We start from the raw sequence: 144,179 nt of genomic DNA, 5'->3' as shown, positions 1-144,179 counted from the left end.
AGGCATCTGTCAGAGCTTCTCAGATGTCTGGTGGTAACAGCGATACATTTGACTAATAAAGGCCTGGTGATGAGATGAGCTGCCTTGGGCTAAAAATGGTCCACATGCTGCTGTATTTTATCTCAGCATGCCGGATGACTTGCGTGACTTATCCGCCACCAACTAGGGTTCAAGCCGCAATGTTTTAGTGCACTTTCTGCCTGGAAAACATAAATTTTTCTGGCGGCTGCAACAATACCTAATTTTTGAGGCATGTGTACATGCCTAATTTTTCTGGCCTCTGGTGTTGCACTGTGGCTGCAAAAACAAAACAAAAAAAAGGCACATACATGTGTCAATTCCCCTTCGTGATCATTACCTTGTTGTGGTGAAGGGGCTTTGGTATCACAATGAAGCAACCACCTCTATGAGTGTGTTGGCAATGGCAATGTTGGCACACCCCAGATGATAAGGTCGTTGCTTTATTGTGAACAGACCAAAAGTGATCGGCTGGATAACTTTGCATAAAAAAAACATTAATTTTCTTTGTGATCATCTAAGGTGATCATTAAAGCCTACTAGGCCAACAATGGCCCACACTGCAGAATCATTGTTTTCTGGGTCACTGAACTACCTCAGCACGACCATAGGCTTTAAAAAAAAAAAAACATTGCCTGCAATCTCCCAAACGTGCGCACGAGCACAGCCATCATTATACCAAGATTGACGCATAGAGGAATAAAATTTATGTCATGAGTGTGTCAACTATTGACAACTTTTTGCGGTTGTCTAAAATCTATTCCATAGACCGGCCCCTGATAGGGGACGTAACAAGGATTAAACTGATAGGAATAGTACTACTTAACACACCACTCATATCTGGTGGCACAGTACATTGCATGGCGCACGCGCAGTGCCCCAAATTGGAAGTAGGAGGACCGACCAAGCATCTTTTTCCATCTCCCGGTTCCTAAAATCTATTCCATAGACCGGCCCCTGATCGGGGACGTAACAGGGATTAAACTGATATGAATGGTGTGTTTAAGTAGTACTATTCCTATCTGGTGGCACAGTACATTGCAAGCCATACGCGCAGTGCCCCAAATTGGAAGTAAGAGGACCGACCAAGCATCTTTTGCCATCTCCCGGTTCCTAAAATCTATTCCATACACCGGCCCCTGATAGGGGACAAAACAGAGATTAAACTAATAAGAACAGATTTTTTTAATAAAAAAAAAAGGGGACAGCCTCTGCGGAGCTGGGTATTTTTTGGGCCGCGTTACTGAACGCTCATGCACAATGGCTGTAGGCTCATGCGTCCTTTTGCGGAGGTTAAAAACGTGGTCAGTCAAACCCAAGGCAACATCATCGACCTCATCCCATAAGCGTTTTTTCTGGAGAGTGCCCTGCGAAGAGTGCTGGATCAGGCGTAGATGAGCATGAAGAGGAAGAGTTGTGGTCACCATCACCACCAGAAGCAGCCTTGTCGTCGTCGATTGCTGAACCTGTGGCAACGCAGAGAGAGGAGTCTGAAGAAGAGGAGTCAGAGGAGGAAGGTGGCTTTGAGAAGGTGGAAGACCAAACACAGCAAGCGTCCCAGGGGGCTTGTTGTTGTATGTGGCTGGGTGGAGGAAGAGACCTTCAATGACATCAGTGAGGACAAGGAATGGGACATGGCTAGCTTGGTATCCAACCTTGTGCAAATGGGGAGTTTGCGGTTGTGGAAATGGACTGTTTGCGGTTGTTTGCGGTGTGCGTTAAACGGTAAGTTTGGTCTGTCAGGGTTTGGTCTGTCACTGTGAAGCGGGCGTAACCCTTACACTACCTGATCGATACAACATCATACTTGATCGTGTACACACACTGGATGTTTTAAAGCACGTTATTCCAAACAATTTAGGAATGTTAGGTGATTTATGCCCTTTATGGATTAAAACCCGACTCTGCGTCAACAACGTAATTTTCCATGGGAGTTTTGCCATGGATCCCCCTCCGGCATGCCACAGTCCAGGTGTTAGTCCCTTTGAAACAACCTTTCCATCACTATTGTGGCCATAAAGAGTCCCTGTGGGTTTTAAAATTCGCCTGCCTATTGAATTCTATGGCAGTTCGCCCAGTTCGCCCGTTCGCGAACATTTGTGGAAATTTGCATTCGACGTTCGCAAATGGAAAATTTTATGTTTGCGACATCTCTACTTGTGAATGACTGGCCTGAAACCCTTCTAAATTATCCCTCTTCTTCCTCCTCCTGTGCCACATCCTCTTCCATCATCGCCAGCAGCGTTTTTTCAAGGAGGCATAGAAGTGGGATAGTAACTCTGAGAATGGCGTCATCGGCACTCGCCATATTAGTGGAGTACTCAAAACAGTGCAACAAGGCACACAGGTCTCACATGGAGGCCCACTCATCAGTGGTGAAGTGGTGCTGTTCCGCAGAGCGACTCACCCATGCACGCTGCAGCTGAAACTCCACTATGGCCTGCTGCTGCTGCTCGCACAGTTTAGCCAGCATGTGCAAGGTGGAGTTCCATCTTGTGGGAAAGTCGCATATGAGGCGGTGAGCGGGAAGGCAGAAGTTACCCTGCAGCGCTTGCAGGTGAGCAGCAGCAGGGTGAGAACGCCAAAAGAGTGCACAGACGGCCCGTACTTTCTGCTGAAGTTCTGACATATTGGGGTAATTTTTAAGGAATTTTTGCACCACCAAATTCAGCACATGTGCCAGGCAAGGCATGTGCGTCAAACCGGCTAGTCCCAGAGCTGCTACGAGATTTCGCCCATTATCGCACACCAACAGGCCGAGCTTGAGGCTCACTGGCACCAACCACTCATCGGTCTGTTGTTCCATGCCCGTCCACAGCTCCTGCGCGGTTTGGGGTTTGTCCCCCAAACAGATACGTTTTTAAACTGCCTGCTGTCGTTTACCCCTGGCTGTGCTGTAGTTGGTGGTGAAGGTGTTACGCTGACCGGATGAGGCGGCGGTAGAGGATGAGGAAGCGGAGTAGGAGGAGGAAGCAACAGAAGGCGAAGAGAAGCGCCCTGCAATCCTCGATGGTGGAAGGACACGCGCCAAACTGCTATTCACCTCAGGCCCAGCCGCTAATTTATTTTACCAATGTGCTGTTAGGGAGATAAAACGTCCCTGACCCTGCTTACTGGTCCACGTATCAGTAGTTAGGTGGACCTTGCCACTGATAGCATTGCACAATGCACACCTGATTTTGTCCCCACTTGGTAGTGCAGGGAAGGGATAGCTCACCTGGAAAAGTAGTGGCGGCTGGGCACGACGTACTGCGGGACAGCCAGCACCATAAGACTTTTGAAACATTCCATCTCCACCAGACTGAATGACATTTTAAAGGCCAGTAATTTAGAAATGCTGGCATTCAGAGCCATGGATCGCGGGTGGGTAAGGCGGTACTTCCTCTTTCGCTCCAGTGTTTGGGAGATAGACAGCTGAACGTTTTCATGGGACTTTGTGGAGATGCTTGGTGACCCAGGTGGTGGCGTTGCTGGTACATCCTCTGCTTGCGGGGTGGCAGGTGGCACTGTCACTCCAGAGGTGGATGAAGAGGCCGAGACTGCAGCAAAACAGCAAGCAGAGACCTTTCTTGGTTTTTAAGGTGTCTACTCCACTGCAGCTCGTGCTTTTCACTTAGATGCCTGGTCATGCAGGTTGTGCTCAGGTTGAGAACGTTTATGCCTCGCTTCAGGCTCTTATTGCATAGCATGCAAACCACTCGTGTCTTGTTGTCAGCACATTGTCTGAAGAACTGCCATGCCAAGGAACTCCTTGGAGCTGGCTTTGGTGTGCTCGGTCCCTTGGTGCGGTGGGCAGTAGCAGGCATACTGTCTAGGGGACGGCCGCTCTGCTTTTGCACCCTGCTCCCTCTTCTGCTGTGCTGGCGACTCTGTGCGACCACCGCCATTTCCTCAGAACTATACAGGTTACTTGCATGACATTGATTCCATGTGGAGTCGAGGACCTCATCGTCCTCCACATCATCTTCCACCTAGTCTTCACCCCTACCTTCCTTGTCGGTCTGCACACTGCAGAAAGCCATAGCAGTTGGCACCTGTGTTTTGTCATCATCCGAGACGTGCTGCAGTGGTCCTCCTATGTACTCATCTTGAAACATAAGTGGTTGGGCATCGGTGCACTCAATCTCTTAAACTTCTAGGGCAGGGCTATGTGGATGGCCCTGGGAAACCCTGCTAGCAGAGTCATCAAAAGCAGAAGGAACTGCTCCATAACTTGGGGCTCAGATAGCTTGGCTGATTTGCAAGGGGGTGACGTGAAAGACTGATGGACATGGGCTGCAGGTGCCAACTCGGATCTTTCAGCAGGAGACTGGGTTGGAGACAATGCGAAGGAACTGGAGGCACTATCAGCCACCCAATCTACTATCGCCTGTAGTTGTTCTGGCCTCACCATTTGTAGAGCCGCATTAGGCCCGACCAAATAACGCTGAAGGTTCTGTTACCTACTCGCACCTGAGAAAGGTGTTTCATTTGTGCATGTAGATGGCACAGATCTAACACATCCTCTCTCTGCAACAGGAGCTCCACCAGCAGCACCACGACCGGGGCCACGTTCCTTATTTGACGCTCTCCTCATTCTTTTCGTTGACCAACCAAACTAACAGATGGTTTATGTCAGGTGACTATGTAACTGCCAATAGTCAACAATTAAGTACACTGAAAAATTTATTACGGTCACACAACAGTCACAAAAAATATTAATTTGTCAACCAACAATATAACTGCAGTATTTTAAGCTTGTCTTTGACTCTCATAAATGCAGCAAAGGCTGCAAATGTAGTGTATTGCACAAAATGTTATTTTTATTTTTTTAACCAGAATATAACAGCAGTATCTAATGCTTGTATTTGACTGTGACAAATCCAGAAAAGGCCCCAAATGTAGTGTCTTGCACAGACTGGGTGTATTTTTTAAACCCAGAATATAACTGCAGTATTTAAAGCTTGTATTGGACACTCAGAAATGCAGAAAAGGCCCAAAATGTAGTGTTTTTTTCACAAAATGGGTGTATTTTTAAACCTAGAATATAACAGCAGTATCTAACGTTTGTATTGGACTGTCACAAATGCAGGAAAGGCCCCAAATGTAGTGTCTTGCACAAAATGGGTGTTTTTTTTGTTTTTTTTAACCCAGAATATAACTGCAGTATCTAACGCTTGTATTTGACTGTGACAAATGTAGCAAAGGCCCCTGATGTAGGGTCTTGCACAAAATGGGTGTTTTTTTAAACCCAGAATATAATTGCAGTATTTAAAGCTTGTATTGGACTGTCAGAAATGCAGCAAAGGCCCCAAAACTAGTGACTTGCACAAAATAGGTGTTTTTTTTAAACCTAGAATATAATTGCAGTATTTAAAGCTTGTGACTGTCACAAATGAAGGAAATGCCATAAGTGTAGTGTCTTGCACAAAATAGGTGGGTTTTTTTTTAAACCGGAATAAAACAGCAGTATCTAACGCTTGTATTTGACTGTGACAAATGCAGCAAAGGCCCCTGATGTAGGGTCTTGCACAAAATGGGTGTTTTTTTTTAAACCCAGAATATAACTGCAGTATTTACAGCTTGTATTTAAACTTTACAGTTTGGGTTCGCTCAACCCTAATGCGGCTGTCAAACACACACACAGTAGTCCTTAAACAGACTTTGGGGTCTTTGAAAAGCTTTCGGCAGTAAAAACAGCAAATTTCTCTCCCTGCACTCCGTCTCTTCCTGAGTGCGGATGTCCCTGAGACTGATCAATTTAGCGCAGGTAAAAATATATTGCTGCTCTAAAACACACACGCACAGTAGTCCTTAAAAGGACTTTTTGGTCTTTGAAAAGCTTTCTTAAAATAATATCTGAATTTCGCTCCCTAGACTGCTTTTCCCTTCCTACACTCTGCTCTCCCTGACTATGACTAATCCGAGCAAGTGTCATCGGGTGCTATATAGCACCCAATGACACGTTGTGGCCAGCCAATCACTGTAATGCCAGCAGCCAACATGGCTAATGGCATTACAGTGATGGCAGTACTTACCTGCACGTTTATTGGCTGCTTAGCAACCGCAAAACGTGAGGGGAGGAGACTCGAGCATGGCGCTCGAGCACATGTGGTACTCGGCCGAGTACCACCATGTGCTGAGTATAGCGATGCTCGAGCTGAACCGGTATTCAGCCGAGCATGCTTGCTCATCACTAGTAGTTGAGTTTGCTCTATGCATTCTGTTACTACCATACCAATTTCAGCCTGATCAAGCCTCCTAAATGATGATGACTAATATGTACTTTTTAGTTTAATGGAAATCCACCTTTTAGTCTTGCCGCCTCAAAGCTTTCACCACCACGTCCCCATGCAGCAATTGCCACAAACTGCTTGAGACTAGAAATTACAACTGACAGGCTGATTGTTATGGATAGATGGAGCCAAAAACGCTAGTGAAAGGAGACGGATCAATGCTGTTGGCTCTCCAGAAAGGTAATTAGGGAGACCAGTTCATTAGTTTCTCAAGGCTGTGCTGTGAATAAAGCCTGTCCATTTAGATTTTTTTCTAGATAAGAAAGTGCTTGGGCATCATTTCCTTATGTCATATGCTGTTAAGTCCTTTCCATCACACAAAGGATGTTTGGCATTTCAGGAGCTGTTTGTACCCACACAGCCAATGCTTCTGGAATGATAATTGCAAAGCCATTTAGTAAATTGTTTTTCTTTCAAGCAAAAGCATAGAGAACAGCTGTATACAGATTACATTTGAAATCTGTTAGATAATGTCCATGGAGAATATGAGCAATCTAACAGATCAGCAATAGAGATGGCCTTGTGGCGCTATATTCTTTAGCATTGTGTTGAACTTTGACCCATGACACATCCATCAGGTGGGAAAGGACAGCCAATTGAGATGTTTCAGCACATGGACACACCCCCACCCTTTAACAGAACCAGATATGGCAGCCATTTTACATTCAGTGTTTTGCCAGTGTAGGAAAAGGACCAGGGACAGGTTGTTAGAGACAACCGACGCTAGCTAATAGGGCCACAAAAGTCCTTTTAAGGACTGGTATAGGTGTGCCATCGATAGGTGTAATATACTGAGGGGTGTGATATACTTATAATATACTTTCTAACAAAGAAAGTATATTATATTGCATTTGTATTGGGCAGCAGCTGTGTGCAGTTCTGCTGCAATACCGCAGCTATATAGAGAGACAAGCGCTATTGGAACAACTATTTGCAATTGTGTAATATACCCGTTGTCCCCCAATGAAAAAAGAAATGAGGGGTGTGATATACCTGCTTCCACTTAATACTGATTGACGGCTGCGATATACCTATTGCTAAAAAAAAAACAGGGTGGTGTGATATAACTGTTGTGGCAAAAAAAATAACTGAGGGGTGTGATATACTTACTTCCACAAAATACTGATTAAGGGGATTGATATACCTGCTTTAAACAAATGATGATTGAGGCCTACGGTATACCTGCTTCCTTAAAATACTGATTAAGGGGTTTGATATACCTGCTTCCACAAAATACTGATTAAGAGGTTCGATATACCTGTTTCTACAAAATATTGATTGAGGCCTGCAATAAACCTGCTTCCACAAAATACTGATTGAGGGCTGCAGTATACCTGCTTCAGGTATATTGAGGGCTGCAATATACTGATTAAGGGGATTAATATACCTGCTTCAAACAAATAATGATTGAGGCCTACGATATACCTGCTTCCATAAAATACTGATTAAGGGGTTTGATATACCTGCTTCCAAAAAATACTGATTAAGGGGTTTGATATGCCTGTTTCGGCCAAATATTGATTGAAGCCTGCGAGATACCTACTTTTACAAAATACTGATTAAAAAGTTTGATATACCTGCTTCCACAAAATACTGATTAAGGGGTTCGATATATCTGTTTTTACAAAATATTGATTGAGGCCTGCAATAAACCTGCTTCCACAAAATACTGATTGAGGGCTGCAGTATACCTGCTTCAGGTATATTGAGGGCTGCAATATACTGATTAAGGGGATTAATATACCTGCTTCAAACAAATAATGATTGAGGCCTACGATATACCTGCTTCCATAAAATACTAATTAAGGGGTTTGATATACCTGCTTCCAAAAATACTGATTAAGGCCTGCGATATACCTGCTTCCACAAAATACTGATTAAGGTGATTGATATACCTCCTTCCACCAAATATTGATTCAGGCCCGCGAGATACCTGCTTCCACACAATAGTGATTAATGGGTTCAATATACCTGTTTCCACCAAATTCTGATTAAAGGGTGCGATATACCTGGGTCCACAAAATACTGATTAAGGGGTTTGATATACCTGCTTTCACAAAATACTGTTTGAGGGCTGCGATATGCCTGATTCCACAAATTACTGATTAAGAGGTTCGATATACCTGGTTCCACCAAATATTGATTGAGGCCTGTGATATACGTGCTTCCACAAAATACTGATTAAGGGGATTGATATGCCTGTTTAGACCAAATATTGATTGAGGCCTGCAAGATAACTGCTTTTACAAAATACTGATTAAGGGGTTTGATATACCTGCTTCCACAAAATACTGATTGAGGGCTCCGATATACCTGCTTCCACAAAATACCATTTAAGGGATTCAATATACCTACTTCCACCAAATACTGTTTGAGGGCTGCGATATACCTTATTCCACAAATTACTGATTAAGGGGATTAATATACCTGTTTCAACCAAACATTGATTGAGACCTGCGATATACTTGCTTCCACATAATACTGATTAAGGGGATTAGTATACCTGCTTCAACCAAATATTGATTGAGGGCTACGATATACCTGCTTCCACTAAATACTGATTAAGGGATTCGATATACCTGTTTCCAAAAAATATTGATTGAGGCGTGCGATATACCTGCTTCCACAAAATACTGATTAAGGGGATTGATATACCTGCTTCCACCAAATATTGATTGAGGCCTGCAATATACCTGCTGATTAAGGGGTTGATATACCTGCTTCCACAAAATACTGATTAAGGAGATTGATATACCTGCTCCCACCAAATATTGATTGAGGCCTATGATATACCTGCTTCCACAAAATAATGATTAAAAAGTTTAATATGCCTTTTTCCACCAAATACTGATTAAGGGGATTGATATACCTGCTTCCACCAAATATTGATTGAGGGCTGCGATATACCAGCTTCCACAAAATACTGTTTGAGGGGATTGATATACCTGCTTCCACCAAATAATGATTGAGGCCTGCGAGATATCTGCTTCCACAAAATACTGATTAAGGGGTTCGCTATTTCCCATTTCATCCTTCGGCAGCACAGAATGGGTTAACCTTGTCGTCATCTTTTCCAGGACCGCCCACCTAGAACATATTAATTAACAATTAATCAATTAATACACTCTCCTATAAGATCCCCTCTCCCACAATGCCTCCTTGTGTTTTTTTTTGTCCTCATCGGAGGATAAAGCCCACCTATATCGTACGGCCGTTATACCTTTTTGTGACAAGGTGCAGAGGCCTCAGAGTGGGGATAGCCATGTGTGTCCTGGCTCCATGTCTGACCCGCTAAGCGCCCTTTGGATAGGGGACCGAACTATCAGGAAGAGCCGCAATTACCTGCTGAGGGAGCTCCGATGCCGGTACTTCTGGTATGGTGGAACGCATGTGGAACGCAGGTGCAGGCGCAGTGCGTCTGACGTCATCTGAAGCGGCCTCTCTCCCGATCTGGTGCCAAATTTGAATTTAAAAGTGCGATGTTGCTGAGCTTCGGTGCCTGTTGTGCCTGGCAGCCGAGCTCTAGCGTTTTAAAGGTATAGACCTGTCCTATTGTCAGGCAAACCTTCTGATAATATGGAAACCTATGTTTTTCTTGAAGTATGCAGCATATTTTATTTTTTAATGCTCTGTTTCTCCATTCAGATGTCCAGCGCGTCCGGCAGAGGAGATAAAAGTTTCTGCAAAAGCAGGCACAGGATGTGCCAGTCATGTGAGCAGCCACTCCCAGATGACTTCCCTCAGGATCTCTGCATAAGGTGCCATCGGGATACCCAGGAACCCTCTCTGCCAAGGAAAAAACTGAGGTCTAGCTCTTCCTTCTGCATTTCCTGTCTTCAACCCCTGCCGGATGATCACGCTACTAATATTTGTGAGCAATGTTCTCACCCTGATGATTCTTCGGACGACGAGACGAGCAAGATGGTTTCCCTCTTTGAATCCTTCCTTAAGAAATCCAAGTCAAAGAAGAAGGGTACTAAAAGGAAACCGCGTTCCCCATCCTCTTCTGAGAAATCGTCACACTCTGAAGGAGAAATCTCCTCATTTTTGGATTCTCCTGTTATTGAGGATATTTTTTTATTTGATAAGGCGGACACAAATCAGCTGATTAAAGAGGTCAAGAATATTATGGAAGCCAATAAGGAAAAATGCAGCAAACATAATGTAGAAGATCTTTTTTATTTTCCTAAAAAGAAGGCGTCTGTGTTCCCTGGACACCCAATCCTGGATGTCATAATGTCTAAAGAATGGGAACATCCGGTAGGAAGAATAAATTTAGGATCCAGGTTCAGAAGTGTATACAAAACAGATCCAGTGGAATCATCCTCCTGGGGAACCCCGGCTAAAGTGGACCCGGCTGTAGCTAGATTAGCCAAAAGATCATTTTTTCCCTCTGACGATTCATCCCTGTTAATTGATCCTATGGGAAAAAAAGGCAGATGGTCTCCTCAAAAGACAACATACGTATCTCGCTTCTCTTAATAAGGCTGCAATGGTGACCGTTCCTGTTGCTCGAGCACTTAGAGTGTGGCTCAGCCATCTGGGCAGGGACATTGAAGATGGAGTATCAAGAGAAAAACTTCTCAAGCAATTGCCTACACTCAAATCAGCAGCAGAATTTCTCTGTGACTTCCCGGTTGATACTATACGATTGTATGCCAAGAACATGGCATTGGCCAACTCGATCCGTAGATCTCTCTGGCTGAAGATTTGGTCTGGTGACCCCTCTTCGAAAAACAATCTGTGTGCCCTCCCCTTTGGACTTGGGAAGCTGTTTGGATCACAGTTAGATAAACTGCTGGAGGCTAACAAGGAAGATAAAGCTTTGAACTTTCCGCAACCCAGACGCAGCGACAAAACCAGATTTTTTCGCCCCTATAGGGGACAAGATTCAAGAAGATCAAACTTCAGAGGACGTTCTGGACGAGGAGGATCTGATCGAAGAGCCTGGACCTCCTCAGAGAAATCTAAGAGAAAGGGAGAGGACAACAGACCCCCAAAATCTGAGTTCTGACGCCAGAAGACAGAAAGTAGGAGGTCGGTTATCTCTCTTCTACGAAAACTGGTGTCACATCACTTCAGACATCTGGGTCCTAGAGATTATAAGAAGAGGTTATCGACTAGAACTCGATTACTTGCCAAGAAACAGATTTGTACTCAGCAAGGGGGAGAATCCATAAGTCTTTCTACTGCTAAACGAGTTCCTAGGCAAAGGAGTTCTATGAGAAAGTTCCGAATTCTCAGAAAAATTCCGGCGTATGTTCCAGGATTTTATGTATTCCACAAAGAGATGGCAAAAGTCGGTTGATTATAGACCTCCGCTAACTGAACCGTTATATGAAGAAAATTCACTTCAAAATGGAGACGATAAGATCCATCACGGCTGTTCTCATGTAGAAGGTGTTTATGGCGTCTTTAGACCTAAAGGACGCATACCTCCATGTCCCAATAAGTCAAGAGTCGAGAAAATTCTTAAGAGTGGCCATCAAAAGAAATGGGGTGACACTTCACTATCAGTTCAAAGCCCTGCCATTTGGACTATGTTCAGCCCCAAGAGTCTTTACGAAGATAGCTGTTGTAATTGCAGTAACACTTCGCCTCCAAGGGATCCAGATCTTCCCCTACCTGGACGACTGGCTAATTGCAGCCGAGTCGGAAGCCCTACTACGTTTACATTTAACCACTTCAACCCCGCTAGCTGAAACCCCCTTAATGACCAGGCCACTTTTTACACTTCTGCACTACATTACTTTCACCGTTTATTGCTCGGTCATGCAACTTACCACCCAAATGAATTTTACCTCCTTTTCTTCTCACTAATAGAGCTTTCATTTGGTGGTATTTAATTGCTGCTGACATTTTAACTTTTTTGTTATTAATCAAAATTTAACGATTTTTTTGCAAAAAAATGACATTTTTCACTTTCAGTTGTAAAATTTTGCAAAAAAAAAAAGACATCCATATAAAAAAAGTTCGCTAAATTTATTGTTCTACATGTCTTTGATAAAAAAAAAAATGTTTGGGTAAAAAAAAATGGTTTGGGTAAAAGTTATAGCATTTACAAACTATTGTACAAAAATGTGAATTTCTGCTTTCTGAAGCAGCTCTGACTTTCTGAGCACCTGTCATGTTTCCTGAGGTTCTACAATGCCCAAACAGTAGAATGCATAGTGAGTTCATAGAACTTTTTTTTTTTTGTCACAAGTTAGCGGAAAATGATGATTTTTTTTTTTTTTTTCTTACAAAGTCTCATATTCCACTAACTTGTGACAAAAAATAAAAACTTCCATGAACTCACTATGCCCATCACAAAATACCTTGGGGTGTCTTCTTTCCAAAATGGGGTCACTTGTGGGGTAGTTATACTGCCCTGGCATTCTAGGGGCCCAGATGTGTGAGAAGAAGTTTGCAATTAAAATCTGTAAAAAATGACCGGTGAAATCCTAAAGGTGCTCTTTGGAATGGAGAGAAATATCTTGGCAAAAGACAACTTTTCCCATTTTTTTTATACAAAGTTGGCATTTGACCAAGATATTTATCTCACCCAGCATGGGTATATGTAAAATGACACCCCAAAACACATTCCCCAACTTCTCCTGAGTACGGCGATACCAGATGTGTGACACTTTTTTGCAGCCTAGATGCGCAAAGCGGCCCAAATTCCTTTTAGGAGGGCATTTTTAGACATTTGGATCCCAGACTTCTTCTCACACTTTCGGGCCCCTAAAAAGCCAGGGCAGTATAAATACCCCACATGTGACCCCACTTTGGAAATAAGACACCCCAAGGTATTCAATGAAGGGCATGGCGAGTTCATCGAAAATTTTTTTTTTTTCATAAGTTAGCGGAAATTGATTTTTTTTTTTTTTTCTCACAAAGTCTCACTTTCCGCTAACTTGGGCCAAAAAAATGTCTGAATGGAGCCTTACAGGGGGTGATCAATGACAGGGGGGTGATCACCCATATAGACTCCCTGATCACCCCCCTGTCATTGATCACCCCCCTGTAAGGCTCCATTCAGACGTCCGTATGATTTTTACGGATCCACGGATAGGATCTGCAAAACACATACGGACGTCTGAATGGAGCCTGTGGGTGATCAATGACAAGGGGGTGATCACCCATATAGACTTCCTGATCACCCCCCTGTCATTGATCACCCCCCCCTGTAAGGCTCAATTCAGACGTCCGTATGATTTTTACAGATCCACGGATACATGGATCGGATCCTCAAAACGCATACGGACGTCTGAATGGAGCCTTACAGGGGGGTGATCAATGACAGGGGGGTGATCAATGTCAGGGGGTGATCAGGGAGTGTATATGAGGTCATCACCCCCTTGTCATTGATCACCCCCCTGTAAGGCTCCATTCAGACGTCCGTATGTCTTTTGCGGATCCGATTTATGTATCCGTGGATCCGTAAAAATCATACGGACGTCTGAATGGAGCCTTACAGGGGGGTGATCAATGACAGGGGGGTGATCAATGACAGGGGGGTGATCGGGAAGTCTATATGGGTGATCACCCCCTTGTCATTGATCACCCCCCTGTAAGGCTCCATTCAGACGTCCGTATGCGTTTTGCGGATCCGATCCATGTATCAGTGGATCCGTAAAAATCATACGGACGTCTGAACGGAGCATGACGGGGGGTGATCAATGACAGGGGGGTGATCAGGGAGTCTGTATGGGGTGATCAGGGGTGATCAGTGGTTCATAAAGGGTTAATAAGTGACGGGGGGTGTAGTGTAGTATAGTGTTTTGTGTTACTTTACTGAGCTACCTGTGTCCTCTGGTGGTCGAGCCAAACAAAAGGGACCACCAGAGGACCAGGTAGCAGGTATATTATACGCTGTTATCAAAACAGCGTCTAATATACCTGTTAGGGGTTAAAAAAAAAACATCTCCAGCCTGCCAGCGAACGATCGCCGCTGGCAGGCTGGAGATCCACTCTCTTACCTTCCGTTCCTGTGAGAGCGCGCGCCTGCGTGCGCACGTTCACAGGAAATCTCGGCTCTCGCGGGAGGACACGTATATGCGTCCACCCAGAAGAGCAGGGCCGCCGGCAGGACGCAGTCCTGCGTACGGCGGTCCTGGAGCGGTTAAAGAAGACTATAGAACTCCTACAGTCAGTGGGATTCCTAGTGAACTGAGAGAAGTCGGATATCGTCCCAGCTACCTCCAAGACCTTTTTGGGCTTCACAATAGACACAAGGGCCATGAAGCTTTATCTCCCCCCTGGGAAAATAAGGACACTGAAATAAGAAAGAAAGAAAAATATTGATGTCTCTTCATTTCCCGTCGATCCGCAGAGTGATGAAGACGCTCGGACATCTCACATCAGTCTCAGATGCTGTTCCCTGGGCAAATATTCACAGCAGAGATCTGCAACAAGATATGCTACATGCCTGGCATCGGAACAAATTCAAATTGGACGCAAGAATGAGGATGAGACCCTCTACTATCCAGAGCCTCAGATGGTGGTTACGCACGAGTCATCTGACTATGGGAAAAAAAATCCAGTTTCTTACCCCAGTGATCATCACCACAGATGCTTCCTGTCAAGGATGGGGGGCTTACCTCCAGGACAAATGGGTGCAGGGCCTCTGGTCTTCCAAGGAGAAGAAACAGTCCTCAAACTAGAAAGAGATGAAAGCAGTCGTGTTAGCCCTCTACCGGTTCAAAACCTATGTATTAGGGAAGCCTGTGTTGATTCGGTCGGACAACCTATCAACCGTATTTTATTTAAGCAAACAGGGTGGGACAAGAAGCTCTTGTCTTCTGAAACTATGCAAGAAAATATTCAAGTGGGCAGAATTACATCTTCTGGAATTAAAAGCAACGCATATCAGAGCTTGCTACAATACTCGAGCAGACCATCTGAGCAGGAAGACGATCAATCAAGCCGACTGGGAGCTCAACCCAATCATCTTTCACCAGATCATAGCCCGATGGGGGACACCGACCTGGGATCTGATGGCATCAGCAAAAAACAAGAAGCTGGACAGATTCTGTTCTCTAAACAGTCACGACAATCCCACTGTAGTAGACGCATTCTCTATGAATTGGAATCATCTGTTGGTCTACATCTTCCCTCCTGTTCCCCTTATCCCGAGAGTCCTGAGGAAAATAGTAGAGGAGAAACCTCAAGCCATAATAATAGCTCCCTTTTGGCCGAGGAGGTCGTGGTTCCCTCTCCTATTCCAGCTGTCTAAAGGCAACTTCTGGAAACTTCCTCTACATCCGGATCTTCTGATTCAGAATGGGTTCCGTCTTCAGTAAACAAAAATAGAGAAGCGTTCCTTCCTGTATTTTGTCCCGAGTCTCTCAATGAACAACAGAATCTCTGGATGTGAAAAGAGCATTAGAAATGTATTTCCAAAGTACAGGAGAATTCAGAAGCAGTGAAAACCTATTTGTTCTTTTCTCTGGCCCAAGGAAAGGACTCTCATCATCCAAAGATACCCTCGCAAGATGGATAAAGTCCACTATTCTGGAAGCTTATTCACTTGAGGCCATACCTCCTCCATTTCCCGTCAGAGCTAACTCCACCAGAGCCACAGCCTCCTTCATGGGCAGAGATGGCACAAGTCCCGAAGAAATTTGCAATGCAGTATCTTGGTCTTCATCTCTCACCTTCGTGAAACATTACCGTCTGGACATCAACGCTAGAAGCTCAGCCTTTGGCACTGGAGTATTGTCGGCAGCTCTTTCTGAAAATCCCCCCCTTTGATTTCTATAAAAATCCCATTCTGTGCTGCCGAAGGACGAAATGGGAAAGGGAAAATTCTTGCCGGGATTTTACTTTCCTTGAGTCCGGAGGCAGCACAAGTATACCCTCCCTAATAAATCCTTTTTTTTGGCATCCACTATTTGTCGGAGTCTTTTTTTTAAACACAAGGAGGCATTGTGGTAGAGGGGATTTTATAGGAGAGTGAATTAATTGATTAATTGTTAATTAATATGTTCTAGGTGGACGGTCCTGGAAAAGACGATGACAAGGTTAACCCATTCTGTGCTGCCTTCGGACTCAAGGAAAGTAAAATCCCGGTAAGAATTTTCCCTACCTGCTTCCACCAAATAATGATTAAGGCCTGCAATATACCTGCTTCCACAAAATACTGATTTAGGTGATTGATATACCTCCTTCCACCAAATATTGATTCAGGCCCGCGAGATACCTGCTTCCACACAATAGTGATTAATGGATTCAATATACCTGTTTCCACCAAATTCTGGTTAAGGGGTGCAATATACATGGCTCCACAAAATACTGATCAAGGGGTTCGATATACCTGTTTCCACTAAATATTAATTGAGACCTATGATATACCTGCTTCCACAAAATACTGATTTAGGGGTTTGATATAAATGTTTCCACCAAATATTGATTGAGGCCAGTGATATACCTGCTTCCACAAAATACTGATTAAGGGTATTGATATACCTTCTTCCAATAAATATTGATTGAGGCATGTGAGATATCTGTTTCCACAAAATATTGACTAAGGGGTTTGATATACCTGCTTCCACAAAATATTGATTGAGGTCTGCGATATACGTGCGTCCACAAAATACTTATTAAGGGGATTGATATGCCTGTTTCGACCAAATATTGATTGAAGCCTGCGAGATACCTATTTTTACAAAATACTGATAAACGGGTTTGATATACCTGCTTCCACAAAATACTGATTGAGGGCTGCGATATACCTGCTTCCACACAATACAGTTTAAGGGATTCAATATACCTGCTTCCACCAAATACTGATTGAGGGCTGCAATATAACTTATTCCACAAATTACTGATTAAGGGGTTCGATATACCTGTTTCCACCAAATATTGATAGAGGCCTGCGATATACATGCTTCCACAAAATACTGATTAAGGGGTTGATATATCTGCTTTCACAAAATACTGATTAAGGGATTGATATACCTGCTTCCACCAAATATTGATTGAGGCCTATGATATACCTGCTTCCACAAAATAATGATTAAAAAGTTTGATATACCTTTTTCCACCAAATACTGTTTGAGGGGATTGATATACGTGCTTCCACCAAATATTGATTGAGGGCTGCGATATACCTGCTTCCACAAAATACTGATTAAGGAGATTGATATACCTGCTTCCACCAAATATTGATTGAGGGCTGCAATATACCTGCTTCCACAAAATACTGTTTGAGGGGATTGATATACCTGCTTCCACCAAATAATGATTGAGGCCTGTGAGATATTTGCTTCTGCAAAATACTGATTAAGGGGTTCGCTCTACCTGCTTCCACCAAATAATGATTGAGGCCTTCAATATACCTGCTTCCACAAAATACTGATTAAGGGGATTGATATGCCTGTTTAGACCAAATATTGATTGAGGTCAGCGAGATACCTGATTTAAAAAATACTGATTAAGCAGGAACTGACAGCCAACCTTCCCTCCAAGCTTCCCAGACCAAAATGAACAGTATAATACTCTCAGGGCACTGGGCAGTGTGCTACTTAAACTAATGACCCCACCCAGTGCATCTGATGAGAGGCGGATCCAGCACGGCTCCAAAGCAACCACTAAACTCGTGCTGCTATCCTGGCTGACCTCCGCACATCGCCAGAGTGGGGCATGACACCTGTTTAGACCAAATATTGATTGAGGCCTGCGAGATACCTGCTTTTACAAAATACTGATTAAGGGGTTTGATATACCTGCTTCCACAAAATACTAATTGAGGGCTGCGATATACCTGCTTCCACAAAATACCATTTAAGGGATTCAATATACCTGCTTCCACCAAATGCTGATTGAGGGCTGCAATATATCTTATTCCACAAATTACTGATTAAGGGGTTCGACATACCTGTTTCAACCAAATATTGATTGAGGACTGTGATATAACTGCTTCCACAAAATACTGATTAAGGGGTTTGATTTTCCTGCTTCCACCAAATATTGATTGAGGCCTGAGATATACCTGCTTCCACAAAATACTGATTAAGGGGATTAATATACCTGCTTCAACCAAATATTGATTGAGGGCTGCGATATACCTGCTACTACTAAATACTGATTAAGGGATTCAATATACCTGTTTCCACAAAATATTGATTGAGGCCTGCGATATACATGCTTCCACAAAATACTGATTAAGGGGTTGATATACCTGCTTCCACAAAATACTGATTAAGGGGATTGCTATACAAACCGGATTTTTGGGTGCAAGTTAATATAAAGGATGCTCTGGAGCAGAATAAAAGTACAAAGGAGAGTGACTGTTACGACCAGAGGATGTGGATCCTCTGTGTCAGCTGATAGAGGACTGGAATTAGTCCAATATTGCTGACTGCTGACTCTCAGAGACAGGACCCTGGTGTCTGCACCTGTTACCTTGAATGCAGCTACCTGCAGTAGTGTGAACAGAGTCCAACAAAGGCAGAATAAAGTAACAGATGGTCTTTACTGGCAGACAGTATTCAAAAGTCACTTGACAGATACAGGCAACACAAAGTTCAGAGCAATATAGCATGCAGATATAAGCAGTCTCAGAGGCAGCGCAGGGTCTGGATCCAGGCAGACTTTACATGGGCAGATGCGTAATCAGGCAGTGCAGATATAAGCAGTCTCATAGGCAGCACAGGGTCTGGATCCAGGCAGACTTACAGGAAGAGATGAACAGATGCGTTGTCAGGCAGTGCAGATATAAGCAGTCTCATAGGCAGCACAGGGTCTGGATCCAGGCAGACTTACAGGAAGAGATGGACAGATGCGTTGTCAGGCAGTGCAGAGGTCTATAATCCAGGAGGTCCAATAAACAGACAGCAGGCAGATGCGTAGACAAATGAAGCGGAGGTCAGAATCCAGGAAATCCAATAAACAGACACAGTGGAGTGCTTCAGCGGGAGTCAAGAGGTACAACAACCACGCTTGGGCACTTCATGATGAGTGAAGCTGCCTTAAATACAAATAGTCCCGCCTCCGGGTGGGGATGGTAATCAGGAACCAGCTGCCTACTCCTATAAGAAAGGGAGAGGTGCGCGTGCGCGTGCTATAGCTCATCAGATGACACCTGGCAAAGAGGACGGATGCGGCGGTATGCTGGCGGGCACCTGCGTCTCCTACAAGGTAAGCCAGTGCTGCAATGTGTAGACAGCGATCTGCCACCCTGCAATGGAGATGCAGATCCCATACTGACAGTGACTAAACTGATATTTACACATATTATATATTTAGAATATATTATATATTATACAAACCAGATTCCCAAAAAGTTGGGACACTAAACAAATTGTGAATAAAAACTGAATGCAATGATGTGGAGATGGCAAATGTCAATATTTTATTTGTAATAGAACGAAAAATGACAGATCAAACATTTAATCCGAGTAAATGTATCATTTTAAAGGAAAAATACGTTGATTCAAATTTTCACGGTGTCAACAAATCCCCAAAAAGTTGGGACAAGTAGCAATAGGAGGCTGGAAAAAGTAAATTTGAGCTAAATGAAGAGCTGGAAGACCAATTAACACTAATTAGGTCAATTGGCAACACGATTGGGTATAAAAAGAGCTTCTCAGAGTGGCAGTGTCTCTCAGAAGCCAAGATGGGTAGAGGATCACCAATTTCCACAATGTTGCGCAGAAAGATAGTGGAGCGATATCAGAAAGGTGTTACCCAGCGAAAAATTGCAAAGACTTTGCATTTATCATCATCAACTGTGCATAACACCATCCGAAGATTCAGAGAATCTGGAACAATCTCTGTGCGTAAGGGTCAAGGCCGTAAAACCATACTGGATGCCCGTGATCTCCGGGCCTTTAACGACACTGCACCACAAACAGGAATGCTACTGTAAAGGAAATCACAGAATGGGCTCAGGAATACTTCCAGAAACTATTGTCAGTGAACACAATCAACCGTGCCATCCGCCGTTGCCAGCTGAAACTCTACAGTGCAAAGAAGAAGCCATTTCTAAGCAAGATCCACAAGCTCAGGCGTTTTCACTGGGCCAGGGATCATTTAAAATGGAGTGTGGCAAAATGGAAGACTGTTCTGTGGTCAGACGAGTCACGATTTGAAGTTCTTTTTGGAAATCTGGGACGCCATGTCATCCGGACCAAAGAGGACAAGGACAACCCAAGTTGTTATCAACGCTCAGTTCAGAAGCCTGCATCTCTGATGGTATGGGGTTGCATGAATGCGTGTGGCATGGGCAGCTTGCATGTCTGGAAAGGCACCATCAATGCAGAAAAATATATTTAGGTTCTAGAACAACATATGCTCCCATCCAGACGTCATCTCTTTCAGGGAAGACCCTGCATTTTTCAACAAGATAATGCCAGACCACATTCTGCATCAATCACAACATCATGGCTGCGTAGGAGAAGGATCCGGGTACTGAAATGGCCAGTCTGCAGTCCAGATCTTTCACCTATAGAGAACATTTGGCGCATCATAAAGAGGAAGGTGCAACAAAGAAGGCCCAAGACGATTGAACAGTTAGAGGCCTGTATTAGACAAGAATGGGAGAGCATTCCTATTTATAAACTTGAGAAACTGGTCTCCTCGGTCCCCAGACGTCTGTTGAGTGTTGTAAGAAGAAGGGGAGATGCCACACAGTGGTGAAAATGGCCTTGTCCCAACTTTTTGGGGATTTGTTGACACCATGAAATTCTGATTCAACATATTTTCCCTTAAAATGGTACATTTTCTCAGTTTAAACTCTTGTTCCGTGATTTATGTTCTATTCTGAATAAAATATTAGAAGTTGGCACCGCCACATCATTGCATTCAGTTTTTATTCACGATTTGTATAGTGTCCCAACTTTTTTGGAATCCGGTTTGTATAATATATAATATATTCTAAATATATAATATGTGTAAATATCAGTTTAGTCACTCTCCTTTGTACTTTTATTCTGCTCCAGAGCATCCTTTATATTAACTTGCACCCAGAAATGAACTGCATATTCCAGATGAGGCCTCACCAAAGCTTTGTAAAGTGGTAATATTACTACACAATCATGCCTTGTTTAATACATGACAATGTCATGCTTGCTTTAGAAGCTATTGCTTAATATTGCCTGCTGTTATTTAATCCAGGATCTACAAGCACGCATAAATCCTTCTCTACAAGTCCCTGTGTTAATGCCATTTTTAATGCTGAAATTCTACCACTGCACAGCATTGACTTAACTGTGGCTTGTTTATATTGTGGCTGCCCATTGTGACTGCTATGCTTACAGGGGTATTGTGGAGGGGCTCTCATATTTTCACACATGTTAATAGTGGTGTGGCAGAAAACCACACCTGTAATTTACAAGAAAGACCATTTGAAAATACATATACTTTTTGTCACAGTTTTCCTGCATTATCTACCCATGGATTTTTTCATTATTGATGATTTGCCCTCTAATGGAGACAAGGGCTGCATTTTGAGCTGAGCACTGATTTAGAGTACAGTAGAATCATAATTCCCTAAATGTTTCTGTGTATTTCATTACTTTTAGTGTAGCCCGTTTCATTTACATATAAATAGAGAATGCATATTTTGATGATGGGTATACTTCGAATTTTTCTCTGTCCAGTGCTCGGCCCACAATGCATGAACCCCAGAGAGCCTACTCTGAAATATACGACCATCAAAATGCAATTATACCTTGACATATGTTGTGCTGGAATTTCTCAATTTGAGCCATTTAAAGAGAGAGGGGTTAATCAGCTTTCTGCATAATGCATTACATTATTGGTGTCTGCAATATTTCATCCAGGGCCCACTTAATTAGCCAATTCATTTGTGTTGGTTATAGAAAACAGTTCTTTGTGACAGAAGAAGGATACTCCTGAGGAAATGGGGAGGTAAAATCTTCACTCCTGATGCATATTTAAAAATATAAAGGATTGACCTGTGAAAGATTACTTGTGGTCGGACAGCTTAATTGTTTCAGTCCAGATAATGAGACTAAACACCCTTCCTTATAATAAGCAGCTTGGGAAATGTGAATATAAATGAATAGCGGCAGGTTTGGCAGCTTTCATGATGGACACTCCACAACTCTATTGTTTGAGTAGGCATTTGCATAATATGGCCATACATTCCAGTATCTGGTAGTTACAAATAAGATATGGAAAGCAATTTTTTTATACAGATATGTAGAACTCTCCGTAAGTACGGTAGATAGAAAAATAAACGGAATTTGCGGTTTTTCACTAGAATATCTTTATACAATAGACAGGCATAATTTGTAAGCTGTGACTTTCATTTGCAATGGAAATGTGCCCTGAACACTTAGCAGTTACCTGTTTTCCAGTAACCTAAATTACTTTTCAATGTAGTGCAGATATTTTAGGTTTAGGGCTCATTCACACAATCGTGATTTGATTAATTCACTTTAATGGGAAAAGATGCGGATAACACTCTGTGTGCTGTCCGCATCCTTTGCTCCGTTCCGTGGCCCCGCAAATATTATAGATCATGTCCTATTCTTGTCGATTTTGCGGACAAGAATAGGCATTTCTATAAAGGGCCGTCCGTTCTATTCCGCCAATTGCGGAAGGCACACGGGCGGCATCCTTGTTTTGCGGATCCAAAAACACGGCACGTTCGCGTGAACAAGACCTTAAATAGATATTTTGTGGGGACATTGGCATAAATACATTTAATAGCACTCATGCACACAGCTATATTACGACTCTGTTTTTGCTGCAGTAGAGATGCAGGAGTCTTCTACCCTATCTCCATATGACTCTGATTTCATATATTAGGCCTCTTTCAAATAAGCAAGTTTTCCGTCCCAGTGTGATGCGTGAAGCAAACACATATGGCACTTGGACTGAATCTTGACCCATTGATTTCAATGGGTCTCTACACATGTGTGTCCTTTTTCATGCATCATTTCTACGTTCAGGAACAATTGCAGCATGTTCTATATTCTGCATTTTTCACACAGCTCCGGTTCCAAGAAGTGAATGGGGCTTCAGTGAAAAACGGATACATTTTTCACTGATGGTTGCTAGGAGATGTAGATTGTTATTCTTGAGTTTTTTTTCAAACACATCCAAAACTGATTGAACCCATGGGGAAATAACTGAAACACTGACTGAACTTGCATACAAACCCATCAGTGTTTTCCTGAACCCTGATAGAGACTCTAAAACACTCGCGTGAAAGGCCTTAGGCCCCTTTAACTCGGGCGAGAATTCCGTGCGGGTGCAATGCGTGAGGTGAATGCATTGCACCCGCACTAAATCCGGACCCATTCACTTTGCTGTGTACATTCACTTTCACGCAATGTAGGCCCCATAGAAGTGAATGGGGCTGTGTGAAAATTGCACTGCATCTGCAAGCAAGTGCGGATGAAGTGCGATTTTTTTTCACGCATGATTGCTAGGAGACAATCAGGATGGGGACCCGATCTTTATGATTTTCCCTTATAACATGGTTATAAGGGAAAATATTAGCATTCTTAATACAGAATGCTTAGTAAAATAGTGATGGAGGGGTTAAAAAATAATAATAATAAACTCATCTTGATCCACTGGCATGTCGTCTTTCTTTTTGATGAAAATGACCTGTGGTGATGTCACTGTGCTCATTACATGGTCCATCGCATGGTCCATCGCAATGGTGATGGACCATATGATGAGCGCAGTGATGTCATCAAAGGTTCTTTAGCCGGGTCCTGAAGAAAGTAGAAAGAAGAGGAGATCCGCTACGCGATCAAGTGGATGGGGTGAGTTAAATATGTTTATTATTTTTAACCCCTCAATGGAAATTATACTAATAATCCTGTATTAAGAATGCTATTATTTTCCCTTATAACCATGTTGTAAGGGAAAATAATAAAATCTACAGAACACCTAACCCAAACCCGAACTTCAGTGAAGAAGTCCTGAGTAGTAAACTTGCAGATTTTTCTCACGCACATGCAAAATGCATTAACCACCTCAGGACCGCCGTACGCAGGATTGCGTCCTGGCGGCGGCCCTGCTCTTCTGGGTGGACGCATATACGCGTCCTCCCGTGAGAGCCGAGATTTCCTGTGAACGCGCGCACACAGGCGCGCGCGCTCACAGGAACGGAAGGTAAGCGAGTGGATCTCCAGCCTGCCAGCGGCGATCGCTCGCTGGCAGGCTGGAGATGTGATTTTTTTAACCCCTAACAGGTATATTAGACGCTGTTTTGATAACAGCGTCTAATATACCTGCTACCTGGTCCTCTGGTGGTCCCTTTCGTTTGGATCGACCACCAGAGGACTCAGGCAGCTCAGTAAAGTAGCACCAACCACCACTACACTACACTACACCCCCCCTCCTGTCACTTATTAACCCTTTATGAACCACTGATCACCCCTGATCACCCCCTACAGACTCCCTGATCACCCCCCTGTCATTGATCACCCCCCTGTCATTGATCACCCCCCTGTAAGGCTCCATTCAGGCGTCCGTATGATTTTTACGGATCCACGGAAACATGGATCGGATCCGCAAAACACATGCGGACGTCTGAATGGAGCCTTACAGGGGGGTGATCAATGACAGGGGGGTGATCACGCATATAGACTTCCTGATCACTTCCCTGTCATTGATCACCCCCCTGTCATTGATCACCCCCCTGTAAGGCTCCATTCAGACGTCCATATGATTTTTACGGATCCATGGATACATGGATCGGATCCGCAAAACACATGCGGACGTCTGAATGGAGCCTTACAGGGGGGTGATCAATGATAGAGGGGTGATCACCCATATACACTCCCTGATCACCCCCTGTCATTGATCACCCCCCTGTAAGTCTCCATTCAGACGTCCGTATGATTTTTACGGATCCACGGATACATGGATCGGATCCGCAAAACGCATACAGACGTCTGAATGGAGCCTTACAGGGGGGTGATCAATGACAAGGGGGTGATCACCCATATAGACTCCCTGATCACCCCCCTGTCATTGATCACCCCCCTGTCATTGATCACCCCCTGTAAGGCTCCATTCAGACGTCCGCATGTGTTTTGCGGATCCGATCCATGTATCCATGGATCCGTAAAAATCATACGGACGTCTGAATGGAGCCTTACAGGGGGGTGATCAATGACAAGGGGGTGATCACCCATATACACTCCCTGATCACCCCCTGTCATTGATCACCCCCCCTGTCATTGATCACCCCCCCTGTAAGGCTCCATTCAGACGTCCGTATGTGTTTTGCGGATCCGTTCCATGTATCCGTGGATCCGTAAAAATCATACGGACGTCTGAATGGAGCCTTACAGGGGGGTGATCAATGACAGGGGGGTGATCAGGAAGTCTATATGGGTGATCACCCCCTTGTCATTGATCACCCACCTGTAAGGCTCCATTCAGACGTCCGTATGTGTTTTGCGGATCCGATCCATGTATCCGTAAAAATCATACGGACGTCTGAATGGAGCCTTACCAGGGGGGTGATCAATGACAGGGGGGTGATCAGGGAGTCTATATGAGTGATCACCCCCCTGTCATTGATCACCCCCCTGTCATTGATCATCCCCCTGTCATTGATCACCCCCCCTGTAAGGCTCCATTTAGACATTTTTTTGGCCCAAGTTAGGCTACTTTCACACTTGCGGCAGTGTGATCCGGCGGGCAGTTCCGTCGTCGGAGCTGGCCGCCGGATCCGTCGATCTGCTGCTGACTGAAAGCATTTGTGAGACGGATCCGGATGCAGATCCGTCTCACAAATGCATTGCAAGGACGGATCCGTCTCTCCGCTTGTCATGCGGACCGACGGATCCGTCTTGTACATTTTTCTCATTTTTACCGATCTGCGCATGCGCATGCCGGAACGACGGATCCGGCATTCCGGTATTCTGAATGCCGGATCTGGCGCTAATACATTCCTATGGGAAAAAATGCCGGATCCGGCGTTCAGGCATGTCTTCAGTTTTTTTCGCTGGAGCGAAAACCGTAGCATGCTACGGCTTTCTCTTTTGCCTGATCAGTCAAAACGACTGAACTGAAGACATCCTGATGCAAACTGAACAGATTACTCTCCATTCAGAATGCATGGGGATAAAACTGATCAGTTCTTTTCCGGTATAGAGCCCCTGTGACGGAACTCTATGCCGGAAAAGAAAAACGCTAGTGTGAAAGTACCCTTAGCGAAAATATTTTTTTTTGTTTGTTTTTTCTTACAAAATCTCATATTCCACTAACTTGTGTCAAAAAATAAAATCTCACATGAACTCGCCATACCCCTCACGGAATCCAAATGCGTAAAATTTTTTAGACATTTATATTCCAGACTTCTTCTCACGCTTTAGGGCCCCTAAAAAGCCAGGGCAGTATAAATACCCCACATGTGACCCCATTTCGGAAAGAAGACACCCCAAGGTATTCGCTGTGGGGCATATTGAGTCCATGAAAGATTGAAATTTTTGTCCCAAGTTAGCGGAAAGTGAGACTTTGTGAGAAAAAAAAAAAAAAAAAAACAATTTGCGCTAACTTATGCAAAAAAATAAATAAAAATTCTATGAACTCGCCATGCCCCTCATTTAATACCTTGGGGTGTCTTCTTTCCAAAATGGGGTCACATGTGGGGTATTTATACTGCCCTGGCTTTTTAGGGGCCCTAAAGCAGTGAGAAGAAGTCTGGGATCCAAATGTCTAAAAATGCCCTCCTAAAAGGAATTTGGGCCGCTTTGCGCATCTAGTCTGCAAAAAAGTGTCACACATCTGGTATCGCCGTACTCAGGAGAAGTTGGGGAATGTGTTTTGGGGTGTCATTTTACATATACCCATGCTGGGTGAGATAAATATCTTGGTCAAATGCCAACTTTATATAAAAAAATGGGAAAAGTTGTCTTTTCCCGAGATATTTCTCTCACCCAGCATGGGTATATGTAAAATGACACCCCAAAACACATTCCCCAACCTCTCCTGAGTATGGCGATACCAGATGTGTGACACTTTATTGCAGCCTAGGTGGGCAAAGGGGCACATATTCCAAAGTGCACCTTTCGGATTTCGCAGGCCATTTTTTACACATTTTGTTTGCAAAGTACTTCTCACGCATTTGGGCCCCTAGAATGCCAGGGCAGTATAACTACCCCACAAGTTACCCCATTTTGGAAAGAAGACACCCCAAGGTATTTTGTGATGGGCATAGTGAGTTCATGGAAGTTTTTATTTTTTGTCACAAGTTAGTGGAATATGAGACTTTGTAAGAAAAAAAATAAAAATAAAAGAAATCATTATTTTCCGCTAACTTGTGACAAAAAATAAAAATTCTAGGAACTCGCCATGCCCCTCACAGAAAATCTTCTTTCCAAAATGGGGTCATTTGTGGCTTAGTTATACTGCCCTGGCATTCTAGGGGCCCAAATGCGTGAGAAGTACCTTGCAATCAAAATGTGTAAAAAATGGCCTGCGAAATCCGAAAGGTGCACTTTGAAATATCTGCCCCTTTGCCCACCTTGGCTGCAAAAAAGTGTCACACATCTGGTATCGCCGTACTCAGGAGAAGTTGGGGAATGTGTTTTGGGGTGTCATTTTACATATACCCATGCTGGGTGAGAGAAATATCTCGGCAAAAGACAGCTTTTTCCATTTTTTTATACAAAGTTGGCATTTGACCAAGATATTTATCTCACCCAGCATGGGTATATGTAAAATGACACCCCAAAACACATTCCCCAACTTCTCCTGAGTACGGCGATACCAGATGTGTGACACTTTTTTGCAGCCTAGGTGGGCAAAGGGGCACACATTCTAAAGTGCACCTTTCAGATTTCACCGGTCATTTTTTACAGATTTTGATTGCAAACTTCTTCTCACACATCTGGGCCCCTAGAATGCCAGGGCAGTATAACTACCCCACAAGTGACCCCATTTTGGAAAGAAGACACCCCAAGGTATTTTGTGATGGGATAGTGAGTTCATGGAAGTTAGTGGAATATGAGACTTTGTAATAAAAAAAAAAAATCATCATATTCCGCTAACTTGTGACAAAAAATAAAAAGTTCTATGAACTCACTATGCCCATCAGTGAATGCCTTAGCGTGTCTACTTTCCGAAATGGGGTCATTTGTGGGGTTTTTCTACTGTCTGGGCATTGTAGAACCTCAGGAAACATGACAGGTGCTCAGAAAGTCAGAGCTGCTTCAAAAAGCGGAAATTCACATTTTTGTACCATAGTTTGTAAATGCTATAACTTTTACCCAAACCATTTTTTTTTTTTACCCAAACATTTTTTTTTTATCAAAGACATGTAGAACAATAAATTTAGCGAAAAATTTATATATGGATGTCGTTTTTTTTTGCAAAATTTTACAGCTGAAAGTGAAAAATGTCATTTTTTTGCAAAAAAATCGTTAAATTTTGATTAATAACAAAAAAAGTAAAAATGTGAGCAGCAATGAAATACCACCAAATGAAAGCTCTATATTAGTGATAAGAAAAGGAGGTAAAATTCATTTGGGTGGTAAGTTGCATGACCGAGCAATAAACGGTGAAAGTAGTGTAGTGCAGAAGTGTAAAAAGTGGCCTGGTCATTAAGGGGGTTTTAGCTAGCGGGGTTGAAGTGGTTAAAACGCTTTGCACTCGCATGGAGAAATCGCACATTTTCCCGCAACGCACCGGATCTTCCCCCTACCTGTACTTGTGCAGAACTGCTCTAGTCTGTCAGCTCCTGTGCCCAGCATTTGTCTCCTCACTGCCTGCAGCTACTTAGTAAAGCCTTCAGCCCTGAGTCTGTGCATCTGAAAGGGTTAAGAATCCAGGGAGAGAGCAGACAGCAGCAGACAGCAGTGAAGGGGGGCATGGAAAGCACAGTGGCATCTTGTGTACTGACACACATCTGCTCTATCAGGCTTGTGCACTAATCATCATCAGAGCAGGGAGAGAAGCTGACATGACAGGTCATGTGACCCTCAGTTAAATCTGAGTAACCAGCAACTGGAGATAGCTGTGTAGGAGGACAAGGCAGCCAACACTGGTTTTTGGTTAATTTTTTTTTTTTTTTATTAGAGTAAACTGCAAAAGAATGTGAAATATCCAAAATACAAGAATGAGCAATTACGCTGTAGTATAACAATGGCTGGTTAGGGTCGGTATACATGTCTATTCTGCACAAGATACGGACAAGTCCTGTGTGATCCATGCCTGGTTCATTTTAATGAACGTGAGCTTGTCCACATTGGCTGTGGACAGGCGGCTGCGCTTGTCTGTGATGACGCCCCCTGCCGTGCTAAACACACTTTCAGATAATACACTGGCTGCAGGGCAGGCCAGCACCTCCAAGGCATAAAGGGCAAGCTCAGGTCATGTGCCCAATTTGGAGACCCATAAGTTGAAGGGGGCAGACCCGTCATACTGCTCCACCATGTTGCTGAATTGCTACCTCCTGCTAAGACGTTCCATATCAGCTGGTGGTGCTAGTTGTTGTGGGGTGCTGACAAAGCCTTTCCACATTTGGTCATGCTAACCCTGCCTTCTGAGGTGCTGGCGGTGCCCCAGCTGGTTGGCAACCCCTTCCTCCTCCTCTGTCTTCGACTTGTGCTTCCACTGTGCTCCCGCTGTCAGGTGGAAATGCCACCAGCAGAGCGTCTACCAGCATGCGCTTGTACTCGCGCACCTTATGATCACACTCTAATGAGGGAATTAAGGTCGGTACATTGTCCTTGTAACTGGGGATCCAGCAGCGTGGCCACCCAGTAATCAGCACAAGTTAGAATGTGGGCAACTCGGCGGTCGTTGCGGAGACACTGCAGCATGTAATTGTTCATGTGTGCCAGGCTGCCCAGAGGCAACAAAAAGCTGTCCTCTGTGGGAGGAGTATCGTCTGTGTCCTCTGTATCCCCCCAGCCACGCACCAGTGAGGGCCATGAGCTAGCTAGTATTTCAAGCTTGTTTTAGCAGTATATAACACTTGAATTTCACACATACAGATGCAGCAAGGACTGTAAAATTGAGTATTTTGCCCAAAAAGGGTGTTTTTTAAAACCCAGAAAAATAAAACTGTATTTCTAGCTTAAATTGCACACTGGCTAATGCTGCAAAGGCACCAGATGTAGGATATTGCCAAAAATGTGTGGTTTTTTTTAAACCCAGATTATTATTGCAGTATTTCAAGCTTGGATTTCAATGTCACAAAAGCACATATGTAGTGTACTGAGCTTGCATAAAATAGCCGCCGCCGCCCACCTAACTAACAGACAGATAAAAGTTATTTTTCTCTGTCACTAAGCTCAGGGCAGGGTAAAAAGATTGTGCACTGTACCCACACAACTAAATCTATGTAGATCGCTGAGTTTAATTGCTCTTTTGATTAAAGTTTCTTTCCTATTCTCTCCCTCACAGCAGCAGCATTCTCTCCCTACACTACTAACTGCAGAGTTACGTGCAGCGCTACATGACTCCAGCTTATATAGAGATTGGGTCACATGCTGCACTGGCCATTCACAGCCATGCAATTAGTAGGCATGGCTTCTAAGGGCGCCAAAAAAGGGCGCCCAAAAATTGAACACCAAACCCAAACTTTTACTGAAATGTTCGGGTTCGGGTCCAGGGTCCAAAAATCCTAAAGTTCGGTACCAACCCGAACTTTACAGTTCGGGTTCACTCAACCCTACTGCTCCGCTTTTCTGGTATAAAATAAACACCCATTTTTGGCAAAAATCTTAATTGCAGCCTTGTCTGCATCTGTAATTGTGAGATACACGCTTTAGATACTTTTGATTTATTCTGCTATTAAAAAAACACCCATTTAGGGCAAAAATCTTAATTTTGCAGCCTTTGATGCATCTGTCATTGTGAGATAAACCCCTTTACATATCCTGTGCTATTCTGGTATAAAATAAACACCTATTTTGGGCAAAAATCTTAATTACGGCCTTGTCTACATCTTTACGTGTGAGATACACACTTTAGATACTGCTGTGCTATTCTGGTATTAAAAAAAACTCCAATTTTGGGCAAAAATCGTAATTTGCAGTTTTGTCTGCATCTGTACGTGTGAGATACACGCTTTAGATACTGTTGTTCTATTCTGCTATTAAAAAAACACCCATTTATGGCAAAAATCTTAATTTGCGGCCTTGTCTGCATCTGTACGTGTGAGATACATGCTTTAGATACTGTTGTTCTATTCTGGTATTAAAAAAACACCCATTTAGGGCAAAAATCTTAATTTTGAAGCCTTTGCTGCATCTGTCATTGTGAGATACACGCGTTACATTCTGTTGTTCTATTCTGTTATTAAAAAAACACCCATTTTGAGCAAGATCCTAAATTTGAGAAATATGAGGAGAGCGTCAAATAAGGACATTGCCCCGGTCGTGGGGCTGCTAGTCGAGCTCATGTTGCAGGGAGAGGACGTGGTCGATCTGTGCAAGTGAAACACCTTCCTCAGGTGCGAGTAGGCGACAGAACCTTCAGCGGTATTTGATCGGGCCTAATGCGGCTCTACGAATGGTGAGGCCAGAACAAGTACAGTCGATAGTAGATTGGGTTGCTGACAGTGCCTCCAGTTCTTTACATTGTCTCCGACCCAGTCTCCTGCTGAAAGACCAGAGTTGGCACTTGCAGCCGATGTCCATCAGTCTTTCACCTCACCCCCTTGCAAATCAGCCAAACAGTCTGAGCCACAAGTCATACAGCAGTCTCTTCTGCTTTTTGATGACTCTGCTGGCAGGCTTTGCCAGGGATAGGAGGAATAAAAAAGAAGAGGGGATTAGTCACAGACCCTTTTGGATGTAAAGAGTCTGGGATATCCAGGCAGGGCGCCAAAGGGAAGGACCGTCAATGTAAAATTCTGGGTATATTTAATTACTGGAGAGGTGGTAGGCTGCCACAGGCATACTGTCCAGATAGGAATTAACCTAAAGTGGACATAGTACAAAGATAAGGACACAAAAGAGAAAAAAAAGCCTGTATCTGGCACCAAATGCCTCAGAAGTAATAGCCCACTTGTAGTTAATGGCTAAATGTGGGGTAGCTCTACTATAGCTATTTTTTAAAAACCACAATGTTTGTACAAACAAGCAGAGTTACCTTTTTTTTTAAATTCAATAGTGGATTAAAAACGTAGTGAGAATACAAATAAAAATTTCAAGTAAAAACTCACTTCACCCAGGAGGGGCAGGGTGGGATAAAGCACATAACACCCACTCTGCTTCCTCCTGTGCCTGGGTCGCCTGTAGGATCGTCCGGAAATAACGGCAGTCACAATTAGTACATCTGGTTATTTTCCATTTTTAATTAGCACACGGTAGGGGTAAAAGCAGGCTCAATGCGTTTCAGGGTCACTAGGATCCCCTTCATCAGGAGCATAAACACATAACACACATTAACAAGTATTTATACAAGATGAAAAATGTGCCAATAACAGGAGGAAGTGATGTCATTTCCGGTCTGCGTTCCAAAGTGGAATGCATTGTAAGCCGGCATGAATTGAAATTAGTTCCGATTTGCGTTCCAGCGTGGAACGCATCGGAACATATCTCAGCTGGAAGTCAATTAGATCTGTGTGCCGAGGGGGAAGTGACGTCGCTGCCGGTCTGCGCTCCAGCATGGAACGCATTAAGACCGGCGTGACTTAGGGTTAGTTCCGGTTTGCATTCCAAGGTGGAACGCATCGGGATATAACTCGGCTCAAAACATATAAGCTTGTTCTGGATGGGTATGGGTGAGTGTATAATCATCCGATATGATGTACTAGGAACATTTAAGCTGGCCAAGGCACTTGAACTGTGGGTAACTACTGGCTCAACAAGAAGTGACATTGCACGAGAGCTTAACACCCATATGATAGTCAGGGCTCAGAGTAGAGATTTTTGGCTACATATCTATATGGGGGGGGGGGGGGTGCGATTCTTTACACAAATATATTGGCAGCAATTTGAAGATATATCAAAATATCCCAAAAATACATATTGACCACGACCATCAAACCAGAAGTGGCTTGCTGTCTTAACAACATGGTAGTATGTGGAGAAAGGATAAAAAAGAATATCATTCTAAATTCATAATGTCTCTTCAGATCAATAGGGAGCACCTCCTTAGTATATATATATATATACATACATGCTATGAACCCAATGTAAACATATACAGCAAGGAGGATACTATATATATGGAAAGAATAAAATTGTGCATATTTTATATATATATATATATATATATATATATATATATATATACACACACACACATGTAGAGGACAAAAGAAATAAAATTACATAGATTATACAAAAATAAATTGTGCAAAAAACCCCATAGAAGGCAATATATATGTACAGACGTGGACAAAATTGTTGGTACCCTTTGGTCAATGAAAGAAAAAGTCACAATGGTCACAGAAATAACTTTAATCTGACAAAAGTAATAATAAATTAAAATTCTATAAATGTTAACCAATGAAAGTCAGACATTGTTTTTCAACCATGCTTCAACAGAATTATGTAAAAAAATAAACTCATGAAACAGGCATGGACAAAAATGATGGTACCCCTAACTTAATATTTTGTTGCGCAACCTTTTGAGGCAATCACTGCAATCAAACGCTTCCTGTAACTGTCAATGAGACATCTGCACCTCTCAGCAGGTATTTTGGCCCACTCCTCATGAGCAAACTGCTCCAGTTGTGTCCGGTTTGAAGGGTGCCTTTTCCAGACTGCATGTTTCAGCTCCTTCCAAAGATGCTCAATAGGATTGAGGTCAGGGCTCATAGAAGGCCACTTTAGAATAGTCCAATTTTTTCCTCTTAGCCATTCTTGGGTGTTTTTAGCGGTGTGTTTTGGGTCATTGTCCTGTTGCAAGACCCATGACCTGCGACTGAGACCAAGCTTTCTGACACTGGCTAGTACATTTCTCTCTAGAATTCCTTGATAGTCTTGAGATTTCATTGTACCCTGCACAGATTCAAGACACCCTGTGCCAGACGCAGCAAAGCAGCCCCAGAACATAACAGAGCCTCCTCCATGTTTCACAGTAGGGACAGTGTTCTTTTCTTGATATGCTTCATTTTTTCGTCTGTGAACATACAGCTGATGTGCCTTGGCAAAAACTTCGATTTTTGTCTCATCTGTCCACAGGACATTCTCCCAGAAGCTTTGTGGCTTGTCAACATGTAGTTTGGCATATTCCAGTCTTGCTTTTTTATGATTCGTTTTCAACAATGGTGTCCTCCTTGGTCGTCTCCCATGTAGTCCACTTTGGCTCAAACAACGACGGATGGTGCGATCTGACACTGATGTTCCTTGAGCATGAAGTTCACCTTGAATCTCTTTAGAAGTCTTTCTAGGCTCTTTTGTTACCATTCGGATTATCCGTCTCTTAGATTTGTCATCAATTTTCCTCCTGCGGCCACGTCCAGGGAGGTTGGCTACAGTCCCATGGATCTTAAACTTATGAATAATATGTGCAACTGTACTCACAGGAACATCTAGTTGCTTGGAGATGGTCTTATAGCCTTTACCTTTAACATGCTTGTCTATAATTTTCTTTCTGATCTCTTGAGACAGCTCTTTCCTTTGCTTCCTCTGGTCCATGTCGAGTGTGGTACACACCATATCACCAAACAACACAGTGATTACCTGGAGCCATATATATAGGCCCAATGGCTGATTACAAGGTTGTAGACACCTGTGATGCTAATTAGTGGACACACCTTGAATTAACATGTCCCTTTGGTCACATTATGTTCTGTGTTTTCTAGGGGTACCATCATTTTTGTCCATGCCTGTTTCATGAGTTTATTTTTTTACATAATTCTGTTGAAGCATGGTTGAAAAACAATGTCTGACTTTCATTGGTTAACATTTATAGAATTTTAATTTATTATTACTTTTGTCAGATTAAAGTTATTTCTGTGACCATTGTGACTTTTTCTTTCATTGACCAAAGGGTACCAACAATTTTGTCCACGTCTGTATGTCGAAACACACTAACATATTCTTGTTCCTAGAAGAACATACATGTATACATATAAAGGGGTGTACCCTAAACACTTAGTCGTGTGGAGCTCAATAGAGAGTAGGGATGAGCGAACTCGAACTGTATAGTTCGGGTTCGTACCGAATTTTGGGGTGTCCGTGACACGGACCCGAACCCGGACATTTTCGTAAAAGTCCGGGTTCGGGTTCGGTGTTCGTCGCTTTCTTCGCGCTTTTGTGACGCTTTCTTGGCGCTTTTTGAAAGGCTGCAAAGCAGCCAATCAACAAGCGTCATACTACTTGCCCCAAGAGGCCATCACAGCCATGCCTACTATTGGCATGGCTGTGATTGGCCAGAGCACCATGTGACCCAGCCTCTATTTAAGCTGGAGTCACATAGCGCCGCCCGTCACTCTGCTCTGATTAGCGTAGGGAGAGGTTGCGGCTGCGACAGTAGGGCGAGATTAGGCAGATTAACTCCTCCAAAGGACTTGATTAACTGATCGATCTGCAGCTGTGGATCATTGAGCTGCTGATCCTCAATTGCTCACTGTTTTTAGGCTGCACAGACCGTTTGTCAGTCTCATTTTTCTGGGGTGATCGGCGGCCATTTTGTGTCTTGTGGTGCGCCAGCACAAGCTGCGACCAAGTGCATTTAACCCTCAATGGTGTGGTTGTTTTTTGGCTAAAGCCTACATCAGGGTGAAGCTGTCACACCAAGTGCATTTAACCAGCAATAGTCTGTTCATTTTTTGGCCATATCCCAGTCTAATTCTGTCACTAAATCCATACCGGTCACCCAGCGCCTAAATACTAGGCCTCAAATTTATATCCAGCTAAATCTGTCCCTAGTGCTGTAGCTGGGCGAGTTATTTAGTGTCCGTTCAAGCACATTTCTTGTTCTGGGTTGAAATACAATTCCCAATTTAGCAATTTCATAATTTAGTGGTTCCTGCTATATCAGAGCTCTTTGAAATCTATCCCAAAAAGGGTATATAATATTGAAGGTGCACATAGGGTCATTCAGAGTAACTTCACACACACCCGCTACTGTGTATTTCCAAGTCTAATTCTGTCACTAAATCCATACCGGTGACCCAGCGCCTAAATACTAGGCCTCAAATTTAATTCCCTCTAAATCTCTCGTTACCCACCGCTGTACTGTTGTTGCTGGGCAAGATATTTAGTGTCCGTCAAAGCACATTTTTTGTTCTGGGTTGAAGTACAATTCCCAATTTAGCAATTTCATAATTTAGTGGTTTCTGCTATATCAGAGCTATTTGAAATCTATCCCAAAAAGGGTATATAATATTGAAGGTGCACATAGGGTCATTCAGAATAACTTCACACACACCCGCTACTGTGTATTTCCAAGTCTAATTCTGTCACTAAACCCATACCTGTCACCCAGCGCCTAAATACTAGGCCTCAAATTTAAATCCCTCTAAATCTCTCGTTACCGTTGTCCTGTTGTAGCTGGGAAAGTTATTTAGTGCCCGTCAAAGCACATTTTTTGTTCTGGGTTGAAGTACAATTCCCAATTTAGCAATTTCATAATTTAGTGGTTCCTGCTATATCAGAGCTATTTGAAATCTATCCCAAAAAGGGTATATAATATTGAAGGTGCACATAGGGTCATTCAGAATAACTTCACACACACCCGCTACTGTGTATTTCCAAGTCTAATTCTGTCACTAAATCCATACCGGTGACCCAGCGCCTAAATACTAGGCCTCAAATTTAATTCCCTCTAAATCTCTCGTTACCCACCGGTGTACTGTTGTTGCTGGGCAAGATATTTAGTGTCCGTCAAAGCACATTTTTTGTTCTGGGTTGAAGTACAATTCCCAATTTAGCAATTTCATAATTTAGTGGTTTCTGCTATATCAGAGCTATTTGAAATCTATCCCAAAAAGGGTATATAATATTGAAGGTGCACATAGGGTCATTCAGAATAACTTCACACACACCCGCTACTGTGTATTTCCAAGTCTAATTCTGTCACTAAACCCATACCTGTCACCCAGCGCCTAAATACTAGGCCTCAAATTTAAATCCCTCTAAATCTCTCGTTACCGTTGTCCTGTTGTAGCTGGGAAAGTTATTTAGTGCCCGTCAAAGCACATTTTTTGTTCTGGGTTGAAGTACAATTCCCAATTTAGCAATTTCATAATTTAGTGGTTCCTGCTATATCAGAGCTATTTGAAATCTATCCCAAAAAGGGTATATAATATTGAAGGTGCACATAGGGTCATTCAGAATAACTTCACACACACCCGCTACTGTGTATTTCCAAGTCTAATTCTGTCACTAAATCCATACCGGTGACCCAGCGCCTAAATACTAGGCCTCAAATTTAATTCCCTCTAAATCTCTCGTTACCCACCGCTGTACTGTTGTTGCTGGGCAAGATATTTAGTGTCCGTCAAAGCACATTTTTTGTTCTGGGTTGAAGTACAATTCCCAATTTAGCAATTTCATAATTTAGTGGTTTCTGCTATATCAGAGCTATTTGAAATCTATCCCTAAAAGGGTATATAATATTGAAGGTGCACATAGGGTCATTCAGAATAACTTCACACACACCCGCTACTGTGTATTTCCAAGTCTAATTCTGTCACTAAACCCATACCTGTCACCCAGCGCCTAAATACTAGGCCTCAAATTTATATCCAGCTAAATCTGTCCCTAGTGCTGTAGCTGGGCGAGTTATTTAGTGTCCGTTCAAGCACATTTCTTGTTCTGGGTTGAAATACAATTCCCAATTTAGCAATTTCATAATTTAGTGGTTCCTGCTATATCAGAGCTCTTTGAAATCTATCCCAAAAAGGGTATATAATATTGAAGGTGCACATAGGGTCATTCAGAGTAACTTCACACACACCCGCTACTGTGTATTTCCAAGTCTAATTCTGTCACTAAATCCATACCGGTGACCCAGCGCCTAAATACTAGGCCTCAAATTTAATTCCCTCTAAATCTCTCGTTACCCACCGCTGTACTGTTGTTGCTGGGCAAGATATTTAGTGTCCGTCAAAGCACATTTTTGTTCTGGGTTGAAGTACAATTCCCAATTTAGCAATTTCATAATTTAGTGGTTTCTGCTATATCAGAGCTATTTGAAATCTATCCCTAAAAGGGTATATAATATTGAAGGTGCACATAGGGTCATTCAGAATAACTTCACACACACCCGCTACTGTGTATTTCCAAGTCTAATTCTGTCACTAAACCCATACCTGTCACCCAGCGCCTAAATACTAGGCCTCAAATTTAAATCCCTCTAAATCTCTCGTTACCGTTGTCCTGTTGTAGCTGGGAAAGTTATTTAGTGCCCGTCAAAGCACATTTTTGTTCTGGGTTGAAGTACAATTCCCAATTTAGCAATTTCATAATTTAGTGGTTTCCTGCTATATCAGAGCTATTTGAAATCTATCCCTAAAAAGGGTATATAATATTGAAGGTGCACATAGGGTCATTCAGAATAACTTCACACACACCCGCTACTGTGTATTTCCAAGTCTAATTCTGTCACTAAATCCATACCGGTGACCCAGCGCCTAAATACTAGGCCTCAAATTTAATTCCCTCTAAATCTCTCGTTACCCACCGGTGTACTGTTGTTGCTGGGCAAGATATTTAGTGTCCGTCAAAGCACATTTTTTGTTCTGGGTTGAAGTACAATTCCCAATTTAGCAATTTCATAATTTAGTGGTTTCTGCTATATCAGAGCTATTTGAAATCTATCCCTAAAAGGGTATATAATATTGAAGGTGCACATAGGGTCATTCAGAATAACTTCACACACACCCGCTACTGTGTATTTCCAAGTCTAATTCTGTCACTAAACCCATACCTGTCACCCAGCGCCTAAATACTAGGCCTCAAATTTAAATCCCTCTAAATCTCTCGTTACCGTTGTCCTGTTGTAGCTGGGAAAGTTATTTAGTGCCCGTCAAAGCACATTTTTTGTTCTGGGTTGAAGTACAATTCCCAATTTAGCAATTTCATAATTTAGTGGTTCCTGCTATATCAGAGCTATTTGAAATCTATCCCAAAAAGGGTATATAATATTGAAGGTGCACATTGGGTCATTCAGAATAACTTCACACACACGCTTCTGTGCATTTCCAAGTCTAATTCTGTCACTAAATCCATACCGGTGACCCAGCGCCTAAATACTAGGCCTCAAATTTAATTCCCTCTAAATCTCTCGTTACCCACCGCTGTACTGTTGTTGCTGGGCAAGATATTTAGTGTCCGTCAAAGCACATTTTTTGTTCTGGGTTGAAGTACAATTCCCAATTTAGCAATTTCATAATTTAGTGGTTTCTGCTATATCAGAGCTATTTGAAATCTATCCCTAAAAGGGTATATAATATTGAAGGTGCACATAGGGTCATTCAGAATAACTTCACACACACCCGCTACTGTGTATTTCCAAGTCTAATTCTGTCACTAAATCCATACCGGTGACCCAGCGCCTAAATACTAGGCCTCAAATTTAATTCCCTCTAAATCTCTCGTTACCCACCGTTGTACTGTTGTTGCTGGGCAAGATATTTAGTGTCCGTCAAAGCACATTTTTTGTTCTGGGTTGAAGTACAATTCCCAATTTAGCAATTTCATAATTTAGTGGTTTCTGCTATATCAGAGCTATTTGAAATCTATCCCTAAAAGGGTATATAATATTCAAGGTGCACATTGGGTCATTCAGAATAACTTCACACACACACGCTTCTGTGCATTTCCAAGTCTAATTCTGTCACTAAATCCATACCGGTCACCCAGCGCCTAAATACTAGGCCTCAAATTTATATCCCGCTGAATTTGAATACAATACATTGGGCCAAATAATATATTTGTTGTTGTGGTGAACCATAACAATGAGAAAAACATCTAGTAAGGGACGCGGACGTGGACATGGTCGTGGTGGTGTTAGTGGACCCTCTGGTGCTGGGAGAGGACGTGGCCGTTCTGCCACATCCACACGTCCTAGTGTACCAACTACCTCAGGTCCCAGTAGCCGCCAGAATTTACAGCGATATATGGTGGGGCCCAATGCCGTTCTAAGGATGGTAAGGCCTGAGCAGGTACAGGCATTAGTCAATTGGGTGGCCGACAGTGGATCCAGCACGTTCACATTATCTCCCACCCAGTCTTCTGCAGAAAGCGCACAGATGGCGCCTGAAAACCAACCCCATCAGTCTGTCACATCACCCCCATGCATACCAGGGAAACTGTCTCAGCCTCAAGTTATGCAGCAGTCTCTTATGCTGTTTGAAGACTCCGCTGGCAGGGTTTCCCAAGGGCATCCACCTAGCCCTTCCCCAGCGGTGAAAGACATAGAATGCACTGACGCACAACCACTTATGTTTCCTGATGATGAGGACATGGGAATACCACCTCAGCATGTCTCTGATGATGACGAAACACAGGTGCCAACTGCTGCGTCTTTCTGCAGTGTGCAGACTGAACAGGAGGTCAGGGATCAAGACTGGGTGGAAGACGATGCAGGGGACGATGAGGTCCTAGACCCCACATGGAATGAAGGTCGTGCCACTGACTTTCACAGTTCGGAGGAAGAGGCAGTGGTGAGACCGAGCCAACAGCGTAGCAAAAGAGGGAGCAGTGGGCAAAAGCAGAACACCCGCCGCCAAGAGACTCCGCCTGCTACTGACCGCCGCCATCTGGGACCGAGCACCCCAAAGGCAGCTTCAAGGAGTTCCCTGGCATGGCACTTCTTCAAACAATGTGCTGACGACAAGACCCGAGTGGTTTGCACGCTGTGCCATCAGAGCCTGAAGCGAGGCATTAACGTTCTGAACCTGAGCACAACCTGCATGACCAGGCACCTGCATGCAAAGCATGAACTGCAGTGGAGTAAACACCTTAAAACCAAGGAAGTCACTCAGGCTCCCCCTGCTACCTCTTCTGCTGCTGCCGCCTCGGCCTATTCTGCTGCTGCCGCCTCGGCCTCTTCCTCCGCCTCTGGAGGAACGTTGGCACCTGCCGCCCAGCAAACAGGGGATGTACCACCAACACCACCACCACCACCTCCGTCACCAAGCGTCTCAACCATGTCACACGCCAGCGTTCAGCTCTCCATCTCACAAACATTTGATAGAAAGCGTAAATTCCCACCTAGCCACCCTCGATCCCTGGCCCTGAATGCCAGCATTTCTAAACTACTGGCCTATGAAATGCTGTCATTTAGGCTGGTGGACACAGACAGCTTCAAACAGCTCATGTCGCTTGCTGTCCCACAGTATGTTGTTCCCAGCCGGCACTACTTCTCCAAGAGAGCCGTGCCTTCCCTGCACAACCAAGTATCCGATAAAATCAAGTGTGCACTGCGCAACGCCATCTGTAGCAAGGTCCACCTAACCACAGATACGTGGACCAGTAAGCACGGCCAGGGACGCTATATCTCCCTAACTGCACACTGGGTAAATGTAGTGGCAGCTGGGCCCCAGGCGGAGAGCTGTTTGGCGCACGTCCTTCCGCCGCCAAGGATCGCAGGGCAACATTCTTTGCCTCCTGTTGCCACCTCCTCCTTCTCGGCTTCCTCCTCCTCTTCTTCCACCTGCTCATCCAGTCAGCCACACACCTTCACCACCAACTTCAGCACAGCCCGGGGTAAACGTCAGCAGGCCATTCTGAAACTCATATGTTTGGGGGACAGGCCCCACACCGCACAGGAGTTGTGGCGGGGTATAGAACAACAGACCGACGAGTGGTTGCTGCCGGTGAGCCTCAAGCCCGGCCTGGTGGTGTGTGATAATGGGCGAAATCTCGTTGCAGCTCTGGGACTAGCCAATTTGACGCACATCCCTTGCTTGGCGCATGTGCTGAATTTGGTGGTGCAGAAGTTCATTCACAACTACCCCGACATGTCAGAGCTGCTGCATAAAGTGCGGGCCGTCTGTTCGCGCTTCCGGCGTTCACATCCTGCCGCTGCTCGCCTGTCTGCGCTACAGCGTAACTTCGGCCTTCCCGCTCACCGCCTCATATGCGACGTGCCCACCAGGTGGAACTCCACCTTGCACATGCTGGACAGACTGTGCGAGCAGCAGCAGGCCATAGTGGAGTTTCAGCTGCAGCACGCACGGGTCAGTCGCACTACAGAACAGCACCACTTCACCACCAATGACTGGGCCTCCATGCGAGACCTGTGTGCCCTGTTGCGCTGTTTCGAGTACTCCACCAACATGGCCAGTGGCGATGACACCGTTATCAGCGTTACAATACCACTTCTATGTCTCCTTGAGAAAACACTTAGGGCGATGATGGAACAGGAGGTGGCCCAGGAGGAGGAGGAGGAGGATGAGGAAGAGGGGTCATTTTTAGCACTTTCAGGCCAGTCTCTTCGAAGTGACTCAGAGGGAGGTTTTTTGCAACAGCAGAGGCCAGGTACAAATGTGGCCAGCCAGGGCCCACTACTGGAGGACGAGGAGGACGAGGATGAGGAGGAGGTGGAGGAGGATGAGGATGAAGCATGGTCACAGCGGGGTGGCACCCAACGCAGCTCGGGTCCATCACTGGTGCGTGGCTGGGGGGAAAGGCAGGACGATGACGATACGCCTCCCACAGAGGACAGCTTGTCCTTACCCCTGGGCAGCCTGGCACACATGAGCGACTACATGCTGCAGTGCCTGCGCAACGACAGCAGAGTTGCCCACATTTTAACCTGTGCGGACTACTGGGTTGCCACCCTGCTGGATCCACGCTACAAAGACAATGTGCCCACCTTACTTCCTGCACTGGAGCGTGATAGGAAGATGCGCGAGTACAAGCGCACGTTGGTAGACGCGCTACTGAGAGCATTCCCAAATGTCACAGGGGAACAAGTGGAAGCCCAAGGCCAAGGCAGAGGAGGAGCAAGAGGTCGCCAAGGCAGCTGTGTCACGGCCAGCTCCTCTGAGGGCAGGGTTAGCATGGCAGAGATGTGGAAAACTTTTGTCAACACGCCACAGCTAACTGCACCACCACCTGATACGCAACGTGTTAGCAGGAGGCAACATTTCACTAACATGGTGGAACAGTACGTGTGCACACCCCTCCACGTACTGACTGATGGTTCGGCCCCATTCAACTTCTGGGTCTCTAAATTGTCCACGTGGCCAGAGCTAGCCTTTTATGCCTTGGAGGTGCTGGCCTGCCCGGCAGCCAGCGTTTTGTCTGAACGTGTATTCAGCACGGCAGGGGGCGTCATTACAGACAAACGCAGCCGCCTGTCTACAGCCAATGTGGACAAGCTGACGTTCATAAAAATGAACCAGGCATGGATCCCACAGGACCTGTCCGTCCCTTGTCCAGATTAGACATTAACTACCTCCCCATAACCATATATTATTGGACTCCAGGGCACTTCCTCATTCAATCCTATTTTTATTTTCATTTTACCATTATATTGCGATGCTACCCAAAGTTGAATGAACCTCTCCTCTGCCTGTGTGCTAGGCCTAAATATATGCCAATGGACTGTTGCAGTGGTGGCTGACATGAAGCCTGATTCTCTGCTATGACATGCAGACTAATTCTCTGCTGACATGAAGCCAGATTGTCTGTTACGGGACCTCTCTCCTCTGCCTGGGTGCTGGGCCTAAATTTATGACAATGGACTGTTGCAGTGGTGGCTGACGTGAAGCCTGATTCTCTGCTATGACATGCAGACTGATTCTCTGCTGTCATGAAGCCAGATTGTCTGTTACGGGACCTTTCTCCTCTACCTGGGTTCTGGGCCTAAATTTATGAAAATTGACTCTTACAGTGGTGGGTGACGTGAAGCCTGATTCTCTGCTATGATATGAAGACTGATTCTCTGCTGACATGAAGCCAGATTGTCTGTTACGGGACCTTTCTCCTCTGCCTGGGTTCTGGGCCTAAATTTATGAAAATTGACTCTTACAGTGGTGGGTGACGTGAAGCCTGATTCTCTGCTATGATATGAAGACTGATTCTCTGCTGACATGAAGCCAGATTGTCTGTTACGGGACCTTTCTCCTCTGCCTGGGTTCTGGGCCTAAATTTATGAAAATTGACTCTTACAGTGGTGGGTGACGTGAAGCCTGATTCTCTGCTATGATATGAAGACTGATTCTCTGCTGACATGAAGCCAGATTGTCTGTTACGGGACCTTTCTCCTCTGCCTGGGTTCTGGGCCTAAATTTATGAAAATTGACTCTTACAGTGGTGGGTGACGTGAAGCCTGATTCTCTGCTATGATATGAAGACTGATTCTCTGCTGACATGAAGCCAGATTGTCTGTTACGGGACCTTTCTCCTCTGCCTGGGTTCTGGGCCTAAATTTATGAAAATTGACTCTTACAGTGGTGGGTGACGTGAAGCCTGATTCTCTGCTATGATATGAAGACTGATTCTCTGCTGACATGAAGCCAGATTGTCTGTTACGGGACCTCTCTCCTCTGCCTGGGTGCTGGGCCTAAATATATGCCAATGGACTGTTGCAGTGGTGGCTGACGTGAAGCCTCATTCTCTGCTATGACATGCAGACTAATTCTCTGCTGACATGAAGACAGATTCTCTGTTACGGGACCTCTCTCCTCTGCCTGGGTGCCGGGGCCTAAATATCTGAGAATGGACTGTTCCAGTGGTGGCTGACGTGAAGCCTCATTCTCTGCTATGACATGCAGACTAATTCTCTGCTGACATGAAGACAGATTCTCTGTTACGGGACCTCCCTCCTCTGCCTGGGTGCTGGGCCTAAATATATGCCAATGGACTGTTGCAGTGGTGGCTGACGTGAAGCCTCATTCTCTGCTATGACATGCAGACTAATTCTCTGCTGACATGAAGACAGATTCTCTGTTACGGGACCTCCCTCCTCTGCCTGGGTGCTGGGCCTAAATATATGCCAATGGACTGTTGCAGTGGTGGCTGACGTGAAGCCTCATTCTCTGCTATGACATGCAGACTGATTCTCTGCTGACATGAAGCCAGATTCTCTGTTACGGGACCTCTCTCCTCTGCCTGTGTGTGTGCTGGGCCTAAATATATGCCAATGGACTGTTGCAGTGGTGGCTGACGTGAAGCCTCATTCTCTGCTATGACATGCAGACTGATTCTCTGCTGACATGAAGCCAGATTCTCTGTTACGGGACCTCTCTCCTCTGCCTGTGTGTGTGCTGGGCCTAAATATATGCCAATGGACTGTTGCAGTGGTGGCTGACGTGAAGCCTCATTCTCTGCTATGACATGCAGACTAATTCTCTGCTGACATGAAGACAGATTCTCTGTTACGGGACCTCCCTCCTCTGCCTGGGTGCTGGGCCTAAATATATGCCAATGGACTGTTGCAGTGGTGGCTGACGTGAAGCCTCATTCTCTGCTATGACATGCAGACTGATTCTCTGCTGACATGAAGCCAGATTCTCTGTTACGGGACCTCTCTCCTCTGCCTGTGTGTGTGCTGGGCCTAAATATATGCCAATGGACTGTTGCAGTGGTGGCTGACGTGAAGCCTCATTCTCTGCTATGACATGCAGACTGATTCTCTGCTGACATGAAGCCAGATTCTCTGTTACGGGACCTCTCTCCTCTGCCTGTGTGTGTGCTGGGCCTAAATATATGCCAATGGACTGTTGCAGTGGTGGCTGACGTGAAGCCTCATTCTCTGCTATGACATGCAGACTAATTCTCTGCTGACATGAAGACAGATTCTCTGTTACGGGACCTCCCTCCTCTGCCTGGGTGCTGGGCCTAAATATATGCCAATGGACTGTTGCAGTGGTGGCTGACGTGAAGCCTCATTCTCTGCTATGACATGCAGACTAATTCTCTGCTGACATGAAGACAGATTCTCTGTTACGGGACCTCTCTCCTCTGCCTGGGTGCCGGGGCCTAAATATCTGAGAATGGACTGTTCCAGTGGTGGGTGACGGGAAGCCAGATTCTCTGCTATGGAACCTCTCTCCAATTGATTTTGGTTAATTTTTATTTATTTAATTTTTATTTTAATTCATTTCCCTATCCACATTTGTTTGCAGGGGATTTACCTACATGTTGCTGCCTTTTGCAGCCCTCTAGCTCTTTCCTGGGCTGTTTTACAGCCTTTTTAGTGCCGAAAAGTTCGGGTCCCCATTGACTTCAATGGGGTTCGGGTTCGGGACGAAGTTCGGATCGGGTTCGGATCCCGAACCCGAACATTTCCGGGATGTTCGGCCGAACTTCTCGAACCCGAACATCCAGGTGTTCGCTCAACTCTAATAGAGAGTAGTAAAAAGTCACCTAAAAGAGCACTGAAAAAACCTTAAAACATAGGATGCATAAAAAATACAAGATGCATAAAAAATGCATAAAATATATATATAGAAATAAATACAAAAAAAAAAAGAAAAAAAAAGTTTTTTTTAATAATAAATCTTTCATGGAGGTGATCGCAAATGGAAAGTAAACCGTAAACATGTGTTGTTTTTACGCAAAATAGATGTATCTATGATGAGTAGTGCATATAGCGTGAAAATATCATGTCCAAAAAATAAAGAACAAAATTGATTGGTGCGGCAGAGGGTGCATGATAAAGATAATGGGCCGTTTACTGCCGATGTCGTATCGTCGGTATCTATAGGGGGAGGTACACTTCTCAAGATACATGAAAACAGGGAGGTGGTACGACAATACATATAACTTTTTTGTTTTTTTCTGGTTGTTTTCTGATGATTCTATGTTATTAAGAGTAACAATATTTTTTTAGTTTTTTTATATATATATTGTTAACATCATAATACATCAATATTAATATTATTCAGAGGTACTGGTTAATAATTTGAGTATTCCATTGATTTGTTAAATATCTGTAAAGAATAAATCAAGGTAACTGGACGTACTGTAGATTTCTTGAAAACGTTTTACTCATTCTTCCAACAAGCTTTCTCAATTCTGAGTGACTGTACAAAAATTCTGGGAATAAATATGTAACTGAATCCACATCTGGAAATTATACCCAGCATTGGGTCAAAGGTGTTGATTCCATTATCCTAATTGGAGTCAGTAGTTGATAAAGACTTCCCAGAAAAAGGTGTCAAGACAGCATTGTATGTGGCAGACAATAGATGTCTAACCCCCCCCCACCTCTATTCAAGCTTGGCTTCTCCATTTTTACGTAGATGGCCTCCTTGATGCCTCGTTTGTACCAATCGCCCTCCTTATCCAAAACACGTACTTGACTGTCTTCAAAGGTGTGACCTGTTCCTTTTAGATGTAAGTACACGGCTGAATCTTGACTAGAGGTTTTGGCTCTTCTATGCTGAGCCATACACTGATGTAGTTGTTGTTTTGTTTTGCCGATATACAGTTCTGAGCATTCCTCATTGCACTGGACTGCGTACACAATGTTGTCCATCTTGTGTTTAGGTGTTGGGTCTTTGGGGTGAACCAGTTGTTGCCTCAGTGTGTTGCTGGGTTTAAAGCAAACAGGAATCTGATGTTTATTAAAAATCCTTTTGAGTTTCTCAGACACCCCAGCTACATATGGGATAACCATATTCATGTCATGCTTCTCGCCCTCACTGGTAGTCTTGGTGCTCTTTCTTCTTCTTCCTTCTGTTTTGACAAAGGCCCAAACTGGATACCCACAAGTTTTAAGTGCCCCTCTGAGGTGTTTGAGTTCCTTCGCCTTGGCCTCTGTGCTGGTGGGCATTTTCTCTGCAAGGTGGTGTAAAGTCTGGATGACTCCCAGTTTGTGGTCTAGAGGATGGTGGGAATCAAATAGCAGGTACTGGTCTGTGTGTGTTGGTTTTCGATAGACCTCTATTCCCAGCTTCCCACATACAATGTTGTCTTGACACCTTTTTCTGGGAAGTCTTTATCACCTTTGACCCAATGCTGGGTATATTTACCAGATGTGGATTCAGTTACATATTTATTCCCAGAATTTTTGTACAGTCACTCAGAATTGAGAAAGCTTGTTGGAAGAACGAGTGAAACTTTTTAAAGAAATCTACAGTACGTCCAGTTGCCTTGATTTATTCTTAACAGATATATACCATGACCTGGATAAATGAGAACCTTCACAGACATTGATTTGTTAAGTCCAAAAGGTGTTAGTGTATTAAAGTGGTAGATCCAATGTATTTCCTTCCTGCACAGTTGTTGGTACTTGGTGGTTATATGTCCTCTAGGTGAAACTTTTAGTGTTGATGTATCACTGTTGTGTTTTTATGAGAAATGGCGGGACACGCTGTGGGTTAGAACGCCTTGTCTGATGTTGGAGCGATGCTCGTTCGTTCTCTCCCTGACTGTTTGTGTGGTTCTACCAACATACTTCAGTATGCAAGGACAAGTTAGTAGATACACCACATTTTTTGTACCACAATGTAAATCTTGTTTGATATTCCATATTTCATTTTGGGCCTCTTTTGGTGTATCAATAAACAGCTCTTTGGTACCATGAGTGATCATAGTGCAACATAAACACCAGGACCACTGCCGACTCAGATAATGTGTCCATCTACAACACCCCACCTCCGATATCCCGTCACTCTCCCCCGTCTCCAATGGAAACCAATCTATCAACCCAGGTAGGATTAGAGAGGAATTCCAACGATATTTCCTTCCCAGTGATACGCGGTTCATTTAAAAAAAAATTCTAACTCCCCACCTAATCTCCCGCCCACCCCACCACCAACCGAAAACCTTACCGATGCCTCTGTTTCATCAAATCCTAATCAACCGGGGGATTGTAACCTGTCTAGTTCTATTCTGAATACAACTACTCATTCCCTTTCTAGTACACCATCGGATACTTTTTTAGCTTTACCTTCAAACCTATCAGGAAGTCCTTTTTTAGGAAACCTTTCCCCGGGACCACCAGTAACACCATCGACTACTCCAACCCAGAAAGTAATCTCGAGTTGTTGAGTCCCTTTTTTACCCCAACAAACTACACCCCCCACCCAAGCCCCGAGAATCACACAATTCTTCAGCCCACAATGACACGAAAAAGACCAATAAAAGAACAAGGGGATGCAGAGGAGGTAGATGTAGACACACCAAAAATAAAAAAAAAGAAACCCTTGCGGCTGTCACGCAACTCACTCAATCAGAACGTCTAAACCCATCCCCTTCCACGAGTCTACCCAATACCAATGAAACCATCACACCAAAAACTAATGAAATCTTTAATCTTTCTAGCTATCCTCTAAAACCAGAAGAATTATTACTCTTAAGTAAAGGCCTTTCCTTTTTGCCCCACGTATTATCCGGACCCTTTTGAGTTATTTGTCGACCTTAATCAGTTTATTAGAAGATTAACCTTGAAGAGACACTTTTCCATCAAAAACCTCAATGACAGGGACCATGATCCTCCAATTAACATCTCTGAGGCCACTAGTCTCACTGAATCTGAGGAAGAATGCATGGTTGTTTCCAACGAACTACCTCCTGTTCCTTCCAATCTGAAACCTAAATCTTCCTTTTACCCTTTAGGAAGTAGAGACCCTCACTTAGAAACTTTTTTAATTTAGTCCTTGAAGATTTTAAAACTCTAACCAAAGCTCAATCTAATAAACATCCGCTTAATCTCGAAACCCATGAGAACAGAGTCTTGAAGGCCCTTAAAAGCAATGGCGACATAGTCATCAAGAATGCCGATAAGGGGAGGGGGGGTCGTTATTATGGATCGCAGCTACTATCTAGCAGAATACAATAGAATCCTGTCGGATACCAATTACTACAGGACTATTACTAGCCACCCAGCATCCATTTTCAAAAAAAGATCTTAATTTATTAATAGAATCTGGCTTCTCTTCGGGAACTATCAACAAAAAAGAAAAAGCATTCATTTACAATAACCACCCCACAATAGCCTGCTTCTATTTATTTTTTACCAAAGATACATAAATCCATTGAACATCCACCAGGTAGACCAATTATATCCGGCATTGACTCTCTTGCATCCAATCTATCTGCTTATGTGGACAAATTTCAGCAAAAATACGTAACTGAACTTCCCTCGTATCTCACATTTAATCAGTATTACCATTGGGTAACATTAGATGTTAGCTCTTTGTACAGCAACATCCAACACGAATTAGGCCTTCAAGCAATTGAGCATTTTTTAACTAAAGATCACGAAATGCCCTCAGTTCAAAAGGATTTTATCCTCAAGTCCATTCACTTTATTCTTCACCACAATTTTTTCACATTTAATGAAAAATTTTACTTACAAACTAAGGGGACAGCAATGGGGACAAAATTTGTGCCCTCCTATGCCAATTTATTTGTAGGCCTTTTTGAAGAAAGACTAGGCCTCCTCTCCCATGATCAGATCATATTTTATAAAAGATAAATTGATGACTTCATACAAATCTGGGATGGACGAAAGGAGGAACTAGTCAACATCATCAAGGAACTAAATACCAATAGTTGGGGTCTACAATTCAGCTCTGAACACGACCCTCAGGAAGCCATCTTTTTGGACATCCATATCAAAACATTATCAAATAAAATCACAACCCGAACCCTTTTTAAAAAAGTCGATGCAAATAGCTATCTTGAATATCCCAGATGTCACTATTCCAAATGGAAAAATAATATTCCATTTGGCCAAATTAGAAAAAAATGCTTTAATGATCAAGTAATGAGAGAACAACTAGAGATCCTCAAAAGCAGATTTAAAGAAAAGGGGTATCCCAAAGGACTAATTAATGCTACCGCAAAGAGGGTATGCACCCTAAATCAGAAAGACACCCTTAAATCTACCCAAACGAAAATCACAACCAATGATAAATATCAATACAACCTTATTAACCGTTTTATTGCTAAACATAAAAATATCAGACAGATATTAACTAAACATTGGGGCATCCTCGAGTAATTATCCTACTTAAAACTTAACTTTTAGTCATTATTAGTTAAAAATAAGTCCCACAAAAATAATGTGTATATTTATGATAACTGCATAGGTCAGATACTATGGACTTAAGTACAATAAGACACAGGGTAAATAAGCAATCTCATATGCTCGGATTTGGACCAGGGGTCCCACTCACGGTTTGATGATTTTTTCTTGTATGGAAATGAACCACAACAAAAGAGACGTAGTAGGAAGGTCCACAGAGATCTTGGTAAAAAGGAGTTGAGATGAAACGATTTTTCTAGTGCAGGGTAGGAGAACGCAGGGGCTGGGGAGATAAATATCCCTACCAGGCTATTAAGGTTCTGCCTAAAAGCGGAGAGGTCTCCCGCCTAAATGCGGGAGAATCACCTCCAGAGGAGGCGACCCCACTTATCGATGGCTGTCCCTGTTGTCCTATCCCTATAAAAGTTGCTCCCAATGTCTGTACAGCCAAAAAATGAAGAGATTTAGAATTCCCAACACGTTTCCTCCAATACAAATGTGACCGGATTCATCAGGGGAAAAAGGAAGATGTAGATATATATAATAAAGATGTGGCACAATCGCCCTCAGCACAATGGCTCTCTATCGATAAATCCAACTGAATAATGCAGTCCAGAGATGTCTCTGTACCTGCGCCTCTATATATATGCTGAAATAAATTGACTTAACAAACATTTAATGAATTAAATACCTCATGGTGTGAGTGAAAAACGGCGTGCGTTCCACCATCGGCCGGGCAAACCGGAAGTGCGTCATGTCGCGTGCGCCGACCGCTGCTATTGGCCGGCGGTGGAACGCAGACCGAGGATGGACCGCATGGAAACCGGAAGTATGTAATATCCACCGGAAATGACGCATGCGGGACGCTGAAGCGCATAAAGATATGCGCTCCAGGGTAAATAACTAGCGAATATATGCAGAAGATAGAGAATTACATATAGGGATGGAAGAGAGACTATTTTATGTATAGAAATATAGTCAATAAACATTTTATTATAAAACTATCATGTAGAGCATATATAGATTTAGTTTTTAAAGAGGGTTGGATTGAATAGTGTGGGACACTAAATGGAAACAGGGAAGAACATTGTATTGTCAATACTTTTGACTAATAATAAAGTCCTAGCAACTGATAGAGGTTCCATTGAAATGTAGATATTACGAAGTAGACCTATTGCGGTCTGATGCCTTCATTTGTGTGGTCCGAAGGTTAATAAACAATAGTCTTGATCAATGCAATGAGGTATATCAAGTTATCAAGAAAAATATTTTCTTATATTTTTAATGTTAATTAGACCATGACAATGAAAAGATTTTTGATGAGAGCATGGCAGAATTAATAATATATAAGACTAGATATTTAAAGGTAACGCCATTCAACGACATAGGTATGCACTTCACGTATGAGGTGTATGACCAAGGTCTGGCCTTTTTGGATTTATTTATCACTTTAAAGAATGGTACTATCACTACAAAGACTCACAGAAAACCTACAGCAACAAATAGCTTGCTTAGGTGGGAAAGTTATCACCCTGAAAACCTCAAATGTGGTATCCCTAAGGGACAATATTTGCGAGTCCGCAGAAATTGCACTACCCAGAGAGACTTCTTTAGCCAAGCTAAAGACCTTAAAACCAGGTTTAACCAAAGAGGGTACCCTGATTACCCCTTACAAAGGGCCTTCAGGTCGGCCTTGAGTAAAAACAGAACGGATCTTTTGTCACCTAAACCCAAAAAAACAGATACGGATTCCATCTTTCGCATCATTGGGACATACGACACCTGCAGTAGAGAGGTTAGAAATATCTTCCAAAAATACTGGGATATGCTCCTGTTGGACCCAGACATCCATGATATACTTCCATCAAAACCAGCTATAACATATAGAAGAGGTAGATCCTTAGGTGACCGTTTTGTCCATAGTCATTACACAGCGCCTAAAAAAACAGGCACTTGGCTAGATAGAAAACCCCTGGGTACGTACCGATGCGGATCTTGTATTGCCTGCCCATACATATACCAAACAAAAAATTTTACAAGTTACTCCACCAACAAAACCTATAATATCCGGGATTTTGCAAATTGCAAAACGACTGGGGTAGTATATCTTTGTATTTGTTCATGTGATCTTCAGTATGTCGGCAAGACAAAACGTGAACTCAGAAGAAGAATTGGAGACCACCTTGGGGACATAAGGCACAAAAGGGACACCACTATCTCTAGACACGTGCATGATCTCCATGATGGAAATCCAAAATGTTTGAAGTTCTGCGTTGTTGAGGTCATTCGTCCATCCCCTAGAGGAGGTGACCTCGACAAGAGAATCTTACAGAAAGAGTCCGAATGGACTTACCGTCTAAAAACTGTGAGCCCCTCCGGACTCAATGAAATTCTGTCATTTAGTTGCTTCATCTGAATATTTTTGAATGGCGTTACCTTTAAATATCTAGTCTTATATATTATTAATTCTCTGGTGCGGCGTCCCGCTCCTGATATGAAAACAGACTGACCTTTGTATTGCGGAACCTCCGGTCACAGCTTGTTCAGAACGTCGGCGTGCCACATGTTATGGCGGCGTCTCTGTTAAATATCAGTTCCACCCCTTCAATATTCGGATCGCCTCTTAGTTATTTCAGCTGTCGGGGTTCCGTTTTAGTCAGTTATCGTGAGTTCGATTCCTCATGGAGCGCTCCAGCAGTATAATTTTAAACCTTCATATGCTTGTTCACCCAAACATGTTTCGGAGCACAGACTTGCTCCTTCCTCAGTGGTCAAGCATACTTCACATCCTGTTTCCCTTTTATCCTGTGTCGGTCTATTAGAAAAGCCGGAATCTAATCCGGAATAGTATATAGTCCATTATAGAAGCATCTAAATTATTTCCTATTCCTTGATATTTTGAAATGCTATTGTATAGATATTTAAGTTACTTACAAATAATCATTCAGGTACATTATATAAATAAATTAAATTAAAACAAATAAAATATTGGAGGAATGCATCACTTATAAAAATGACAATATAACACAGTTATACTCATATAAGATAAATTTACATATATGGAATAAAATTTTCAGGAATTCCGTTTTCAAGAGATGTCAGATAATGTATATATGTGCAGAGACCTCCTAGGGGCCTCCCAAACAACTGCATTTTTGGAGGTCTCTGCACATATATACATTATCTGACATCTCTTGAAAACGGAATTCCTGAAAATTTTATTCCATATATGTAAATTTATCTTATATGAGTATAACTGTGTTATATTGTCGTTTTTATAAGTGATGCATTCCTCCAATATTTTATTTGTTTTAATTTAATTTATTTATATAATGTACCTGAATGATTATTTGTAAGTAACTTAAATATCTATACAATAGCATTTCAAAATATCAAGGAATAGGAAATAATTTAGATGCTTCTATAATGGACTATATACTATTCCGGATTAGATTCCGGCTTTTCTAATAGACCGACACAGGATAAAAGGGAAACAGGATGTGAAGTATGCTTGACCACTGAGGAAGGAGCAAGTCTGTGCTCCGAAACATGTTTGGGTGAACAAGCATATGAAGGTTTAAAATTATACTGCTGGAGCGCTCCATGAGGAATCGAACTCACGATAACTGACTAAAACGGAACCCCGACAGCTGAAATAACTAAGAGGCGATCCGAATATTGAAGGGGTGGAACTGATATTTAACAGAGACGCCGCCATAACATGTGGCACGCCGACGTTCTGAACAAGCTGTGACCGGAGGTTCCGCAATACAAAGGTCAGTCTGTTTTCATATCAGGAGCGGGACGCCGCACCAGAGAACAGCTGAACTGTGAGTAATTCAAGCACTGAATTGTGCACCAACGGAACATTCCCTATCTTCACATATATTAAACAAGTGAGACTATACCTGAATGTCTTGTCCACATAAAGAGAAAGATATTTAGCGACTAACTGCTGGCAAGTAAATAGCAAAGCTACAACTGCTACAATTGCTATAATAACATTGTTGCTATATTGCTGCTACATCGCTGAGTTATCTAAACAGTGGAATATGCCATATGGGGACTGATACATGGAACCATTGCCACTAATCCAAGTTTTTAAAAATGTTCCTGCATTTTACTTATACATATATTCATTGTTGTAATATTGCTATTATCCTGTAATTGTTATTGCCATTATTGTTATTTACTATTGTCATATTGCTATTGCTGTTAAAACTAATCCCACATTTAATCATTTTTTATATGAGTATTGTGATTGTTTTATGTCAATATTTTAAATATTTAATAAATTGTCCTCCATGAACCCATAAATAGAGTGCCTGCTCATTAACATTTTTATCTCCAATTATTCGCAAGTGACGAGGGTGAGTCACCATTGAGCAAGAGCACCTGTTTCCAGAAAACCAGTGGAGAGCCGCCTTTTTTGTAATATATTATTAATTCTGCCATGCTCTCATCAAAAATCTATTCATTGTCATGGTCTAATTAACATTAAAAATATAAGAAAATATTTTTCTTGATAACTTGATATACCTCATTGCATTGATCAAGACTATTGTTTATTAACCTTCGGACCACACAAATGAAGGCATCAGACCGCAATAGGTCTACTTCGTAATATCTACATTTCAATGGAACCTCTATCAGTTGCTAGGACTTTATTATTAGTCAAAAGTATTGACAATACAATGTTCTTCCCTGTTTCCATTTAGTGTCCCACACTATTCAATCCAACCCTCTTTAAAAACTAAATCTATATATGCTCTACATGATAGTTTTATAATAAAATGTTTATTGACTATATTTCTATACATAAAATAGTCTCTCTTCCATCCCTATATGTAATTCTCTATCTTCTGCATATATTCGCTAGTTATTTACCCTGGAGCGCATATCTTTATGCGCTTCAGCGTCCCGCATGCGTCATTTCCGGTGGATATTACATACTTCCGGTTTCCATGCGGTCCATCCTCGGTCTGCGTTCCACCGCCGGCCAATAGCAGCGGTCGGCGCACGCGACATGACGCACTTCCGGTTTGCCCGGCCGATGGTGGAACGCACGCCGTTTTTCACTCACACCATGAGGTATTTAATTCATTAAATGTTTGTTAAGTCAATTTATTTCAGCATATATATAGAGGCGCAGGTACAGAGACATCTCTGGACTGCATTATTCAGTTGGATTTATCGATAGAGAGCCATTGTGCTGAGGGCGATTGTGCCACATCTTTATTATATATATCTACATCTTCCTTTTTCCCCTGATGAATCCGGTCACATTTGTATTGGAGGAAACGCGTTGGGAATTCTAAATCTCTTCATTTTTTGGCTGTACAGACATTGGGAGCAACTTTTATAGGGATAGGACAACAGGGACAGCCATCGATAAGTGGGGTCGCCTCCTCTGGAGGTGATTCTCCCGCATTTAGGCGGGAGACCTCTCCGCTTTTAGGCAGAACCTTAATAGCCTGGTAGGGATATTTATCTCCCCAGCCCCTGCGTTCTCCTACCCTGCACTAGAAAAATCGTTTCATCTCAACTCCTTTTTACCAAGATCTCTGTGGACCTTCCTACTACGTCTCTTTTGTTGTGGTTCATTTCCATACAAGAAAAAATCATCAAACCGTGAGTGGGACCCCTGGTCCAAATCCGAGCATATGAGATTGCTTATTTACCCTGTGTCTTATTGTACTTAAGTCCATAGTATCTGACCTATGCAGTTATCATAAATATACACATTATTTTTGTGGGACTTATTTTTAACTAATAATGACTAAAAGTTAAGTTTTAAGTAGGATAATTACTCAGTGATACATAGTTTATATTCCTACATTGTATACATATTCTCTACTGTGAATTTCTTATTGGGGCATCCTCCTTAAAGATCCAATTTTAAGGGACTCCCTACCCAAACAACCGTCTCTTACATTCAGAAGAGCCCAAACTCTCAAAAATTAAATTGCTCCATCCTGCCCTAAACTAGAGACGAAAAAAGTAACTTTGCCCCAAGGGACCACTCGAGACCCAAGTAGGATAGGGATACAGAAATATCAACTCAAAAAGTGTTTATGTTGCACCATGATCACTCATGGTACCAAAGAGCTGTTTATTGATACACCAAAAGAGGCCCAAAATGAAATATGGAATATCAAACAAGATTTACATTGTGGTACAAAAAATGTGGTGTATCTACTAACTTGTCCTTGCAAACTGAAGTATGTCGGTAGAACCACACAGTCAGGGAGAGAATGAACGAGCATCGCTTCAACATCAGACGAGGCTTTCTTACCTCCATTACTCAGAAAAACACAACAGTGATCCATCAACACTAAAAGTTTCACCTATAGAACATATAACCACCACGTACCAACAAATCTGCTGGAAGGAAATGCATTGGATCTACCGCTTTAACACACTAACACCTTTTGGACTTAACGAATAAATGGAATACTCAAATTATTAACCAGTTCCTCTGAATATTTTGATGTTAACAATATATATAAAAAAAATCAACAACAAAAAACTAATGTTACTCTTAATAACATAAAATCATCTGAAAACAACCAGAAAAAAACAAAAAAGTTATATGTATTGTCGTACCACCTCCCTGTTTTCATGTATCTTGAGAAGTGTACCTCCCCCTATAGATACCGATGACACGACATCGGCAGAAAACGGCCCACTATCGCTATCATGCACCCTCTGCCGCAGCAATCAATTTTGTCCTTTATTTTTTGGACATGATATTTTCACGCTATATGCACCACTCATCATAGATCCATCAATTGTGTGTGAAAACAACACATGTTTACGGTTTACTTTCCATTTGCGATCACCTCCATGAAAGATTTATTATTTAAAAAAAACTTATTTTTTTTGTATTTCTATATATTTGTATGCATTTTTTATGTGTCTTGTGTTTTTTATGCATCTTATGTTCTAAGGTTTTTTAGTGCTCTTTTAGTGACTTTTTACTACTCTCTATTGAGCTCCACACTACTAAGTGTTTAGGGTACACCCCTTTATATATATATACATGTATGTTCTTCTAGTAACAAGAATATGTTTGTGTGTTTCAACATACTTACATATATATTGCCTTTATGTGTCCATTATTTTTGCACAATTTATTTTTGTATAATCTATGTAATTTTACTTCTTTTGTCCTCTACATGTGTATATATATTACAAAGAAAAAATATGGGGGATTCAGCCCGCACAACCCCTAGCAGGTGCAGATTGCTATGGTGAAATACAGATACAAACGCAAAAACACAAAATGCAATCGCACACTGCAACCAGCACTCTGCCCTGCCTTTATGCTGGATGTTGAATAAGGCATTGGTGTACATTTTGGCCAAAGCGTAATAAGCCACTCACCACGTCAAGGTCGTCTGAATGAGTGGTCCCTAACACTAGTTCCTACCTTTTATGGGCCATGACAGCCACACAAAGTCCAGGGAGTGCAGGTACAGCATGCATGCCAAGCACACTCTGCTTTTAACCCCGTCCGGTGCCATTACAGCTTTCATCGGATCCAGGGATGCAAGTACCAACATGCATGCTGAGCCCACTATATACTTCTCCTCACACCTGACCAGTTACTATGCCCTGGAGGCTGGTTTTAAAGTCAGTATAAAACTGAGTCTGCTTACATAGCACCTACCAGTAGCCATTAGGCTCCAGGAGAAGTATATAGTGGGCTCAGCATGCATGTTGGTACTTGCATCCCTGGATCCGATGAAAGCTGTAATGGCACCGGACGGGGTTAAAAGCAGAGTGTGCTTGGCATGCATGCTGTACCTGCACTCCCTGGACTTTGTGTGGCTGTCATGGCCCATAAAAGGTAGGAACTAGTGTTAGGGACCACTCATTCAGACGACCTTGACGTGGTGAGTGGCTTATTACGCTTTGGCCAAAATGTACACCAATGCCTTATTCAACATCCAGCATAAAGGCAGGGCAGAGTGCTGGTTGCAGTGTGCGATTGCATTTTGTGTTTTTGCATTTGTATGTGTATATATATATATATATATATATATATATACAGTACAGACCAAAAGTTTGGACACATCTTCTCATTCAAAGAGTTTTCTTTATTTTCATGACTAGGAAAATTGTAGATTCACACTGAAGGCATCAAAACTATGAATTAACACATGTGGAATTATATACATAACGAAAAGTGTGAAACAACTGAAAATATGTCATATTCTGGGTTCATCAAAGTAGCCACCTTTTGCTTTGATTACTGCTTTGCACACTCTTGGCATTCTCTTGATGAGCTTCAAGAGGTAGTCACCTGAAATGGTTTTCACTTCACAGGTGTGCCCTGTCATGTTTAATAAGTGGGATTTCTTGCCTTATTAATTGGGTTGGGACCATCAGTTGCGTTGAGGAGAAGTCAGGTGGATACACAGCTGATAGTCCTACTGAATAGACTGTTAGAATTTGTATTATGGCAAGAAAAAAGCAGCTAAGTAAAGAAAAACGAGTGGTCATCATTACTTTAAGAAATGAAGGTCAGTCAGTCAGCTGAAAAATTGGGAAAACTTTGAAAGTAAGGGCTATTTGACCATGAAGGAGAGTGATGGGGTGCTGCGCCAGATGACCTGGCCTCCACAGTCACCGGACCTGAACCCAATCGAGATGGTTTGGGGTGAGCTGGACCGCAGAGTGAAGGCAAAAGGGCCAACAAGTGCTAAGCATCTCTGGGAACTCCTTCAAGACTGTTGGAAGACCATTTCAGGTGACTACCTCTTGAAGCTCATCAAGAGAATGCCAAGAGTGTGCAAAGCAGTAATCAAAGAAAAAGGTGGCTACTTTGAAGAACCTAGAATATGACATATTTTTAGTTGTTTCACACTTGTTTGTTATGTATATAATTCCACATGTGTTAATTCATAGTTTTGATGCCTTCATAGTCATGAAAATAAAGAAAACTCTTTGAATGAGAAGGTGTGTCCAAACTTTTGGTCTGTACTAAATGCTATATATTTAGTGATTGAGGATCAAGAGAATCGGGGCAGACGCAACAACTTGCGATTTAGGGGAATCCCTGAAGAAATCGCTGCTGACGATATTCCTTATTTTTTACATGAAGGCTGGCGTGTTAATATCTCTTCTTTCTGCGATCTCGTCAAGGCGTATGAGAAGCTCAAGATTTCATCACTTTAGATTGAAAATTGGGACCCTGTCCTGGACTTAGCCATTCTTCCTGATCTTCCCCTGATTACACCATGGGAGACTCCCAAGATCCCGAAGTCGCAGAGATCCAAAAGAGCCAACTCCTCTTCCACACCAAGAAGAATCACTCTGGAAGACAAAGACTAGAGGAGTTGTTCAGCTGGTCTTCAATCCCTACAAGGAACTCAGTGTCCTCACATAAGTATTGTTCTTATTCTCAACTCTTCCTTACACTGAGATTTCAGGTTTTCACTACATGTATATCAGCCATACGGGCCACCTGGTTGCCCCCACCCCCCCTGATTCCTGCTGGGGGGGGGGGGGTCATCTAGGTTTGCACCGTTATCCTTCACCCTTTATCTCCAAGAGGGTGCTACAACATGTCACAATTCCCCCTTGTGATTTATCAGAGCTCTTATGCTCTGACAGTTCTCAGTTTGTCCTCCTTATTAGAGGCTATCATGTTTGTTTTTTCCTTATTGTTTTTGTTCTTTTCCTTTTTTTTCATTACCAGGACCGACCTTAACATCTTAACATGACCAGTACCTGCTTGGTATGGGACCCCCTGCTGGATCCCGCTGCTCTGCCCTGGAGGATTAAGTATATCAATGCCTTACACTTGCACGGAACATTGCTTAACAGTGAAGCTGAGGTTGAATTTCTCTGTTTTCTATGGGAGGGATGACATCATAGTGTCATCCTTTAATGTTAAAGGCCTTGACTCCCCTTCAAAGCGGAGCAACATTTTCTCCTACTTAAAAAAAGAAAATTGCTCTATTATTATGCTTCAAGAGACCCATTTTAAATTCAATAAGTACCCTAGCCTTAAATACTCTATATTCCAACATTGGTATCACTGTGGTTCTAACTCTGCAGCATTCAGGGGCATGAGTATCGGGATCAGGAGGGATATTCCTTTCTCCTACATCTCACACACTCAGGACCCTGAGGGTATATATATCCTACTTAAGGACAATATCGCCAACCAGATCTATACCTTTGTAAACCTTTATGCTCCTAATGCTAATCAGATATCATGGATATTATTAACCCTATTTATATTGGAGCCAATATTGGAGGGTGTGGTGGTGCTCGGAGGTGATCTAAATCTTACATTAGAACCTTTAGTAGACTCATCAACAAAGAAATCCGCTATATCTACTAAAGCCCTTAATAGCCTTAAGAAAAAGCTTCACTCCCTCTCATTGCATGATATATATGTACATGGCTCTTATCAAGGACTTGATTATTTCTTTTTTTCTAAGGAGCACTTACAATTCTGCTCCAATACCTCCATAGGCAACCTTCACTTATCAGACCATATCAGACCATTCTCCTGTGTTCATTACCATCTCTGCTCCCTCACTGCCCCCTTCATTTAGATGGAGACTAAACAAACTCCTTATAATCTCCAACACACACAGAGTCTCCTAGAAGAATTCTTTGTCCATAACTATATACCAGAAACCTCCCCTCACGTTATATGGGATTTACATAAGGCCTATATACTGGACATTTTATTAGCATGGGGACTAGATTAAAAACAGAAAGAACAGCCCACATTGACGCGCTACTTACCCAGATCAAAAAACTTGAATCAATGCACAAACAATCTTTACTAGAGGTACACTTTATTGAGCTCTCAGACTTAAGAGCCCAACTGAATAACACATTGAATTCAATTTCTGCAAAATATTATCTTCACTCCCAATTTAAACATTATGCTCATCGCGATAAAGCATCCACATTCATGATGCAACGTATCAAACAAAGGAAATCACATAATTATATCCACAAAGTAAAAGTTGTCGATGGGGAAGAGGTCTTCACCACTTCAGCCATTGTCTCTCAGTTCCAAAAAAATTATCACAAGTTATATAACCTATGTGATAAGGAACTGGGAGTCAAGACACCCCCTCCTTCTCTACAAACAGTTAATAACTTTTTACACTCTCTCGCTCTGCCTTCCATATCAGTCTCACAAGCACATACTCTAAAAGCTCCCTTCACTTTAAAGGAACTAAAAACAGCCATTAAACAACTTCCTAATGCCCTGGCCCCCGATGGTCTCCCTGCCCTATACTATCACACTTTTCAGAAGATTCTGATCCCACATCTTCTTGCGATCTATAATAGTGCCCTGTCTGGTGTTCCATTCTCAGAAGATATGACAAGAGCTCACATCTCCCTGATCCTAAAGGAGGGGAAAGACATTTCGGATTGCGCGAACTATCGCCTGACATCTCTATTGAACTAAGAGCTCAAATTATTCGCAAAAATTCTTGCTTCCCACCTCTCTCTGCTCCTACCTGGCCTAATTCATGTTGACCAAGTGGGCTTCATTCAAGGCAGAGAAGGTAAAGGTAACACCTCCAAAGTTTTTAACGCTATATATCACTCAAAGAAAACAAAACAACCCATGATTTTTCTTAGCACTTATGCCGAGAAGGCATTTGACAGAGTGTACTGGGAATTTATGCGCCTGATACTACTAACCTTTAGGCTCCTGATCCCATTTGTCAACGCAGTCTTCTCTATGTATTCAAATGCCTCTGCATCCATAATCATTAATAGCACTCTGTCCCCCTCCTTTGTTATCAGAAATGGCACTAGACAGGGATGCCCTCTCTCCCCTCTTCTCTTTATATTAGTTATGGAATCCCTACTACAGGCCTTGAGAAGAGATGACAGAATAGAAGGGGTAAAACTAGATCACCGTACACATAAAGTCGCCACTTTTGCGGATGACTTACTGATCCTATCCACTAACCCTACAACATCACTCCATGTCATCTATAATACTCTTGAAGACTTCAGTTACTTATACAATTTCAAAATTAATATGAAGAAATCCTAAGTTTTAAGCCTAGACCTTCCCTCTGCCATTAAATCCGAACTCATGGCCTCCTACCCTTTCTCGTAGGATAATCCATTTAATACTTATCTTGGAAGTAAGATTGGTCCTATCCTCTTGACTCTTTTCAACTTAAACTACACCCCCCTCCTACACTCAATAACTGAACAACTTTAAACTTTGCAACCTCTAATGTTATCTTGTTTTGAGAGAAAAAACATTATCACCTCTTGATCTTACCTAGATTAACTTACTTGCAACAGGTCTCACCCATTCCCGTACCAAAAACATACTATAATACTATATTAAAACTTTTTTATGGGCAGGGAAGAGACCGCACCAGACCTATTCCTCTCTTAATAAATCAAAATCTCACGGATGGATTGGCCTACCTGATCCTGAACTGTATGGAAGAGCGGTGCATTGGTTCCCAATCTAGCTCTTGGGTACACATGGAACAGACTGGTTTTAAACACCCTTTCTCTAGTGTCCTAGTTGGAGTTCAAATCCCTCTTTCTTATGATAGGCCTTCTAATCCTCTGTTTAGGTCGACCCTGGCCACGTGGAAATGGCTTCAGTCCCCACAAAATGCCACCCCCCTACCCTCCCCCTTAATATGTATAAAAGACATCCTGGCCCATGCTCCATCAGCACTCAGGGACAGCTTACATTTCACTGTACTTAATTCCACAATCAAGGTCATCTCCCTGTTTGGTGAGGGAAACAAAATTCTTGACTCAAAAGAAATTCTTGCCCTCTTCCCTGAGCTAATATTTTCACAACCTCTGATCTCATTTTTAAGATCTTTTACATCAAAACTGGTTTGAAAGTCTACGTCTATCACAAAAACCACCTCCCAAACTAATTTACAAACTAATCACGACGCCTGTCTTGATGCCCAAACCTGCCTTTATCAATCTATGGGAGAAAGACCTCAAAGTTTCTTGGCCCCAGTCTGAACTTCCCTCAATCTTGATAACACCCCATAAAGGCTCTAGATGTGTGCGAAAATCCTAACTAGGTGGTTAAAAAAATACTGATGTCACCTGTCTATTTAAGCCAGATAGTTTGGATGTCTGTTGGCGATGCCGTGAATAGAAAGGCACCTTCTTTCACATTTGGTGGACATGCCCACGGATCCAGACTTGGTGGTCTGAGATCTTTGCCCTTAGTAATAAGGTGTGCAAGACGGCTTTCCCTAGTCACATTTAGTGACTTATGCACGTATGATCACAGATATGCAGTATATTAGATGTTTTTTTCACCCCAGTAACCAAAAAGCTGTATTTCTGTCCTAAATGTGACAGTCACTTATGCTTGTCTAATCCCAGATGTGTAGTATATTAGAGGGTTTTTTCACCCCAGTATCCAAAGCTGTATTTCTGGACTTGCAGATAACCTATACTGGCACTATTGTTGCATAAGATGGCTGCCGATCATGTATTGATATTGACTAACTGAAGAAAAAAAAGTTCGTTTTCAGCAGTAGTTGGCTCAGGGCAGGCTTGAAATAATTGTGCACTGCACCCACAAAACACTTTTTCTGTAGATCGCTGAGTATATAAACCAGTTCTTGATAAGATTTCTCCCTGATCTCTCCCTCACAGCAGCTGCAGCCTCTCCCTACACTAATCCAAGTAGAGTGAGGGGTGGCGCTACGTGACTCCAGCTTAAATAGAGGCTGGGTCACATGCTGCAGATACCTGAGGCAGATAGCAATTTGGCGCATGTCCTTCCACCACCGAGGCCTGCAGGGTGCTTCAGTTTGCCTCCTGTTGCTTTCTCCTCCTACTCTGCTTCCTCATCCTCTACCGGCTCCTCATCCGGTCAGCGTAATACCTTCACCACTAACTTCAGCACAGACAGGGGTAAACGACAGCAGGCAGTTTTAAAACGTATCTGTTTGGGGGACAAACCCCACACCGCGCAGGAGCTGTGGACGGGCCTTGAACAGCAGACCGATGAGTGGTTGGTGCCAGTAAGCTTCAAGCCTGGCCTGGTGGTGTGTGATAATGGGCGAAATCTCGTAGCAGCTCTGGGACTAGCCGGTGTGACGCACATCCCTTGCCTGGCGCATGTGCTAAATTTGGTGGTGCAGAGGTTCCTAAAAAATTACCCCGATATGTCAGAGCTGCTGCATAAAGTGCGGCCCGTCTGTGCGCACTTTCGGCGTTCTCACCCTGCTGCTACTCGCCTGTCAGCGCTGCAGCGTAACTTCGACCTTCCCGCTCACCGCCTCATATGCGACATGCCCACAAGGTGGAACTCTAACTTGCACATGCTGGCCAGACTGTGCGAGCAGCAGCAGGCGATAGTGGAGTTTTTAGCTGCAGCACGCACGGGTGAGTCGTTCTTGGAAAAGCACCACTTCACCACCAATGACTGGGCCTGTGTTCCTTGTTGCGCTGTTTCGAGTACTCCATCAACATGGCCAGTGCCGATAACGGTGTTCTCAGCTTTACTATCCCACTTCTATGACTCCTTGAAAAAACACTTCGGGCGATGATGGAAGAGAATGTGGCACGGGAGGAGGAGGAAGAGGGTTCATTTTATAGGGTTTCCAGCCAGTCATTCACAAGTGGCTCCGAGGGTGGGTTCCTGCATCCTCAAATGCCAGGTACACAATTGTTCAGCTAGGGCACAGTTCTGGAGGATGACGAGGTGGAGGATGAGGAGGAGGAGATAGAGGAGGAGGAACTGTGTTCACAGCAGGGTGGCACCCAAACCAGCTCATGGCCATCACTGGTGCATGTCTGGGGGGATAAAGGGGACACAGATAATACACTTCCCACAGAGGACAGCTTTTCGTTGCCTCTGGGCAGGCTGGCACACATTAGCGATTACATGCTGCAGTGTCTTCCCAACGACCTCCGAGTTGCCCACATTTTAACTTGTGCTGATTACTGGGTGGCCACGCTACTGGATCCCTGTTACAAGGACAACGTACCATTCGTTATTCCCTCACTGAAGCGTGATCGCAAGATGAGCGAGTACAAGCGCATGCTGGTAGACGCGCTGCGAAAGCAGAGGAGGAGGAAGAGCTCACCAACGCAGCTGGGGCACCACCAGCACCTCAGAAGGCAGGGTTAGCATGGCCGAAATGTGGAAAAGCTTTGTCAGCACACCACAACAACCAGCACCACCAGCTGATATGGAACGTCTTAGCAGGAGGCAGCATTTCACAAACATGGTGGAGCAGAATGTACTGAATGACGGGTCTGCCCCTTCATCTTCTGGGTCTCCAAATTGGGCACATTGCCTGAGCTTGCCCTTTACGCCTTGGAGGTGCTGGCCTGCCCTGCAGCCAGTGTATTGTCTGAATGTGTGCTTAGCACGGCAGTGGGCGTTATCACAGACAAGCGCAGCCGCCTGTCCACAGCCAATGTGGACAAGCTCATGTTCATTAAAATGAACCAGGCATGGATCCCACAAGACTTGTCCATACCTTCTGAAGAATAGACATGTATACCAGCCTTAAACAGCTATTGTTATACTACAGCACATTTGATCATTCTTGTATTTTGGATATTTTACACTCTTTTGGCTTGTACCCTAATACAAAAATAAAAAAATAATTAAAACTAAAAACCAGTGTTGGCCACCTCGTCCTCCTCCACCGCTGCTTCTACCTACACCGCTACGTCCACCGCCTCCTCTAACTCCTACTTCATATGGACCTTCACCTCATAAATCAAGTAGATTTTTTTTTATTTGTACGTATTTTATTTTATGTAATTTCACTAATTTGTCTGTTACATTTTCAGGTGAAATTCCCCAATTTTTGGGTGTGATACAGACTGGATTCCAAAAAAGTTGGGACACTAAACAAATTGTGAATAAAAACTGAATGCAATGATGTGGAGATGGCAAATGTCAATATTTTATTTGTAATAGAACGTAGATGACAGATCAAACATTTAATCCGAGTAAATGTATCATTTTAAAGGAAAAATACGTTGATTTAAATTTTCACGGTGTCAACAAATCCCCAAAAAGTTCGGACAAGTAGCAATAAGAGGCTGGAAAAAGTAAATTTGAGCATAACGAAGAGCTGGAAGACCAATTAACACTAATTAGGTCAATTGGCAACATGATTGGGTATAAAAAGAGCTTCTCAGAGTGGAAGTGTCTCTCAGAAGCTAAGATGGGTAGAGGATCACCAATTCCCACAATGTTGCGCAGAAAGATAGTGGAGCAATATCAGAAAGGTGTTACCCAGCAAAAAATTGCAAAGACTTTGCATCTATCATCATCAACTGTGCATAACATCATCCGAAGATTCAGAGAATCTGGAACAATCTCTGTGCGTAAGGGTCAAGGCCGTAAAACCATACTGGATGCCCGTGAGCTCCGGGCCCTTAAACGACACTGCACCACAAACAGAAATGCTACTGTAAAGGAAATCACAGAATGGGCTCAGGAATACTTCCAGAAACCATTGTGCCATCCGCCGTTGCCAGCTGAAACTCTACAGTGCAAAGATGAAGCCATTTCTAAGCAAGATCCACAAGCTCAGGCGTTTTCACTGGGCCAGGGATCATTTAAAATGGAGTTTGGCAAAATGGAATACTGTTCTGTGGTCAGACGAGTCACGATTCAAAGTTCTTTTTGGAAATCTGGAACGCCATGTCATCCGGACCAAAGAGGACAAGGACAACCCAAGTTGTTATTAACGCTCAGTTCAGACGCCTGCATCTCTGATGGTATGGGGTTGCATGAGTGTGTGTGGCATGGGCAGCTTGCATGTCTGGAAAGGCACCATCAATGCAGAAAAATATATTCAGGTTCTAGAACAACATATGCTCCCATCCAGACGTCATCTCTTTCAGGGAAGACCCTGCATTTTTCAACAAGATAATGCCAGACCACATTCTGCATCAATCACAACATCATGGCTGCGTAGGAGAAGGATCCGGGTACTGAAATGGCCAGTCTGCAGTCCAGATCTTTCACCTATAGAGAACATTTGGCGCATCATAAAGAGGAAGGTGCAACAAAGAAGGCCCAAGACGATTGAACAGTTAGAGGCCTGTATTAGACAAGAATGGGAGAGCATTCCTATTTCTAAACTTGAGAAACTGGTCTCCTCGGTCCCCAGACGTCTGTTGAGTGTTGTAAGAAGAAGGAGAGATGCCACACAGTGGTGAAAATGGCCTTGTCCCAACTTTTTGGGGATTTGTTGACACCATGAAATTCTGATTCAACATATTTTTCCCTTAAAATGGTACATTTTCTCAGTTTAAACTTTTGTTCTGTGATTTATGTTCTATTCTGAATAAAATATTAGAAGTTGGCACCTCCACATCATTGCATTCAGTTTTTATTCACGATTTGTATAGTGCCCCAACTTTTTTGGAATCTGGTTTGTACCACTGCTATATCTAGTAGACAGATAAAAAAATTTAAAAAATATATTTGTCTATTAAATATTCGGGTGAAATTCACAAATTTTTGGGTGTGATATAACTCTGCTCTACCTAGTAGACAGGTAACATTTCACTAATTTGTCTGTTACATATTCGGGTGAAATTCGCCAAATTTTGGGGGTGATATACCACTGCTATACCTAGTAGACAGGTAAAAAAATTTCATTAATTTGTCTGTTACATATTTGGTTGAAACTCACAAATTTTTGGCTGTGATATACCCCTGCTTTACATTTTAGACAGGTAACATTGCACTAATTTGTCTGTTACATATTCGGATAAAATTCACAAATTTTTGGGGATGATATACCACTGCTATACCTAGTAGACAGGTAAAAAAAAAACATGAATTTGTCAGTTACATATTCGGGTGAAACTCACCAATTTTTGGGTGTGATATATCCCAGCTTTACCTAGTACACCGGTAAAAACATTTCACTAATTTGTCTGTTACATTTTTGGATGAATTTCACACATTTTCAGTGTGATATACAACTGCTATACCTAGTAGACAGGTAAATAAATGTCACTAATTTGTTACATTCTTTGGTGAAATTTGACCATATTTGCCGTGATTAAACCCCTACTTGTCTGTTACAAGGTGACATTTTACCAATTTCGCCGTACACAAAACCCCTGCTCTGCGTAGGTGACAGGGAATTAAAAGTCAAAAATTCTTCTTTAATTGATGCACGCCCTCTCCTCTCATTCAATGCTTAAACTTTAATAACTTGTCCTACATTTGCGCTTCAATAATTTGTCCCACTTTTCCCCTCGATAATATTTAATAAAAAAAAATTAACCTCCCTTGGATGTGGTCTCTCTTTCTCACGCTCCCTCTCCGGCATGGAACCCTGATTCGCCAATAACCGTGATCAACATGGTAGGCTCAGAAAAGAACATCAAAAGTTAATAGAGAAGATATCTAAATGGATTGTGGACGTCACAGGGACGTGCGATCAGGCAGAAGTTATCTAGAGTTAACAAAGCTCACCTCACCTGTCTAATGTATCCAAATCCAAAATACCCGAGTGACATTTCCAATAATTTTTTATTAATCATTCCAATAACAGGGCATCTTAAGAATCCTGTACTGTTATTTATCGTCACTACCACCCCGAGTCGGGAGTAGTTAATTGCTGCACACCCCTCCTTTTCCTTCAATTCTTCCATTTTAATAGCTTCTCCCACATTTCCGCTCGATCACAATTAAACTTCATCCATTAATCTCCCTTGAATGTGGTCTCTCTTTCTCATGCTCCCTCTCTGGCATGGAACCCAGATTCGCCGCTTATCGTGATCAACATGGTAGGCGCAGAAAAGAACATTGAAAGTTGATAGAACAGATATCCAATTGGATCGTGAACATCACGGGGACGTGCGACATGGTGGGGCAATATGTTTGCAAACGCCTACATGAACTGAATGATGGTTCTGCCACCTGCAACTTCTGGGTTTCCAAATTAGGCACATGGCCTGAGCTTGCCCTTCACACCTTGGAGGTGCTGGCCTGCCCTGCAGCCAGTGTATTGTCTGAACGTTTGTTTAGCATGACTGGAGGGGGTTATCACAGGTTATATTTCCCAATGTTTTGGGGAGTACCCTAATTAAAATAAATAAATAAAAAAATAAAAACCAAAAAGCAGTCTAGGCTACCTTCTCCTCCTCCACAGCCACTTCCACCTACACAGCTACATCGGCCGACTCCTTAACCTTTTACTCTATATGGACCTCATCCTTCTAGATCAAGATTTTTATTTTTTTCTTAACGTATTTTATTTTATTTAAAGTCATTTCCCTATCCACATTTGTTCACAGAGCACTTGCCATGCTCTTAACCACATTTTGATGCCATTTGCAGCCCTCTAGCCCTTTCCATGACATTTTTACAGCCATTTTAGTGCTCAAAAGTTCAGGTCCCCAATTGGGTTTGGGTTCGGAGTCAAGTTTGGGTCAAGTTGGGTTCCCGAACTCGAACTTCGGCCGAACCTGTCGAACCCGAACATCCAGGCACAAAATACCGACCTAGCAGAGCCAATTAACTCAATGCAACACAATAAACTGACCCAGCAGCATCAAAAACCACAGTGCAGCACAAAATAATGCCCCAGCCGGACAAAATACCTATTCAGTGGTTGTCCCTTTGTGGTGGCTAGTGCCAGCTGCCACTTTTTGTCCTCCTATTCCAATTGCTTCTAGATGGCAATGCAGTTAAATTCAGGAATCAGGAATGCACCTGTGGCTTCTGGCCAGGTACATAACTACTTGACACCCCCATCATTAATTAACTCTAGAAGTGACAGATCATGACTTACCTGGCTAGCGGCCTTGAGGAGTGATCAGGTGCTCCCCCCACCAGAAAATTTTCCTGTAGAGTCTTTGGCCAATCCACCCCTGAGTGTAGTTCATGTTTATCCATGTCAGATCGCACCCTCACAGACCAGCCCCCTGGGAATCTGCCCATTAGAGCAAATCTCTAGTCTGGGCCTGTAAGTGCTAATGTATACTAACTAGATGTTTGCCAAGAGAACATTTTTGTCAAATATGCTTGTATTCCTTTATTTAAAAAAAATACAGCAACATTGAGATAATATCTACACAATATTAAAATCTTACAAGTCATACTTTATGTTAGAGGCTGATCATTTCTTGTGGGTTCTTGCTACTATATAGCACTTGAGTGCGGCAGAGTCTAATGAACTATGACAGACAAATGAAAGCCACATTTAAGATGGAGAAAATGTTTTCAACCTTTGATCGTCCCTAGAGCAATAAAGAAAAAATTCCAAATTTACAACCTCTGTCTTTTCTAAGTTTTATTTTAGAGGAATTTAAATGATAAAACATTCTAAGCTATAGCATTTTCTACTGATAAACCTAGAGATTTGTGAAATAAGTGCTAGATGCTTCAGTAGCTCCAAATTACATATCTGAAATTGTAATCTATATGAATATAAAATACATATTTTTTTGTTGCGGCAAAGCTCACTAGACTTTATAGGAATCATTTACTTATTGTTATGCAGCAGCAGTCTGCAGTTATCTACATGACTATCAAGCAATTGATTATAAAGAAATTCTATTGCTGTGAAATAGTGGCTGTAGCCTTCAAAGATTTTTTTTTTAAAGTGTTACTTTGTGTGTAAGTCTTTGTGGTGCATATGACTGTTTGCACCTAAGGGGGATATAAATCGATATGTGCATGCCTCCATATTCAATTCCTTTCCTCTGAGATCAAGAAAGCCTTTCTCAAAGACTTCTTTCTGAGATGTTACTCTGATCTCATAGGACAAGATCTGACTTATTTTTTAGCAATAACTGGCAAGTATCTTTGCAGTCAGCACACAAATTATCATTTTTCTCAGTACTTAAAGCAAATCTGTTACCCTCGATATCATATCAAACTATTTACATAGAAACATAGCTGTAGTTCACCTGATTAAAACTTTGTTTTTCTTTTGTTGATCTGTGGCTCCATTTCCGAGTTATGATACTTTTTCTTAATATGCAAATTAGGGTGTTTGTGCAATGTGGACATCACTATTATTCTTGTTGCACCCAAGCTCCACTCATTTCTGTGATCAGCCCCTCCCTCACTGCTTTGCCACTGTCTGGTCCTGTCATTCAAAGCAGCCAGGAAGGATCTGGCCAAAGAAGGGAAAGTGCCATGGCAGTCAAGCAATTCTTGCTCAATCAAACGTGTTTTTGGGTAGACGTACAGTATGGTCTAAGTATAAATTGCATGCAAATTGACAGCTACTTTTAATTGAACATTTAGGTTGAATGTGAATGGCTGGATGGGAGTAATAATAGTACTCATGGTTCTGAAGCTCCCTGGGCCTGTGCAGTGATGTGTAAATGCATACATTTCTACCCTTCAGGGCACACTCCAGTTCTGGGCTTCTCATTCCTGATGACGGTTGAGGTACCTTTGGTGTTGAAGGTTTTGAGGTGCAAGACACGGTCCCAGTTCATGATGCCAACCTGTTGCAGTGTAGTAGCACAGGAAGCAATGATGAGGCAGTTGTGCAACAGAACAGTTTTCTACTGAAGAATTCAAATGCAAACAGATCAGGACAGTTCTTTACCATAAAATAGACTGGCAGATGCTTACCAATGTACTTTTCACAAATGTTACAGGTTTCACAGTTGCACAGGTAGACAAAAGGCCAAATGTTACTGCTCAGTGTGGGTAGTAAACTCCACACCGAACATAGGACGGAAGGGAAAAGGTACTAGGTCTGGAAACTAGGGAAATGGGAAAGGTCACCACCTCCCTAGACATAGCCCTGACTACTATAAGTATGACCCGGTGGTTGGATTAGTATACAGGGTTCTTTTATTGAGCAAGCTGTACAATGCGTTTCGGGGATATACCTCTTCTTCAGGTACAAATGACTTGCAACATTTGGCCTTTTGTCTACCTGTGCAACTGTGAAACCTGTAACATTTGTGAAAAGTACATTGGTGAGCATCTGCCAGTCTATTTTATGGTAAAGAACTGTCCTGATCTGTTTGCATTTGAATTCTTCAGTAGAAAACTGTTCTGTTGCACAACTGCCTCATCATTGCTTCCTGTGCTACTACACTGCAACGGGTTGGCATCATGAACTGGGACTGTGTCTTGCACCTCAAAACCTTCAACACCAAAGGTACCTCAACCGTCATCAGGAATGAGAAGCCCAGAACTGGAGTGTGCCCTGAAGGGTTGGATTAGTATACAGGGTTCTTTTATTGAGCAAGCTGTACAATGAGTTTCGGGGATATACCCCTTCTTCAGGTACAAATGACTTGCAAGTCATTTGTACCTGAAGAAGGGGTATATCCTTGAAACGCGTTGTACCGCTTGCTCAATAAAAGAACCCTGTATTCTAGTCCGACCACCGGGTGTTTTTTGTGCCGTGGGACATCTCTACCTCACTGAATTACCGGCTTTCTGAGGGATTCCAGGCATCCCTGATCAGAAGTATCTGTATCCCGGGCTGCATACCATCCGCCATAAGGGGCTTCTGCTAACCCTATATGTGCCAACTCTAGAGTTGTGCCTATATCTAGCACAACTCTACAAGGTGAGCCTCCACTTTTGGAGATATTATTTATATTCTATTCAAGACATTATTACCCTATGGTGCGCCATTTTTTGTTCGACAGCTGAACAAAGCCTGCCATAATTACTATAAGTATGAACAGAGCTCAATGGTAGGAATGTTCATACGCCGGAATCTAGAGCCCTATATGACCCTAAAGGGCTTTGGAGATAGTGTCAGGACAAAAGATGACCTGTTCCTTCCCAGCTAAAGGAACAGGAGACTTCCTTAGGACAAAAAGATAGGTGAATACAACAAATTAGAAAATAGGAAAAGACAATTAATTCCGAAGTATGCAGATGAGCAGGAACTTAGTGGAGAACCAAATACCAGCACTTCCAAAACCAGAAAGGAGCTATCAACAGCATCGCATGATGGGTGAGACCAGACTAAATAGAGGAGTTGGAATGACCACTTAAGCTACACCTGAGACAAGAGGTGTGGTCATAACCAGCAACAACACAGAAACAAGTGAAACCAAAGAGGCTGTCTCTTAGATCTTCTGACCCCTGTCACAGGAGATATCGTGACACCAAAGTGTCTGTTTAAAGTAGTCTTCCTTACTCTGCACTTTGCTAGCTAACTTGTACACATAAGCATCCAGGCACATAGTACACTTTACTTTAATGCAATTCAAAGCAACCAGACAGTGGTTCTCCCTAATGGGCAGGCAAACTCTCTGCTCTTTTTTTTTTTTTTTAACAAGTTGATATACTTAAAAGTACACATTCTTGACATCCACTGTGGGATATGGAGACTCTTACGCAGGTGATAAATCTTATTAAATACGTATTGAGTCATCAGAGACAAACTCCTAAACACATATGCCGTAGAGTCAACTTTTTAGACAGGTTATGTCTACTGGGTTTTCACTGCACCTCTCTTTTACATCTAACCTACTCTTATACTTGTTCTCTCTGGGCCAGCTCTGGATAAATCTGGGTCCAGGCTGGGTCAATAGTCAGCAACAGGTGCTCCTGCCACTACTGAGCCTAAACTCAGAATAACTCACTATTCTCTCTAGAATGTTCCTCCCTCCCTATATAAAGAGTTGACACCTGCGCCATCTAATGGCGGCTAAGGATATGGTTTATTAGTACATTGTGCAAATACAAGCAATTTACATATTGAAGTAAACACATTTTTAACCCTTTCTTTTGCACTTACAGGACACTGCATATTAATTGCTAATAAGCTGATGTATAGAAATTATGATCCCTGCAAAATTCCATAATACTAATGTAAGAAGTAAATAATACTGAACTGCCTATAAGAAACCACCAAATAGAACCAAAGTAATAACATTAAATTGCTATATATAACGAACCGCTCTAATGGAGAAATACCAAAGATAGCCTTTCAAATATACAAACGGTTCAATAAAATTAGTAAAAAAAAAAAAAAAAAAAGATTAAATCTGCAAAAATAAAAAATGAATGGCAGGTGGAGAAAAACAGCAAAACAAATCCCTAAAAATATATATATATACACACTAACAAAAACAAGGTCAGAGCAGGTAGGGATCCTAAATAGTGGTAAAGGAGGATGGTAACTGATTACACTCAAGCGTTCTTAAATAATTTAGTTCAGTTATTGCTGAGCATCTGTTAATAATTTTAGATATTCTCTAGTAACTGGTACAGTCAGTTATGAGTAACTGGTGCAAGGCAAATGTGGTGCCCATATTCAAAAAGGGCTCTAGGTCTTCCATAGGTAATAGACCAGCAAGCTTAACTTCATGGTCATGGTAAAAATGTTTGAAGGGATCTTAAGGGACTATATACAGGAGTATGTGACTGTTAATAATATCATAAGTGATGACCAGCATGGGTTTACCAAGTAAGGCTAGTTTCACACTATTGGGAGGGGAGGTGAACAGCCTGTCGGATCCGTCCTGCCGCTAGTTCACGTGTGCCACCGGACAGCCGCTCCGTCCCCATTGACTAGTACTTTTAGTCCGGCTGCCTTTCGCCATGCGCTGCCGTTCCGCCGCTGGAACTCTGCCCCCACCCCCATTATAGTCAATGGGGATGGAGCGGCAGTCCGGGGACACACGTGAACTAGTGGCAGGATGGATCTGACAGGCTGTTCACCCGCCAGAACAGCCTGCCGGAGTCCCCTACCGCTAATGTGAAAGTACCCTAAAGAAGTTGTCAAACTAACCTTGTTTTTATGAGGAGGGGAGTAGAAGCCTGGACAGTGTGTTGGCTGTGGATGTAATGTTCTTGGAATTAGCAAAGACATTTGATACTGTCTCATAGATGTTTAATAGGTAAAATAAAGTCTATAGGCCTCAACAGTATAGTTTGTAATTGGATTGAAAACTGGCTAAAAGACTGTGCCCAGAAAGTTATGGTTAGTGATTCCTATCCTAAATGTCCCGGGTTACAAGTGGTGTACCCCAGAGTTCAATGCTGGATCCCTTATTATTTAATTTATTTATTAATGATTAATGATGAGCAGCAGGGACAATATTCAAATTCGTGATATTTCACAAATAATTTGTGAATTCGCCATTATTTTCTTGATTCCAAAAATTGGCAATGTAATATGCGCGTACTGTGCGCACAATACAGGCGTGGGTCACTTTTGCTACACTTTTCAAGCTGCTAGGAGTTTCCTGAGACTCGAGAAAATGGTTGGCACGACAGAACATTACAATAGCTTTATATGCAGATAGAGAGCTTCAATATATTCGCAATATATACATTAAATCGGCAATTAATGTGCATATTTCGGCGCAATACGTGCAACTTCACATTTTAGCAGGTCTGAATAGATATTAGTGATTGTGACATCACAGCACTATGTCTGAAGCATGTACAGTACAGACCAAAAGTTTGGACACAACTTCTCATTCAAAGAGTTTTCTTTATTTTCATGACTATGAAAATTGTAGCTTCACACTGAAGGCATCAAAACTATTAATTAACACATGTGGAATTATATACATAACAAAAAAGTGTGAAAACAACTGAAAATATGTCATATTCTAGGTTCTTCAAAGTAGCCACCTTTTGCTTTGATTACTGCTTTGCACACTCTTGGCATTCTCTTGATGAGCTTCAAGAGGTACTAACCTGAAATGGTCTTCCAACAGTCTTGAAGGAGTTCCCAGAGATGCTTAGCACTTGTTGGCCCTTTTGCCTTCACTCTGCGGTCCAGCTCACCCCGAACCATCTCGATTGGGTTCAGGTCCGGTGACTGTGGAGGCCAGGTCATCTGGTGAAGCACCCCATCACTCTCCTTCATGGTCAAATAGCCCTTACACAGCCTGGAGGTGTGTTTGGGGTCATTGTCCTGTTGAAAAATAAATGATGGTCCAACTAAACGCAAACCGGATGGAATAGCATGCCGCTGCAAGATGCTGTGGTAGCCATGCTGGTTCAGTATGCCTTCAATTTTGAATAAATCTCCAACAGTGTCACCAGCAAAGCACCCCCACACCATCACATCTCCTCCTCCATGCTTCACGGTGGGGACCAGGCATGTAGAGTCCATGCGTTCACCTTTTCTGCGTCGCACAAAGACACTGTGGTTGGAACCAAAGATCTCAAATTTGGACTCATCAGACCAAAGCACAGATTTCTACTGGTCTAATGTCCATTCCTTGTGTTCTTTAGCCCAAACAAGTCTCTTCTACTTGTTGCCTGTCCTTAGCAGTGGTTTCCTAGCAGATATTCTACCATGAAGACCTGATCCACACAGTCTCCTCTTAACAGTTGTTCTGGAGATGTGTCTGCTGCTAGAACTCTGTGTGGCATTGACCTGGTCTCTAATCTGAGCTGCTGTTAACCTCTGATTTCTGAGGCTGGTGACTCGGATGAACTTATCCTCCGCAGCAGAGGTGACTCTTGGTCTTCCTTTCCTGGGGCGGTCTGCATGTGAGCCAGTTTCTTTGTAGCGCTTGATGGTTTTTGTGACTGCACTTGGGGACACTTTCAAAGTTTTCCCAATTTTTCTGACTGACCGACCATTTCTTAAAGTAATGATGGCCACTCGTTTTTCTTTGCTTAGCTGCTTTTTTCTTGCCATAATACAAATTCTAACAGTCTATTCAGTAGGACTATCATCTGTGTATCCACCTGACTTCTCCACAACGCAACTGATGGTCCCAACCCCATTTATAAAGCAATAAATCCCACTTATTAAACCTGACAGGGCACACCTGTGAAGTGAAAACCACTGTGAAGCTCATCAAGAGAATGCCAAGAGTGTGCAAAGCAGTAATCAAGTCAAAAGGTGGCTACTTTGAAGAACCTAGAATATGACATATTTTCAGTTGTTTCACACTTTTTTTTGTTATGTATTTACCGTATTTTTCGCCCTATAAGACGCACATTTTCCCCCCCAAAAGGGGGCGAATGCTGCTGATTTTGCTGTATTTTTAATGATACACCCGCCGCAATGCCGCGCGGCGGGTGTATCAGCTGTGAGGGAGGAGGGGCTGGGGGCTACTTTATACCGGTAATTGCATAATCAGCGCTACTTACAACTACAAGCGTTCAGTAGGTAGCAGAGAGAAGGGAGGAGGCAGGCCGGGAGGACGGGCAGGCGGATCGTCACTCACTATGTCACGCGCCTGCGCCACCCACTTTATGAATGAAGCAGGCGGCATGGGCGCATGACATAGTGACTCATGCTGCCAGCGCCTGTCCTGCCGGCCTGCCTCCTCCCTCCTCTCTGCTACCGTAGCGCTGATTATGCGATTACCGGTATATACACAATTAACTATTACAGAATACAGATACGATTATACAGTGAGTGGGGCCAGTGTAGTACAGTCACTGCACAGGCCCCGCTGTCATTATAAATGCAGATGCCGGCCCCCAGCCCTTGTATTTAGGGTCATTCACTACAGGGACAATGTTATGTAGGGGATCTGTGGATGACACATAGCATAAGATGCTATATATGTGTCATCCACAGATCCCCCCATAACAGTGTCATACGCAGATCCCCATAACAGTGCCATCCAGAGACCCCAATAAGAGCCACCCACAGATCCCCCATAAATGTCAACCACAGATTCCCCATAAGTGTCACCCACATATCCCCCATAAGTGTCACTCACAGATCCCCCATAAGTATCACCCACAGATCCCCCATAAGTGTCACCCACAGATCCCCCATAGTGTCACCCACAGATCCCCCATAAGTGTCACCCACAGATCCCCATAAGTGTCACCCACAGATCCCCAATAAGTGTCACCCACAGATCCCCCATAAGTGTCACTCACAGATTCCCCATAACAGTGTGTCACCCACAGATCCCCTATAACAGTTCGTCATCCACAGATCCACCTATTGGTCCAAAAATTTTTTTTTCTTATTTTCCTCCTCAAAAACCTAGGTGCGTCTTATGGTTTGATGCGTCTTATATGGTGAAAAATACGGTAATTCCACATGTGTTAATTCATAGTTTTGATGCCTTCAGTGTGAATCTACAATTTTCATAGTCATGAAAATAATGAAAACTCTTTGAATGAGAAGGTGTGTCCAAACTTTTGGTCTGTATGTATGGACAGCAGAACCTACCAGCTACACTATAACAGGATCTAACCTACACTGACTATCTCCAACTAACTATTTGTAATATATATACATATATATATATATATATATATATATATACTGTATATATATAAGCTAACTAACTATCTCAGCAAAGCACAGGGCACAGCAATGACACTGCTGTCTCTCTTAGAAATCTATAAACTACAGAAAATGGCTGCTGTGGAGGTTCTTATATAGTAAGGGGTAGGAAACTTTCCTATTGGTTGCTAGGGATGTTGCTAAGCTCAGACAAAGACATTGCAGCCTTCTCATTGGCCCACAAGCAAGAATCAGGGAGGGATCATGGGTTCAGATGAAAAAAATCTAGAATATTCAGGAATACGAATATATAGCACTATATTCTAAACCTTCACAAATTCTCAAAGTGGAGATATTCGCAATTAAAATTAGTGATTTGAGTATTTGCGCCCAACACTATTAATGATATCAAGGATGGTATTAATAGTAGTGATGAGCGAGCATGCTCGAGTACCACATGTGCTCGAGCACCATGCTCGAGTCTCCTCCCCGCACGTTTTGCAGCTGCTAAGCAGCCAATAAATGTGCAGGTAAGTATTGCCATCACTGTAATGCCAGTGCCATGTTGGCTGCTGGCATTACAGTGATTGGTTGGCCGAAACGCGTCATCGGGTGCTATATAGCAACCGATGACGCGGGTTCGGCTCCTTGCGAGTCAGGGAGAACTGCGCTTAGGAAGGGACAGATAGTGTAGGGAGTTTGTGATCATATTTTATTCAAGTGAATAACGTTTCAAAGACCCAAAAGTTATTTTAAGGACTCTTTTTTTTTACATACTTTGCAAAATAGTGATTCTTTTTTTTATATAGAAGGTGTCTGCAGTGACTTGTGACATCTGTGCAATACCTTCTGTGTGTCAGGGGCAGAGATAGGAAGAATAATAGTGAAAACAATAAATTTATTTCCATAATCTATCCAAATTTTATCTGTAAACTGTGTCCTCCCTGAGTTGCTCGATCTGCGCTGCAATACATTTTGTGGTTGTCAGAGCCAAATATAGAGGAAAAATTTGAATACAGAAAACACTTTTTTTCCCCCATAACCTATTCACATTTTTACTGTCAACGGTGCAATCAAAAATCACTGCATAAAATGCACCAAAATGATACGCAACTGGCAATACTAGCTAATTCCTCAGGCCGATGTTAAAAGCTGAGAACTTTGCCAATATCCTCCAGTCAGGAACATATCGTAGCCCCTCAAGCACCACGTCACGGTGTCTCAGCACGCATGGGGTCCTACCACTCAACTGTCCGTGGTGTGTAGTGATGAGCGGCAGGTGCCATACTCGATTTCGATGAAATTTATATTCATCAAAATCGAATATTCGCCATTATTTTAGTTATCACGATTAATATGTGATTTAAATAATCGCGTATTGCGATTTTCCTTTTCAACTTAAAGGCTACTCTCCTAGTCTCCTATTGAAATAGCAATGCAATTAATTCAAGTTATAATAATTGAATTTCGATTTCAACTTAGCACTGCTATATTCCATATTAGGATTGGTTCACAAGTGATAGGTCGCACTACTGTATGGGGGAACCTGGATGGGTGCTCTCAGCCCACAGATTCACCCAATCTAGATCATGCGTTTTTTATTGCAAAATTATTTGTATATTACAATAAGGCTATACAATATAGCCCAACACGATGGTGACCAATTATCTGATGTTTATATTTTCGTATATACTTATATGAGGGATCCATACAGCAATGTAATCTGGATTTATTTTTTGACATAAACGCAACAAAGACGCACCAATACCGCATATGCGGTTTTTGTATTGGGTGCGTTTTTGGTATACATAATCCAGATATGCAAATAGTATGTACAACAAAAATATTATGGAAAAGATCATGGAGGATATTATGCTATATTGCCTTTATTGAAGATCGTAATAGTGTTTGATTTGAAGAGATCTCAACACTGAGATCCACTACAGATTTTGAGGAGAACCCGATCCATTTCAGAATTTGAGGAACACCTGGTCTATTCCCAAGTTCTACTAATTACTGAAGTCCTCTATAAAAGGAGAGAAGTTTTCAAATACCATCAGCTTTTTCTTGCAATATTTGCACATACTTCTAACATTGGACTGAACATTTTGGATATTTTCGGATATCTTCAGATTTTTTTTGCTGTTTATCGATTATCCTCTATTATATGCGAATTATTATATACAGGTCCTTCTCAAAAAATTAGCATATTGTGATAAAGTTCATTATTTTCTGTAATGTACTGATAAACATTAGACTTTCATATATTTTAGATTCATTACACACCAACTGAAGAAGTTCAAGCCTTTTATTGTTTTAATATTGATGATTTTGGCATACAGCTCATGAAAACCCAAAATTCCTATCTCAAAAAATTAGCATATCATGAAAAGGTTCTCTAAATGAGCTATTAACCTAATCATCTGAATCAACTAATTAACTCTAAACACCTGCAAAAGATTCCTGAGGCTTTTAAAAACTCCCAGCCTGGTTCATTACTCAAAACCGCAATCATGGGTAAGACTGCCGACCTGACTGCTGTCCAGAAGGCCATCATTGACACCCTCAAGCAAGAGGGTAAGACACAGAAAGCAATTTCTGAACGAATAGGCTGTTCCCAGAGTGCTGTATCAAGGCACCTCAGTGGGAAGTCTGTGGGAAGGAAAAAGTGTGGCAGAAAACGCTGCACAACGAGAAGAGGTGACCGAACCCTGAGGAAGATTGTGGAGAAGGACCGATTCCAGACCTTGGGGGACCTGCGGAAGCAGTGGACTGAGTCTGGAGTAGAAACATCCACAGGCGTGTGCAGGAAATGGGCTACAGGTGCCGCATTCCCCAGAAACAGCGTCAGAAGCGCCTGACCTGGGCTACAGAGAAGCAGCACTGGACTGTTGCTCAGTGGTCCAAAGTACTTTTTTCGGATGAAAGCAAATTTTGCATGTCATTCGGAAATCAAGGTGCCAGAGTCTGGAGGAAGACTGGGGAGAGGGAAATGCCTGAAGTCCAGTGTCAAGTACCCACAGTCAGTGATGGTCTGGGGTGCCATGTCAGCTGCTGGTGTTGGTCCACTGTGTTTTATAAAGGGCAGGGTCAATGCAGCTAGCTATCAGGAGATTTTGGAGCACTTCATGCTTCCATCTGCTGAAAAGCTTTATGGAGATGAAGATTTCATTTTTCAGCACGACCTGGCACCTGCTCACAGTGCCAAAACCACTGGTAAATGGTTTACTGACCATGGTATTACTGTGCTCAATTGGCCTGCCAACTCTCCTGACCTGAACCCCATAGAGAGTCTGTGGGATATTGGGAAGAGAAGGTTGAGAGACGCAAGACCCAACACTCTGGATGAGCTTAAGGCCGCTATCAAAGCATCCTGGGCCTCCATAACACCTCAGCAGTGCCACAGGCTGATTGCCTCCATGCCACGCCGCATTGAAGCAGTTATTTCTGCAAAAGGATTCCCGACCAAGTATTGAGTGCATAACTGAACATCATTATTTGAAGGTTGACTTTTTTTGTATTAAAAACACTTTTCTTTTATTGGTCGGATGAAATATGCTAATTTTTTGAGATAGGAAATTTGGGTTTTCATGAGCTGTATGCCAAAATCATCAATATTAAAACAATAAAAGGCTTGAACTACTTCAGTTGGTGTGTAATGAATCTAAAATATATGAAAGTCTAATGTTTATCAGTACATTACAGAAAATAATGAACTTTATCACAATATGCTAATTTTTTGAGAAGGACCTGTATATATTAGGTCCTTGATACCATTGTGGTGTAGTGATTGTATATTTTAGGTACTTTTATAATTGATGTGTTTGTGTATGTATTTGAATATTTTTTAATAATACTATATATTATCTAATAAAGTACCACGGCTACCAGATATAGTGAGTGCCCAGCCCTTTCTTTTGTATATTCCATATTAGGCAATATGGAATATGGCAGTGCTAAGCTGAAATCGAAATTCGATCAATTCAAGTTATAATAATCGAATTACGATTTCAACTTTGACCTGGTTTACTATGGTTGGCTCGGTAGAATTAGTGAATATGATGAATGTATTGAGACAGCTAAGTTTAATTCGCTATGCGATTATATTACTGCTTTTTTTATAAATAGAATAATTCTAATAATTATCAGGTATTATAATTATTCTATTTATTTTAAAAAAAGAAAAGTAATATAATTGCATAGTGAATTAAACTTGGCTGTCTCTATAGTAAACTTTCCTGTATCATTGCTAGAATTAGCGAAGTTGATGAATAGGTAGCTAAAACGAAGATGCAGAATACTTTGTTATCTTCGTTTTGTGGAATATGACGAATACATTCGTCATATTTGCTAATTCTACCAAGCCAACCATAGTAAACCAGGTCCAAGTTGAAATCGCAATGCGAATAATATAACTCGAAGTAATCGCATGGCGATTTCAGCTTAGCACTGCCATATTCCATATTCGTTAATTCTAGCCTAATATGGATTTTGAATTTGAAATCGCAATTTGATTATTTAAAGTTATAATAATTGAATTGTGATTTCAACTTAGCACTGCTATATTCCATATTAGGCTAGAATTAACGAATATGGAATATAGCAGTGTTAAGTTGAAATCGCAATTCGATTATTATAACAGGAAATAATCGAATTGCGATTTCTACGTAATTCTCAAAACCGACAGTACATTCTAGTGTATGGAGACGTTCCCATGGTGATGGGGACGCTCCATGAGCACGGAAGTCAGCAGAAGCGGCAACGGGCACTGACTGGAGCAGCCAGGAATCCAAAGGACAGGTAAGAACAACTTTAGGGAAGTGGGAAAGAAAAAAATATAACAATTTAAAAAAAAAAAAGAATATTCGAAATATTGAATTTATAGCACTATATTCGAAATATTCGCGAATTAGCGAAGTGCCGATATTCGCGAAAAAAATTCGATATTCGAATATTCGCGCTCAACACTAGTGCCCATCACAGCCATGGTGAAGCCATGGGACCGAAACAAGCTACAAAATTGTCCGGGTGCAGTAACCAAGTGTTGGGGGGGGGGGGGGACTGCACTGCGGATTGTATATTATTGTGGGGGGGGGCTGCCTTGTTGATTGTAATTTACTGTGGGTGGGTGACTCGACTAACTCAGGCACTGACCGACAGAAGGTCAGCTACCTGGTTAGTCTCCCACCGAATGGGAAGATATGTGGCGAAAGCCACTTCGCCACAGTGTTTTGGAGGGGGCTGTTTGCCCTCCTCCTGCCCCAGGATTATGGGCCCTCTCATCAACCAGGCGTCCTTTGTTCACAAAGGACTTGGACTAACTTGAAGCCCTGGTCTAATTCGTGCCATTTTGGGATGTTAAATGTCTATGTGTATTGAAAAGGGTGGGACATTGTATACGTTGAGTAGTGAGGTCTGTTCCATTGTCTCTCTGTGTGTATTGGCGATGTCCTTTGTCCTGAAAGATAATTGAATTACTTCTTGGTTGTCTCCAGGACAGAGGATATTGTGTATTTGCCTGCCTGTGATGATTACATCAACCCAGTGTGAGGTAATTGTATCACGGGCAGAGGGGAGGATTTTGTGTGGGAGTGTCTGAGTGTATTGTACGTGGTTATTGGCTGTTTTTACAAAACCTTGTGGGTGGTAACCTTGTTGGAAGATGTGTATAAAATGCTTGTGTGTTAAAAAAAAGAGGCTGCTTCATACCTTCATGAAGTTTTGGCTCATGTTTGGGGAATGGGATGACTACACTCTTGGGGATTGCTATATCACAATACTCCCCTGAGTATAAGCTCTTGTAAGAGCTTGTTCATGGTTCCTGCTCTCTGGATGTAGGAGAGGTTCACCCACTGGAAGCTGAAGCCCGGTCTTGGGTCCAGCGTGGGGGAAGGACGGTGAAACCCCAACCAAGCTGCGGCGGTTCGTGGGGTCTGCAGTGCGTACGGTGTCAAGTGGAGTGCTTGGAGTCCTCGGAAAGCACTAGGAGCATCTATCGATGGAGGTACCCGGTCGGGGTGCCTAGGAGATCCGTTACAGTAAGCGATCAAAAAGTCACATGCACCCCAAAATAGTGCCAATAAAACCGTCATCTCATCATGCAAAAATCATACCCTCGCCCAAAAACTGAAAAAATTATGGCTCTCAGACTATGGAAACACTAAAACATGATTTTTTTGCTTCAAAAATGAAATCATTGTGGAAAACTTAGATAAATAAAAAAAAGTATACATATTAGCTATCGCAGCATCCGTAATAACTTGCTCTATAAAAATGTCACATGACCTAACCCCTCAGGTGAATAGTGTAAAAAAATAAAAATAAAAACGGTTTAAAAAAAAGCCATTTTTTGTCACCTTACATCACAAAAAGTGCAATAGCAAGCGATCAAAAAGTCACACGCACACCAAAACCGTCATCTCATCCTGCAAAAATCATACCCTACCCAAGGTAAGCGCCCAAAAACTAAAAAAATTATGGTTCTCACACTATGGAAACAACACTAAAACATATTTTTTTTTGTTTCAAAAAAGAAATCATAGTGTAAAACTTAACATGAATAAAAAAAAAGTATACATATTAGGTATCGCTGTGTCTGTGACAACCTGGTTTATAAAAATACCACATGATCTAGCCTGTCAGATGAATGTTGTAAATAACAACAAAAAAAAAAACGGTGCCAAAACAGCTATTTCTTGTTACCTTGCCTCACAAAAAGTGTAATATAGAGCAACCAAAATAATATATACCCTAAAAATGGGGTCTCTTTTTTGGAGTTTCTATTCTAGGGGTGCATCAGGGGGGCTTCAAATGGGACATGGTGTCAAAAAAAACAGTCCAGCAAAATCTGCCTTCCAAAAACCGTATGGCATTCCTTTCCTTCTGCGCCTTGCCGTGTGCCTGTACAGCAGTTTACAACCACATATGGGGTGTTTCTTTAAACTACAGAATCAGGGCCATAAATATTGAGTTTTGTTTGGCTTTGTTACTTGAAAAAAAATTAAAATGGAAAATCTGCCAAAAAGGTGAAATTTTGAAATGATATCTCTATTTTCCATTAACTCTTATGGAACACTTAAAGGGTTAACAACGTTTAGAAAATCAGTTTTGAATACCTTGAGGGGTGTAGTTTCTAGAATGGGGTCATTTTTGGGTGGTTTCTATTATGTAAGCCTTGCAAAGTGACTGCAGACCTGAACTTGTCCCTAAAAATTGGGTTTTTGAAAATTTCAGAAAAATTTCAAGATTTGCTTCTAAACTTCTAACCCTTATAACATCCCCAAGAAATAAAATATAATTCCCCAAATGATCCAAACATGAAGTAGACATATGGGGAATGTAAAGTAATAACAATTTTTTGAGGTATTACTATGTATTATAGAAGTAGAGAAATTGAAATTGGAAATTTGCCATTTTTTACACATTTTTGGTAAATTTGGTATTTTTTTTATAAATAAAAATGTATTATTTTGACTTCATTTCACCACTCTCATGAAGTACAATATGTGACGAAAAAACTCAGAACGGCCTGGATAAGTCAAAGCGTTTTAAAGTTATCACCACTTAAAATGACACTGGTCAGATTTGCAAAAAATGGCCTGGTCCTTAAGGTGAAATAAGGCTGTGTCCTAAAGGGGTTAAGGACTATTGTGTGTGGCAGCAATATATATTTTTAGTGCAACCTGCTCTAAATAGCTTGCAATTGTTTGGCCGCTGCAGACAGTGAAATTATCTGTGTTACATCTCCTGTCTAACGTGTGTGCATCCTAAAAATATCTGTGACATCTAGTGTACTATTTCTTTAGACAGTGTCCACTGCGGACAGTTTCATTACCTGCACTACATCTCCTTTATAATGTTTGCCCGTCCTAAATATAAGTGACATTAATTCAGTGTAATTTTTTATTAGCCGCTGGTGACAGCAACATTAATTGCGTTATACCTCCTGTATAACGTTTGCGCATCCTAAGTAACGTATCAGTGACATTCATTCAGTGTAATTTTTTATTAGGCGGTGGTGACAGTGACATTACTTGCGCTATACCGCCTGTTTAACGTGTGTGCATTCTAAATATCAGTGACATTCATTCAGTGCAATTTTTTATTAGGCGGTGGTGACCAGTGATTGCCAGTTTGCATTGTTCGCCCACAAACATATCCGAGCTGCCATCTTTTTTCACAAGTCCGGCAATGCATAGGTAAGCCCTTACCTGTGCGCGAGCCGGTCTGAAAACAAATGCAGTCAGCGGGAGCAGGCAGTTCCGAGAACAGCTCGATGAAGGCCCCCGGCGGCCTGTTCTCGGAACTGCCTGCTTCCGCTGACCACACTTGTTTTCAGACCGGCTCGCACACAGGCACAGGTAAGGGCTTACCTGTGCCTCGCCGGACTTGTGAAAAAAGATGACAGCCCGCATATGTTCGCGGGCGAACAATGCGAAATGACCATCACTGGTGGTGACAGCGACATTATTTGCGCTATATCTCCTGTATAACGTTTGTGCATCCTAAATATCAGTGACATTCGTTCAGTGTAATTTTTTATTAGGCGGTGGTGACAGAGACATTACTTGCGCTTTACCGCCTGTTTAATGTGTGCACATCCTAAAAATATCTGTGACATTCTGTGTACTTTATTTGCACATACACTTACAAAACCTGCGCTATTGTACGTGTGACATACTTTCAAGCATATATACCATTTAATATGCGCAAGGCGAGCAGTAAGGGACCGGGAAGAGGCCGTGCTGCTGATGGTGCATGCAGAGGCTGTGGCCCTGGGCGCGGTGACATTCTGCCTGCTGCCAGAGCACAAGAAACACACTCATCCATGATACCTAGCTTCATGTCCCAGTTTGCAGGGTGACGCAGGACACCACTCTCGAAGTCAGACCAGTGCGATCAGGTGGTCGGTTGGATTGCAGCAGATAATGTTTCCAGTCGGTTAAGCACCACCCTGTCTTCCAAAAGTCTAGTTTCGGTAGCCAAGAGTCTGGTCAACAGAATCCTCACCCTGATACTACTTCCACCCACCATGGAGAGGCTTGGCAAACAAGTGATCCCACAATCGGATATTCCGAGGAGCTGTTTTCATCGCCGTTCCTTAATTTGGGCCTCTCGCCAAGCCCACTTGAAGAGGGACATGAGATCTTGTGCCCTGATTCCCAAACTCTGGAGAATCCACAGTCAGAAGAATATGATGGTGGGGAACGGCAATTAGTGTTTCACGAGGTAGATGAAGATGATGAGACACAGTTGCCAATAAGTCAACCGCAATTAGTGTCTCAAGAGGTTCATGATGAGGATACAGTTGTCAATAACTGAGGTTGTTGTTAGGTCAACAAGTCAGGAGGATGGCCAGAATTGAGGTAGTGGAAGAGTAGGTGCTGAATGATGAAGTCACTGACCAATCCTGGGAAGGTGGCAAGTTGAGCGAGGACAGCAGTACAGAGAGGGAGGGATCTGCAGCACTGCAACAGGCTGAAAGAGGCAGTGGGGTGGCAAAAGGGGGAAGGTGGGCAACACCAAACAGGCCCACAACTGTTCCCCGGAGCACCCCCTTGCAGCAATCTACCTTGCTAAGGGGTAGGTGTTCCGCAATCTGGCGCTTTTTTGAGAAAAGTGTGGACGATAAAAGAATTGTCATTTGCAACCTGAGCCGTACCAAAATGAGCAGGGGCGTTAACACTAGCAACCTCACCACCACCAGTATGATCCGCCACATGGCATCAAAGCACCCTAATAGATGGGCCTACTTAGCTACTCCTCTTGTAGAGTTGCTGTGACTTTCTGGTGATTAACCATTTCCCCCCTCATACCCTCCTGTGGCATTATTTTGCCGCTTTTTCATCCCGGTTCACAAGTTACCCCTGTTTTTTATGTCTATTATGTTTTTCTTATGTTACTTTCTTATTGGTCCTCTGACAGGTCAACCTATCTTCGACTGAGGCGGATGGGTCTTCTCCCGTACCGGCGGCTTGAAAGAGATAAGTGTCACATAATATTCTCCTTACATGTCTATATCACAAGGGCATTAATTCAGCCTACCTCGTTCATGATGGCCCTTAAAATAGCCTCTTTTAATGTAAGGGGATGTAACTCTCCTTCTAAGAGGAGCCACAAATGTTGCCTTTCTCCAGGAGACCCACTTTAAAATAAACCACTTCCCCAATCTTTCCTTCTCTATATTCCCCAATTGGTTCCACAGTGGATCTCCCACCTCTAATTCAAGGGGAGTAAGCATAGGCTTCCACAAGAAAATCCCCTTCCTGTTAGCAGACCAGCTCTGTGATGCATCTGGTAGATATATTATGGTGAAAGGCACCATAGGTCAACAGCTGTACACCTTTATAAATATGGATTGCAGCAGATAATCAGACACGTTGGCTGATCGAAGTTTTGCAAGTAGCTGACACTTTTAGAGATGGAATCACCATTTTTGGAGGAGATTTTAACTTAATCCTGAATGCATTTCTGGATTCCTCTTCACAAAAATCTGCTCAATCTCAGAAAGCCCTTCGCTCTCTATTACAAAACTTCACCAAAAACCATCTGATTGATGTGTGGCGCACCCTCCACCCTGATGTGAAGGACTATACCTTCTTCTCTCAGGTTCATGGCTCCTATCAACGCTTGGATCATTTATTCATATCCCGGGAACATCTCCAGTACGGCTCCGAAGCAAAAATAGGGTCCATTATCATCTCAGACCATGCCCCAATTTATATTTCTGTCTTGTCCCCACCAAACCGCAGCCCCAACAGGAATTGGCGCCTTAACAAACAACTCTTGGGCCTATTAGATACCAAAGCCCGTTTAAAACTCCTCCTAGAGGAGTTCTTTGCCACCAACTGCACTTCAGACGTCACACCACATATAATCTGGGACGCCCACAAGGCTTTCATCAGAGGTCATTGCATAAGTCTGGGAGCCCATATTAAAAGATAGAGATTGAGACAGATAGACGATCTCCACGTGAAAATACGCTCATTAGAAAGCGTGCACAAAAGCTCTTTACTTCAGTCTCATCTAACAGAGCTTTCTGCCTGCAGGGCCTCTCTTAGGAACCTCCTAAATACCTCCTCGGCGAAGTATTTTCTGCATTCTCAACAGAAGATCTTTGCACATGGTAATAAGGCATCCAGATTTATGATGCAGAGACTCAAAAGTAGAAAACTTAATAATTACGTGCACAAATTGAAACCCCCAGACGGCCCTCTGACTTTTGACTCTGACCAGATTGCCTTCCTTTTTATGAATCCCTCTACAACTTACACTCCCCAAGCCAAACTGTCAAAGATCCAGAGACCGCCACTGATCACATGTCCTTCTTAGAAGATATAGGCCTCCCGCAGTTAACAGACCAGGACAGAACACAGCTTTCTGCCCCCTTCACTCCAGAAGAACTCCTAGGAGCCATCAAAAATTCCCCCAAGGGTAAATGCCCAGGCCCTGATGGACTTCCCATCCCATATTATAACACTTTTCACGAAATTTTAATTCCCCACTTACTGCCTATTTTTAACGCAACTCTGCAGGGTCTCCCACTAACCAGGGATATGACCAAAGCCCATATCAGGGTGATTCCGAAGGAAGGCAAGGACCATACCCTCTGCTCCAATTTTAGGCCCATCTCCCTTCTCAACACAGATCTAAAGCTGTTGGCAAAACAGTTGGCTAACAGATTAGCTAGGATCTTACCGTCCCTGATACATAGAGACCAAGTAGGCTTTATCAAGAACAGAGAAGGAAAAGACAACACTGCCAGAGTACTCAACATCCTCCCTTATGTTAATAGGCGTGCCCTACCCCTGGTCCTTCTCAGCACAGATGCTGAGAAGGCCTTTGATAGGGTTAACTGGTCCTTTATGTACTCAGTCTTACGTTCTAATAACTTCCCTAACCCATTTATCTTAGCAGTTAAGGCCATGTACTTAAATGCTTCGGCATCTGTAACAGTCAATGACACCTTGTCAGCCCCCTTCCAAATAAGTAATGGAACCCGACAAGGTTGCCCCCTGTCGCCCCTCCTATTTGTTCTAACTCTAGAGCCTCTGTTGCAGATTATCAGATCGGGCGGGGATATTCAAGGGATAATCTTGGGAGACCAACAACACAAAATTGCCGCGTTTGCAGACGACATGCTAATAATGACAAGCAACCCAGCCACGGCTCTCCCCAAGATCTATAAACACCTAGAAGTTTTTGGCTCACACTCTAACCTTAAAATCAACCACAATAAATAACTTATAATCTCCACGGGCATCTCAAACACTCTGAAGAATCACCTAATAAAAAATTCACCTTTTAACTGGTCCTCCCCACACCTAACATATCTGGGAGTAAAATTAGGTACAGATCCCAACCAATTTTTTAACCTAAATTACACCCCCTTCTACAGAAAATCAAATCAGATCTAACTTCCCTAGACATTCCTATCCTCTCATGGTTCGGAAGGAAAAATATCCTGATGTCCTTAATCATACCAAAATTGACGCATCTCCAACAAACACTCACAATTGCAGTTCCTTCTACCTACTATGCCTCCCTACATTCTCTTTTCAGATCCTTCATATGGTCTGGGAAGAAAGCGAGGCTATCATATAGGGCACTAACATACCCAAAAGAGAAAGGAGGAATATCACTGCCCGATCCAGAAATATATGTCAGAGCAGTCCTTCTGGCGAGAGTAGTTGATTGGTTGAGATGTCCCCAACATAAGTCATGGGTAGCAATAGAACAATCTCTACTCGGATCAACATTTAAAGCTTTCTTATTGGGTAAATTGTCCCCTTTTCCTCCCCGCTCTCACATATCTCCGACCATGAAAGCTACTTTCCAAGCGTGGAACACCCTGCAGAGTTCCCATCTTGGAATCCCTCTTCCATCCCCAACACTACTGGTAAAAGATATATTTAATTTAGCCCCCCAGGCCCTACGCGATAGCATCCCACCAAAGGTTAAACTTTCAAAAGTCAAGATTACTGATCTTTACCAAGAGAGTTCTCTTATCTCTGTGGACAAAATGCATAAACTTCTGGATGTGTATACCCCACGTTACAATTTAATTTACTTTCTAAGAGCGTATATGTCCCAACACGGTAGCCTAAACACTCTAATTAGGCCCATCACATGGTTTGAAAGTCTCTTCTCCCTTTCCCATCCTCCATCTAAAATTATCTCCCAGCTCTATAAAAAAATTGAGAGATCCCCCACCCTCACTAGGTCCTGCTTTTATCCGCCTACAGGAAAAGGATCTACACAAAACCTTCCAGACGGATGAAATACAAAACATTTATATCTCCCCCCATATTGCATCTAGATGTGTGAAGATCCAAGAAAACGGATACAAAATAATCTCAAGGTGGTACAAAACCCCTGACAAGACATGCCTATACTCTGCCTCAGCGTCGGACGTGTGCTGGAGATGTTCTAGTGATAGGGGAACATACTTTCACATCTGGTGGAGCTGCCCTATAATATCAAAGTGGTGGAAAGAAATCTTTAAACAGGGAAACCTGATCTGTGGAACCAATTTCCCGGTTTCTCCCGAAACCGCCCTCCTTAATCTTTTCCCGAGAGACATAACTACACCCAACCTTAGGCTGTTTAAATACCTACTAAGTGCAGCCAAGCTGCTGATCCCTACCATGTGGCTATCTCCCGAGGTCCCTCCTCTGGAACACTGGTTCCTTAAGATTGACCAGATTTACAGGCTCAAGGAGATATCCGCCTGGGAGATGAGATCTCACCAAACCTTTGATAAGACATGGAAGGACTGGAAATCCTTCAGAGGATATGAAAACTAAAGCTCCTAAAATGGTGAATCCTTCATCAGAGCTAGAGAGAGTAACTAGGAAGGTGGACGCTTATACCTTTCTCCATTACTCTAAGACGTAGCTACTGGCGATACTACACCCACTCCGCCTCAGACTCGAAAATATTTAGTACAACTGATTATTTAACATGATAACATTTTACCTACTTTTCATTCTAATTTGATCTATGACCGTTTGGACCCTCTCCCTCATGGGACGAAAGGCACTTTGTAAACCAATTGTAATTGTTGGAGACCTGTTGATACCACCAATGTCATGCAGCCTCATCTCTGTAAGCTTTGATTTTGCTCAATAAAAAAGTTAAAAGTAAAAAAAAAAAAAAAGAATATTTATATGCAGATAGAGTGCTCCAATATATTTGCACTTGCGAAATTTTGGAAATTAATGATGCACATATTTTTTCGCAATACGTGCAACTTGTATACTAAGGGGCAGGCAACTTTTCTATTGGTTGCTAGGGATGTTGCTTAGCAGTGACAAAGCTTTCTCATTGGCCCACAAGCTAGAAGAAGGGAGGGATCATCACCTGATGTTGACTGTGTTAAAAAAAAAAATAAAGAATATTCGTCATTGCGAATATCTAGCACTATATTCTAAATATTCACCAATTCTCAAAGTGACAATATTCGCGATAAAAATTCGTTGGCACTAATGCTGGAAACAGGTGCTCTGGCAGTTTCTGGCTAAGAAGAATGCGATGAACTCTGGCACGCTGTTCCTCTACCAGAATAGCCTGCTGGAACATTTTTGCGCTAGTGTGAAACTAGCCTCATGGGGCCCAACTGATCCTGAGAATAAAAGGGACACACCCAGTGTCGTACTAGGGTACCTAGGGCCTATCAGTAAAATTTATTTTGGAGGCCCACCGTACGGATACATTCAAATATTATCTTCTCACACAGCAGCAAGATGGTAAAAGATGATTGAATATGGGGGTCCCTGCAGCAACTTTTGAGAAGGTAGGTCATGGGGAAAAGAGGATACTGGCTAACTTTCCTCTATACCTAGAAGCCATCTCAGATCTGATCGTGTCTATAATAGTATACTGGGGAGTTTCTTTAATAATTTATCAAGTTTTTTTACATGAACATAAACTGGTTGAGATGCTATACATTGAATATATTTATGTAGTGCAGTAAGTGTGGCGAAAATAACCTTGCCACTGGGTTTTGGAGGGGCCTGTTTGCCAGCCTCTTGCCTCAGGATTATGGCCCATATACTAACTTTGAAGGAGAAGACAGACCAGTCGCATGGCTTAAATTTGTGGAACTGTTTTGGGCAGGAAAGCCATGCTTGCGGTGGGCCAAATGTGACTTCCATGGAATTTGAGAACCCCTGCTCGGATCTGGGTGATTTTTGGATATGTTGTTTAGCCAGATCAGAGCTATCAATGGATGTATAAATTATGGGGATATGTGGGGTTTTGAGGTCTTTTATGTGTTTTGGGAAAAATTAGCGTTTTCTGCCTTTGAGTGATTAAGTTAGCCCATTATGTTTGGTAATTGTATCACAGGCAGAGCCTATTGTGTTTTGGTAATTTTATTTTGTTGATTGCGTCAAAGACAATGCCCATTGTATTTTGTTGATTTTGTTACAGAGGGAAGGGGGTTTTGTGTACAATTGCTGGGAAGGTTTCAATACTGTAAATGCATGTGATTGGCTAATATATAAACTTTCACAGTCTTTTACAAGGTCCCCAGGCGAAGTGTCCCTTGCTAGGAGACCTGCATAAAAGGCTGAAAAATAACCCATTAAAGAGTTCCTGTTTTACATAGAGCCTTGTTTCATGTGTGTGGCTATACACTGTATCAGGGCCGGCTCCAGGATCATGTGGGCCCTTGGGCGATAAAGTCTCAGTGGGCCCCCTTACACAGTGATAACTTTCTGAGTACAGATAATACAGTAGATATCACCTGCAGTCCTATGTAACAGCATAGATAACACAGTCATGGCCATCTGAGTACAAAAAATGTAGTAGTGTTACCTGCAGTCCTATGTAAAACCACAGATAACACTAGTGCTGATAATGTGATAGTGTTACCTGTAGTCCTATGTAAACCACAGATAACACTAGTGTAGATCATGTAGTACTGTTATCTGCGTCCTTAGTGTTCCTCTACCACGGACTCCATGCTGGCGGTGCTGCCTCCTCTTCCATCTTTATCTTGCCCCGCACAGAATGTCCTGATGCAGCTGTGTCAAGACAAAGGGAACACTGTGGGCATAGTGATGGTGACACACACAGGGACACACACGGGGACAGACACAGACACACACACACACACAGGGACAGACACACACAAGGACAGACACACACACAGACACACACACAGGACAGACAGACACACACACACAGTGACAGACACACACACACACGGACAGACAGACACACACAGGGACAGACGCACACACAGGGACAGACAGAACAGACACACACAGGGACAGACACACACACACACAGGGACAGGGACAGACACACACAGGGACAGATGCACACAAGAACAGACACACACACAGACACACACACACACAGGGACATACACACACACACAGGGACAGACACACACACACAGGGACACACACACACAGGACAGACAGACAGACACACACAGGGACAGACACACACACACACACACACACAGGGACAGACACACACACAGGGACAGACACACACACAGTTACAGACACACACACACACACGGACAGACAGACACACACAGGGACAGACGCACACACAGGGACAGACAGGACAGACACACACTGGGACAGACACACACACACAGGGACAGACACACACAGGGACAGATGCACAAACAAGGACAGACACACACACAGACACACACACATGGACAGACAGACACACACAGGGACAGACACACACACACAGGGACACACACACACACACACAGGACAGACAGACACAAACACACACACAGGGACAGACACAAACACACACACAGGGACAGACACACACACACAAGGACAGACACACACACACACGGACAGACAGACACACACAGGGACAGACACACAAACACACAGGGTGTCACGGCCGTGCCCATGACCGTGACTCCTTTACCGCATGCGGTTGCCTGCGGTTTTGTATGGGTGTTCAACCACGGGTGAGGGCTGCTGTGTGTGGCCTCACTTGTGGTTGCCGCGGGCAACTAGTTTTGTATTGAGCAGCAGAGCAGCCTGAGCGTTGCTAGGCAGCTTGCTGCCCTGGCATGCGGTCTCACCTGACTTCCTTTTTGTTAGGTGTGTGTGTTGTGTGCACTGTGTTTTATTTATTGTGTGCACTTCCCTTTAAGGTGTGTTTTCCCTTTCCTCTGGTGCTGGAAGGGTTAACTCCCTTCCCAGTGTGTGTGGGATGTCACTGGGTGTGTCCAACCTTTGGGTGTGGCCACTTGGGCCTATATAGCCTCTCTCTTTGGCATGGCTCAGTAGGTTGCTTCAGCCTTGCTAGCTGGAGCAGCCTCCTGTGTTTTCTTATCTGCCAGTGAGAGCCACCACTGTGGTCATAAGTTTAAGTTAAGTCTGAGTGATGTTCTGTTTATGTTTTCCGGTGTGCAGCCATGTATCTGGGTTCCGGTGTGTGGATGAGTTTTGTGCTGAGTTCTGTTTGTTTATTTGTGGACTTCAGTTTGCCTGCACACGGATCCAGTCAGCAAGGCTGTGGCAGGTGGCTGGAACTAGTGCAGCACCTGCCATATACATAGGCTTGCATTTGTTCCCTTTTCCCAACAGCTTGGCCATTGAGACTCCTGCTCCTCCGTTCCTAGGAGGAGTAGGTCGTCTTACCCAGCTCCTAGCTCAGGGATCTGCGGAGGGTAAGTCAGGGCTCTGAGGTTCCTGCACATGGGTACTCCTACCATCAAGGTCAGCCCATGCAGGTTAGGAGTTAGGGTCAGGTTAGGGATGCGTGAGGAGGTGACCTGCTCCCTATCCTGTTCTCATGGCCGAGTAGCCACTACATCACCTGGCATCACACGGCTGAGGGTTTCCCCAATCCTCAGCCGTGACACAGGGACAGACAGGGACAGACACACACACACACAGGGACAGATGCACACACACAGGGACAGACACACACACAGGGTCAGACACACACACATGGGGACAGACACCTGTGCGATCATCAACCAACTTCTATCTAATGTAAGGCCACCTTAAGGGGGCATTAAAAGGGAATTCCACCTTTTGTTATGCTCCAACCTTTTGTTACCTTATAATATGACTCCCACTGATTCCCAGTACTAAGGGGACATGGACTGAGGTTTAAAAGGGAATTATCAACATGTACCAGAAGGTGGTCTAAACCGTAACCCATTAGGCACTGGCTAGACTTTGGGATTGAGTCTAAGCAATGCCTCAGGCCTCATGCACACTGCCGTTATGCGTCCGTTCCGTGCATTGGGGACCACAATTTGTGGTCCCCAATGCACTGGAAACATCCGTGCAGCAGCCGTGCGGCAGCTGGGTTCGCACCGCACAAAAAATAGAACATGTTCTATTTTTTTGCGGTGCGGAGGCATGGACAGAAACACCACGCAAGCACTCCGTAGTGCTTCCCATTGAGCGATTGCGGACCTATTCAAGTGAATGGGTCCGCCTCTGTGATGCACAAGGCTGGTGTGCATGAGGCCATAGACACAGAAAGGGGCACACACACAGGGACAGACAGACTGACACAGACACACACACAGGGACAGACAGACACACACATCATGGCCCTCAGAATACACCCGGATCTGTATGATAAACCTCCTTAATTGCACCAGATTCCACTCCACTGCCCCACTGCCCCTGAGTGCTCCACCTGCCCACTCATATATGAGCTCCATATGCTGCCCCTCACAAAGTTCTATGTACCCCAGCAGCACATCCTACCTCACTCTGCATCTTGCAGGCACACACAGCCCCTCCTCATTTAACAAGCTGCTGCTGCCGTCAAGGTTTGTCATGTGACCATGAAGGAGCATGTGACCAGTGATGTCACAGACCTCCTTCTAACAACTACATTCTAGCATAGGACTGATCATCTACCGAAACTCAATCTACCCTGTTTTGAGTTCTGGGGCCGCTTACCCCAGCAGTTCACATGGCGAAAATTGTCTGCATTGCTGTGGTAAGCTGCCCTAGTATTCAAAACAGGCAGGACACAGCTGCAGAAGTTAGCGGGCACAGTGGGCCCCCGAGGAGCAGGGGCCCCCAGCACTTGCCTGGGTTTGCCGGGTGGTGGCGCCGGCCCTGCGCTGTATACTCCTCTGGCTATAACCCCTAGCTCTTGTAAGAGCTGTTTCTTGTTCCTGTGGTGATTACGGTGTCGAGCGGAGTGCTTGGAGCCCTCGGGAAGCACTAGGAGCATCCATCAAAGGAGGTACCCAGTCGGGGTGCCAGGAGATCCATTACAGTAAGTCTACTGTGTTATGTGCCAATTGTGCAGGGAGTGAGAGCCTAGGGGCCCACCTTGCTCTGGGGCCCACCAGGGGATTCACCTGTACACCTCAAGTGAGTAGAGTGATATGCAGCTCCCTCCAAAGCTGGGTGAACTGGAAGGGCTGATGCTGCATCTACTGTACTTTCAACCGGGGGTTTCAACCCCACCAATGATAAAATGATGTAATATCCTAATGAAACATCATCATTTTATAAGAATAATTGCAGGATAGCAAATAGAAGCTAATGTTTGATAGTATATAAAAGTAGAAAAAAGTACCGCGGCACTCACCATCAATCTTGAATTGCAGTTTATTTCATGGTAACAAAAAGGTGGTGGACATGGAACAATGCACAGGTATGTGAATCGGTAACAGCTGTTTCGTGCTAACCCACGCTTTGTCAAGCCAAAACTTGCAATTCAAGATTGATAGCGAGTGCTGCAGTACTTTTTTCTACTTTTATATACTATCATATGGACTATATAACCAGCAGAGCACCACCTTGATACCACTGAGTTAGTGCAATACGGTGAATTATGTGATTATTCAGACACATGTAGCAGTGCCGGCTGCGATATTCCTTATTTTGTTGCAGAAGCTAATGTTTACCTGTAGTATTTATAAAGGGGTTCACAGTATGGCTTACCATCAGTACTGTGACCTTGTGAATGGCAGCACAAATTTACACCAGAAATGTTCCTACAGCTTCTGCAAATCAATATCAAATGTTTTAAACTTATATAGAAGTTGCAAGCGCTTGATGCTGACATCAGCTCTGATGAGTAAATCACTAGAACATTAATAGAGTTTGCTTGATATATGGCCCTTGTTATATTATGCAGGAAGTAAACGGGAATGAGTAATATTGCGGCTGCCGTGATAAGCTGCTGCAAAGGCCACAAAGCTCCCTAGGCAACATTCTCCGTACATCCTCATGCTCTCAGAACAATGCGAAGACAATGGCATCTCCTTCCTACAGACTTCATCATAGTTCATTCATGAATGATCTCTGCCTGATGTAGCACTTTGCTCATGGATGGAAGACATTACATATGTTATGAATACCCCTCTAATTTGGATGTCCAGTACAGTATGTTAAACACTTAACGTATTGTCTCATAACTAGGGATGAGCGAACCCGAACTGTATAGTTCGGGTTCGTACCGAATTTTGGGGTGTCCGTGACACGGACCCGAACCTGGACATTTCCGTAAAAGTCCGGGTTCGGTTTTCGTCGCTTTCTTGGCGCTTTTTGAAAGGCTTCAAAGCAGCCAATCAACAAGCGTCATACTACTTGCCCCAAGAGGCCGTCACAGCCATGCCTACTATTGGCATGGCTGTGATTGGCCAGAGCACCATGTGACCCAGCCTCTATTTAAGCTGGAGTCACGTAGCGCCGCACGTCACTTTGCTCTGATCAGCATAGGGAGAGGTTGCAGCCGCGACGTTAGGGCGAGATTAGGCAGTGATTAACTCCTCCAAAGGACTTCATTCAGAGATCGATCTGCAGCTGTGGATGATTGAACTGCTGCTATTGAATTGATCACTGTTTTTAGGCTGCCCAGAGCGTTTTTCAGTCACTTTTTTCTGGGGTGATCAGCGGCCATTTTGTGTCTTGTGGTGTGCCAGCACAAGCTGCCACCAAGTGCATTTAACCCTCAATGGTGTGGTTGTTTTTTGGCTAAATCCTACATCAGGGTGAAGCTGTCACACCAAGTGCATTTAACCAGCAATAGTCTGTTTATTTTTTGGCCATATACTACATCAGGGGCAAGCTGTCACCAAGTGCATTTAACCCTCAATGGTGTGGTTGTTTTTTGGCTAAATCCAAAATCAGGGTGAAGCTGTCACACCAAGTGCATTTAACCAGCAATAGTCTGTTTATTTTTTGGCCATATCCCAGTCTAATTCTGTCAGTAAACGTATACCTGTCACCCAGCGCCTAAATACTAGGCCTCAAGTTTATATCCAGCTAAATCTGTCGTAACTGGTGTGGCTGGTCAAGTTATTTAGTGTCCGTCAAAGCACAGTTTTTGTTCTGGGTTGAAATACAATACCCAATTTAGCAATTTCCTAATTTAGTGGTTTCTGCTGTATCAGGCCTACTTTAAATTTATCCCTAAAAGGGTATATCAGATTCAAGGTGCACATAGGGTCATTCTGAATAACTTCACACACACGCTACTGTGCATTTCCAAGTCTAATTCTGTCAGTAAACCTATATCTGTCACCCAGCGCCTAAATAATAGGCCTCAAATTTATAGTCAGCTAAATCTGTCGTTACTGGTGTGGCTGGTCAAGTTATTTAGTGTCCGTCAAAGCACAGTTTTTGTTCTGGGTTGAAATACAATTCCCAATTTAGCAATTTCCTAATTTAGTGGTTTCTGCTGTATCTGAGCTATTTTAAATCTATCCCTAAAAGGGTATATAAGATTCAAGGTGCACATAGGGTCATTCTGAATAACTTCACACACACGCTACTGTGCATTTCCAAGTCTAATTCTGTCAGTAAACCTATACCTGTCACCCAGCGCCTAAATACTAGGCCTCAAATTTATATCCAGCTAAATCTGTCGTTACTGCTGTACTGTTGTGGCTGGGCAAGTTATTTAGTGTCCGTCAGAGCACAGTTTTTGTTCTGGGTTGAAATACAATTCCCAGTTTAGCAATTTCCTAATTTAGTGGTTTCTGCTGTATCAGAGCTATTTTAAATCTATCCCTAAAAAGGTATATAAGATTCAAGGTGCACATAGGGTCATTCTGAATAACTTCACACACACACGCTACTGTGCATTTCCAAGTCTAATTCTGTCAGTAAACCTATACCTGTCACCGAGCGCCTAAATACTAGGCCTCAAATTTATATCCAGCTAAATCTGTCGTTACTGCTGTACTGTTGTGGCTGGTCAAGTTATTTATTGTCCGTCAAAGCACAGTTTTTGTTCTGGGTTGAAATACAATTCCCAATTTAGCAATTTCCTAATTTAGTGGTTTCTGCTGTATCAGGCCTACTTTAAATTTATCCCTAAAAGGGTATATCAGATTCAAGGTGCACATAGGGTCATTCTGAATAACTTCACACACACGCTACTGTGCATTTCCAAGTCTAATTCTGTCAGTAAACCTATACCTGTCACCCAGCGCCTAAATACTAGGCCTCAAATTTATATTCAGCTAAATCTGTGGTTACTGCTGTGCCTGTATTAGTGTAATACGGTACCTACATAGATAGCCAGATAGTGTTAGGTGTCTGTAAAAAAAGCCTGAATTTGAATTCAATACATTGGGCCAAATAATATTTTTGTTGTTGTGGTGAACGATAACAATGAGGAAAACATCTAGTAAGGGACGCGAACGTGGACATGGTCGTGGTGGTGTTAGTGGACCCTCTGGTGCTGGGAGAGGACGTGGCCGTTCTGCCACATCCACACGTCCTAGTGTACCAACTACCTCAGGTCCCAGTAGCCGCCAGAATTTACAGCGATATATGGTGGGGCCCAATGCCGTTCTCAGGATGGTAAGGCCTGAGCAGGTACAGGCATTAGTCAATTGGGTGGCTGACAGTGGATCCAGCACGTTCACATTATCTCCCACCCAGTCTTCTGCAGAAAGCGCACAGATGGCGCCTGAAAACCAACCCCATCAGTCTGTCACATCACCCCCATGCATACCAGGGAAACTGTCTCAGCCTCAAGTTATGCAGCAGTCTCTTATGCTGTTTGAAGACTCCGCTGGCAGGGTTTCCCAAGGGCATCCACCTAGCCCTTCCCCAGCGGTGGAAGACATAGAATGCACTGACGCACAACCACTTATGTTTCCTGATGATGAGGACATGGGAATACCACCTCAGTACGTCTCTGATGATGACGAAACACAGGTGCCAACTGCTGTGTCTTTCTGCAGTGTGCAGACTGAACAGGATGTCTGGGAGGAAGACTGGGTGGAAGACTATGCAGGGGACGATAAGGTCCTAGACCCCACATGGAATGAAGGTCGTGCCACTGACTTTCACAGTTCGGAGGAAGAGGCAGTGGTGAGACCGAGCCAACAGTGTAGTAAAAGAGGGAGCAGTGGGCAAAAGCAGAACACCCGCCGCCAAGAGACTCCGCCTGCTACTGACCGCCGCCATCTGGGACCGAGCACCCCAAAGGCAGCTTCAAGGAGTTCCCTGGCATGGCACTTCTTCAAACAATGTGCTGACTACAAGACTCGAGTGGTTTGCACTCTGTGCCATCAGAGCCTGAAGCGAGGCATTAACGTTCTGAACCTTAGCACAACCTGCATGACCAGGCACCTGCATGCAAAGCATGAACTGCAGTGGAGTAAACACCTTAAAACCAAGGAAGTCACTCAGGCTCCCCCTGCTACCTCTTCTGCTGCTGCCGCCTCGGCCTCTTCTGCTGCTGCCGCCTCGGCCTCTTCTGCTGCTGCCACCTCGGCCTCTTCCTCCGCCTCTGGAGGAACGTTGGCACCTGCCACCCAGCAAACAGGGGATGTACCACCAACACCACCACCTCCGTCACCAAGCATCTCAACCATGTCACACGGCAGCGTTCAGCTCTCCATCTCACAAACATTTGAGAGAAAGCGTAAATTCCCACCTAGCCACCCTCGATCCCTGGCCCTGAATGCCAGCATTTCTAAACTACTGGCCTATGAAATGCTGTCATTTAGGCTGGTGGACACAGACAGCTTCAAACAGCTCATGTCGCTTGCTGTCCCACAGTATGTTGTTCCCAGCCGCCACTACTTCTCCAAGAGAGCCGTGCCTTCCCTGCACAACCAAGTATCCGATAAAATCAAGTGTGCACTGCGCAACGCCATCTGTAGCATGGTCCACCTAATCACAGATACGTGGACCAGTAAGCACGTCCAGGGACGCTATATCTCCCTAACTGCACACTGGGTAAATGTAGTGGCAGCTGGGCCCCAGGCGGAGAGCTGTTTGGCGCACGTCCTTCCACCGCCAAGGATCGCAGGGCAACATTCTTTGCCTCCTGTTGCCACCTCCTCCTACTCAGCTTCCTCCTCCTCTTCTTCCACCTGCTCATCCAGTCAGCCACACACCTTCACCACCAACTTCAGCACAGCCAGGGGTAAACGTCAGCAGGCCATTCTGAAACTCATATGTTTTGGGGACAGGCCCCACACCGCACAGGAGTTGTGGCGTGGTATAGAACAACAGACCGACGAGTGGTTGCTGCCGGTGAGCCTCAAGCCCGGCCTGGTGGTGTGCGATAATGGGCAAAATCTCGTTGCAGCTCTGGGACTAGCCGGTTTGACGCACATCCCTTGCTTGGCGCATGTGCTGAATTTGATGGTGCAGAAGTTCATTCACAACTACCCCGACATGTCAGAGCTGCTGCATAAAGTGCGGGCCGTCTGTTCGCGCTTCCGGCGTTCACATCCTGCCGCTGCTCACCTGTCTGCGCTACAGCGTAACTTCGGCCTTCCCGCTCACCGCCTCATATGCGACGTGCCCACCAGGTGGAACTCCCCCTTGCGCATGCTGGACAGACTGTGCGAGCAGCAACAGGCCATAGTGGAATTTCAGCTGCAGCACGCACGGGTCAGTCGCACTGCGGAACAGCACCACTTCACCACCAATGACTGGGCCTCCATGCGAGACCTGGGTGCCCTGTTGCGCTATTTCGAGTACTCCCCCAACATGGCCAGTGGCGATGACGCCGTTATCAGCGTTACAATACCACTTCTATGTCTCCTTGAGAAAACACTTAGGGCGATGATGGAAGAGGAGGTGGCCCAGGAGGAGGAGGAGGAGGAAGAGGGGTCATTTTTTGCACTTTCAGGCCAGTCTCTTCGAAGTGACTCAGAGGGAGTTTTTTTGCAACAGCAGAGGCCAGGTACAAATGTGGCCAGCCAGGGCCCACTACTGGAGGACGAGGAGTACGAGGATGAGGAGGAGGTGGAGGAGGATGAGGATGAAGCATGGTCACAGCGGGGTGGCACCCAATGCAGCTCGGGCCCTTCACTGGTGCGTGGCTGGGGGGAAAGGCAGGACGATGACGACACGCCTCCCACAGAGGACAGCTTCTCCTTACCCCTGGGCAGCCTGCACACATGAGCGACTACATGCTGCAGTGCCTGCGCAACGACAGCAGAGTTGCCCACATTTTAACGTGTGCGGACTACTGGGTTGCCACCCTGCTGGATCCACGGTACAAAAACAATGTGCCCACCTTACTTCCTGCACTGGAGCGTGATAGGAAGATGCGCGAGTACAAGCGCACGTTGGTAGACGCGCTACTGAGAGCATTCCCAAATGTCACAGGGGAACAAGTGGAAGCCCAAGGCCAAGGCAGAGGAGGAGCAAGAGGTCGCCAAGGCAGCTGTGTCACGGCCAGCTCCTCTGAGGGCAGGGTTAGCATGGCAGAGATGTGGAAAAGTTTTGTCAACACGCCACAGCTAACTGCACCACCACCTGATAGGCAACGTGTTAACAGGAGGCAACATTTCACTAACATGGTGGAACAGTACGTGTGCACACCCCTCCACGTACTAACTGATGGTTCGGCCCCATTTAACTTCTGGGTCTCTAAATTGTCCATGTGGCCAGAGCTAGCCTTTTATGCCTTGGAGGTGCTGGCCTGCCCGGCGGCCAGCGTTTTGTCTGAACGTGTATTCAGCACAGCAGGGGGCGTCATTACAGACAAACGCAGCCGCCTGTCTACAGCCAATGTGGACAAGCTGACGTTCATAAAAATGAACCAGGCATGGATCCCACAGGACCTGTCCAGATTAGACATTAACTACCTCCCCTTAACCATATATTATTGTACTCCAGGGCACTTCCTCATTCAATCCTATTTTTATTTTAATTTTACCATTATATTGCGAGGCTACCCAAAGTTGAATGAACCTCTCCTCTGTCTGGGTGCCAGGGCCTAAATATATGCCAATGGACTGTTCCAATGTTGGGTGACGTGAAGCCTGATTCTCTGCTATGACATGCAGACTAATTCTCTGCTGACATGAAGCCAGATTCTCTGTTACGGGACCTCTCTCCTCTGCCTGGGTGCTGGGCCTAAATATATGACAATGGACTGTTACAGTGGTGGCTGACGTGAAGCCTGATTCTCTGCTATGACATGCAGACTGATTCTTTGCTGACATGAAGCCAGATTCTCTGTTACGGGACCTCTCTCCTCTGCCTGGGTGCTGGGCCTAAATATATGCCAATGGACTCTTGCAGTGGTGGCTGACGTGAAGCCTGATTCTCTGCTATGACATGCAGACTAATTCTCTTCTGACATGAAGACAGATTCTCTGTTACGGGACCTCTGCCTGGGTGCTGGGCCTAAATATATGACAATGGACTGTTGCAGTGGTGGCTGACGTGAAGCCTGATTCTCTGCTATGACATGCAGACTAATTCTCTGCTGACATGAAGACAGATTCTCTGTTACGGGACCTCTCTCCTCTGCCTGGGTGCCGGGGCCTAAATATCTGAGAATGAATTGTTACAGTGGTGGGTGACGTGAAGCCAGATTCTCTGCTATGGGAACTCTCTCCAATTGATATTGGTTAATTTTTATTTATTTTATTTTTATTTTTATTTATTTCCCTATCCAAATTTGTTTGCAGGGGATTTACCTACATGTTGCTGCCTTTTGCAGCCCTCTAGCCCTTTCCTGGGCTGTTTTACAGCCTTTTTAGTGCCTAAAAGTTCGGGTCCCCATTGACTTTAATGGGGTTCGGGTTCGGGACAAAGTTCGGATCGGGTTCGGATCCCGAACCCGAACATTTCCGGGAAGTTCGGCCGAACTTCTCGAACCCGAACATCCAGGTGTCCAACATTTCCGGGAAGTTCGGCCGAACTTCTCGAACCCGAACATCCAGGTGTCCGCTCAACTCTACTCATAACATATAAAGGTAGATATACAGTATATGGAGGAAAATAAGTATTATAACGCTCTATAGTATCCTTAGACTTCTATTGGACTGTGCTGTACCTATTCAGCAACCCCATTGAAAATGTAAAAGTAACTATTTGCTGAACGATCATGTAGTTGGCAACTATTGATAAAGTATGGTAGCCTTAAAAGTTTTTGTTTATAATTAGTGTTGAGCAAATTGAAGTCCACTAAGTGGCCTTCCATCCGAATTTCAGGGAAAATTCGATTCCCCCTGAATCCAAATTTCCTTGTGCCTTATGCTAGAGAATTGATTTTCATGAAATAGCGTAAAAAGATAAAATAAATCTTACTTATCTCATTTATTTGCTCACAAGGGGCTGACTGCCGCCATCTTGGTTGAAGATTTATCACAAAATCCCTTGCGCAGTGACGATTGACGTCACCATGCTGGCCGACAAAATTCACAGGCTGTGCAAGATCTTCAATAAAGAGGACACTGTCCGGCCCTTCGCAAGCAAATGGAGGAGGTAAGTATAATTTCATTTATTTATTTTTTACACCCAATTATTGCAGGTATGAATACGTGATCTGAGGGGTACAATGGCGGGGAGAGGCTCAATCAAGATTATATTACATTTATTAAATATTGTTTGGATAGAGTAGATTACAGCAAACAGTTGCCATGGTGGGGAGTGGGGGAAACCCCCCACCGTACAATGTGAGGATTATATGGAAGCAGCTAGTGCTGGAAAGAGGAAAAAGGGAGCTGGAAACCAACTAAGCAACCCTAAATCCTATCCCTGACCTCCTGACTATATGAGCCGCCCTCAATGGTAGGGGGGCTCATACTCTCGAACCTGGGCCCTACTAACCTCAATGGTCCCTGCAATATGGCATCAGATGGTGGAGACAACCGATTCCTTCAAGACACAGAGGAACCGGAGTCTCCAACAGGCCTAGCAACAAAGGGGAAGAAAGCAGCCAGCAGTGGACGACACAACAAGAAAGTGTCCAGAGGCAGAAAACACCATTGCCAACATGACCAACATGGACACCTACCTGACACAGCTGAAACAGGGACTCGAGCTGTCCAAGTCGCTACCACTGGATACTGGAAATGTGCAAAGGCCCAAACACACACACCCGGCAGGACCCAGCACAAACACCAAACACAGAATCCAGTAGAAACAACCTGGACTACCATGAGGCAGGAACCATGGCATCACCAGCCTGAGCTTCTTGTAGTTCCCCCTCTGGGGAACTCCAGGGACCCCCTTCCGGAGGTATAGGACATACAAAGGATATGTCTGGCATCCATGAAACACCAAACAGGCCAGACATGAAACACCAAGCCAGACACAACCACAAACATTAGCCCACACCAAACATACAACAAGTGATGAAGGGTAACATAAACAGACACAAAGGGGTGACATCAGAAGACATTAGGTGACATTGATGTCCCATAAGGTGGCCCTCAAGGACTGGGCAGATGGAATAGCACCAGCTCCTCAAGACACTGAAGACAATCTGACCTCCAGAACATAAGAGCCATGAGGCCACACCCAGCTCCACCTTACACACCTCTTAACCCCGTGCATACTAGAAAGGGAAGGAAGAAAGCCTTAAAGGGGAAGTGCACACACATGCTCAACAAACAACATGTTGCCACCGGCAACCATCATGCGCCGCGAAAGTGTCACAACAAACTGCCACAAAGCCGTGACACCAGTTGGCAATCTCCAATATTTGTGTCTCTGGCTGCTTAGTAATGTTTCACATAATAATGGCTTAGGTATCCGTCATCCAAACAACTTGTGCACTATTTATATTGGTGCTGTGGATGTGCCAGTTTCTTAATGCCCAAATGATTAATAGAGCTCATAGGAAACCAGCCACTCTAATTGGGTGTCTGAAATAACCAATAAAAAAAAAAAAAAAAGAATGCATTAATTATAAGAACTGGCCAAAAGCATAGCCAGTCCTCTCCCCTGTGAGAGTTTGATGGCAAATATTCCTTAAACCCAATCTGACTTTCCCCTAGAGCGGTACACGATGTGTTACTTGATGTCTTGCAACAGGAGCATGATTAGCCCAAGCAGAATATGTCTCCTTCCATTAGCTGCTCTGGGACACATTGGTATATAAATGTGTTACTTTCACCCTTTATTGCGCTTATGAGATACCGACACTGAGAAAGGGAGACCTTAATTTGATATATTTTTAGGAATAGGCAGTGGCCTCCCTTCAACACTTAACATGACATTGCAGTGACAGAGGAGAAGTGTTGCAAACGTAAAATGTCAGAGCTATACATCAAGACAGTCCCTGGCTGCTGGAAAACCAGCTGCGTGACAATGAATTTTATGGCTTTGCCTCTAAAACTTTAACCCTGTTAGTACTGCAATGTCCTGCAGCTCTCTGCTGTGCAGCAGCTTAGCTGCTATCAAAGTGCTAAATAAAAATATCCATGCAATGAACATCTTCAAAGGGCTGCACAAAGAGAGGATGGGAGAGAAGATATAAAATAGTGTAGAAAAGGTGGCCACTAGTGACCTCATCCCCTAGAAACTGGGATGCTCAAGGGTTGCCAATTCTCAGTATGAATAAAGACAGGGTTGGAGCAGCTCCTGACAGAGGGATGTTATCAACCACATCCCCTAGGAGTCCTTTAGATTTGTAAATATTAGGAAAAAACATAGATGTGTACAGGATTTCAGATTCCTAAGAAAAAAATAAAACTAATGTCTCAAGGGAAAAGGAGTGCTGCAGAAAGAGACTTGAAGACAGAACAATACTTCCACACAGCACAAATCTCTTTTATTTATACAATAGGCATGGGATCCAGCAACCTAACCTTCCAGTAACAAGTTTAGCTAGTCAATAAGTTCAAAAATTTACACAGCATAAAAAGAACATAGCAAATTGACAACAATGTAAAGCTTCTTATTTCATACCTTTAATTTACAAAAAAAAAAGAATATGCCATATTTACTATACATATTTACTTATTAATATTATCTGCAAACAGTGGTTAGTGCTAATACTAGGCATCACTGGGACCTATACTTAAAATCTCAAAGTACAACATTTCTTGAAGTTTACAGAAACTCCAAACACCTCAGACAGATCTCCCATACTTCAGCTTAATTTCCTGGTACTGTGGCAGGTGTTAATATTCTTCTATTACTGATTTGTGCTTGACTAATTAGGGTTACTGTCTGCAATTCTGCTCAACTTCATATGACCACCAATAACCTCGATTAAAAAGGTCTTCCAACATTTTTATATTGATGGCCAATTCTCAGGACAGAACAACAGATGTGCAAGTTGGGGGACACCTGGGAAATAGTGACCATAACATAATAACTTTCCAAATGTCATTGAAAAGAGCTAAATTTTACCATCTAAGAGAGGCCATTGGCCTCTCTAACTGGGACAATGTCCTAAAAAAAAAATGCAGCCACAACATGGAATATTTTTAAAAGCATCCTAAACTCTAATAGTGAGATATACATACCTTATTGGAATAAAATGTTGAGGAAAAAGAAAAAAAACTATGTAGGCAAATAGAAATGTAAAGGAAACAATAAATGACAAAAATAAAGAATTGAAATCACTAAAACAGGAGTGTAGCAAGGAAGCTTTGAAAAACTATATTGAAAAAAAGAACATGTAAAAGGCAAATAAAAGCAGCCAAACTGGAGATAGATAGTTTCATTGCCAAAGAGAATAAAACTAACCCTAAAATGAAAACAATCCATCAGATGAAATGCAGAATGTAAAAGCAAGTTTGCCATTAAAAGTGGTCTATCTGACACAGGACGAAGTGAAGCATCTTAAAAAGATTAAAATAGACAAATCACCGGAACCAGATGGCATGCACTCACGTATCTTAAGAGAATTAAGTAATGTCTTAGGCAGACCATTATTTCTGATATTTAAGGACTCTATATTGACAGGATTGGCACTTAGCAAATGTGATGCCAATATTCAAAAAAGGGTCAAGAACAGAGCCTGGGAAATATAGGCTGGTAAGTTTAACATCTGTTTTGGGCAAACTGTTTGAAGGTTTTTCTAAGAAATGCCATCTTGGAGTACCTCAATGAAAATAAGAGAATAACGCCGTATCAGCATGGCAGAGGGATCTGTCATGTCAAACTAATTTTATCAGTTTGTATGAGAAGGTAAGTTCTAGACTTGACCAGGGTGAGTCAATGGATGTCATATATCTTGACTTCTCCAAAGCATTTAATACTGTGCCGCATAAAAGGTTAGTACATAAAATGAGAATGCTTGGACAGGGAGAAAATGTGTGTATGTCAGTGATAGAAAACAGAGGTTGGTGATTAACAGTACACACTCAGATTGGGTCACTGTCACTAGTGGGGTACCTCAGGGGTCGGTATTGGGCCCTATTCTCTTCAATATTTTAATTAATGATCTTTTTTTGCTGATAACAATAAACTGTATAAAGTAATTATTATGGAAGATGGCAGTATACTGCTACAGATGTATCTGGCTATGTTGGAGGCCTGGGAAGAGAAGTGGCAGATGAGTTTTAACACTGACTAATATAAGGATATGCAAATGGGAAGGAATAATACAAATTACCCGTACATACTAAACACTGGGTAACACTGACATGAAAAGGACTTAGGAATTTTAGTGGACAGCAAACTAATCTGTAGAAACCAGTGTTAGGCAGCTGCTGCCAAGGCCAATAAGATAATCAGTTACATCATAAGGGGCATAGATGCCCGTGATGAGAACATAGTCCTACAACTTTACAAATCATTAGTCTGACCACACATGGAGTACTGCATAAAGTTCTGGTCTCCTGTAAACATGACAGGCATAGCAGAACTGGAGAGAGTTCAGAGGTGGGCAACTAAATTAATTAACTGCAACGGGTAGACGACAGGTCCCAGAAAGATTGTCAAAATTAGGGTTTTTCAGTTTAGAAAAAATATGAGGGAAAATCTAATAACTAGTGATGAGTGTAACGGGGTGCCGAAGGCGCACTCGGTCTCCCATCAGCCGCAGACCTGCTGCTTAGCTTCGGGAGCGAGGATCTGTGTTTGACCTCGTTCCCAGGGCAGCTTTGCTAGCTGGGAGGCTCCCTGCTCCTTGGTCTGCCTTGAGCGCCGAGCTGATCACTCGGTGCTCGACTGGTTGGTCTGTTGGTCATGTGACGCTGGCCACCTCACATGATCCTCACTCCCCACTATAAATACAGGCAGCCTGCTGGCCACAGGTTGCCTGTTAATTTAGGTTCCTGGCAGTTGTTGGATACCTGTGTACTTACCTGATCCTGTTCCCTGACGATCCTTTGCCTGCTCCTCCTGTACTGCGCATGCTTCCTGGTATATTGACCTCGGCTTCCACCTGACTATTCTTTGCGGACTCCTTTGGTACTTCTTGACTCTCCTGGTATTTATGACCCCGGCTTCTCCTGACCTTTCTTTGCTTATCCCTCTGTACTGCGTTGTCCTCTTGGTTTTGACCCGGTCCGTTCACTATCCATTATTTGTCTTGTCGGTCCTTCCCGCACGTATTATAAGTTAGGGACTGCCGTCCAGTTGTTCCCTGTCATCAGGACTCGTGAGGCAAGTAGGCAGGGCCAGGGGTGAGGGTGGAGCGCAGTGGTCACTATCCTCCCCCCTGTGTGTGTGTGTGTGTGTTTACGTGACTGTTACAATGAGCGGCAGGGGCAATATTCGAACTTGTGATATTTTGTGAATATTTCGGCGAATATTCGTCATTAATTCGAGAATTCAAGAATTTGCCATTATTTCCTTGATTGCGAAAATCGTCAGTGTAATATGCGTGTATTGCGTGCGCAATACAGGTGCGAGTCACTTTTGCTACATTTTTGAAGCTGCTAGAAGTTTCCTGAGACTGGAGAAAATTGTTGTCATGGCAGAACATTACAATAGCTTTAAATGCAGATAAAGGGTTCCAATATATTTGAGATTGCGCAAATCATCAATTAATTAATTTTGGTGCAATACGTGCAGCTTCACATTTTAGCAGGTCTGATTCCTGTGACACAGTGAGAGGTTTTGTCTGGGAAAACAGGTATTTTCCTCCTAGCTTGTGCTGCTGGGCTGATTTACAGCCAGGTGAGGTCAATTACCGGACCAGAGTTTAAGTGTCGGTCCGGGTTTTGGCAGCACCTGGCTGTCCTTAAATAGGCAGATAGATTCAGAAGCAAGGTCTCAGTGTTGGGATCTTGGAGCCTTGTGTCTGGATGAAAGCTTTCTACCTGTTTGGCGTGAAAACAGGTATGTGCTGCTACCAGCAAGGATTTTTTGAGGCAGAATTGCTGCATGGTGTGAATTACCACCAACATCGCAAGGTGACTTTTTGTTTGATTATGACTGCTTGTTTTGTCACTTGCCTAAAGTGTGAATAAAACGCTGAACTGTTTGATCCAAAGAACTTGTTGTTTACTCTATACTGCGTCTGGTATCCTGTCTACCAGAGCGAAACCCCACAATTGGTAGAGATTGCGCGAATGAGCAGTGAGGCTGATATGAACACGTTTTTTTTTTTCTTTTTTGGTTTCTGCATTTTTCAGGCACGTTTGTATGACGTACATTAAACCAGCTGTATTACAACCAGTTCCCCATGACAAAATGGAGAATGTTGTGAAGGCCCTCATGGAGGCTAATCTGCAGCAGCAAGAGACAAACCTGCAGCAACGCAAGGCTAATAAGCAGCAGCAGGAAACTAACCAGTTGCTGCTACAACACGTGATGGCTTTGCAGACAGCAGGAGCAGCCCTTAGCAACCACGATGCCCAGAAAGCAGGCCGTTCCCTGATTCCTAAGATGACCAACGCAGACAATATCTAAACCTACCTGGCGATGTACGATAAATTGGCCATCAGGGAAAAGCTACCCCGTGACCAGTGTGCTGAGGTCATCGCTCCTTCCCTGGCATCTGATTCCCAGTGGGAGTATTTCAACTTGCCGGACGATCAAGCGGCCTACTATCAGAAAGTCAAGGGTGAGATTCTGGCAAGATCGGGGGTGAATGTGATGGTCCGGGCCCAGCGGGTGCATCAGTAGGGGTTCAATCCGGCTGAGCCTGCAAGACCTCAGTGTTATAACTTACTTCACCTCTTGCAAAAATGGCTACAGCCTGACGTGCTGAGTCCCACTGCTATGCTGGATCATCTGTTAGCCGATATGTTCTGGAGGGCTTTGCCTTACCCTCTCCAGCACTGGATCGGTCAGGTGTGCCCTGGAAATGCCCTTGAGATGGCGGACCTGGTGGAAGCTACCAGGAATCTAAAGGAGGGTTCTGTTGGGGGGGGGGGTCAGAAAACCCTGGAAATCTCCACCCCAGGACCAGAGATTTGAGCTGATAAAACCCACCCGGGATGTACCCATGGTAGACCTGGCTTTGATAGTCTGATGGCGGTGTCAGGAGCCTGGCCATATAAGGGCTGACTGTCCCCATCGGGTTGAGCCCATAGACACTAACTATGGCTACTGTCAGTCCTATATGCCAGGAGGAAACAGGTACCTGTCACGGCGGACAGGATATCAGATACACAGAAAAGTAAACAAACCTGTTTCTAGGTGAGAAGCTGAGGATAACTGTCACCTCCTGGCAAATCCCTACCAGCTCTCCCTATACTGCTATGCCCACGTTCAGACCCTTAAGGTGGAAATAACGTGTCCTCGTGCCTGGACTTAAAATACCCTAATATCCCTAAGATGGTGAAAGGGGAATAGAGGCAGCCTGCTCCCTCAGAACCAGGAGGGGACAGGCGTCTCTCTAACAGCCTTGACAGCAAACAACCAGATAACAAAAAAACAACTTATCTTTTCTGAGCAGGAACAGCCAATCCTTCCTTGCTTTCACAGAGACAGACAGAAGCTATAACCCACACGGAACACTGGGAGTGGGTGTAATTTAAACCAATGACCCCACCATGTGCACCTGAAGGGAGGCGGATCTAGCTTGACTCCAAAACAAAACAAAAGACTAGATATGTGCTGCTAATCTGGCAGACCTCCGCACGTAGCCCGAACAGGGCATGACAGTACCCCCCCTTCTACGGGTGACCTCGGACACCCCGGACCAACCTTATCCGGGTGGGATCTGTGAAAAGCCCTCACCAGCTGGCTGGCACTGAAATCCAGCGCCGGAACCCACATCCTCTCCTCAGGGCCGTATCCCCTCTAGTGTACCAGGTACTGAAGGGAACCCCGAAGAACTCTAGAGTCAAGGACCCTGGAGATCTCGAACTCTAAATTTCCATCAACCAGCACAGGAGGAGGAGGCAATGGCGATGGTTTCACCGGTTTCACAAGTTTTTTCAGTAAAGACCTGTGGAACACATCATGGATCCTCCAAGTCTGCGGAATATCCAGCCAAAACGCGACTGGATTGACGACCGCAGATATTTTGTACGGTCCAATAAATCTTGGACCCAGTTTCCAAAATGGCACTCTCAGTTTAATATTTTTAGCGGACAACCACACCAGATCACCCACACACAGGTCCGGACCAGTCACACGTCTCTTGTCAGCCATTTGCTTATACCTCTCACCCATCTTCTCCAAATTCACTTGGACCCTCCGCCAGATAGAAGACAAGGCAGAAGAAAATCTCTCCTCCTCTGGCATCCCAGAGGAACTAGTCCCAGAAAAGGTACCAAACTGAGGATGAAAACTGCATGTGCAAAAAAATGGCGACTTATCCGTGGACTCCTGCCTATGGTTATTCAAAGCAAACTCTGCTAGGGACAAAAATGAGAACCAGTCCTCCTGATTCTCAGCCACAAAGCACCTCAAGTAGGTCTTCAAGTTTTGATTAGTACGCTCTGTCTGCCCATTCGACTAAGGATGAAAAGCCGAACAGAACGAAAGTTGAATACCAAGCTGAGAGCAGAACGCCCTCCAAAACCTGGAGACAAACTGCGTGCCCCTATCAGAGATCACATCCGAAGGAATGCCATGCAATTTCACAATATTATCAACAAAAATCTGTGCAAGAGTCTTGGCATTGGGCAGACTAACGATATAAAGTGAGCCATTTTACTAAAACGGTCAACAACCACCAAAATTACTGTTTTCCCGGAGGAACTCGGCAGATCCGTAATAAAGTCCATAGACAAGTGCGTCAAAGGACGAGACGGAATGGATAAAGGAAGAAGTGAACCAGCAGGTTGAGTATGAGCAATCTTTGACCGTGCACAGGATTCACAAGCTGCCACGTAATCCTCAACGCTCTTACGTAACCCGGGCCACCAGAACCTCCGGGACACAAGATCAAAGGTGGACTTACCACTAGGATGTCCAGCAAGGACATTATTGTGATGTTCCTTAAATACCTTGTATTGCAGTCCATCAGGAACAAACAACCTCCCTGGGGGACAAGAATCAGGAGCCCCCTCCTGGGCTCCCAACACCTCCATCTCCAATTCGGGGTACAGCGTGGAGACCACCACCCCATCAGCCAAAATCGGAGCAGGATCCTCTGAATCACACCCCCCAGGAAAACTGTGAGACAACACATCTGCCTTGACGTTTTTAACCCCCGGGCGAAAAGTAACCACAAAATTGAACCTGGTAAAAAACAGTAACCATCTGGCCTGTCTAGGGTTCAGACGCTTGGCAGATTGCAGGTAAGCCAAATTCTTATGATCCGTATATATTGTAACGGGGTGCGACGCCCCTCCAACCAGTGACGTCATTCCTCAAAGGCCAATTTGATGGCCAGCAATTCTCTATCTCCCACATCATAATTCCTCTCGGCGACCGAGAGCTTCTTGGAAAAAAAAAAGCACATGGAACCCATTTGCCAGGAGATGAACCCTGCGACAGCACTGCTCCAACCCCCACTTCTGATGCATCAACCTCCACCACGAATGGCTGAGACACATCAGGCTGCAACCAGAATGGGAGCAGACGCAAAACATTCCTTAATAGTCGCAAAGGCCTGCAATGCCTCATCCGACCAGACAGAGACGTCGGCGCCCTTCTTAGTCACATCGGTCAGAGGTCTTACAATGGTAGAATAGTTCGAAATAAATTTTCTATAATAATTAGTAAATCCCCAAAACCACATCAAAGCTTTCTGATTCTCCGGTCGGTCCCATTCCAGAACCGCCTGGACCTTTTCGGGGTCCATACGAAAACTGGAGTCAGAAAGCGGATATCCCAGAAACTGAAGCTCCTGTACAGAAAACACACATTTCTGCAATTTGGCATACAATTTATTCTCCCAAAGGATCATTAAAACCTGTTTCAGATCAGGAGAGTAAATTAAAATGTCATCCAAGTAAACTACTACGAACCTCCCCACAAAATGATGAAAGATTTTATTGACAAATCACTGAAATACCGCTGGTGCGTTCGTCAACCCAAAAGGCATAACCAGATTCTCGAAATGACCCTCGTGCGTATTGAAGGCCGTTTTCCACTCATCCCCCTCCTTGATTCTGATTAGATTGTAGACCCCTCTTAAATCCAACTTGGAGAACACCTTTACTCCAACAATCTGATCAAAAAGATCGGAGATCAAAGGAAGGGGATACAGATAATTAACCGTAATACGGTTCAATTCCCGTAAATCCAAACAAGGTCTCAGCGATCCATCCTTTTTCTTTACAAAGAATAAACCTACTGCCTCCGGAGACTTAGATGGCCTAATATGACCTTTTGCCAAACTCTCAACAATATACTTCCCCATGACCTCTCTTTCAGGTTGAGAAATATTGTAACGCCGAGACTTTGACAACTTAGCCCCTGGGATGAGATTAACTGGACAATCATAGTCACGATGAGGGGGCAATTCCTGAGCCCCACACTCCGAAAAGACATCCGCAAAATCAGAGAGGTACTGAGGTAGAGCCATAGTATACACACCAGAGATAGATGTGCCAAGACAATTATCCGAACAAAATTCACCCCAACCAGTGATCTGTCTTGCCTGCTAATCTATAATTGGGTTATGTTTTGTCAACTGCGGTAACCCTAAGACTATAGGAGTGGGCAAGTCCTTCATGACAAAACAAGACATAACCTCAACATGTGAATCACCCACCCTTAACAGAATACCATGAGCAATATGAGTGAGACACCTTTGAGAAAGAGGGGAAGAATCAATTGCGAAAACCGGAATCTCTCTTTCTAAAGTGCAAGTACTTAGACCCAGATTTTGAAGAAAAAGAAAATCAATAAGGTTTACCCCAGCACCACAGTCAATTAATACTTCAACAACAAAAAATTATTGAGTCTAGCGCCACCATAGCTGGAAGGAGAAAATGAGTATTACAGGGAGCTTGCATACCTGCTTGCTCCACAACTCCATTCACACTACCAACAGTCAGGAATGTTGTTTTTTTTCCCCATTAATCAAACCTTCCCTTACGTCCTACTAGCAGCACAGATGGGGTTAACTGTCCCTGTGGACTGGTAGGACCGGCGGAATTTTTTAATGAGCCCAAGAACCAATAAACGAACTTCAGCTCCCTGAAAGGGAGGAGATCGTCCCCCAGCCCACCGTGTTTTTTTCTGTCCTTTGGACAGGTGGACTGGCGTGTCGCTCCCCCTCAGGGAGCTGAAGAGTGCAGGGGCTCTGTTTTTCTTAAATCTAAGGAAATCGCCCCTTTTTTTGCTGTTTGCCTTTATTTTAGGCGCAATCGCGGCACCCCTCCCCTCTTCTATCTAGCCTGGATTTCGGCGTCTCTGCGGTGTCCCGTTCTCTCCCTGCCGCATGTGTGCGGCGCCGCCATCTTCCAGAAGTGACGCGCACCTGCTGTGCTACGTCACTTCCGTTTTTTTTCTTATCTCCGATGCGGTGGGGTTTTCTTCTCACCGCTCGGTTGTTCTTCTCCTTATAACATCCTGAATTGTCAGGATAGCTTGGGGAGACATATAGGTTCAAGCTGAGCCTCATTTAGGCTCTTTTACTTCTCTGGGCTTGTTCCGATCGAGGCCCCACCCAGGGGGCGGGGCTTCCCTTTTTTAAGCGCCCAGAGCCTGTCATTCAGTGCTCTGGTTGCATCGCTTTCACAAGCTAGCTCCAGAGGTCCCTGTGCTTTGATATATTATCTAGATATATTGATTGGCTTGGGTATTTTTCTTCACAGCTCTATTTTTTCTTCAGTGCTGGTGGGCGCCCATATGGTCTCGTTTCACCTCCACCTGGTGTTTGTAGGTGTTATGACCTGTTTTATCTTTTTCTTTACAGTTATGGCTTCCCCCAGAGATTCTGATCAGCGGAAGTCCGGCGCCAAAAGGAAGCATTTGGCCTGTTACGATTGTAACACACCTTTGGACGACAACTGCCCTTACTCAAGGTGTGAAAGTTGTCGCACACAGGCATCCACGGAACCCACGATGCAAGAGATGTTCCAGTGGACGAAAACGTACGTGGATGATTCCATTAAAGGAGTAGTGCGCCTGCTTAATGAGAGGCTACCAGGATCCTCTCAGACTCCCATTGAAGTGGCTGCACCGGTCGAGAGACCTACCCCCTGTTCGGTGGGGTCATCTTCTGAGGAAGAAGAATTAACTTCTTGTTTTTTTCCGCCAGAGAAAACACAGAAGTTGCTGAAGTCCATCAGGTCGGGGGACCAGGATGTTGACATGGGGGGTCCTCCGATCCCGCCCGACGGACACAGCGTGTCTTTAGAGCGGATGAGACCCTTCTCTCTGTGATGTGTACAGAGTGGAGAAAGCCTGAAAAAGGTCCAGTCCTCACCAGGAAATTCAAGCTTATGTACCCAATGGCTAAAACCTTGGTGGAATCGTGGTGTTCCGTTCCCAAGGTGGACATGGCAATAGCCAAGTTGTCCAGGCGCACTCTGGTTCCTGCAGACGATGGGTCTAGCCTGCAGGACCCTCTAGACCGGAGGGCAGAGTGCACCCTTAGAAGGGGTTACGCGGCGGCTGCTGCCTCCGCATCGACATCCATTGCGGCCACTGAAGTAGCCTCCTTCTTACGCTCCAAACTTAATCAGATCCAGACAGACGTGGACCAGAGCGTTTCTAGAGACGACATCTTTTAAGTCAGTCAATCTGGCCATGGATTTCTTATGTGATTCCACCCAGATGCAGTTGAAACTGGCCGCCAAAACAATGGCTCTAGTTTCGGCCGCCCGCAGACCACTATGGCTGAAGCCGTGGGTCGCAGTCAACGCGTCCAAATTTAATCTATGTGGGCTCCCCTTCGAGCCGGATAGGCTGTTCGGGTCCGAATTGGACAGAATCATGGAGGGACTCTCCGACAAGAAAGGGAAGAGTCTCCCCCAGCAGCCCTTTCGGGGACGCCCCAGACAGGATAAAAAAGGCGGAGACCGTTCAGGGCAGCAGGCTAAGCGCAGAGATTGGCGGGGGGGGGCGTCTCGTAGATTCTCAAGACGCTCCCGCAAACCCACCAGGGAGGCGAAACCCTCCTGACTATGGGCCTCCCCGAGGCTCTTGGATAAGCCCTGCTACCCCCGCAGTATCTCCTCTAGACTTTCCCGTACCCCTCCCGCAGATTCCCGTGGGGGGCCGTCTCTCCCACTTCAAAGACTTTTGGGCCCAGCAGATTGCAGACCCCTGGGTTCAGGATATAATTTCTGCCGGTTACCAGGTAGATCTCATCTCTCCCCCCCCCCCCCCATCCCCCAGAGAGATTCATCGCCACGCGAAACTTCGGGTCTGCCAAACAAAAGATCCTGGAGTCTTATATTCAGGACTATATCTCCAAGGGAGAGGCCTAGGGATTTATTCTTCAGTGTTCCTGGTTCCCAAGAAGACGGGAGATCTCCGGATGATCATCGACTTGAGATTCTTCAATCGATTTATAAGGAAAACCAGGTTTCGTATGGAAACCATAAGGTCAGTCAGCCATATCCTCAACTCTGGGGACGTCATGGCTACTCTGGACCTCAAGGATGCGAACCTTCACATCCCGATCCATTCCACTTCCCTGAAGTTCCTCAGGATCGCGGTCCAGATTTTAGGGGTTCGCAGGCACTTTCAGTTCGCCGCGCTTCCCTTCGGAATCTCTTCTGCCCCTCTTATCTTCACTAAGGTGGTGGTGTCGGTGGTGGCAGCTTTGAGACTTCAAGGACTGACTATTATTCCCTATCTGGACGATTGGCTTTTCATAGCCTCTTCAGTTCCGATCCTTACCCACCATCTTCAGATCGCAATCTCCTTTCTCCTCCGCCTGGGCTGGATCATCAACTGGCAGAAGTCGAATGTGAGCCCATCGACTTCAATCCATTATCTAGGATTCGTGGTCGACTCTGTGGAGATGTCCCTCCGGTTGACTCTAGAAAGGAGAGCGCGGATTCAAGACCTGGCAAAGGTCCTTTATGTCCCTCGTCGAGTCTTCATCCGGACTCTCATGAAGATGCTGGGGCTCATGTCAGCGGCTGCGGACGCAGTCCCTTGGGCACTATGGCACCTCCGCCCTCTTCAGTCGGAGGTCTTACGCTTATGGAACGGCAGCCCTGCGGGGCTAGATTCCCTGTGCTCCCTGTCCGGTCAAACCCGTAATTCCCTCAGATGGTGGTTTCGGCTACCAGCAGGGAAGTCTATGACCCAACCAGCTTGGCTCATATTGACTACGGACGCATCACTTGTAGGCTGTGGCGCTCACCTAGACGGATCCCCAGTACAGGGATCTTGGTCTCCCCTGGAGCGGCATCTCTCCTCCAATCTTCGCAAGATGCGAGCTATCCGGCTAGCCCTCCTTCACTTAGCCCCTCAGATCAGGGGCAAAGCTGTGAAAGTCCAGTCAGACAATATGACTGCGGTTCTCTATATAAACAAGCAGGGAGGCACAAGATCATTGCCCCTTCTTTCAGAGATCGGGGTAATTCTTCGGTGGGCAGAGTCGAACCTTTCCCATCTATCTGCCACTCATATTTGAGGCTCCCTCAATATGATAGCGGACCGCCTAAGTCGAGGATTACCGACCATGGAGTGGTCTCTGCACCCGGAGATCTTCAGGCAGTTAGTTCACAGATGGGGTATGCCAGAGGTGGATCTCATGGCAACCAGGTTCAACGCCAAGGTTCTGAGGTTCTGTTCCCTATACAGGGAAGACAACCCCCTGGCGATAGATGCTCTGTCGATACCGTGGAGGTTCAGGCTTGCTTACATCTTCCCTCCGTTTTCCATGATACCAAGGGTATTGACGAAAATCCGTCAGGATCAGACCTCGGTAATAGCCATCATACCGTTCTGGCCCAAGAGATCCTGGTTTACCCAGCTCATTCAGATGAGTCGGGGACCATACCGGAGACTCCCCCCGGAGCAGACCCTGGTGTCGTGGGACACTCACCTCTGCCCAGATCTGCACAGGTTCAACCTGACAGCCTGGAGGTTGATCAGTCCCTTCCCAACATAGAAGGGCTTTCCGAGTTGGTCCTGAGAACTTTGTCGCATTCCCGAACAGAGTCTACGAAGAAGGCCTACTCCAGGATCATGAGAATCTTCATGTCATGGTGTGATTCCAAACAGGTGGCTTCCGCAGATCCGCCCCTTCCTGCGATATTACAATTTCTTCAAGATGGATTAGATAAAGGTCTTTCTCCAGCTACCTTGAAGGTACAGATTTGTGCCATCTCGGCCTGTCTTAACAGACCACATTCTTGGAACCCACTCATCAAACGCTTCCTTAAGGGAGCTGAAAGATTAAAGCGTACTATACTGAAACTTATTCCCCAGTGGGCTCTTTCAGTAGTGCTCAGGGGGCTAGCATCTCCCCCCTTCGAGCCATTGAAGGAGGTGGGATTCAGATTTTTGACTTTAAAGATGGTTTTTGTTCTGGCTGTAGCTTCAGCCAAAAGAATCTCTGAATTGCAGGCTTTTTCCGCAATTCACCCTTATATCATTTTTCTGCAGGACAGAGTACTCCTGAATAGGGATGAGCGAACTCGAACTGTATAGTTCGGGTTCGTACCGAATTTTGGGGTGTCCGTGACACGGACCCGAACCCGGACATTTTCGTAAAAGTCCGGGTTCGGGTTCGGTGTTCGTCGCTTTCTTGGCGCTTTTGTGACGCTTTCTTGGCGCTTTTTGAAAGGCTGCAAAGCAGCCAATCAACAAGCGTCATACTACTTGACTTCATTCAGAGATCGATCTGCAGCTGTGGATGATTGAACTGCTGCTATTGAATTGATCACTGTTTTTAGGCTGCCCAGAGCGTTTTTCAGTCACTTTTTTCTGGGGTGATCAGCGGCCATTTTGTGTCTTGTGGTGTGCCAGCACAAGCTGCGACCAAGTGCATTTAACCCTCAATGGTGTGGTTGTTTTTTGGCTAAAAGCTACATCAGGGTGAAGCTGTCACACCAAGTGCATTTAACCAGCAATAGTCTGTTTATTTTTTGGCCATATACTACATCAGGGGCAAGCTGCGCCCGTCACCAAGTGCATTTAACCCTCAGTAGTGTGGTTGGTCAAGCTGTCACACCAAGTGCATTTAACCAGCAATAGTCTGTTCATTTTTTGGCCATATACTACATCAGGGGCAAGCTGCGCCTGTCACCAAGTGCATTTAACCCTCAGTAGTGTGGTTGGTCAAGCTGTCACACCAAGTGCATTTAACCAGCAATAGTGTGGTTATTTTTTGGCCATATCCCAGTCTAATTCTGTCAGTAAATCCATACCGGTCACCCAGCGCCTAAATACTAGGCCTCAAATTTATATCCCGCTAAATCTGTCGTTACCGCTGTACTGTTCTGGCTGGGCAAGTTATTTAGTGTCCGTCAAAGCACATTTTTTGTTCTGGGTTGAAATACAATTCCCAATTTAGCAATTTCATAATTTAGTGGTTTTTGCTATATCAGAGCTATTTGAAATCTATCCCTAAAAGGGTATATAATATTCAAGGTGCACATAGGGTCATTCAGAATAACTTCACACACACGCTACTGTGCATTTCCAAGTTTAATTCTGTCAGTAAATCCATACCGGTCACCCAGCGCCTAAATAATAGGCCTCAAATTTATATCCCGCTAAATCTGTCGTTACCGCTGTACTGTTCTGGCTGGGCAAGTTATTTAGTGTCCGTCAAAGCACATTTTTTGTTCTGGGTTGAAATACAATTCCCAATTTAGCAATTTCATAATTTAGTGGTTTCTGCTGTATCAGAGCTATTTGAAATCTATCCCTAAAAGGGTATATAATATTCAAGGTGCACATAGGGTCATTCAGAATAACTTCACACACACGCTACTGTGCATTTCCAAGTTTAATTCTGTCAGTAAATCCATACCGGTCACCCAGCGCCTAAATACTATGCCTCAAATTTATATCCCGCTAAATCTGTCGTTACCGCTGTACTGTTCTGGCTGGGCAAGTTATTTAGTGTCCGTCAAAGCACATTTTTTGTTCTGGGTTGAAATACAATTCCCAATTTAGCAATTTCATAATTTAGTGGTTTCTGCTATATCAGAGCTATTTGAAATCTATCCCTAAAAGGGTATATAATATTCAAGGTGCACATAGGGTCATTCAGAATAACTTCACACACACGCTACTGTGCATTTCCAAGTTTAATTCTGTCAGTAAATCCATACCGGTCACCCAGCGCCTAAATACTAGGCCTCAAATTTATATCCGCTAAATCTGTCGTTACCGCTGTACTGTTCTGGCTGGGCAAGTTATTTAGTGTCCGTCAAAGCACATTTTTTGTTCTGGGTTGAAATACAATTCCCAATTTAGCAATTTCATAATTTAGTGGTTTCTGCTATATCAGAGCTATATGAAATCTATCCCTAAAAGGGTATATAATATTCAAGGTGCACATAGGGTCATGCAGAATAACTTCACACACACGCTACTGTGTATTTCAAAGTCTAATTCTGTGGGTAAATCTATACCGGTCACCCAGCGCCTAAATAATAGGCCTCAAATTTATATTCAGCTGAATTTGAATACAATACATTGGGCCAAATAATATTTTTGTTGTTGTGGTGAACGATAACAATGAGGAAAACATCTATTAAGGGACGCGGACATGGACATGGTCGTGGTGGTGTTAGTGGACCCTCTGGTGCTGGGAGAGGACATGGCCGTTCTGCCACATCCACACGTCCTAGTGTACCAACTACCTCAGGTCCCAGTAGACGCCAGAATTTACAGCGATATATGGTGGGGCCCAATGCCGTTCTAAGGATGGTAAGGCCTGAGCAGGTACAGGCATTAGTCAATTGGGTGACCGACAGTGGATCCAGCACGTTCACATTATCTCCCACCCAGTCTTCTGCAGAAAGCGCACGGATGGCGCCTGAAAACCAACCCCATCAGTCTGTCACATCACCCCCATGCATATCAGGGAAGCTGTCTGAGCCTCAAGTTATGCAGCAGTCTCTTATGCTGTTTGAAAACTCTGCTGGCAGGGTTTCCCAAGGGCATCCACCTAGCCCTTCCCCAGCGGTGGAAGACATAGACTGCACTGACGCACAACCACTTATGTTTCCTGATGATGAGGACATGGGAATACCACCTCAGCATGTCTCTGATAATGACGAAACACAGGTGCCAACTACTGCCTCTTTCTGCAGTGTGCAGACTGAACAGGAGGTCAGGGATCAAGACTGGGTGGAAGACGATGCAGGGGACGATGAGGTCCTAGACCCCACATGGAATGAAGGTCGTGCCACTGACTTTCACAGTTCGGAGGAAGAGGCAGTGGTGAGACCGAGCCAACAGCGTAGCAAAAGAGGGAGCAGTGGGCAAAAGCAGAACACCCGCCGCCAAGAGACTCCGCCTGCTACTGACCGCCGCCATCTGTGACCGAGCACCCCAAAAGCAGCTTCAAGGAGTTCCCTGGCATGGCACTTCTTCAAACAATGTGCTGACGACAAGACCCGAGTGGATTGCACGCTGTGCCATCAGAGCCTGAAGCGAGGCATTAACGTTCTGAACCTTAGCACAACCTGCATGACCAGGCACCTGCATGCAAAGCATGAACTGCAGTGGAGTAAACACCTTAAAAACAAGGAAGTCGCTCAGGCTCCCCCTGCTACCTCTTCTGCTGCTGCCGCCTCGGCCTCTTCTGCTGCTGCCGCCTCGGCCTCTTCCTCCGCCTCTGGAGGAACGTTGGCACCTGCCGCCCAGCAAACAGGGGATGTACCACCAACACCACCACCTCCGTCACCAAGCATCTCAACCATGTCACACGGCAGCGTTCAGCTCTCCATCTCACAAACATTTGAGAGAAAGTGTAAATTCCCACCTAGCCACCCTCGATCCCTGGCCCTGAATGCCAGCATTTCTAAACTACTGGCCTATGAAATGCTGTCATTTAGGCTGGTGGACACAGACAGCTTCAAACAGCTCATGTCGCTTGCTGTCCCACAGTATGTTGTTCCTAGCCGGCACAACTTCTCCAAGAGAGCCGTGCCTTCCCTGCACAACCAAGTATCCGTTAAAATCAAGTGTGCACTGCGCAACGCCATCTGTGGCAAGGTCCACCTAACCACAGATACGTGGACCAGTAAGCACGGCCAAGGACGCTATATCTCCCTAACTGCACACTGGGTAAATGTAGTGGCAGCTGGGCCCCAGGCGGAGAGCTGTTTGGCGCACGTCCTTCCGCCGCCAAGGATCGCAGGGCAACAATTTTTTGCCTCCTGTTGCCACCTCCTCCTACTCAGCTTCCTCCTCTTCTTCCACCTGCTCATCCAGTCAGCCACACACCTTCACCACCAACTTCAGCACAGCCCGGGGTAAACGTCAGCAGGCCATTCTGAAACTCATATGTTTGGGGGACAGGCCCCACACCGCACAGGAGTTGTGGCAGGGTATAGAACAACAGACCGACGAGTGGTTGCTGCCGGTGAGCCTCAAGCCCGGCCTGGTGGTGTGTGATAATGGGCGAAATCTCGTTGCAGCTCTGGGACTAGCCGGTTTGATGCACATCCCTTGCTTGGCGCATGTGCTGAATTTGGTGGTGCAGAAGTTCATTCACAACTACCCCGACATGTCAGAGCTGCTGCATAAAGTGCGGGCCGTCTGTTCGTGCTTCCGACGCTCACATCCTGCCGCTGCTCGCCTGTCTGCGCTACAGCGTAACTTCGGCCTTCCCGCTCACCGCCTCATATGCGACGTGCCCACCAGGTGGAACTCCACCTTGCACATGCTGGACAGACTGTGCGAGCAGCAGCAGGCCATAGTGGAGTTTCAGCTGCAGCACGCATGGGTCAGTCGCACTACGGAACAGCACTACTTCACCACCAATGACTGGGCCTCCATGCGAGACCTGTGTGCCCTGTTGCGCTGTTTCGAGTACTCCACCAACATGGCCAGTGGCGATGACGCCGTTATCAGCGTTACAATACCTCTTCTATGTCTCCTTGAGAAAACACTTAGGGCGATGATGGAAGAGGAGGTGGCCCAGGAGGAGGAGGAAGAGGGGTCATTTTTAGCACTTTCAGGCCAGTCTCTTCGAAGTGACTCAGAGGGAGGTTTTTGGCAACAGCAGAGGCCAGGTACAAATGTGGCCAGCCAGGGCCCACTACTGGAGGACGAGGAGGACGAGGATGAGGAGGAGGTGGAGGAGGATGAGGATGAAGCATGGTCACAGTGGGGTGGCACCCAACGCAGCTCGGGCCCATCACTGGTGCGTGGCTGGGGGGAAAGGCAGGACGATGACGATACGCCTCCCACAGAGGACAGCTTGTCCTTACCCCTGGGCAGCCTGGCACATATGAGCGACTACATGCTGCAGTGCCTGCGCAACGACAGCAGAGTTGCCCACATTTTAACGTGTGCGGACTACTGGGTTGCCACCCTGCTGGATCCACGGTACAAAGACAATGTGCCCACCTTACTTCCTGCACTGGAGCGTGATAGGAAGATGCGCGAGTACAAGCGCACGTTGGTAGACGCGCTACTGAGAGCATTCCCAAATGTCACAGGGGAACAAGTGGAAGCCCAAGGCCAAGGCAGAGGAGGAGCAAGAGGTCGCCAAGGCAGCTGTGTCACGGCCAGCTCCTCCTCAATGTGGACAAGCTGACGTTCATAAAAATGAACTAGGCATGGATCCCACAGGACCTGTCCATCCCTTGTGCAGATTAGACATTAACTACCTCCCCTTAAACATATATTATTGTACTCCAGGGCACTTCCTCATTCAATCCTATTTTTATTTTCATTTTACCATTATATTGCGAGGCTACCCAAAGTTGAATGAACCTCTCCTCTGTCTGGGTGCCGGGGCCTAAATATATGCCAATGGACTGTTCCAATGTTGGGTGACGTGAAGCCTGATTCTCTGCTATGACATGCAGACTGATTCTCTGCTGACATGAAGCCAGATTCTCTGTTACGGGACCTCTCTCCTCTGCCTGGGTGCTGGGCCTAAATATATGACAATGGACTGTTGCACTGGTGGCTGACGTGAAGCCTGATTCTCTGCTATGACATGCAGACTAATTCTCTGCTGACATGAAGACAGATTCTCTGTTACAGGACCTCTCTCCTCTGCCTGTGTGCTGGGCCTAAATATATGACAATGGACTGTTGCAGTGGTGGCTGACGTGAAGCCTGATTCTCTGCTATGACATGCAGACTGATTCTCTGCTGACATGAAGCCAGATTCTCTGTTACGGGACCTCTCTTCTCTGCCTGGGTGCTGGGCCGAAATATATGCCAATGGACTGTTGCAGTGGTGGTTGACGTGAAGCCTGATTCTCTGCTATGACATGCAGACTAATTCTCTGCTGACATGAAGCCAGATTCTCTGTTACGGGACCTCTCTCCTCTGCCTGGGTGCTGGGCCTAAATATATGCCAATGGACTGTTGCAGTGGTGGCTGACGTGAAGCCTGATTCTCTGCTATGACATGCAGACTGATTCTCTGCTGACATGAAGACAGATTCTCTGTTACGGGAACTCTCTCCTCTGCCTGGGTGCTGGGCCTAAATATATGCCAATGGACTGTTGCAGTGGTGGCTGACGTGAAGCCTGATTCTCTGCTATGACATGCAGACTAATTCTCTGCTGACATGAAGCCAGATTCTCTGTTACGGGACCTCTCTCCTCTGCCTGGGTGCTGGGCCTAAATATATGACAATGGTCTGTTGCACTGGTGGCTGATGTGAAGCCTGATTCTCTGCTATGACATGCAGACTGATTCTCTGCTGACATGAAGACAGATTCTCTGTTACGGGAACTCTCTCCTCTGCCTGGGTGCTGGGCCTAAATATATGCCAATGGACTGTTGCAGTGGTGGCTGACGTGTAGCCTGATTCTCTGCTATGACATGCAGACTAATTCTCTGCTGACATGAAGCCAGATTCTCTGTTACAGGACCTCTCTCCTCTGCCTGGGTGCTGGGCCTAAATATATGACAATGGACTGTTGCACTGGTGGCTGACGTGAAGCCTGATTCTCTGCTATGACATGCAGACTGATTCTCTGCTGACATGAAGCCAGATTCTCTGTTACGGGACCTCTCTCCTCTGCCTGGGTGCTGGGCCTAAATATCTGACAATGGACTGTTGCAGTGGTGGCTGACGTGAAGCCTGATTCTCTGCTATGACATGCAGACTGATTCTCTGCTGACATGAAGCCAGATCCTCTGTTACGGGACCTCTCTCCTCTGCCTGGGTGCTGGGCCTAAATATATGCCAATGGACTGTTCCAGTGGTGGCTGACGTGAAGCCTGATTCTCTGCTATGACATGCAGACTGATTCTCTGCTGACATGAAGACAGATTCTCTGTTACGGGACCTCTCTCCTCTGCCTGGGTGCCGGGGCCTAAATATCTGAGAATGGACTGTTCCAGTGGTGGGTGACGTAAAGCCAGATTCTCTGCTATGGGACCTCTCTCCAATTGATATTGGTTAATTTTTATTTATTTTATTTTTATTTTTATTCTTTTCCCTATCCACATTTGTTTGCAGGGGATTTACCTACATGTTACTGCCTTTTGCAGCCCTCTAGCCCTTTCCTGGGCTGTTTTACAGCCTTTTTAGTGCCGAAAAGTTCGGGTCCCCATTGACTTCAATGGGGTTCGGGTTCGGGACGAAGTTCCGATCGTGTTCAAATCCCGAACCCGAACATTTCCGGGAAGTTCGGCCGAACTTCTCGATCCCGAACATCCAGGTGTCCGCTCAACTCTACTCACCAGTCGTCACTGTTGTATAGCCGTTGTCACTATAGTGGTATGACTGTCTTGCTTTGTTTTAGGATCTCTCTGTTTCAGGATCTCTTATGTTGCTCTTTCAGTACTGCTGCCTATTCATATTTAAAGCCGCCGATGGTTTCCCTGTTACATTGTTACGATACAGTGCCTGGCCGCTGTCCTCCGGGACACATCCTTAATCCTCCACAGTCGTCAGTGGACCAGCCCAGTATGAATGATTCATGTGGTGGATCGGCTGCCGACAGGAGGTGTGTTCACGGCGGCGTGGTGCTCTTTAAATCACGGCGTCTGGCTGGCCGCTTCGCGGCCATTACAGAGCTGAGACTATGTTTGTAAAAAGCAGCACACCGTCTCCCACACCAGGATTCGGTGCTACCTAACAACATCCTTATGTAGCACGCCGATCCCTGGTGCAGGGTATCGGCTTTAGACAGTGAAGGTGCAGTAGCTACGTTGGCTCCTGATGAAGTGCACTAACCAGTTGCACGGAAACACGTAGAGCCGTAGCTCAGTGTGTGCAGACTTGCTGGGTCTTCACCGACACCAGCACAAATCTGTTTTGTCTACGCACCTACTTGGAGGCTAGTGTTTTAGAGTCGGCATAGTGTACAGCCGCTCCTCTCACTAACCGTCACTGCTCAGTGATACACCGTTCACAGGGCAGCTTATTTGTGTATGCTGCATGTGGTATCTCCTATATCTGTTCTGGGCTAATTGACACAGTTGTTGCACATATTTGTCCGACTATCCACTGATGATACCTAGTGTGGTCCTGTATTCACCAATATGGTCAGGGTCACGGACACATTATGATTAGGTGTCATTATTCTGGATAGACGGTTGAGACTTAGGTTCACTAAGTTTGTAGGGTCTCACCCCTTCCCATTAATAGCACAATAAAATATTTATTATTTTTGCTCCATTTTAACGCCCTTCACTATGTACCCAAAACTTTGATTCCGTAGGAAGGTTGCTTTGACAAAAGGCTACTATCTGGCGGGACTCTGGTGTGCTGGTTGTGTCAAAGAAGATTGCCTCTTCTCTTGAGCTTGTGAATTGAGACGTATACCTGGCAGCACGACCACCTTTTGTATAAAGACTGATTCATTGTGATTTTACCTGCATCACACGGAGGTAAGCTAAGCCGATTTGACATCAAGAAACGCAGTGGGGAACTCTTTATTTTGGTTTATTTTGTTTCTTTTTATTTCTTTTTATTTAAATATTTTTCTGAAAGACTATTCTGATGTTGCCACCTGCCTGATTCCACAAACCTGCTACCTGTGCTTCCATCTTCTCCTACTTCCACCCACCATCTTGTGCTGTTACTGCCATTTCTGTTGACCCCCACCTCCCCACTTTGTGACTGGTCCAATGTGTTGATTCCTTATGCTGTTGCCATGCTCAACACTCTGTGACTGGGCCACTATGCTGACTCCTCATGCTGTTGCCACCCTCCCCACTCTGTTAATAGGCCACTATGTTCACTCCTCATGCTGTTTCCACTCTCACCATTCTGTGACCAGGCCTAATGCACCTGTTTGGCCTTGTTGACATTGCTGTTTATTTTACTCTTCTTCTGATCTGTCAGGAGAACAGAAAAATGAAAAACACAATGTATCCTCTCTTTGGTCCATCCATAAGGCCTCTATTGCACGGTCAAGATTTTATCATGATTTGCAAGCCAAAAGCAGTAGTGGGATCAAAACACAGAAGCCATGAAAATATTTCCATCACATGTTATCTCTGCCTTAGACCCGCTATTGTTTTTGCCTTGCCAATACTGATCAAGTCCTGATGCAAAAAAATGACCAAATACTTACTGTGTGATAGATGCTATTAAATTCCTGCATGCAGGACTTCTTTTCCATCTGAATTCAAACAGATTTCAGAGGCAGAAGGCCAAAACCCATGCAAATTGGCATGATGCCTCTATCATATGGTCAGTATTTTGCATCAGGATTTGATCATGATTTGGAAGCCAAAAGCAGGAGTGGGTCCAAAACACAGAAAACATGAAAATATTCAGATCAGGTGTCATCTATATTTGGACCCACTCCTTTTTTTTGGCCTTACCAATACTGATATTACTAACCATACTGACCGCGTGAAGGCATATGCTCAAAAGATAGGATACATTATTTTAGGGTTGTTCTTGTGATGGATCAGAAGAAGGGAAAAATTCAACAGTGACGTCAACATAAACTTACTGCTGACAACATTTCCACTATCATGGGCCCGCTACTTGTATCAGCGTGTAACAGAACAGGTTCTCTAGCAATTTATGTGGAACCAGCAGACAGTGTAAAGGAGAGCAGTGAGACTATGGAACTCTCTGCCTGAGGAGGTGGTGATGGTGAGTACAATAAAGGAATTCAAGAGGGGCCTGGATGTATTTCTGGAGCGTAATAATATTACAGGCTATAGCTTCTAGAGAGAGATCGTTGATCCAGGGAGTTATTCTGATTGCCTGATTGGAGTCGGGAAGGAATTTTTTATTCCCCTAAAGTGGGGAAAATTGGCTTCTACCTCATAGGTTATTTTTTTTGCCTTCCTCTGGATCAACTTGTAGGATGACAGGCCGAACTGGATGGACAAATGTATTTTTTCGGCCTTATGTACTATGTTACTATGTTACTCTATAGTAGAATCTTTGGCCACTGCATGGTTAAGTACATTATACCTGACGCTAACATTTGACATATTGACCTGTAAGTTCACACTTAAGTTATTTGATCAATTTTTGACCCGTAACTGACCAAATAAGTGAAGTGTTATGTAAGGCCTCTTTCACACTTGCGTTGTCCGGATCCGGCGTGTACTCCACTTGCCAGAATTACACGCAGGATCCGGAAAAACACAGGTGTACTGAAAGCATTTGAAGACGGATCCGTCTTCAAAATGCGTTCAGTGTTCCTATGGCAGCCAGGACACTATTAAAGTCCGGGTTGCCATAGTAGGAGCGGGGGAGCGGTATACTTACAGTCCGCGCAGCTCCCGGGGCGCTCCAGAATGACATCAGAGCGCCCCATGCGCATGGATGACGTGCCATGCGATCACGTCATCCATGCGCGTGGGGCGCCCTGACGTCACTCTGGAGCGCCCCGGGAGACGCACGGACGGTAAGTATGCTGCTCCCCCACTCCCCGCTACACTTTACCATGGCTGCCAGGACTTTAGCGTCCTGGCAGCCATGGTAACCACTCTAAAAAAGCTAAACGTCGGATCCGGCAATGCGCCGAAATGACGTTTAGCTTAAGGCCGGATCCGGATCAATGCCTTTCAATGGGCATTAATTCCGGATCCGGCCTTGCGGCAAGTCTTCAGGATTTTTTGCCGGAGCAAAAAGCGCAGCATGCTGCGGTATTTTCTCCGGCCAAAAAACATTCCGTTCCGGAACTGAAGACATCCTGATGCATCCTGAACGGATTTCACTCCATTCAGAATGCATTAGGATAAAACTGATCAGGATTCTTCCGGCATAGAGCCCCGACGACGGAACTCTATGCCGGAAGACAAGAACGCAGATGTGAAAGAGCCCTAAGTCTAAGAGTGATGCCTGTCTTACTGACACACAGAAACAGTTCCACTACCACAACAGACTAGCTATGCATGTTTAGGAGCTACACAGTGATTTACACCACAATACACTCTTTCTGCAAGCTGAGAAATAGCTGATTTATAACGCGCTTCGTAATTAATTAATTTGGATCAAACCAAATTTTGGGGGGAAATTTGGCAGTGTCCGAATCAAATTTTTAAAAACTTTGGTCACCTCTGCTTAAGGCATAGTTTCCAGAAAGAAACCTCTCCTCAGTAAAAGACACAAGAATGTTTGGAAAAATGCACCTAAAAGATTCTCAGACAATGAGAAACAAGATTCTCTGGTCGGATAAAACCAAAATTTTACTTTTTTGTCTCAATTCTAAACTAGTAAACAGGGCGGTGGTAGCATCATGCTGTGGGGGGTGTTCTTTAGCGGCTGCAACAGGGATACTGGTCAGAGTTCAGATAAAGCTGAATGGAGCAAAGTACAGAGACTTTCTTTTTAAATGCTATGAACTTGAGACTGGGCTGAAGGTTTACCTTCCAACAAGAAAATGACCCTAAGCACACAGCCAAGACTGTGGAGACACTAGGGTCAGTCGGTGCTCTTGTCCGCCGGCCTGGCTATCTTTATAAAGACCATGCAGGGCCCGTGCTCCTTTCCCGTGGGTGGAATACTACTCAGACAACACATGGTAAGGGTATAAAACTTCAGGAAGACTTTATTGGATAACTAACAGTCAGCAGCATACAGTACTGCTCCAACAGGGACACATGAAGGCCCATATCACAGCCATTTATCCTTCTGCTGACTCACCAGGGATTAAACCTCCTAGACTTCAGGGGACAACTATCCCAGCCAGTAGCACCCTGCTTTGGGTGGGCACCCACCAAGAGGAGGTAGCCCCAAGCTTAGGAGGCCGGCTGTCTACAGAAAGACATGTAGCCAGGTGACCTGATCATCCCTACCTGGCCTCTCCAACTTAACATGTAGGCTCAAGGTTGGGCAGAAGAGCAGTCCACCTGCTGGAACTATAGTTCCTAGGCTGAAGTCCTGTAGAATAACAGTTAATAACAGGGACAGGCCCCTTTTTATTTCCCTCAGCAGTCATTTAAGTGCATTGGCCCCCCCATTGGATTTGTGGAATATAACTTTGGCTGTTCCATCATTAGTTGTCAGTTCAATCTGACTGCATAATGCCATTCTGATGACTCAGCTTTTCCACTTCAGCCAGACAGGCTGGACGACTCATAATACACAGCAGGGGGCTAATGCAATCCACAGGTGATGTAATTATCAGGTCCTTTCCCATACATGTGCTGGCTTGTTAGGCTACTTTCACACTGGTGTTTTGGTTTTCCGTTTGTGAGATCCATTCAGGGCTCTCACAAGCGGTCCAAAACTGATCAGTTTTGCCCTAATGCATTCTGATTGGAAAATAATCCACTCAGAATGCATCAGTTTGCCTCCGTTCCGCTTTGGAGGCGGACACCAAAACGCTGCTTGCAGAGTTTTGGTGTCTATCTGACGAAACTGAGCCAAATGGATCTGTTCTGACACACAATATAAGTCAATGGGTACGGATCCGTTTTCTATGACACAATCTGGCACAATAGAAAACAGATCCGTCCTCCATTGACTTTCAATGGTGTTCAAGATGGATTTGTCTTGGCTATGTTAAAGATAATAGAAATGGATAAATTCTGAACGGATGCAGACGTTTGTGTTATCTGAACGGATCCGTCTGTGCAGATCCATGACAGGTCGGCACCAAACGCGAGTGTGAAAGTAGCCTTAGGCCTCATGCACATGACCGTTTTTTGGATCCGCATTTGAGCCGCCGTTTTGGCGGCTCGGATGCGGACCCATTCACTTCAATCAGGCCGAAAAAATTGCGGACAGCACTCCGTGTGCTGTCCGCCTCCGTGGCTCTGTTCCGCGGCCCTGCTAAAAAAAAAATATAACATGTCCTATTCTTGTCCGCGCTTTGCGGACAAGAATAGGCATTTATATTGCCGGCAAATTGCGGAAGGCCACACGGGCGGCTCCGGTTTCTTTGTGGATCCGCGGTTTGCGGATCGCAAAAAACAGCACGGCCGTGTGCATGAGGCCTAAGTCAGACCAAAAAGCACCGCATAGTTGATTCAAGTTGTTGTGGAAGTCAAACAGCTACATGAAAGACACAATAAATAATTTATCATGTCTCTGATTACCTCCCCAAAATGATGGATAAAGAAACAGCACACCTGGAACAAATTAAGAACAATCCACCCCAAAAGTGGCAAGCAGTGTTGAATGAGCACCGTAGTGCTCGGGTCGACCACATCGGGATTTTCGGGTGCTCGACCGAGCACCCGAGTATAATGGAAGTCAATGGGAGAACCCGAGCAATAAACCAGGCACCCCCTGCTTTGAAGAGGGGAGAGTGCCTGGTTCATAGGAAAAGGTCAGAAATTGATGGAACACCACTGAAATAGTTCAGGAACAGCATGGGGAGGATGTCTGGATGCATCTTGGACTCCCAGGTCGCTGCTGGGAATGATGTCCGATTAGTATGCCACTTTTACAGACTGACAATAATACGCACATAATCAAAGATTAAATCAATATTAGAGGAAAAATTGTTCGGAAACATTCTTTCCTGTATATTTGCTCGTATATAAAGTGCAAGTTCAGCCCAACATTTTGTTGATTTTCGGAACTGGGGCCATGATTAGGAGTGATGGCCGATGATCCGTATTGCGCTGCTAGAGGTGAAATTCGAGGACCGGCACAAGATGAACCACAGTGAAAGCATTTGCCAAGAATCTTTTCATTAATCAACAACAAAAGTCGGAGGTTCGAAGACGATCTGACAGGCGATCCAGCGGCGTTATTTCCAAAACCCACCGAGCAGCTTCCAGGAATCCGAAGTCTTTGGTTTCCGGGGGGAGTATGGTTGCAAAGCTGAAACTTAAACTAATTGATGGAAGGGCACCAGCAGGAGTGGAGCCTCTGGCTTAATTTGACTCAACACAGCAAACCTCACCCGGCCCGGACATGGAAAGTATTGACAGATTGATAGCTCTTTCTCGATTCTGTGGGTGGTGGTGGATGGCCGTTCTGAGTTGGTGGAGCCATTTGTCTGGTTAATTCCTATAACCAACGAGACTCCTCCGTGCTAATTAGTTATGTGACCCCAGCAGTGAGGATTGTGTTGACTAGACTCTTATGGGAGAGTGCCTGCTGCTTAGCTGACCATTGAAAAAATTATGGTTGAAGGCCTACAGGTCAGCTGACCATTGCAAACATTATGGACGAGGGCCTGCTGCCACTTTGTTGACTCTAGATAACTTATGCCTGATCGCACGTGCCTGATCGCACGTCGCACGTCCCCCAAATACCATTTGCTCGAGCAAATGGTATTTGGCTGAGCATGCTCGCTCAACACTAGTGGCAAAGTGTTATCAACAGTGACAATGGTGTCATCATAAAGACAATACAGGGACAACCAGGGCCGGTGCAAGGACTTTTGCCAACACAAGCGAAGCTACATTTTGGCGCCCCCCCCCCCCTCGCAGCTCACCTGGCCCTGGTCTCGTCTGCAGCAGCTGGCTTCTCCTCTGTGTGGTCCTGGTATCTTCTCTCTGCTTCAGACAATTGCTGGTTTGAGGACCGTATTTTTTGCCCTCTAAGACGCACCGAGGTTTTAGAGGAGGATAATAAGAAAAAATATTTTCCATTACACCTCAGGTCAGACCAGCAATCAGACCCCCAATATTAATCAGACCTCAGATCAGACCCCCAATGCCTCAGATCAGACCCCCATGTCAGACATCAGCCCCCACCCATCAGCCATCATGCCCCCATGCCAGCCATTAGCCCCCCATGTCAGCCATGAGCCCCCCATGTCACATTTCTCCCCCTCCATGTCAAATCACCCCCCTATGTCACATCAGCCCTCCATGTCACATTTCTCCCCCTCCTTTTTATATAATCCCCTCTGTCACATCACCCCCATGTCATATTTCTCCCCCTCCACAACTCACAAGTAAGTGATAAAAAAAAGAAAAAAAAAGAAGGTTCATTTTTCCGCCCTCCCCCAGGGTGCGCCCTAAGGCAGCCGCTTGGTCTGCCTTATGGTAGCACCGGCCCTGGGGACAACTCTGTAAATGCTCAGCCCAGCCAGAGCCATAACTTGATCCCAAAATGGCTGTCCACTGACAGTCCCTATCCAACCTGACAGAGCTTGAGAGGATCTGCAGGAAAGAATTGCAGAAAAACCCCAAATCCAGGTGTGCAAAACTTGTGGCATCATACCTAAGGGTAAGTGATACTTGCCGAGATTCGGTTCCATTCAGTTTCGCCAAATTCTTAAAACCTTTTGGTTCAGGCTCAAATCGATTTGAGACAAACCAAGGTGACTCCAATAGTCCTAAAGACTGGTATATACCACTCTCTAGTCACCTAGGACTCATAATCTCTTTTTATTTTTTATGATTTAAAAGCATCGTCTCACTTCAGTAAGTGGCATTTATCATGTCGAGAACGTTAATACAAGCCATTTACTAATATGTTGTTATTATTCATATTGCTTCCTTTGCTGTCTCATTTTTCTATCACATTATACACTGCTTGTTTCCCTGTGCGCTCCCATGGTCCCGGCCACCAGAGAGGCTGATGCTTTTTCTTATAGTGTGCATATGCAGTGTCCCACTACGTGATTGTGGGCACCGCAAACTTGTTTTTATTGTGTTTTATTATCACATATTATGCCTGCATGCTGTAATTCATCTCATGTCATATTCTTCCATGTCACAATGTGATTCTTCATGTAAGATCCTTTACACAGGTCTAGTGAGGGTGCACTACACTAGTTTCTCCACAAGATGGGGCAGTGTTACAGTGTGTATATAGCTTAGCTCAGGCCCAAGTTAGGCAGGTTCAGACAAGTTTAGTCAGAGAGCAGCCATGATGTAGCTGCCTGCTGGAGGGAGGCCTCCTGCCTTTCTGCTCTCTCCCTGTTGGCTCCAGGGTTAAAGCCACAAGGTTCAGCCCAGAGGTGAGAAGTCCACTTCTACAGCTCACTCTTCCGGGGTGACCAGTGACAAGCTGCAACTGCAGGTATTCAAGGGGATTATCATATGTATTTCAAGTCAAAGGATAGCAAACAGATATACTTAAAGGCTTCCCAGGCACCTTTGCAAGCAGGTGTAGGACACAGCTTCTGGCATCCATACCTTCCAGTTTAAACCCTGAGGACAGACAGATAGGCCATCTGCCAGAAAAGCACTAGACAATAGAAGTTCAAGGATTCAGAAAACCACCTTTATTCAGGTTAGAATCAGGCGAGAGTTTTTACCAGCGAAATACTTTTATTTTTTCAAAGCCTAGTCTGAAGCAGTAGCTTTCTTATATATATTTAGGACTAAGAGCCTGTTTCTTCTGAGTACTTAAATTTCCCTACCCCCATATGCATGAGACTGTATTTTCTACTGGGATGTACCAAAGACTGTTTTATAAATTGGATGGAATTATTACGTTCAGTAAAAGGTATAATTTGGATTGCACCATCCTTGTCTCAGTCTTCAGTTCCTCAATTAACACTACAGTAAATGGTTGTACCACCACAAAAGGTACTGGCGTCACGACTACAAGGGACCTTGCCACTGGCACATTAATACAGACCACCAAGGGTACCTCTAACCAACATCTGGCCGTGTCCCTTACACCAGAGTGTGCCCCAAAGAATCCTTGTGCCGTTCTCCTTATCACGTATGCGAGCCTGCCCAGGGACAACATAACCGTGAGTAACCAGAACTGTATTTACCTCGGCCCACCTATTGCTCACACCGTGACCTCACATGTAATTCCCCTGTCGGTCTGGCATACTGATAGATTGCAGGGTGGTCTGTAACCATGGAAACGAGCAGTGTATAATGTGATAGAAAAATGAATCCAGAAAGCAAAGGAAGCAATATGGACAATCACAATACATTAATATGTGGCTGGTATTAACCTTCTCTACATGATAAATGCCACTTGCTGTAGTAAGACAACCCCTTTAAGCTCTCAAATGCAATGACAGCAATAGTAAATCAGAGTGACACTGATATACATAGTTAGGGGTAAATGAACATTTGATAAGCGTTTTACAAACATACCTCCACTAGTAATGAGCGGCAGGGGCATTATATTCGAATTTCGCGATATGTCGCAAATATTTGGGCGAATATTTGTAATAAATTGGAGAATTCACGATTATTTTCTGGATTGCGCAAATCCGCAATGTAATATTCATGTAATGCACGTGCAATACAGGAGTGGGTCACTTTTGCTACTATTTTCAAGCTGCTAGAGGTTTCCTGAGACAGGAGAAAATGGTTGGCACGGCAGGACATTACAATAGCTTTATATGCAGATAGAGTGCTCCAATATATTCGCAATTGCGCAAATCGCCAATTAATTATGGCATATTTTTGCGCAAATAGGTGCAACTTCACATTTTAGCAGGTCTGACTACATATTACTGATTGTGCACTAAGGGCACTTTCACATTAGCGTTTTTGTTTTCCGGTATTGAGTTCAGTCAGAGGGGCTCAATACCGGAAAAAAAACTGATCAGTTTCATCTAATGCATTCTGAATGGAGAGCATTCCGTTTAGTATGCATCAGGATGCATCACTTCAGACCCTCTTACGTTTTTTTGGCCGGAGAAAATACCGCAGCATGCTGTAGTTTTCTCTCCGGCCAAAAATCCTGAACACTTGCCAGAATGCCGGATCTGGCATTAATTTCCATTGAAATGTATTAGTGCTGGATCCAGGCCACAAGTGTTCCAGCAAAATGGGTCCAGTTTTGCGGTCTGTACATTCGCAGACCTTTAAAAATGAGTAAAGAATAAATACCGGATCCGTTTTTTCCGGATGACAACCGGAAAGACGGATCCAGTATTGCAATGCATCCATATCCGTCTCACAAATACATCCGTTTGCGTCCAGATTGCTGGAATCCTCTGCCGCAAGTGTGAAAGTACCCTAAGTATTGTTGTGAACTTGTGACATCACAGCACTATGTCTGTAACATGTATGTATGGACAGCGGAACCTATCAGCTACACTATATCAGGATCTAACCTACACTGACTATCTCCCACTAACTATCTGTATAATATATTTGTTGTCATGGCTACGGCCAAGAGATATCCGAAGAACCCTAGGGAGAAAACAACGGGAACAACCTAAACCAGCTAGGCGTGTCTTAGCTGACCTGACTAAATGGCTTGTGTGCCCTAAGCCATGATCGTGGGTAGGCCTATAAGTGGGCAAAAACCAAGCCAAGTAGGGTAGAAAAGGAATTTGAATGGCATGTGCAAACTAATCCCCAAGCCAACTGCAAGGCGTCCAGGATCTAGAGCAAAAATTCGGGGTATGTGAGGCAAGACCAGTAGGAAACCTACAACCCATCTTGTGGATGACAAGGCCAGAGACATGATGCTCAATATTGCGGATACTGCCCCAAAGCGGAATGGAGGACCGGGAATACATTGTGAAATGGATCATAAAAACCAACTGAAACTTGTAAAGTTTGGTTCTAGTGCGAGTACTGGCAATGCCCTAGCGTCAGGAGATCGTGGGACCGAAACCTAACTGCCTAGACTATGCAGGAATGAGGGCCAAAAAGAACCATGTAGATAGGAAGAGAATCCTTGAATAGTTTCCCAGACAACAGCTATCCGCGCGTTGTTCTACTGTGCGCCCCTGAGAATTGTTTTTACGCTTGAGACGTGAAGACCGACCTACTATCTGAATCTTCTACCGTGAGGAAATGCCAGGCCTTTTCCAAAATCCGATTCAACGTGGTTGTAGGGAGTCGGAGGTTAGTGCGGCAAGAAGCTATGAAGCCATAATATACAAGATTCTGTCTATGCCCTCCCATGAGTGAGGGAATGCAATGCAATGAAGCTACTGGCGAAAATGAATTCCTGGTCGTTGTAAAAAGGCAAAGACTTTGCGCGGGGACCTGGTTGACAAGATATGATCGACTACGATCAGAGATTGAAATGCTAGAGGGAATTGCCCTACTTGTTCTTCCTCTGGCAGGACCTGAACGAAAGCATGAACACTTAAAGAAAGACAAAACATCTGTGTAAGACATGACAATGATGCTGTATGGCGAACTGGACCAGTTTGCGGTCAAAACATAAAGTGAGCGATCAACATGGATTATTAGGAAATTAGGGAAGCAGATATGTATGCGATACATAGGGGCCAAATCAGCCTAGATGCACAGATGGACAACCAACCAGGCAATCAGCCAGCAGGACTGAAAACAGTCATCGGGCCCCCGAAGCCATGGGGCCAAAGCAGTCCTGACCCCGAACCCAAACCCCTTTGAAGTCAATGGGGACCCGAACCTTGGAGCACTAAAATAGCTCTAAAAAAGTCATGGAAAGGGCTAGAGGGCATCAGAATGGGGTTAAGAGCATGGCAAGTGCTCTGCAAACAAATGTGGATAGGGATATGACTTAAAATAACATAAAATATGCAAAAATAAAAAATTATAATCTTGATCTAGGAGGACGAGGTCCATATGAATGAATACTTCTGTTCAGTTTTTACAAAAGAAAAAGAAGGAGAAGGACCTCCACTAGAAAGGATGACTAATAAATCGTTTGATGCATGTGTCTTTACAGAGGAAGATGTTCTAAGTTTGCTGTCTAAAGTGAAGACAAATAAGTCACAGGGGCCTGATGAGATACACCCAAAATTATTAAAAGAGCTTATTGGTGAGCTGGCAAAACCGTTAACAGATTTATTTAACCAATCATTAGTAACAGGAGTCGTCCCGGAAGATTGGAAATTGGCAAATGTCGTGCCCATTCACAAGAAAGGTAGTAGGGAGGAATCGAGCAACTATAGACCAGTGAGTCTGACATCAATAGTAGGCAAATTAATGGAAACCCTATTAAAGGATAGGATTGTGGAACATCTAAAATCCCATGGATTGCAAGATGAAAAACAACATGGGTTTACTTCAGGGAGATCATGTCAAACAAATCTTATAGATTTTTTTTGACTGGGTGACTAAAATAATAGACGGTGGAGGTGCAGTAGACATCGCATATCTAGATTTTAGTAAGGCTTTTGACACTGTCCCACACAGAAGACTTATCAATAAACTGCAGTCATTGAGCATGGACTCCCATATTGTTGAGTGGATTAGGCAGTGGCTGAGTGACAACAGAGGGTTGTAGTCAATGGAGAACATTCAAAACAAGGTCATGTTACCAGTGGGGTTCCACAGGGATCTGTACTGGGACCAATTTTGTTTAATATCTTCATAAGTGATATTGCAAAAGGCCTCGATGGTAAGGTTTGTCTTTTTGCTGATGACACAAAGATATGTAACAGGGTTGATGTACCTGGAGGGAATCACCAAATGGAAAAAGATTTAGGAAAACTAGAAGAATGGTCAGAACTCTGGCAACTGAAATTTAATGTGGATAAGTGCAAGATAATGCACCTGGGGCGTAAAAACCCAAGGGCAGAATATAGAATATTTGACACAGTCCTGACCTCAGTATCTGAGGAAAGGGATTTAGGAGTAATTATTTCAGAAGACTTAAAGGTGAGAAGACAATGTAATAGAGCAGCACAAAATGCCAGCAGAATGCTTGGATGTATAGGGAGAGGTATAAGCAGTAAAAAGAGTGAAGTGCTTATGCCGCTGTACAGAACACTGGTGAGACCTCACTTGGAGTATTGTGCGCAGTACTGGAGGCCATATCTCCAGAAGGATATAGATACTCTAGAGAGAGTTCAGAGAAGAGCTACTAAACTAGTACATGGATTGCAGGATAAAACTTACCAGGAAAGGTTAAAGGACCTTAATATGTATAGCTTGGAAGAAAGAAGAGACAGAGGGGATATGATAGAAACTTTTAAATACATAAAGGGAATCAACTCGGTAAAGGAGGAGAGCATATTTAAAAGAAGAAAAACTACCACAAGAGGACACAGTTTTAAATTAGAGGGGCAAAGGTTTAAAAGTAATATAAGGAAGTATTACTTTACTGAGAGAGTAGTGGATGCATGGAATAGCCTTCCTGCAGAAGTGGTAGCTGCAAATACAGTGAAGGAGTTTAAGCATGCATGGGATAGGCATAAGGCTATCCTTCATATAAGATAGGGCCAGGACTATTCATAGGATTCAGATATATTGGGCAGACTAGATGGGCCAAATGGTTCTTATCTGCCGACACATTCTATGTTTCTATGTTTCTATATGGAGTAGGAGGTTGAGGAGGCGGTGGATGTGGCGATGTAGGTGGAAGCAGCAGTAGAGGAGGAGGAGGTAGCCAACAATGGTTTTGGGTTTTAATTTATTTTTTTATTTTTTGTTTAAATTAGGGTACACCCCAACACATTGGGAAATATAACCTGTGATAACCCCCTCCAGCCGTGCTAAACAAACGTTCAGACAATACACTGGCTGCAGGGTAGTCCAGCACCTCCAATGTGTAAAGGGCAAGCTCAGGCCATGTGCCCAATTTGGAGACCCAGAAGTTGAAGGGGGAAGACCCATCAGTCAGTACGTGTAGGCATGTGCAGATATACTGCTCCACCATGTTGCACATCCCGGTGATGTCCACGATCCAATTGGATATCTGCTCTATCAACTTTCAATGTTCTTTTCTGCGCCTACCATGTTGATCATGGTTAGTGGCGAATCTGGGTTCCATGCCAGAGAGGGAGCATGAGAAAGAGAGACCACATTCAAGGGAGATTAATGAATGAAGTTTAATTGTGATCGAGCGGAAATGTGGGAGAAGCTATTAAAATGGAAGAATTGAAGGAAAGGAGGGGGCGCGGCAATTAACTACTCTCGACTCATGGAGGTAGTGACGATAAATAACAATATAGGACTCTTAAGATGTCCTGTTATTGGAATGATTAATTAAAAATTATAGGGAATTTCGCTGGGGTATTTGGATTTGAAAAAGTTAGACAGGAATGGCCCTGCTGCCTCTTTGTTGACTCTAGATAACTTCTGCCTGATCGCACGTCCCCGTGACATCCACAATCCAATTGGATCTCTTCTCTATCAACTTTCGATGTTCTTTTCTGCGCCTACCATGTTGATCACGGTTAGCGCGAAT

This window comes from Bufo gargarizans, chromosome 11 (genome assembly GCF_014858855.1).
Source record: "Bufo gargarizans isolate SCDJY-AF-19 chromosome 11, ASM1485885v1, whole genome shotgun sequence".
Classification (NCBI taxonomy): Eukaryota; Metazoa; Chordata; class Amphibia; order Anura; family Bufonidae; genus Bufo; species Bufo gargarizans.
The sequence above is the reverse complement of the archived record's forward strand: the minus strand, read 5'-3'. Positions refer to the sequence as shown.